At 41.6% G+C, this 144,179-nt stretch overlaps 1 protein-coding gene and 1 pseudogene across 1 annotated transcript; both read left to right on the forward strand.

Moving 5' to 3' along the window:
• The first annotated feature begins 66,635 nt into the window (after window positions 1-66,635).
• On the forward strand, window positions 66,636-76,701 carry LOC150056547 (biogenesis of lysosome-related organelles complex 1 subunit 6 pseudogene; annotated as a pseudogene).
• A 12,268-nt stretch (window positions 76,702-88,969) lies between these two features.
• Tex51 (testis expressed 51) lies at window positions 88,970-91,510 on the forward strand. The gene is made up of 8 exons (XM_090342467.1): window positions 88,970-89,196; window positions 89,284-89,358; window positions 89,566-89,655; window positions 89,849-89,866; window positions 89,961-90,044; window positions 90,634-90,712; window positions 90,799-90,847; window positions 91,238-91,510. The coding sequence occupies exons 1-8, from the start codon at window positions 88,998-89,000 to the stop codon at window positions 91,343-91,345; spliced, it is 702 nt and encodes a 233-aa protein (XP_090198593.1). The 5' UTR covers window positions 88,970-88,997; the 3' UTR covers window positions 91,346-91,510.
• Window positions 91,511-144,179: the final 52,669 nt, after the last annotated feature.

The following is a 144,179-nucleotide window of genomic DNA, read 5'->3' on the forward strand; positions in this document are numbered from 1 at the left end:
AAATTGCCACAAAATTAGTGGCCTAAAAACATACCTTTAAAAAATGTAATTTCATTCAGTCTAGAAGTTTGAGCCCAGGTGCCCAGAGTTCTCTGTTGAAAGGATCTTAGAGTTTGTGATGTCACCTTGGCTGAATTCCTATCAGAATATTGGCCGTTTCTTTTTTCTATTTATTTATTTATTTTATTTTTTGCCAGTCCTGGGCTTGAGCTCAGGTCCTGAGCACTGTCCTTGGATTTTTCTCAAGGCTAGAGCTCTACCACTTGAGCCTCAGCACCACTTCCGGCTTTTTCTATGTGGTACGAAGGAATCAAACCCAGGACTTCGTGCATGCCAGGCAAGCACTCTATCACTAGGCCAAACTCCCAGCCCTTTCCATTTATTTTTATCTACAAATGTTTGTACATGATAGTTAAATATATTGATTTAAGTATCTTTAAGTAGTTTTCCAAAGGAGGTACCATTCAGAAAGTCAGCTTGAGTACAAGTCACCTCTATTGTTGCCATTCCCTTCATCATTCTCCTCCATTCCTCCTAATCTAACCCTTCCCCTCAATTTTCTTCACTTCATAGAATATGCATTGAAGATTGCATCCTCTCCCTCTTCCTCTCTTTACTAGTCTCCCCTCTCTTTTTGACCTGTCCCTCACACATTTCAAGTACCGATGTTCTGATTTCCATTTTGTTGGACTGAGGGTTCATTTGTTTTAGGAATTACACTGTGCGATTTTGCCCCTGCAAATAGTATACATTAGTTAATACGTTTGTGTACATTCGCATACAGTTCCATATGGGTTTATTTGTACATTTATATATTAGTTCTGGCTCCAACACTGAGAGAAAACATGCATCCTTTTTCTCTGACTTACTTCATGTTACATACGTTTTGCCATGTCCATCAATTTCTTTGCAAATTATACAATATCATTCTTCCTCATGGATGTCTAAATTTTCATTGTATGTATATATACTGCATTAACCTGATCCATTTGTCCATTGAGGAGCATCTGGGCGATTCTATCCCTCAGCTATGATGAATAGTGCAGCAATGAACATGGTTGTGTAAGTTTTACTGTATCCTGATTTGTAACCTTCTGAATAAATGCCTAAGAGTTGTATTGCTAAATCCCGGGGTAGGTAGGTTTTTAGGATTCCCCAAAGTGCTTCCAGAGTGATTTAACAAGTTTACATTCCCCAACATCTGTGCCAGCATCTGTTGCTGTTTGTATTCTTGATGACCATTCTAACTGGGGGGAGATGGAATCTCAGTGTTAATTTGATTTGCATTTCCTTTGTGGCCAGAGATGTTGATCATGTTTTGTGTGTTTTTTGTTCATTTTTACTTCTTCTGAGAAGTCTGCATGTTGCTCATTTGCCCATTTATTGATTGGGTTATTGATTTCGAAGGATTTAGTTTCTTGAGTTCTTTTTATTTTCTAGACATTAGGCAATAGCTATCAAAGATCTCCCATTTTGTCAGCTATCTTTTTAGCTTGTTAACCATGTCCTTTGCCATGCAGAAGCTTCTTAATTTGATGCAATTCCATTTGTCAATTCTTTCTTGGATTTGCTGATCTCTTGGAACTTTGCTCAGGAAGTTCTTGCCTGTGCCAAGTTGTAATGTTTCTCCTGCTACTTCCTATTGTATTTTCATCATTTTAGAAAGAAATTAGACAGTAAAAGAACTATTCAAAGAATTATCAAAACAAGCGTGGTTCTTTGAAAAAATTAAGGGGAAAATATATATATACCACAAAACTAAGGAAAGTAAGAGAACAGGTGGGTTGAAGTGGGGTGAGAATGTTGAACCGGGTGAACTGATCAAGATGCATATTCAGGCCCAGGAGTTTGGCCTAGTGTTATAGTGCTCACCTAGCATGCACAAAGACCTAGGTTCAAGTCCTCAGTACTACATACATTGAATAAAGCTGGAAGTGGTGCTGTGGCTCAACTGGTAGAACTCTAGCCTTGAGAAAGTCCAAGGACAGTGCCCAGGCCCTGAGTTCAAGGCCCAGAACTGGCTTTATTAAATGGCATCTTCATAAAACTACTTAAAGAAAATAAAAAATGTAATAAAAATTAACAAAATTGATAGCCCTTAACAAACCTGACCAAAGAAGAGAAATAATCCAAACAAGTAAAATTTAGAATTTTATAAGGGAATACTTTGCAACCCTTTACAGCAATAAACTGGAAAATCTGGCAGAAATAGATGCATTCCCAGATAACATCAATTAAACCAACAGGATATAGACCACCTCACAGATGCATAACTAGTAGCAATACTTTAATGTGGCTATGAGAATGTAAATAGCAAGGCCTTCCTAGACATGGGCAGGCAGAGCCTCGCACCCGCCTAACTCACCTCCATTTCAGTGCTAGGAAAGGCACCATCAGAAAGTCTGCCCTAACTCAAATCTCTCATGCTCCTGCATTCATCCACAGCTAATGATGTCCCCAGAAATCTGGGAGACCTGTGGAACACATACCTTGGGCATGAGTTACCACTTTAGACTACTATATCCACAAATCTGGTGAGAAAAAACACAAAAGTTAAGCAAAGCATCTGACTGAAAGATAGGAAGCAAGAGAAAAGAGAAGTCTGGGGTTCCCCAATAGGATATGTATTAGAACCCGACCCCAATCTAAATCATCTATCTGAAGACCTGATGCTTTTTTTTTCTGGGTCACAGGGCTTGAACTTGACCTGGGGCCTGTCCCTGAGCACTTCAGCTCAAGGCTACCACCCTACCCTTGAGCCAAGCCCCACTTCCCTTTTTTCAAGAGGTTAATTGGAGATAAGGGACTCAGGTCCTTTTGTGCCAGAGCTGGATTTGAACCTTGATTCTCAGATTTTAGCCTCCTGAGTAGCTAGGATTACAGGCGGGAGCCTCCGTGCCCAGTTACCTGACACTCCTTCTGTGCGCCTCCTGCGTCTAAACTGGGGCACTCAGATAAGGACCATGAGCCTACCATGGGAAGCCAGGTAAGCTGGCTGGGAAGCTGGTAAAGGTGGATCCATGTGGAAACTGAGGTCCAGCTCCAGGATCCCAAGAGAAGACAATTCCCCACAGTGCCCTGACCAGCCACAAGCACCTCACTTTTAATCCATGTGAATCATGAAGGACCAGAGCACCTCTAGTCCTGCTGCCACATGCCTTGCTGCCCCTCCCTTCCAGATTGAATTGCCTAAGGATGTGGAAAGCACACACAGGGTTCTCTGGATTTTTCCAGGCAGACAGAATCCCAGGATCATTTGCCACTGAGAACGTGACAAAATCACCCCAAATCTATCTCACAGCTCCAAACACAAATACAGTAAAGAGACCACGAAGAGTTCAACAAAATGATACCCTAGAGCAGGTCCAAGGACATCATCAAAGAAGCCTGACGCCAGAGAGTGGTAAAAGCAAGTCAGTCCAAGCCTCAAAGAATATGGTTGCTGAAGAAACACCCAGAGACATCCATTTCTAGAAAAGTCACTCCACATAATTCAAAATCACTCTTCATTTTCAAAACTATGATTGACTCAAAACCAAGAAATTGGTTACAGTTCGGTGTGGTTCCTCTCTCAGAGGAGAAGTGCTGAGCCATAATAAGAAGATTGAGATGGTCAATTCAACAGCCTGGAGCTCACAGAATCCTGGGCCAAGTGAGTGTGTGATGTGGAGTGGGGCTGAGAGCCAATTACAGTGGATGTAGGAAGCAAGAGGAGGGGCCACAGCTGTGAAATGCAGGAAAGATAAATGCAGAAAAAATAGAATGTGCTTCATGGTAGAGGACTTGACTGGATTTATATGCTGTCACTTAGAGGTGTGCAGATGCAGGATAAGAGATAATCAATAGAATCAAATCTCCAAGGAGTCAGAAAAACTGGCATTGAGGGTAATAACCCCATGAATCCCTCCTGAAGAGGAGGAAAAACAGAAGGAAAGCTAAGGGGAGGTGAGTCTGGAGCAGAAGGCTAGGAAAAGGAGTAAAGGGAGGGGTTAAAGCTAGACACAGCTTGATCCATTCACTTACTATGGGAGTAGAGAATGTGTTAGATGAAATCTTCTAAATGTTCAGCAAGACAGAGCTTGACATGAGAAGAGTACCATAAAGCTGAGGCTGAGGCAGGGGTGGAAGGGACGGCTAGAAAATGTCTTAATGATCACAAGGTAACAGAATGACTCGTGAGCCACATACTTCCTATTTACTCCTTTTCTCCTAGGGAAGAATCTGAGGCTCAAGGGTCTGATGATGACAGAAACTGCTGAGGGCCTGCCAAGCTAGACACAGTTGTTTTCCCACTGCTGAAAGTGACTAGCTGGCTCATGTAATCAAATGTGGCATGAAATAACACAGCGTACGGACCTCCCTCTGCCTGCCTTCTGTTGGGATTGTGTAAGAAAGAGAGGTTGGTTCACAGATGGGGCAGGATGAGATGACACTGACTGCAGTGGGCAGGGAGGGGTGTTTTATCTTCTGCCTCCCATTGGCTACTTAGGGTCAGTGAGCACTACTACATTAGGTGGCATGCAGTGACTTGCTTGTGTACATGGTAAAATTGCTGCAGCAATAATTACCAGGGAGAGCACTGATATTCTATCATTAAATGAACTCAGTCTGGTCTATAAAATAAAACTAGCATGACCAGTCACCCAACTCCTCTCACAAGATCATGATTGACTCGTTTCAGGAATATTTATTCCCTTCAAATCCCAAGCATTGTCCAGACAACAGGGACCATGAATTCCTATACTTAGACCTTCTTTTTCCTTCCTTGAAAAAAAAGTACTTAACAAACTGCAAACAATAAACAGCTTGAATTGCAAATTATAGAGTTGCCTAGTCCAGTGGTATAGGAGGTCGTTATTCACAATATGCCATTTTAAGATAAGCTAATAGAGAAACATAGAAGAGAATCAATTTCTCTTCATCATTAGCATATACAGTATTAAAAAGCTACGCGGTATTCAGTGGATTCTGGACCATAATCATGGAACAGAAGTCTTGTATGTAAATCTTTGGGGGTTTTGTTAATTTATTCTGCCTCCAATGCAATAAGAAATGCCACTTCTATCGCATCCAGGAGAAAGTGTGGCTGTTGCCCAGCTGCAGAACCTAGGGGCCCAAAAACTTATGTGGGAGCCTCACTCCGGGGGTATCTCACCAGTGTCTCACATCCAGAAAGTGATTGCCATCCCAATAAACATTTCTCATTTTTTTTCTAGCTGCCACCTGTCAAAGCACACTGCCCACCTAAACCTTATGTAACTTGTACAGTCATTAATTAATCCCAGAAGACAGCAAAGCTACGTGGCGATGCATTATTTTAAGAAGATGGAAGGGAAGTCGGGCCTCACAAGCTACTGCAGAAGGAGGCAACTCTCCAAAGCCACTGCAGAAAACCAAAATGATCAACGAAATGACTTGCAAAATGCCAACTTGGACCATAATGTTAAGTGCCAGAGAACTGAAGTTCAAGAGTGGGATGTTCTATCATTATGAAATGGTAACTGCTGAACACTAAAGTCAGGGTTGCTTGGTGTGAATGTGTGTGTGTGTGTGTGTGTGTGTGTGTGTGTGTGTGTGTATTGTTTGGTTATTGGGTTTTTTTGTGCCAGGAATGGAGCTTGAACTCAGGGCCTGGGCAATATCCTTTGGCTTTGTGCTCATGGATGGTGTTCTACCACTTGAACCAGAGTTCCACTTTCATCTTTTTGCCAGTTAATCAGAGATAAGAGATTTATGATCTCTCCTGCCCATAGTAGCTTTGAACCTTGATCTTTGGAGCTCAGACTCCTGAGTACCCAGGATTACAAATGCCAGACTACATTTCTGCTTTAATTTGTACCTTTCAGAATTGAGAAGCCTTGTCCAGCTGTACCCAGTCTTCTCAACTCTCTCTACAAAATTTTCTGCCAACAGCAGTAACCATGCATTACTAACATTCTGTTTTGTGAGTTCTTTCCTTTACATAAACCAGGAAGTTGTTGGGTTATCTATTTTTTTAGAACAAACTGGTGCTGGTATCAAATATTTCTCCAACATACAGGGCCAGCATCTGTCCAGATCTGGAATATTTTTCTATGATGCTGGAAACTTAGGGGGAAGGAGTCAATTAAATGAGAAAGAAGAAAGCTAGCCCAAATGATTTTGATATCCCTCTGCCCATTCAGTGTACCTAAAATATGTGCCTGGCATTCAGTGAAAAAGCTATTGATAAAGATATAAATATAAGAAGGAATTGCTTTCTTGCTTATATAGGGCTGAGAAACCATGGATAAATAAAATAAAAGATGAATTTACCCTAAGTTGTGTTTATTAAAATTTAGATCCCTGGAATGGTGCATATTTTTCAAGCTACATGATTACTGCCAACTATAATATCCCTAATGTGCCCCTTCTTCCTATCCAGCTCTTATCCCTGCCCCTCAACTGAGGATATCAGTGCTTTCCAGAGGGTTGTTTACCAGGGGAGACAGGGGTCTCTGGGGGTCTGGAGAAAAGAAAAGCTCACAATGCTTCAATCACCTAGGAAGATCTTAGCATATTTCAGGTCTAACAATCTCTGACTATCTAACTATAAATTAAATGCAGCATGCCCTTTTCATTATAGACTTCCTGAAATATTAAAGAAGCTTAATAATTAAGGTTAGTCTTGAGACAGTTCAAAGGTCTAGCACTAATGATTTTAGCCACTCGACTGCTTCTGAGACTTCCCTATCATGCAAAACTTTCCTACTCCATCCATTCTGTTATCTCCCTTTTTCACAGACTAGGCAAGCTCTGTAAAAAGCAAAACAGAGACATTATTATCTATGGGGTGGTAGGTTAGTATGTGCCTGTTATCTCAGTTACCAGGGAGAGGCAGAGGCAAGCAGGAGAGTCCTGAAGTCAAGCCAGGCCAAAGTTAGTGAGACCCTACCAAAACAAACCAACAGAACAGAACAGACAAACAAGGTGGCTCAATCCTATAATCTTAGCCACATGGGAAGCAGAGATAGTAGGCTGTTTGAAGGCTAGCTTGTGAAAAAAAATCTGAACCAAGGGTTGAATTCAGTGGTGCAAGCCTGACATCCCAGGAGACACAAGGCAGCACAAATAGGAAAATCACAGTCCAGGCCAGCCAGGCATAGAATGAAACCTTAACTCTAAAATAATAGGCACCTAAAACCCATTTTAAATCTAGTGGTAGAGCATCTGCCTAGCAGGTGAGAGGCCCTAGATTAAATCTCAAATAGTGGCAAAATTAATGATAACAATACAGAAAAAAAGTCAATGTGTGGGATTGGGAGTTTGGCCTAGCAGCAGAGTGCTCGCCTAGCATGAACAACTGCCTGGGTTCAATTCCTCAATATCACATACATAGAAACAAGCCAGAAGTGGCACAGTGGCTCAAGTGGTAGAGCTCTAGCCTTGAGAAAGCCCAAGAACAGTGCTCAGGCCCTGAGTTCAAGCCCTAGAACTGACAAAAAAAAGTCAGAGTGTGCCTCTAGTATGAAGCCAGAGGCTCAATCCCTAGAACCAATAACTTGCCCAATGAATGAACAAATGAGTGAATTAATGAATTAATTTAAAAGAAATAAAAGAAAGGTATTATTAGCTACATGACTTCCATATATTTTGGGAAATAATTTCAGGTCACAAAAGTTTTTCTGTCTTCATTTTTCTAAGCTTAGGGAACAATCAATCTAAAGTATTTGGGGTCTTTTGTTTTCAATGGACATTAATAACAATTCCATCCTCATACACCAGAATCTTAGCAACATGGCATTTAAATATTTCACCACCTGGGTTTATACATTTGGTATCTAAGTCCCAGCTTGCATTAAGAATGCTTGATGCATCTTTTCCATAACCCATTTAAAATCTAGGCATTTGTCAACATGTTCAAAGACTGATGCCAGTTCCCCAGGAACTACTGGAATTTGGGTCTGGCCCTAGCTGATCAAAGGTGACCTATAAGCATCATAAAAATGAAAAAGAAAAATGAATCTACACTGGGCTTATCTGTCTGATATTAGGCACTAGAAGAGACAAAAGTCCTATTGGCCAGGATAATATACCAGACTAAAAACTGAGTCCATCTAATGAAATGCTGCTTTCAAAAGTCCACAAGACTAATCTCCATGGTGAAAAATGACTTGAGAAGTGATACATGCAAATGAGACTCCCCATTAGCAGATTCCAGATGGAACCAGTAGAAGTCGGGTTACCTGGTCCTCTAGGAGGGACCACAAGTGACAGGATGATCAAAGGAAAAATATACACTTGCCATGCGTAATAGAACAGGTAGATTTCAAACACATTTGTATTCTTTGTTCAACTTGAATTTTCTTGAAATTCTCTCCTTCTTTCACTTCTTTGACACCCTTTTCAGCCGAGACGTAATCTTCCTTCCACCTCTCCAACCTGTCCTAACTTTTTCCCTAGGAGGCCTCCTTCCATTCACTCCAGGGGCACTGTACCTCTTACCCAACTTCACTATGTCACTCTGGCTTCTCCCCTTTTCAGAGCCCTCTGGCCGTGAAGTGAAAGGTGTCAGTCTCGTACATGTTTCATGCACGTGCTCAGACACACTCACAAAGCCTGAATTTAGCATGCACCCCGGGTAAAGAATCCCCCACTCACGGATTTCTGAGAACTCCCAGCCCCAGTCTCTAACCAGATCCTCCCACCTCATCCAAATCCCAGATCATGGATCATGGGCTACTGGGAAAACAGCCAAGACCTCTGCCCTCTGGTGAAGCCTTGGACCACTCTATGCTGGAAGAAAGTAAACAAACATTTACAAATGATGCGGAAAAAGTAAGTGATTACAGGGGAACGTGGGCAAAAGTGAATATGAACTAGGATCTTCCTCGTGGAAGAACATGCTGAGGTAAATGTCCTCGTGAGACCTGAGAGTTGGATGCTAAGCTGCAAAACACCTAAAGCTTAAAACAACTGCGATCATTTCAATGTGTCCCCAGTGTACCAGTGCTGGGGAGTGGGGCGTTTAGGATGATGTTTGTGCGTGCTCTGCTGCTGTGAGGTGTTTAATGAAGAGACCTGGTCCCTTACTATCCTTCCACTTCGTGCCACATGAGGACGTAGGATCCCTCCCTTTCAGAGGATGTAGCAAGCAGGAGGCCCTAATCAAATGCCAACATTCACCTTAGACTTCCCAACCCCTGGAACTCTGACAGAATATTCTTTCTACACAGCCAGATCAGCAGACACACAGACACACACACACACACACACAGACACACACACACACACATGCGAGCGAGTACACACGCACACACCAAAGAATAGAGCAAGACAGAACCTCAGAAAGAGACAGAAGTCAGCCAGATCCCTGAAACTGTGACAGAAGACAAGGCCTCCCTTCACACTCTGACCTACCCTCAACACAACCAGAGCAATTCTGCCTTTGCATTGTATTTAACAGGGCTCGTTAAAGAGTCGACTCACTGCACAAGATTGTCCATATATGGACAACACTACTCCTTCACTGCTGCCAAGAGGGAAGTCATTCTTTGCCCTGAGAAAATATAGCAGAGGCTGAATTAAACCCAGACTCCAGACTCAGTTCATCTCTCCCTTCCCTTTGTCTTCTTTCCCACAAGGAGCAGAAAGCATGTGGAGTGAGTCTCTGCCACAGTGATCCCCACAGCTGTTTCCTGTGTTTCTATTACCTAATTAGGTTAATATCTCTTACTGGGCTCAGGAATAAAGTAAAGAAAGCCTCTGACAAAGACAAGGCCATTTGAACGAAGTTCCACCAAAAATGAGAAAGTGTTCTATGTGTGGGTCAGGGTCATCAGAAGAGGCATCTCATCCCATCACAGACACCCAGCCGCATGCTCATTTAACCCATACAAGTAGTGACAGCATGCTCCTTCCGGCCTGAAGCACAGAGACATTTACTGCCTGCCTTGACCTCCATTCCTATCCCTTGTAATGCTCCACATCCAGGAAAACAGCTGGAAACAGCTTCACACAGATGTTCCAGCAGGAAGGGTTCCAGATATGGTTTAGGTCCCACCTATGAGAAAACATACCACAGATTTTGGTAGTCCTGAATCCCACAAGAAAGGCAAAGCATGAGGTATCATTGATTGCCTGGGCTTAGAAGCCCCAGCTGCAGTAAATCCTTTGTAATTCCCATCATGGCTCCCAACAGCTTGTACAGCTGTGGCAACAAGGATATGTCCACATCCCTCTGCCACAGCAGCCGTGTCCCCTCTAATTTGGCAGAGTGGTTCTGGGGGCTGGGATTTTTTTCAGGGGAAATAGCTTCAATTGTTCTTCTTCAATCTTTCTAACTAGTCTGTAAACTCCACTTCTCTGTATAAAAAGTGTTTTTGTTTAAACCAGCTAGGTAGACTCTGTGCGACTTAGTCCTGACTGAAGCATATAGCTCTTTAGGTAATCTGAGAGTAAGAAAAAAATACTTCCATCAGTGTTTTAATTTGCTTTTCTCTCCACATGAGTGAAGTCGGAAACCTTTTTTGAAATTTCAGAGCCATTGTTACTTCCTTTTCTGTAAACAATCTGTTCTTTTTAAAGAGATTCCCACACCACTTAATATTCTATGATATTTTCCATTAGCTTTTATGCTTTACTTTTTGTATTAGGTCTATAAAGGAATTGAATTGATCCTTTGCAGAGAACTTCCCAATGGCTTATGATAAGAAACCAATCCTCCCAGATCCATCTACAGTTAACTCCTGTGTGCCTTTCATGAGATGTCATACAGACATGGATATGCCACCAGTCCATTCCCCCTCCATTCCTGGAGTGATTTGCCTGCTTCTGCATCAATATATTATTCTTCCCCTCTTTACTCTTCTTTCCCTATGTAATCTTACTTAGAAATTTTTATTCTTTTCTGTAAATTTAAAAATAACTCTCTTGAAGCCCTCAAAATACCAAGCTAGAATTTGTAATGGAGTCCCATTGAATTAGTAGATTACTGTTAACATCTTCATGAAGTTAACTTACACAGTTGTTTTAAGTTCCTGAGATTTACATTGACTGATATTTGGTGGGACTTCTGTCAATTCCTAAGTACTTAATAATCTTTATAAACATCATTGACAATTCACTTTCTATCATATTTGATATAGACAAATACTATTGATTTCTATAAATTGCCTTTGTGTCTAACAACTCTGCTGACTTTTCTTATTGCATTTAGTTATTTTCTGTTGGTTCTATTCTATGTTTTAAAAAATCATGAACTCCATCTGACCCTTGTAAACTTTGTTCCTTTTCTTGTCAGAGTTTTCAGAACCCTGAAGAAAATATCAAATCTGGCAGTCCTTAAAGAACTACTATAAAAAGTAAAACTATTAAACTAATGGGGAAAAAATCTAAAGAGGAATAAATATAACATTTCCCCTCCACACACATAGTTTTGAAGGCTGAGAAGTCCTTGGTGAAAACACTAGAGAATCACAGCACAGAAAGTCAGCCTCCTGGTCCACAGTTGGCTTCCTGGTTCACTGCAGATTTTGTGGGTTGTGGCTACTGGTCTTTTTATTGCCCCTTTACATGGCCAAGCGAGGAAGAAATCTCTCTTGAGATTTTAATATGGACATAAAGCTCCACTTTCATGACTTTATTTAATTCTGTTTCCCAGGGACCTTCCACCCTAACATCATCACTCACATCTTAGGTCAAGGTCACGTCAAGGTCTCACTACATGGGTTTAGAGGGATGTGAATACTCTATGTGTGTCAGTTCTACCAAGAACCACTCAGTCCTGTGCTCCACTCCCCACTTTCATGGACCCCAATTTCCCACATTATGTGGGAATGTTTTCCCAGAGCAAGGCCCTCAAGCAACTTCCTACACCACTGTGTCCACTTGAGTAGAGAGCCAGAAATGCTCCAAGCTTATGCCCACTTCGGCAGCCCTTTACGAAAGCAATATCCTGGGCAATTGGTAGACATAATTTGCATTCCTATGTAGGAATAATTTGCATTCTCTTGCAGGATCAGTGGGACTTTTCTGCAGGTCACACCCTTACTTGTTGGCCTTGCTTCTGCCTTGCTTCCCTACTTCTGAGAGCAAATCCCTAAAAGTCATTTTCAGTGAATTACTTCAAGGTCTACTTCTAACTTTTAATTTTGACTTTCAGGAAATGAAAAGCTCAACTCTCATATCTGCTATAATTACAGTTATACTTGTAGCCACACATAGCAAAATCCGTATATGCTTCCATGTTTACAACACAATGTTTAAAGATAGTATTCATAGAATCATTACTCTTCATAGTCCCAAAGTAAAAACAACCTACATGTTCATCAAATTATCTCAAAGGGGAAATAAAACAGTAGAACACTACTACACAGCAATAAAAGTAACAAACCACAACTTCATCCAACAGTGTGCTAAATGACAAATCGATGGTTGAGAGGAAGAAGCCAAGAACAAGGGCACATAGCTCCTTTAATTTACATAAAACTCAGTCAGACCAGTCTGTGCATGGCTCCTCTGTTGTCCCAGTACTTCTTGTGGGACTAGATCATTTTGCCTGATGATCTGGTCAGGCAGCATTGACTAATCAACCAAGTATTGACAGTATTGACTAGTAGTGCCAAGAGCTATAGGGAGACATTTAGGATTGTGACTGCTGGTTGCCTGGATGTCTCCAGTCCATAAAAACTAATTGAGCTAGACATTTATGATGGAAATACTTTTTGGTAAGTGCATCATTCATCAGTATACTTTGTTTTGTTTTGTTTTGATTTGATTTTTGCCAGTCCTGGGGCTTGAACTCAGGGCCTAAGAACTGTCCTTGGGCTTTTTTCCTCAAGTCTAGCACTCTGCCACTTGAACCACAGCACCACTTCTGGATTTTTTTTCTATGTATGTGGTACTGAGCAATTGAACCAGGGTCTTGGTGCATGCTAGGCAAGCACTCTACCACTAGGCCAAACTCCCAGCCCCTCATCAGTATATTTTTTGAAGTATAAAATAATGAGGTATTGAAATTCGTCCATTTTTCTGCATGTATGACATAATTTCATTGAGACACTGCCTTAGTGTTGGATTGTTGTAACAAACCTTTCTTGAGTGCAGGAAATGAGTTTAATAAGCAGACTTTCTTGTAATTATTATGTGTAGTCTAAAAGGAGAAATGAACCTATGATTGTCGTGTTCTGCTCCTATATGGTCTCGGAACTGTGGGTAATTTATAAGCTGAGCAACTTAATGCATTTCTGTATTTTCTGTAATAACTAGAATAGGATAAGAAATATCATAACAAACTATCTAGATCTAGAGGTACTCTTGTGTGTGAGACTGAGAGACAGAAACAGACAAGAGAATTACTTTTTCACTTTTTATTTAGTGATTATTCCAATGTTAACAATTTCTGAATTTTCATCTTCCTTAAACTATAGCATTAATTTTCAAAGATGTATCAGTGTCTGTCAGTTTGTTAACATAGTTTCTTCTAGCACTTTTACAGTTTTATTTTTCTTATTTTTGAAACTTTTATTCATCTGAAATTTATTTGGAAAGAAGGTGTGAATGTGGTTCTATAGTTTTCTCCTCCTTGGCCACTTAGTTGTCACCATGTCCCTTAATGAATAATACATCTTCTCTGTAGGGTAGCTGCCTAAAGTCCGAGGCGTAGATATGAATGGCAGTTCCATTGTTCACTGGAAACATCAATGGAGTTAGAGGTACTGAAACAGATAGAAGAGATGAAATCCCCCTTGCCATTTCCTCTACTGAGAAATTAGAACAAAAGAAACAAATATTCAGATAAGCATACCCAGACTGACTCCCAGCCTGCATGCTTCCTGATAACAGAGACCTGTGCAAGAGTCATTCAGAATCAATCACACAGCAGGGGACTCAACAGAAGCTCTCTTGTGGATGTGAAGCTGTTAGAACATCAGATGCACTATCGTTCTATTTTTCCTTTCTATTTTATTCTCCAGTGTCCTGACAAATAAGCAGACAATTTTGTGCAAAACAGAATACACTTGTGACTTCTTTTTTCAGGAGCTTCTTTTTCAGAAAGCTTGGCTCTCTGGTGAGGAAAATCCCCTAGGCTCCAAGTTTAGCAGTGGGAGGGGGGGAATGGCAGAGGAGTTGGTCCTAGCCGGGGCCTTGGTTGTGCCTTCCCCTGCCTTAACCACAGTAAAGCACAAAGTGGAACCTATAGACATAAATCCAAATATGGTCCCACATTGCTTTTAGAATATCCATAGTGCAAAGAGGAGTGAAAGGACAAACTCCTTCCGTCCAGAAGGCATTTAGTTAGGAGACACTCTCCCTCTAGTGCTTGCAGAAGGAAAAGGAACAGAAAATAAACCTTTAATAAAGTAGTAAGTATCCTTCCACTATCTGGATGTGGCCTTTTGGGCTTGGTGTTTACTCTTAGACTAATAACAGGTCAATAAGGGATCCCATGCAAACAAGTAAACTAGAGAGCCAGCTCATTTGCCTACTCTTACTGGGATCAGATCCTTCAGGATGGACTACTTTCCTGAACCAAAGTGATGAACTATAGGCCCACTGCCTTTGTGACCAAATGTTTTTTGAACAATTGTGATGTACATATACATGTACATATGTCACAAAAATTGCATTTAGGTGTGTTAAGTGTAATATTTGCTTCTATGCCAGAAAAGATGCATTTAAACATGTTAAGTGAAATATATACACATATGTGTGCATTTATGTATATATGTATACACACATATTTACAGATGTACACATGTTTGTGTGTACACATGTATAAACATGTGTGTTATTTGCATACATGTATGCGTTTATGTGTATATACATATTTTGGATATATATAAGCAGATATGTGTGTGTGCACATGTGTATATGTGCATGTGTATATATAATATATATATATATATAAAATGTTAAAGCATTATCATCCCCAGACAAAAACTCTATAACCATTAGGCAAATACTCCTTCTTTTCCCTTCCCCTACTTTTCCCTTTTGCAACTTCTGGTCTACTTTCAGTGTAGATGAATTAGCCTACATATATGTGCAAGCATAAAACAGTTATCCCATTGTCTGTATCTTATTTCTCTTGACATGTTTTCAAGATTCCTCTATGTTATAGGATGTATCAGAACCTCATTCCTATCTATGGATGAATAATATTCCATGTATGTAACTCATTTAGTTGACCTCTTCATCTGTTCATGAGTAGTTGCCTTGTTTCTTCTTTTCTGGCTGTTGTGAAGGATACTGCAATTAACATTATTCTGCAAGAATCCGAATCTCTGTTTTCAATTATTTGGGGGAGGTATTTACAAGAAGATTTTGAGTCTTAAGGTAATTTTGTGTTTAGTTTTTTGAGGAATTACCAATCTATTTCCCACAGAAGTTCTACTCTCTTATATTTCCTGCAACAAAGGTCCACATTTCTCCATATATTTATCAGAACTTGTTATTTGCTTAAAAAAATCATAACCATCCTAATAAGTGTGAGGTGTTGGTTTTTTTTTTTTTTTGCCAGTCCTGGGCCTTGAGCTCAGGGCCTCAGCACTGTCCTTGGGCTATCTGAAGGCTAGTGCTCTACCACTTGAACCTCAACACCACTTCCAGCTTTTTTTCTTTATATGTGGTACCAAGGAATTGAACCCGGGTCTTCGTGCAGGCTAGGCAAGCACTCTACCACTAGGCCAAACTCACAGACCTATTAACTCCTTTTTATGTGTATAGTTTCCACCTATTTTTTCTCCATTGTGTAGGTTGTACCTTAGAAATCTGCATTTCTACTAGCTTCCCAGGAATGATCCTACCCTTGGTCCAGAAACCACATTGGGGAATGAGGGGTCTGAATGACAATCAGCACCTGCAAGGCACCCGGCCCCATGAGTATGTTTTAATTGCATTTTTCTGATGATGAGTGATCTTAGGATCCTTGCACGTACATACTGATCATTTGAACATCTTTGAAGAAATGTCAGTCCAAGTTATTTACTCATTTTTCTCTATTAGCTGCAGTGTATACCTTGTTGAGTTGTAGGAGTTCCTTATAACTTTTTCAAAATAAACTCTGACAAAGGATCTCTTCTTTAACCAAAACTTCACTCAGATCCATTTTCTGACTCCCTTAGTTTCCCTCTCTGTCTTTGTGGGATCTGGTGTGTGTGTGTGTGTGTGTGTGTGTGTGTGTGTGTGTGTGTGTATGTGTGTGTGTGTGTTGAAAAGGATTGAAAGCAAAGATACAATACTAGGCAAGTGATCTACCACTGAGTTAAACATCAGCTTTTTAATTTAGTCTTTTATTGACTTAATTGACTTTAGTACTAGTTTATGACTTAGGATCTATATTATAGCAACAACCACCTGGATTCTGTTTTGCTTTCTATTTGCATAAAATATCTTTGAGGGAGGTGATCCAAACATGAGAGTTCTAACATCATCAGTAGATTAGAACATGATAGCCTCATAATTTTATGGCATTATTGGAAATTAGGAGAGAATCTCTCACTGGAAGAAATAGGTTGTGGTTGAATACCCTGAGAGGGATTAGCTTGTCCTTAACCACATGAGGTGAGTGAGAATCTCTGCTCCCTTCCTTCCATATTGTTCTGTCAATCAAATGACCAAGGACTGAAACCTCTGAATGTGTGAACCAAAGAGAATCTTGTCTCCCTCTAAGTTTGTTCTCTTAGGCATTTTGTTACCATGATATAAAGCTTCTTAGGTTGTTATTTCGGCGCTTGGACTATGCCATTCTGCTGAGTTTGGTCCATAGTTTCTTCTAAGAAAATAGATGTCAAGGGCAGTCACTTCTGTCTCACTACTTTCTCTCAGTCTTTGACTTCCACCTGCTTGATTTTAATGTATCTCAGTGTAGATCTTAGAATTTTCCTACTTATAGTATATTGAACTGCTTAGATCTGTAGGTTTACATCCTCCATCAAACATTGGAAGCTTTCAGCAGTAAATATTATTTCTGCTTCTTTCTCTTTGTCCTCTTCTTCTGGAACTCCTGAAATGAATACATTTTTTATGTGATTGTATCTTGTATTCCCCTTAAACTGTATCTCCTGTTCACTCTTTTTGCTCTTCATTTACTCTTTTTCATCAGGCTTAGTAACTTCAGTTATTCTAGCACCATGCGCACTAGTATGTTGTGCCTACTAAAGGCTCATGATGAACACAGTCAGCTTCTTTGTCATTTCAGTTATTTTAGTATTTACCTCCAGAATTTCTCTGTGTGTGTGTGTGTGTGTGTGTGTGTGTGTGTGTGTGTGTGTGTGTGTGTGTGTGTGTGTGCTGGTCCTAGGCCTTGAAATCCATTTTTTGGCACTTCCCTTGATCTTATTTGTCAAGGCCAGCTCTCTTCTACATGAGCCATAGTCCCACTTCCAGATTTTTAGTGGTGAATTGGAGATAAGAGTCTCATGGACTTTTCTGCCCAGGCTGGCTTCCAACTGCAAGAATCAGATCTTAGCCTACTAGGCAGCTAGGATTGTAGGTGTGAACCATAGCCTATGTCTTTTTTAAAATTAGTATATACTGAGTGTACAAAATAATGGGTTTAATTATTATGTTTTCATGAATATATATATAAAAAACATACTTTTAGTCATTTCACTTCATTGTCCTCTCTTCCCTCCTGTTCCTGTAGTTCTTCCTTTCCCTTAATAGTTCCTTTAATAGTTTATAAGCATTTTACTCCTAAATTTTACTCCTGATTCTTTTAATAATTTCCATCTCATTATTGATACTATCACTTTCTCATATATTTCATTTCTTGATGCTTTCCAGTACTTTGTCCATGTATTTCTGTTGTTCTGAGGCTATTTAAGACACTTATCTAAAGACTTTGTATAGTAAGACCAATATCTGTTTTTCATTTTGTGATTCTTCAGTTTGCAATTACTTTATTCCTTTGAATAAGTCATTCGATCCAGTTTCTTTATAAGTCTTGTGATTATTTGTAGAAAATTACTTATTTGAATATTGTATTATGAAATTCCATAAATTAAATTCTTTCCCTTCCATAATTATCTGTTTATTCTGGACTATTGAAGGCTATTGAAATCTTTGTAGTGACTTTTCCAGGAAACTTTTTTTTTTCAATGTAGGGCTTGAACTCAGGGCCTGAGTGCTGACCATGAGCAATTTTGGTCAAAGGTAGTGCTCTACCACTTTAAGTCACACCACCACTTCTGGTTTTCTGGTGGTTAATTGGAAATAAGAGTCGCACAGACTTTTCTGCCTGGGCTCTTTGAACTGCAATACTCAGATCTCAGTCTCCTGAGTAGCTAGAATTATAGACTTGAGCCTCCAAACAACTTTTAAAATCACTGTCCTCATTACAGATAGTTGAAGTGAGCTATTTCTTAATTTGTGATCATCTAGTGTTTTGAAAGATATTTCCCTGAATGCCAAGATCATTTTTTTCTGAAAAGGACAGATATGGATAAATGCTGACCTTACCCAGATCCTTCTATATTTCAGAGTAGTTCTAGCTATGTGAAAGAAAGAATTGCACTGTGGATATTTCCAGGAATATTTTATAATCAAGCTGTCTTCATATACTATATCTGACTCAGAGAGCTAATAAAGGAAATATTGAGTTCTGTTGAATTTGTATTGAGTTGCAATTGACTGGTTGACATGATGTTACATGATTTAATTAAATGTTCACTTAGTTTTCATTTTCAATTTCATTTATGGAGCCAACAATTTTTTTCATGATCCAAATGTTTTCCTAGGCCTTTCAAAGGCCAAGAAAATGGTGGTTGAGAGGAAATTACTAGCTAACAGCTGTGCAAGTGTTTGGGATCAACCTTGTCCAGATGGAAGTTTGAGTCTAGAAGGCTTTAAGAGGGGAAATGCCAAGAACTGACAGAAGACCTAATTGCTGGGCCAGATTGAGAGAGACTTCCAGATTGTTCACAGGTATGGTAAGCATTAGTCACAGACATGCTAAAATCTAATAAATCAAGAGTCAGTGATTCCTTAAAAAAGTTAAATATTGCACACAAAATATTGCGCATAAATATCATAGAAAAGAAGTAGCTTCTACTGTGAACACTTAAATATTCATGGTAATATAGTTATTGAACATTGATTTAACCAAATCTTATGACTTAACATTACTGAGATAGTGGGAGACATAGCTTCTGAACACAAGTGGAACCAGCTACAGTGGGATCCAGAGTTTAAAGTTTGAATATTAAAAGTTCATCTTCCAAGGGAGGAAATAACATATGCCATATAATATTAAACACAGAGAAGCTAGGCTCTGCATATTACTTTTTTTTAATGTGAGGGCTAACATCAGAAACTCAGAAGCTGAGGTTTCCAAGCACAAGCTAACTTCTAATGTGTGAACAAGAGCAAAAGGGAGACATATGTGACCAGGAGTTTGGCCTAGTGGTAGAGTGCTTGCCTAGCATGCACGAAAACCCAGGTTCAATTCCTCAGTACCACTTACACAGAAAAAGCTAGAAGTGTTGCTAAGGCTCAAGTAGCCTTGAGAAAGCCCAAGGACAGTGCTCAGGCCCTGAGTTCAAGCCCCAGGAACAGCAAAAAATAAATAAATATTTGTTTTAAAAAGGGAGGCATGCTGGGCGTGGTCGATTATGCCTGTAATCCTAGTTTCTCAGGAGGCTGAGATCTGAGAATCGTGAATCAAAGCCAACCCAGGCATGAAAATCCATGGGACTCTTATCCCCAATGAAGCCCCAGAAAACCCTCAAGTGGTAGAGCAGTAGCCTTGGGCTGAAGAGCACATGGACAATACCCAGGCCCTGGGGAGCTGAAGAGTTCAAGGACAGTGCCCAGAGTTCAAGCCCTACGACCAACAACAACAACAACAAAAGTAAAAAGAAAAGAAAAACAGAAAATGCTGTAAGAATGTAGAAGAAAGGAAGCCCTTGCACACTGTTGGTGAAAAGGTAAATCAAGATAGCTGTTATGGGAAACAGTGTGGAAATTCCTCAAGAAGTTAAACCCAGAACTTGAAATATGATTCAGCAGCCTCATTACTAGATATAGAGCCAAAAGAGAAGTCAATATGTTGAAGAGATCCTTACACTTCCATGTTTATTGCTTTCACAATAGCCAAAATACAAAATGAACCTAAGTTGAGAATACTAATATCAGCCTCAATTTGACATCCTAATGTCACTTGTGTCCCTAGTCAGTCCAAGTCAAGCTCTTTGACTAGGAAATTCAGGCCAGAAGTCTCAGCATGATTCCTTTTCCCTAACTTTGCTCCTGTGTTTGCACCCACTCCTGCAAACCTGGCTTTATCCAGCTGGTTTAATGAATGAAGTAATTAGAGGACTACACAGTCAGTCAGTCTCGTGTCTCCTTTGCCAATCCCTACATGGATACTCTGGAGACAATTCTAGACACATGATCTTCCATGAACGCAGAGGACCATTGACTTAATACCATGCTGAAAGGTGAATACAAGGAAGAGTGAAAATACTCTCTAGATGGCCCGACCTTGATGCTGTACAAAAACTTGTATTGAACTGATAGCACTCCCAACAGATTAGAAGTCTTGGGATCTAAAAATGCACATGGCAGGCAGACATCAGCAGCCAGTGAGCTCCAGGGCTAAGCCAGCCTAGGTGACCAAAGGATGCCAGACTAGTACTGTCTTATGACAAAGGTACTACTCTCAACACACCCTCAGGCACTATCTGAGCTATAGCAAGCATCAGCTTAGGGGTCTCCTAAGCCACGTGACTCCAATCTCATTCTTTCCATAGGGACATTCCCAGACAAAATCATAATTGCAAGGACTGGAACAAGTACTTTCACTGGAAAATGCTTAGTCCTAGACGTTAGTGTGTGGTTATAAGTAAGCCACTGTGATACGTTGTGACTTCTTTAGCTTTATCTTTGAAGTGGAGACAGCATCCATGGAGGGTGATGACACAGGGAATGTGATGGCCTGACACTGAACAGAAAGCCTCATAAATACTCATGGAATCAATGAATGGGCAAATGAATGAATGAAAGAATGGATGAGCAACTGTGTCCTCAACATAGTCTGGTCTCCCCACCCACTGGGCAGCCTTAGACATTTGGTCCGGGGAGCTCCCAAGACAAGCCATCGCCGATGACAGCCACAGCTCCATGGCCCTGGTGGCTCCCCATGGTCTGGCCTGTCACACTGGATCACTTGGCCAGCCTCAACTGGATTTATATCTCTAGCACCCAAGAGGAGTCTCCCATAGAAGCAGGCTTCAGTAAGCTTTAGCCAGATCCTGCCTAAAATTTATGCTACCAAGCTTCATTAGGGCCGAGTTTACTGGAATCATAACAGGTGAGAGAGAAAAGGAGAGGGTGTCTTGGAAATGGAGTATGAAATAAGGTAAAGAAAAGTTTAATGGGGCTAGGATCAAATCTGCCAAGCACCTTATTAATCGGTATTTTATTCCCTGTCACACTGCTTATTAAATATCTCTCTGCTCTGATACCTCCCCATCCCCACCTGCAGCCCAGCAGCTCCCATCCTGTAGGAGATGAACATGGGTTACAGAGCCCTCTTGCGGAGCCTTTCTATCCACCTGTGCTTCTGATTGACTCAGAAAGTGAGGGCAAACCATTCTCATCATAGGTGACACAGAAGCCCTCTTACCAGTCAGGCAGGACTCTCCTGAGGGGTTCAGAGGGACAACCCAAAAGCCACCCCAAATTGCCAGGTGCTAAATAATTAAAGAGAGGTACCAGGATCATGATGGAGACTGAGAAAGGGGAAGACTTTGCTTTCCTGGAGGAGCAAAGCCTGGCCCACCTTTTCCCACCAGCATGCCAGGACCATTCTAGGGAGCTGGATTAACATCTGACTTTAGCCAAGTGCACTGTTCTGAGAAGTTTACCACAACCATATTCAGCAAATGCCTACTGAAACTCCATGTTCTATATCCTTGTCTCTCAAGTGTTCTGAGTGATCAATGCCAGCCTTCTAACCCCACACCTAATGACAATGACTACTGACAGGAGGGTTCTTCTCTGTGTGAGAGCTGCCAACAGAGCTAATGTCTGTGGCCTGTCATTCTGTCAGTCTCTCAGGGAATGGTCATTTCTGTTGTTATGATTCAACAGAGACTCAAGGATATGAGGTGAGGACACAATAGTACACTGCTCACTCCAGGCTTGGTCTACCGGGACAGCCAGCCAAGTGACAGCTGATCTGTTAGAACTACACAGATATTCAAGAGAGCACTAGACTGAGCTTCCAAAAGAAAAAAAACAAGTGTCATGAGATCAGAAGGGATGTGCCCTGGGGGTGATAAATGAATGATTGGAAAATTCCAAAGCCCCTGGAGTTGATGAGCAACATAGAATTCTGAAGACCACTTTACTCTGGGTTCTCTGGGCTGCACTCAGATATCTGACCCTGCAATGCCCTAAACTTTGTGCATTGCTGTGCCATAAAAGTATAGGTTAGGCCCTACCACAGAGTGGCCATGCTGCAAGGTGTCTTAAATATTCTATGTCCTTTCATGATGACAGTCATATTAGTGAACACATATATTTGATTCCCATGGCACATGTGTTTTAATGTATCTTAACTTATGAAGTAGATTCTGTTATTAATCAGACATAACAAATAAGCATATTGAGTCACAGGTCAATGAACTCACCCAAGTCTCATACAGCCATGAAGTGACAGAGCTTGAATTTGAATCCAGGTAGAAAGGCTCCAGAGTACATTTTCTTATGGACTACATGACCCCAATACTTTCTCTAACAACTGGTTGGGCTTGGACATTGTGCAATCAACTGGGAGCAGAGACTGGGTTCAAGGGGAAGGTTATGGAGATATATAAGAAAAATATCTCTGAGAGTCCTGCAGGCCTGGGAACTCTGACAGGTCCTTCTTTGTTCAAAAAGGACTTTATATGCATTTATCTCATATGGGAACAAGATGGCTATTGCTAGCTAGTATAAGAAACGATAAGAAGCCTGTGTGTTGTGAGCTTCACTAAGGACTTTGCAGGAGAAGCTAACTAAGATGGTAAATGAGCCTGCATGAGTACAAAGCCCTTGCATCTCAACTGCAGACTATGCTGTAGTTCCTGGGATGTTTCCAGAATAACCTCACATTTTATCTCATTTTCCACTTGTCTCTGAGTTGCTTGCTTTCTCCCTGGATAATCAGGCACTAAAACCCAATATCCACAGTCTTGACCTACAATGTTTTTGGGGGGTCAGGGTTATGTATAGAGAGGTTCCAGTTGCATTCATCAGGTAGTGAACATTGTTATCCCTTCCCATGTTTGTCTCTTATTTCCCCCACACACTCCTCTTGCTTTCCCCTTCCCTTCCCTATTTCGAATAAACAAATAAATGTCTATACAACAGACCAAGTTATAACCATGGTAACAACCCAAGAAGAGTAAGCCAAACATTTACATCTCCATGATACAAAAAAGAGAACTGAAGGCTCAAGAACTTATTCAGTCTACCAGCCAACATGATGTGATGACCTACTTGGAACATAACAACAGTAAAATCAAGAATTTATGTATGTTATATGCCAGGCACTGAAGTAAGCCATTAATCCTTAGAGTGGCTGCAAGTTATACACTATTATTACTACTGCCAGTGTAGATAAGGAAGCCAGAGTCATTATTAACAGACTCCTAATCATGCAGAGTGCCTCATGAAGTCCTTTTTCCTACTAAATTCATTCATGGTCCATTTATTCCATATCTCTTTGAAGGTACAAATCTCATCTCTGGGGAGACAGTGGAAAACAAGAAATACATGGTCCTGGCCACAAAGCAACTTGCAGTTCAGGGTGCCATGAAAGCAAGGCTAGCTCCCAAAGCCCTAGTTATCCTGGGATCAGAAGTGGATGAAGCTCTATGCTCCTCATCCTCTGTCTTTTCCAGTTCTCACTCAGATGTGCTGTTAGCTCACCTAACCATGTCCTCACAACATGAAATGTTCTTCTTCTTTTCATTCTTCACAACTAGCCATATATATATATATATATATATATATATATATATACCCAAAGACAAAGAAAAATGTCATACTTTTAATAGAGAAGAAGATGAGGACAAAGAAGGTGCAAAGTAGCTTACTAAATTTCAAGCTGGCATTTAAAACTACTCATGTGGTTCAAATTCATTTACTTCTCTTGAAGTTGGGTGACAAGAACATATATTTCCCTGGAAATGTAGCCCACTAAAGCCACTGTAAATAAGGGTCTGAAAAACTGCACTTTTATTTGCACAATGATTTATGAGATTCCCATTTTCTCTAGCTCACTGAATCCTGGACTCTAGATTGGCTTAGCCATGTTGATGCTCCAGACTTTTGCAACATGATGTGAATGTCAATGTTCCCATCCCTCACTCCAGCACCTACTTCAGCATGATAATAATGGAAGCATTGTTAGATTGCTCCACACACCAAATACCTTACTAGATTCCCATTCAGAGAATGGCACCAGCATCCACTGAGTCCCTGCACAGAAGGCCAAGACTCATCAGAGAACCTGTGTCCCCATGTACCCTGGTCTTCATCCTGGGACTGAAATGGTTGTTTTCCTCAGATACATTCCCTTGTCTCCAGGCCAGCACCAGTTCCTCCAGCAGAGTTCTCACTGATCTCCCACTATCTAGACTGGTCTCCACCAATCATTCCTATTGTATCCACAATAATATTTCATAAAGACAGTTTTATTATAATAATCATGTTCTTCATGCTACCTTGATAGGTTCAAATGCTCCACATTTCCCACTCCCATTTGCTCATGGCCTCCAAGACAAATTGTTTCCTCTGGTTTTTAAACTATACATATACCATTCCCTATTTATAAAACATAATTTTCTCATCTTCTTTGCCTAATAATAATGATTCAAACTTCAAGGCTCAGTGCAGCAATAAATAACCTCTTTCTGGAAGACTTCTAAGATCTCCTATCTAGGATTCATTAGAAACTTCTGGGTTACAACTACATTGCCCATGAAGTCATTATACTTTAGTTGTAGAAATAAATAACTACCTACCATCTAAATTGTAGGTGTACTAGAGAAGGAAATGGTGTGTGTGTGTGTGTGTGTGTGTGTGTGTGTGTGTGTGTGTGTGTATTTGTGTGTATTTAAAGGTTAAAGGCTAACATCATGCTAAATCAGTGTGTGAACTCACTAAATGCTTATTAGATGAATCAGTAGATGGGTAAGTGGACATGCACGAATGTCCAGCCATGCCCACCCTTCTCTCTACAAATCTTCTAGGACTTGTGACATAGAAGCCAACTCTAGGCTACAAAATGCATAGAATTGAGTCCACTATCTTGTGGGATGGTCCTCAATTTTCTTGGCATGGCAGTCCCCATGGTTCTATAACACAGTGATGTGCATTTCAGTCTTACATAAATGTAACCGAAGAACTACACTTTCACATCGTAATTCTAAACATGTAAAGTTTCACAAAGCCAAGTCTTACAAAATAATATTTACCCTCATTACATGCAATGCATCTACTCTTTTCTATTGGATTCTATTTTATTCTAGTCGATTTCATGTGACCTTTCTGTATGCTGGCCACAGCTCACTAAATGGATTTTATTTTTCACTTTATGAGTTACAGCTTGAAAACATTGCTGAAGAGCAGAATCCTAAAGAATTTTTCTTCAAACTCCTAAGCAGGTTACAAGGATCTATCTACACTTTTCAAATAAACTTATAAAATGTATGGGCTTCTGCATAACATCTTAGTAAATTTTTGAGGGGAGTGAATATTAGCTGTAGAATGTTCCACAAATAATCAAATTACTTTTTTTAAACTCTGTCCTTACATGTGAGCTACTTACATTTTACAATATACTTAAACCAGTGATAACAGTTATTAATCACTCACACTATTCCTCCATTAAGGAATTCTTTGTGTGGTTATTTTTGTGTGTCCTAAGACACATGAAAAGCTTTGCTTAGGGCTGGGAGCATGGCCTAGTGATAGAGTGCTTGCCCAGAATGCATGAAGCCCTGGGTTCTTCAGTACACATACACAATAAAAGCCAGAAGTGGTGCTGTGGCACAAGTAGTAGAGCTCTAGCCTTGAGAAAACCCAAGGACAGTGCTTAGGACCTGAGTTCAAGTACCAGGACTGGCAAAAAACAGAAACATAAAACTTTCCTTAGACAAATCATTCCTAATCCTAGATTCTTCTGGAGTACTATCACAGAATCTGAGATTCAAAATCACTGTCACTATATTTGTTCTGGTTAAGGGACAAAACACAATCCAAACTCCCGTTAGTGAGTCAGCACAGGTGCAGTGTACAATCGAAATCATCAACCATTGTGGGAAAAGTCCATCCTAATGAAAACAAAAACTAAGGCAACAGATGCAGATGCTAAGATAAACAAGGTAAGGAACATCACAGACACAGACATTTAAATACCAAATGAAATATTCCTGGGTTGTTTTATTTAAAATTTATGGTCAGGATGATGCACAGAGGGGGCAGTATTCTTAAAGACATGAAGAAACAGATTGAAGTTATGAAACATTTGTATGATGCACCAAAAGTGGTACCTAGGGACAAATTGAAGAATTTCACAAAAAACCTAGAATTTCAGTGAACTACACAATATACAACCAAAGAATAATTAAAAACCAAAACTATTTTAATTATAAACATACAAAAGACTTATCAAGTAAAGAGAAAATGCAAGTTAATAGAAGTAATAGAATTACTTCACATATTTTGATAACCTTTCTCATGTCTTGGTCCCCATTTTCCTACCCCCACCGCCACCCCTCATTTTGTTTTTCTCCCTTCTCTATCTGATTTCAAATAACCAAATAAGCATATATGCAATATATCAGTTAACAAGGTGAAATAATGTAATAACATGAGATAAGCAACGGACAGCAAAAGAGATGAGAGATAACATAGTACATTAAGGATAGCAATCACTCATTGTATGGCTTTTGTTTCTATATTCTGGAGGTCTTTTCATTTAGGATCATATTATATGGCCTTATGTATCTAGGTTTTGTTCTATTGTAAATCTCTGCTAGTAGAGCCCAAGGTTTCTACTGATCATGACAAATGAGGGAAACCATTGAGCCTATTTTCCATTGAGTCTGGCTTACTTCACTTAATATGATTTTTTCTAAGTCTTTCCATTTCCTAACAAATGGGGCGATGTCATTCTTTCTGACACCAGCATAGAATTCCATTGTGTACAAATACCACATCTTGTTGATCCACTCATCAACTGAGGGGCATCTAGGTTGGTTCCATATCTTTGCTATGGTAAATAGTGCTGCAATGAACATTGTTGTGCTAGTGGATTTAGTATGCCCTAGTTTCTGGATGGATGGGTAAATGCCAAGTAGTGGAATTGCTGGGTCATAGGGGAGCTCTATGTTTAGTCTTTTGAGGAACTGCCTTACTGCTTTCCATAGTGGTTGAAGGAGTTTGCACTCCCACCAACAGTGTAGTAGTGATCCCTCCTGGCCACATCCCCTCCAGCATCTGTTGTTATTAGATTTCTTGATCCTGGCCACTCTAACTGGAGTGAGGTGGAATCTTAGAGTTGTTTTGATTTGCATTTCTTTTTTTTAATTTTTTTATTGTAATTAATAAAAGGGTTACATGATATTTGCCAGATAGGTGCATTAATTCACATATATTGATACCCTTTCATATGTCTTGGTCCCCATTACCCTCCCCCCCGTCTTGGTTTTCCCCCCTTCCCCGAATTTCAAATAACCAAATACAAATAAATCCAATATATCAGATAACAAAGTGAGATACTGTAGTAAATTAATTAGGAAGCCTACAGAGTGGGAGAAGATCTTCACCAACCAAACAACTGACAAAGGCCTCATATCTAAAATATATCAACAGCTCAAAAAATTGAATCACTCCAAAACAAATTCCCAAAGTAACAACCATCCCATTAAAAAATGGGCCAAAGACTTAAAGAGTCTTCTCTGAAGAAGAAACAAAAATGGCCTATAGACACATGAAGAAATGCTCAACATCTCTGGTCATAAAAGAAATACAAATCAAAACAACTCTAAGATTCCACTTCACTCCAGTTAGAATGGCCAGGATCAGGAAAACGAATAACAACAGATGCTGGAGGGGATGTGGCCAGGAGGGATCACTACTACACTGTTGGTGGGAGTGCAAACTCCTTCAACCACTATGGAAAGCAATATGGCAGTGCCTCAAAAGGCTAAACATAGAGCTCCCCTATGACCCAGCAATTCCACTACTTGGCATTTACCCAACCATCCAGAAACTAGGGCATACTAAATCCACTAGCACAACAATGTTCATTGCAGCATTATTCACCATAGCAAAGATATAGAACCAACCTAGATGTCCCTCAGTTGATGACTGGATCAACAAGTTGTGGTATTTGTACACAATGGAATTCTATGCTGGTGTCAGAAAAAACGACATCGCCCCATTTGTTAGGAAATGGAAAGACTTAGAGAAAATCATATTAAGTGAAGTAAGCCAGACTCTAAGGAAATTCGGCTCAATGGTTCCCCTCATTCGTCATAATCAGTAGAAACCTTGGGCTCTACTAGCAGAGATCTGCAATAGAGCAAAACCTTGATACATAAGGCCATATAGTATGAAGCTAATGGAAAAGACCTCCAGGATATTGAAACAAAACCCATATAATGAATGATTGCTGTCCTTAATGTACTATGTTATCTCTCATCTCTTTTGCTGTCCCTTGGTTATCTTATATTGTTACAGTATCTCACTTTGTTATCTGATTTGCATTTCTTTTATGACCAGAGATGTTGAGCATTTCTTTATGTGTCTATAGGCCATTTTTATTTTTTCTTCAAGAGAAGACTCTAAGTCTTTGGCCCTTCTTTTAATGGGATGGTTGTTTCTTTGGAGATGAGTTTTGAAGTGATTCAATTTTTTGAGTCGTTGATATATTTTAGATATGAGGTCTTTGTCCATTGTATGGTTGGTGAAGGTCTTCTCCCATTCTGTAGGCTTCCTAATTAATTTACTTGCTATGTCCTTTGCCATACAAAAGCTCTGCAGTTTAATGCAGTCCTACTTATCCAGTCTTTCTCTGATTTGTTGTGATTCTTGGTCCTTATTAAGAAAGTTTCAGGGACCGGGAGTTTGGCCTAGTGGTTAAAGTGCTTGCCTAGCATGCATGAAGACCCGGGTTCGATTCCTCGGTACCACATACATAGAAAAAAGCCGGAAGTGGTGTTGAGGCTCAAGTGGTAGAGCTCTAGCCTTGAGAAAGTCCAAGGACAGTGCTCAGGCCCTGAGCTCAAGCCCAGGACTGGCAAAAAAAAAAAAAGAAAGTTTCAACCTGTGCCAAGGAGGCCTAGTGTATCTCCTATTCCTTCTTGTAAAGTTTTCAGTGTGTCAGCTTTTATCTCCAGGTGTTTGATCCATTTGGAGTTAATTCTAGTGCAGGGTGACAAAGAAGGATCCAACTTTAGTTTTCTGCAGGTGCTTAACCAGTTCTGCCAGCACAACTTGTTGAAGAGGCTGTCTTTCTTCCATTCTATTTATTTGGCTCCCTTGTCAAAGATTAGGTGGCCATAGGTCTGTGGTTTAATATCTGGGTCCTCAGTTCTATTCCATTGGTCTTCAGGCCTGTTCTTGTGCCAGTACCAAGTTGTTTTGGTCACTATAGCTCTGTAATAGACTCTAAAGTTTTTTTATTGAAATTCCTCCTGCGCTGTTATTTCTGCTAAGAATTGTTTTTGCTATATGGAATCTTTTATTATTCCATATGAAATTTTGGATTGCCTCTTCTATTTCTTTAAAAAATGACATTGGGATATTGATAGGTATTGCATTGAGTTTGTAGATAGCCCTTGGCAAGATTGTCATTTTCATGATGTTGATTCTTCCAATCCATGTGCCTGGGAGGTTTTTCCATTTCCTCAATTCTGCTTTAATTTCCTTTTTCAGGGTTTTGAAGTTTTTATCAAAAAGGTCCTTTACATTCTTGGTTAAGGTAATTCCTAGGTACTTTATTTTCTTTGAGGCTATTGCAAAAGGAGTTGCTTTCCTGATTGTTGCCTCGTTCCTCTCACTGTTGGCATAGAGGAAGACAATTCATTTTTGAGGGTTAATTTTATACCCTGCTACCTTTCCAAAGTTTTGAATCAGCTCCAGGAGCTTGGGATTGGAGTCTATAGGATTCTTTAAATACAGAATCATGTCATCTGCAAAGAGGGAAAGTTTTACTTCCTCTTTCCCTATGTGGATCCCCTTTATGCTCGCTTCTTGCCTTATTGCTCTGGCTAGGAATTCTAATACTATGTTAAAGAGGAGTGGAGAGAGTGGGCATCCTTGTCTCCTTCCTGTTTTTAGAGGGAATGACTTTAGCTTTTCGCCATTAAATATAATACTAGCTGTGGGTTTGTGATTCACAGCCTTTATTATTCTGAGGAATGTTCCATGGATTCCTAGTTTCTCCAAAGCTTTTAACATAAAGGGGTGTTTGGTCTTATCAAATGCCTTTTCTGCATGTATTGAGACAATCATGTGATTTTTGTCCTTGCTCCTGTTGATGTGTTGAATTATATTAATTGATTTGTGCATGTTGCTCCAGCTCTACCTTCCTGTGATAAATCCTGTTTGATCAGAGTGTACAATTTTTTGATGAGTTGTTGTAGGCGGTATTTTGTTGAGAAGTTTTGCATCAATATTCATCAAAGAAATGGGTCTATGGTTCTATTTCTTTGATGAATCTCTGTCTGGTTTGGGGATGAGGTTTATACTGGCTTCGTACAATGAGTTTGACAAAGAGCCTTCGTTTTCAATTTCATTGAAGGGCTTGGGGAGTATTGGTGTGAGCTCTGCTTTGAAGGTGTTATAGAATTCAACTGTGAATCCATCTGGCCCTGGGCTTTTCTTAGGTGGAAGATCTCTTATTGCCATTTCTATTTCAGTGCTTGAAATAGGCCTGTTGAGTTGGGTTAGTCCTTCTTGGTTCAGTGTGGGTATGTTAATATTGGCTAGAAATTCATCCATTTCTTCTAGATTCTCAAACTTGTTGGCATAAAGGTTTGAAAAATATTCCCTCATGATACTCTGGGTCTTGGTCATTTCTGTCGTGATATTACCTTTATTATCTGTGATTTTGTTTATTTCGGTATGCTCCCTTCTTTTTTTGGTAAGATTTCCTAAGGGTCTGTCAATTTTGTTAATTTTTTCAAAGAACCAACTCCTTGTTTTGTTGATTCTTTCTTTTTTTGGCAGTTATTTCTTTTTTCATATATTTTTATTGTAATTAATAGAAGGGTTACATTATATTTGCCACATAGAAGGTCCACATTAATTCACATACATTGATACCCTTTCTCATGTCTTGGCCACCATTTCCCTCCCCCCCACCCCACCCCTCATCTTGTTTTCCCCCCTTCCCTATCCAATTTCAAATAACCAAATACAAATATATCCAATATATCAGATAACAAAGTAAGATACTGTAACAATATGAGATACTCAAGGGATAGCAAAAGAGATGAGAGATAACATAGTACATTAAGGACAACAATCATTCATTATATGGCTTATGTTTCTATATCCTAGAGATCCTTTCATTTAGTGTCATACTATATGGCCTTTTGTATCAAGGTTTTGCTCTATTGCAAATCTCTGCTAAGAGAGCCCAAGGTTTCTACTGATTATGACAAATGAGGGAAACCATTGAGCCTAAGTTCCTTTGAGTCTGGCTTACTTCACTTAATATGATTTTTTTCTAGGGGATGGTTGTTTCTTTGGAGATTAGTTTTGGGGTGATTCAATTTTTTGAGCTGTTGCTATATTTTAGACATGAGGCCTTTATCCGTTTTATGGTTGGTGAAGATCTTCTCCCATTCTGTAGGCTTCCTAATTAATTTACTTGCTATGTCCTTTGCCATACAAAAGTTCTGCAGTTTAATGCAGTCCCACTTATCCAGCCTTTCTCTGATTTGTTGTGATTCTTGGTCCTTATTAAGAAAGTTTCAACCTGTGCCAAGGAGGCCTAGTATATCTCCTATTCCTTCTTGTAAAGTTTTCAGTGTGTTGGCTTTTACCTCCAGGTCTTTGATCCATTTGGAGTTAATTCTAGTGCAGGGTGACAAAGAAGGATCCAACTTTAGTTTTCTGCAGGTGCTTAACCAGTTCTGCCAGCACAACTTGTTGAAGAGGCTGTCTTTCTTCCATTCTATTTATTTGGCTCCCTTGTCAAAGATTAGGTGGCCATAGGTCTGTGGTTTAATATCTGGGTCCTCAGTTCTATTCCATTGGTCTTCAGGCCTGTTCTTGTGCCAGTACCAAGTTGTTTTGGTCACTATAGCTCTGTAATAGACTCTAAAGTTTTGTATTGAAATTCCTCCTGCGCTGTTATTTCTGCTAAGAATTGTTTTTGCTATATGGGGTCTTTTATTCTTCCATATGAAATTCTGGATTGCCTCTTCTATTTCTTTAAAGAATGACATTGGGATATTGATGGGTATTACGTTGAATTTGTAGATAGCCCTTGGAAAGATTGTCATTTTGTTGATTCTTTCTAGTTTTATTTGAACCCCAATTCATTTAATTCTGCTTTGATTTTAATAATTTGCTTCCTTCTACTGGGATTGGGGTTAGCTTGTTGCTCTTTTCCCAGGAGGTTCAGGTGACACATTAAATTGTTGGTTTGCATTTTGTCCAATTTGTTATTGTAGGCAGTCAGAGCTATAAATTTTCCTCTGAGTACTGCCTTTGCCGTGTCCCACAGGAGCTGGTATTTTGTGTGCTCCTTTTTGTTGAAGGAAAGAGGAAATGGGAAAGAAGAAGAGAAGAGAAGTAGAGGGGAAGAGGGAGGGGGAGGGGAGGGGAGGAAAAATACACTATTCCTGAATTTTTGCTCTACAGGCTAGCACTCTCCCACATGAGCCACACCTCCACTTCTGGCTTTCTCAGTGGTTAATCAAAGATAAAAGTCTGAAAGACTTTCCTGCCTCAGCTGGCTTCTATGCAGGTTCCTCCAGTCTCAGTCTCCTGAGTAGCTAGGATTTACAGCTATCAGACACCAGCTGATCACTACCACCTGGCTCTTCTTTATGAGCTCCATTTTTGTGGGATTTTATTTTCCCACAAGTTCTACCTCCACACACATATAAATGTGTTCAAATTAAGGCTTCAATATACGAATGGCAGGGATCCAAACAGCCAGTGAGTAGCAGAGACAGACAAAACTAAGGCAGATACAAACAGCTAGAATGCATACGTGTTGCAGTTGGAAATCTATAAGCATGTTTGTATTTTGTACAGCTATCTGGAATTTCTACTATACCTCCTTCATCCCCTGCAATTCTACTCCTTTGGCATTTGCCAAGCATAAATATGTATATAAATACACACACACACACACACACACACACACACACACACACACACACACACACACAACCAAACACCTATGAGCAGTTGTTTAAAGAAGCCTTAATCATCTGTTGAAACACTGAAAATAATCTATACTTCTGCTATCTAGGAAACAGACTGTTCGTTGCAGAAAATACACAGCAGCAAAGATGAGTATCAAAAACATTTTATTAAATGCAAGAAACAAGATGCAAGAGAACTTCCAATTATACAAAGTTTGAAAATGATCAAAATTTATCTACAGTGATGGAAATCAGAAGTGTGGTTGTCTGTGACAGGAAAGGATTGATTGGAAGGGGCAGGAAGAAACTTCCTGGAATGACTAAATGGTTCTTTACCTTGATTGAAGTGTGTGCATTTGTCACAACTCAGCAGGTTATAGAATTATGATCTATGTAGTTCACAGGATATAAATTTCATCTCAATAAAAAAAAAGTGTGATGAGAGCCCATTGTATTTGTGCTGAGCAAGCAGTCCTATTACCTGGTGTGTAATAATCAAGATGAAATAATAAGAGCCTGTCCCAGCCACCCGTCAACAGCTCCCCACCTGAATCACCTGCCCACAGGCCAGGGGTGGTCACCAGCACCACATGCTCTTAGCAAACATGGTTTCTTTCTCACTCTCCCACTTCTAACGACTGAAGGAAAGGATCTCAGAACCAGTCCCTCAGCCTAGCTTTTTGCTGGCTAGTTGGAGATGGAGTTTTAGGAACTTCTATGGCCAAGCTGACTTTAAACTTTGATCTTCCAGGCCTCAATCTTCTGTGCAGCTGAGGTTGCAGGCATGAGCTCACAGCACTCAGCTTCTTCCCAGCTCTTTCATGTGCATGTCTCATCAGGCTCTCCCTCCAGTTGGCTACATTGCTGGTGTGAATGTAAATGAGTATGGCTATTATGGAAAAGGGTATGGAAGGTCCTCGAAAAATTGAAAACAAAACCACAATATAATCCAGCAATTCCACTGCCAGTGGATATACAAAGGAAATGAAACCAGTATGTCCAGGAGACATCTGTACCCCATGTTTATTGCCAACACATGAGATCAACCTAAATGTCCACTAACAGATGAGTGGATAACGGAAATATGGTGTTTATGCACAATGGAATGCTATTTAGTCATAAAAGGACTGAAAACTCTTTACTTGCTACAAAATTGATGAGTTTGGAGGGCAATGTGTTAAGTAAAATGTGCTAAATACAGAAAGACAAATGCATGCATGGAAATAACAATGTTCAACAAGAAATGTTCTCACTATCTTTCCTATATAACGGTAACCCCTCTATATATCACCCTGACAATAAAATTAAATTGAAAAAATAAAAGAACAACAAATACTGCTTGATCTTCTTTGTATGTGGAATCATGAAAAGTTCTTTTGGTTTACACTCAGAGCTGGCCTAAGCTGGTGGTTCTGCTGGCCTTCCACACGTCTTCTAAGAAATTAAGACTTTATTTTAAAATCAGATTATGGGTTTTTTTCTGCTATTGAGATTTTTTTTAGATCCTTATACAAATCTATTGACTCCTTTTTTGTTTGTTTGTTTGCCAGTCCTGGGCTTGAGCTCAGGGCCTGAGCCCTGTCCTTGGACTTTCTCAAGGCTAGAGCTCTACCACTTGAGCCTCAGCACCACTTCCGGGTTTTTCTATGTATGTGGTACCGAGGAATCGAACACGGGTCTTCGTGCATGCTAGGCAAGCACTCTACCACTAGGCTAAACTCCCAGCCCCCTATTAACTCCTTTTTAAGTGTATAGTTTCCAGATAATTTTTTCTCCATTGTGTAGGTTGTACCTTAGAAATCTGCATTTCTACTAGCTTCCCAAGGAATGATGTTACCATTGGTCCAGAAACCACGTTGGGGAATGAGGGGTCTGAATGACAATCAGCATCTGCAAGGCACCTATTGAGCAGAGTGGTGAGAACACCTGATCCTGAAACCCAAGTTCACCATTCCTTCATGGGTGGCAATTTCTTCACTTGTAGGCTGGACTTCTTTAAGGCTTTTCAGTTAAAGTCTTTGAAGGCACAATGGCATCACCCATAGTGAATCCCTCCAATTACTTGTGTCTTTTATGATGGCATCTTCAGGACCGAAGCTGGTGAGGATTCTTGCCTTTCCAGCTAGAAAAATGAAAAGATTGGGGTCCCATTGGGCAAAGTGGGCTTCAAATCCCCAAATTCTTCTGCTTTTGGCACACTCCATTTCACCTACAATTGTAGATAGAATTGCCATCAAGGATCAATGAGCAAGAATGCCCAGAAAGTAGGTGAGTCCTCTCTCCTCAGTTCCTTCTCCCAGCTCTCTGGGTCCTGGAAGTGAGTGCTGCAGGAAATTGATGGATTTTTGAGGGACACTCTGTCATTCGAAGCACAATAATGCCACCAGGTATACAAGAACTGACAGTGACACTAGTTCCCTGCGGTACCATAGAAGATAACTGTCCAGCCACAATGGCTAGGCCCAAAGAGAAGCCCCTCACCCGGTGGGTAAGGAAGACAACTAGGAGCTCCAGGTATTGTTGGGGAAAGGGTATTGTTGGGATGAATTGTCAAGATGAAGTCAGACATGAACAGGCCCCAAACAAAGAGTAGCTATTCATGCAGGGTGCTGGGGAAATGACAAAGGCAAGAATCAATAAGAGGCAGATGGCAGGGTCAGAAGTCTCAAGAAGACCTGAACTCTCTCAGCAGGGAAAGCCTGACATTATTGACAAGGGTGTGACAAATCCTAACTCAGGAAGCAGCACAGGTTGCCCCTGACCTCATCACACATCTCAGCAGGGAACCCATGTCAGTTGTTCCCTGGTTTCCTTCAGTAGGGCAGAGGTAGCAAAGCAGAGCCTTCATCAGTGGGAAACAGATACCAGAGTTGAGGCCAAGCTTGTAGACCCTAAGGTCAGACATAAAACCACCTCACTACCCAAGCACCTGCAAGCTGACTTATTAATGATAGGATGGGGATCATCTCTCAGACACAGTGGGTGAAGATCTGTGAAGCCAGATGATGTGTGAAGATCTCTGCAAGTGAGAACAATGACCCAGTGTGAACAGGCTTCAAGCAAATAAGACTGAGGAGGAACAATGGTGTCTTGGCTGCTTCAGTGTTTTATTCACCTTCTCTTTTACATGTTTGATCACTCTCCGGACTAAGCAAGCTGCAGTGTAATTACAAGGGAGTCCAGCTCACCATCCATGAGGACCAGGAAGCATGCTGACCCACAACAACTTAGAGACCCAAGTGATTCCTGCAAGAAACAGACCCCCAGAACTCACTAGCAACTGAAAAGGACATTGTTTTGATCAAATCTCTTCAGAAATATAGACTTCCGGTGCACTCTTATTTCTTTCTCTTTTTCTCTCTCCTCTCTTCTATCACTCTGCAACTCCCATTCCAAATCTTCTACCCCCTGTCAACCTCCTCTCCCTTCTAGAATTCTGTTTTGGTGTTAAACAGTCATGCCCTTGGCCATGAATCCATAGTTCAACCATCTTATTCTCAAGATTCTGCAATGCAAGAGCCAAAGCATCTGTCTGAGGAAGGGTGAACAGAGGAGGAAGAGCCAGTGGCTGATGGCCAAAGACCAGACTTTAAGTTATCTGTGAAGGATGGAATTGTGGAGAGCCTGGGAAGTTAATCAGCTTTGCCCCGGACAGATAGAGCTCTGGTTATGCAGTTTGACTTCAAGGACTTCCACAGCTGAGACAATGAAGAAACAGGCCTGGAGTGGCCTTGGAAGATAAGAAGGATGGGGAAGCCGAGGGAGAGAAGTTCCAGAAGTGAGCAAAAGGGCTGCAAATGCAACACAAAGCTGTATCCGGGATGAATGGAGCGTGACAGTTCATTTATCCACGCAGTGACAGGCAGCCCCCTGAGAAGGGCTGTGTTTTGCTTAGTGATTTGTGTTGTGCTGAGGCAGCAGAGCTCATGCCTGGCTTCCTGCGCAGCTGCTACTGGGCTGTCCCTGACCATGAGCCACAGGCCTGCCAAGCAGGGCAGGGCCACCTCAGTCACCTCTGGTACAATCCATACAGAACATTGGGCCACCCAAGCCCTGTGCACAGGGCATCTCCTTGGGTAGCAGGGGTGTAGATGCAGCTATGCAGAAAGCCACCTGCTCAGGGTGTGTGGATCCTTAAGACTGAGCCCCTTCCATCCACCTAAAGGCTCAGACAAATTCCTGTCTGCAGGTGAGATGCTGAGGAAAGAGCCATCAGGTCTGCAACTATACCTGGAAGGTTCCATTGCTAGAAACTGAAACCCCAGCTCTCCAGTCCTAAGACAAATGTCCAAGCCCCTATTAGGGGACAAGCTATTTGGCTCCTTTTAACTATATATTGTAGTACATCTCCTAATCACTTTTCCAATTCTTCCTATCCTGTGAGCACAGCTGATCCTGTTTGATGTGAAAGGTCAGGATTATTGTGGTCCTTATCACCACTTCTTGCCAGCAGAGTAGCTGTTAGAAGTATCCAAGTCTCCATTTTAAGAAGATGCATCTATGGGCTTTCTCCCCACAGTCTGCTGTTTCCTGAATCCCACCTACAAGGAAGTTTCTACAGCTCACTATATTGTGACTACCCCTCTCTTCTCACAGCCCCCCCCCAGCACTTTACTCCCTTCCCCTTCCACTTGCCCAACCTCTTCTATATCTGAGCCATACCACACATACTCCAGCAACACTGAAATTAACTCCCACACTCTGCCCATTCCTTCCCTGGGAACCCCAATCCGGAAAGTGTCATGGCCTCCATACTTACATTCCCCCCGCCCCCCCAGCCATGGTCTAAAAGGGCCTTGGTTCAGCTGCATTTCGCAATGTGGTGCTTTGTACATGATCCTAAGACATCAGATGTCCCTGAGTTCTTTGCTTATCCCCTCTGCCTGTATCTGCTTGCAGTCACTCCAGGGAACATAATGGGCTAGGTCCCAGCCCAAGCTTAATGGTGTCTCTGTCAATTCCACCCCCCACCCAGGCCCCCAAGCACCTTGCCTTTTTCACTTCCCTGCAGCCACCAGGGCCCTTCACCTCTTCTCTGCACATTCTAAATGGGACTTGGGCATTTCTGCAACAAATCCACACGTGAACTGCCTCCCACATGCCCAGCCAATTCACTTGCAAGGGAAACTGCACATGGCTCCCCGAGCCATGCCTGGAGAGCTGAGTCCATACACGAAGCATGTCCATACTTGTGATAGTAGCAATGCTTAGCAATTATTCAGCATGGATCTTATAGGACAATAGTGCAGCACACTTCACACATATTTCATTTCCTTCTCACTTGATTCATGAATGTAGAGTTTCATAGCATTTTCCTGTCTTAGTCCATTGTGTGCAGCTGTAACATGACACTGCATCCTGGGGAACTCATCTCCATAGCTCTGGAGGCTAACTTGTCCAAAGTCCCCTAAGGAAGCCAGGCATGATGGCTGTAATCCTAGCTACTCAGGAGGCTGAGATCTGAAGATCAAGATTCAAAGTCAGCCCATGCAATACAAGCTGAGAAACTCTTATCTCCAATTAATCACTAGAAAATGAGAAATTGGCTATGGCTCCAGGGTGGGGTGGTAGTTTGGAGCTGAAGAGCTCAGGAAGAGCACCCAGGCCAGAGCTCAAGCCCCATGACTCCCCCCAAAAAACCCCCTAAGGCTGGGGAGAGGAAGGAAAATGGGAGCAGGAAGGATTGGTACAGTTACAGTGAGATAGGAGAAAAAGATCTGAAGTTCTACAATACTGTAAGGATACTATGGTTCATAATAGTGTGTTGAATATTTCAAAAGAGTGAAAAGAATGGATTTTAATGTTCTTATCATAAAGAAATGATGAATGTGTGGACTCACATGTATGGAAACATTGCACTGTACCTCATAATATGTCAATTATGACAGATCAGCTAAAAATAAAATTAACAAGAAAATAAGCCACAGAAGAATACACTATGTTTCAGCTACAAATTATGGCTAGACTGCCACAATATATCTAACACAAGAGAAATACAACACTGCTTGTGCCCAGTTTCAGGTAAAGAATATGAAGCTATAGCAAGGTGTGATGGTTCACGCCTGTAATCCTAGCTACTCAGGAGGCTAAGATCTGAGGATTGCAGTTCAAAGCCAGCAAGGCACTGAAAAGTCCGTGAGACTCTAATCTCCAATTAACCACTAGAAAATGGGAAGTGGGGCTGTTGCTCAAGCGGTAGAGCTGTAGCCTTGAGCTGAAGAGCTCAGGGACAGCACCGAGGCCCAAAGTTAAATCCCTATGACCCATAAAAAAAAAAAGAATATGAAGCCACCAGGTACCAATATCTCACCCCTGTAATCCTGGCTACTCAGGAGTATGAGATCTGAGCATCTCAGCTTGAAGCTAGCCAGGGCAGAAAAGTCCTTAAGACTCTTATCTCCAACGAATCAGCCAAAAGCCAGAGGTGGAGGTGTGTGACTCAAGTGGTAGAATGCCAGTCTTGAGTAGAAAAGGCTGAGACAACTCAGGCCCTGAGCTCAGGCACCAGTATAGGCCTACGTGCACACACTGACACGTGTATGCATACACACACGTGCACACACTGACACGTGTATGCATATACACACACACAAACACACACACAGAGATGAAACTGAAAACAAGCCTAGAGCTTCAGAAATTGGCTGAGAGGAGCTCCAGGCTAAATTTAGGATTTTGAGATCAGCACAACCATGGCATTTAGAGCCATGGGATTGACACAGCAGGCTTCACTTAAGAGAGGCTCTGATAGAGAAAGGCCAGAGGATGAATCCCAGGATATCTTGATATGCACAGATTGTACCTAAGAGGCATTCATTTTTTTTCACCTTGATATTTTGAAATTGAACACTGAGGCTTAACGTGGGAAGGTAGTTTGCCGACAGTTGCACAGTTGAAAAGAGGCTAGTGATGTGGGTTAATTTTTTTTAAAAAATGCATGGTAACAAAAAGGGAGACAAGGGAGTCAGGAAAGAAAGAACATCAAAAGAATGAAGAAAATAAGGACCCAATTTGGCAACACAACATTACAAGAAATGTAAAGGAGGCCTGGTAATCAGAAATTCATCCACTTTTACCCAAGGGCAAGCTCTGTAACAAAGGAGACAATGGAAGGGAGCCAACAGGGCAGAGATGGGTTGAAGTGCTATTTTTCCTGCAGCATGTCTATGCCACATGCTCTCTTCCTCTGTCATATGTCTCTTCTATTAATTTTTCTATCATTGCTACTTTATGTCCACATCTTACCTGAATTTTCCTCTTGCCAAATACAAAGACCAAGGTTGTTTAGCAGCCCTAAATTTCAGCTAATAAAATTAATTGCATTGGGTGGGAAGTTAGGGATCACGTATTTTCTGACTTGGCTTCATTAAGGGGTCACACATATGAGCAGGCTCCTAATTCTGGGCCCTCCCCCCAGAGTGTAAGGAATTAAACACTGACACACAGATATGGTGCTGAAACTCAATAATGTTAATGATTCCTCACATTAGATGGCGCTCATCTAACTTTAACCAGTGCATCAACTGCCATGGCCCAGGACCTTCACTGTCTTGGGTGTGGTGGCTTCTGCTGTCCCTCAGTCTCATTTTTTCCCTTACTGAGCCACCATATGCCTTCACACAGAGTTGGAAAAAGCTACCGTATTTGAGTTTATTCTACCCACCAGATTGTGTGCAAACATGGTATCTTAATCATTTTTTGCATTCAATACACATGTATCAAAGTAACATGATAGACTAAATCATTCAAATAAACAAAGGCATTCCCTGTACCACATCAACTGAAACAGAGAAGTCTCTGACATAAACAGGAGATGTAAACTTCTCTGAGCCCTGCTTGGCCCAGCCAAAGACGGTTGTGTAAATGAGCCAAAGATGGCTTTTGTGACATGACCCCTAGATTGTTTGCTTTTTTGAAACATGTTGAGATACAGTAGTTCACATCCCTACTGAAACCAAATTCAGTTTTTCCACATCCAATTGAAAATATAGCCAAAATAAGCAGAGAATTAGCCATCGGAAGCCTGCCGCTTCATATACTCTGCAGAAGGCACTCGACATCTACCAGTTACAGGTAAGAGCTGTGGAGACACCAAACAGCTGCCCTTTGAACTCTGATCTGCCTGGCTGCTGAGTAGTATTATCTAAACATAGGAATCCCCTCTCTTATCTCCTCTCTCCCAGTTGTTCCCTTGTCTTACTTTACCAACCTTCTCCCCTGGGTTGTGGGCCCCCCATTGTATAGCGTCTGGTCATTCTCAAGCAGAGAGGTACTGAGGGTGCAAATCCTTCCTTGGCACCCACTTAGCAATTTCTGTGTGATGCTGCCACCTTGTGGTTGGATAATTTTCCTTGGTAAATCCTTAAATCCAATAAACCCCTTGAACCAAGCCTGCCAGGTCCCCACTCTCCATCTCTGCCCAGGGTTGTCAGGAACTCTTTGGTATAAGCCTGTGCAGTGCGAACCATGACATTCAAAAAACAGTACTTTCCAAGAGAGTCTCTTGATGTCCCAGTGGTCCCGGAGATGGCAGTTACTCTACCGATGAGTTCAACAATGCTTTGTCTATCACATGTGCCAGACTCTGATCTAAGTCTTTCTAGAATCTAATTCCTATAGGGAGACCCAAATAAATCCTTTCCATGGTTGGAGCGCCTATCCTAACTGAAGAAATATTCCCAGAGCAGGATGTCTGGATGGAATGTCAGAGACAGGCTTGGGGGTATGGTTCAAGTGGTAAAGCACTTGCTTAGTAAGTGTGAGGTCCTGAGTTCAAAGTCAAGGACTGCCAAAACATAAAAACAAAATATAAACCCACAAGACAGATTCTGAGTGAAAGAAAGTATGTGCCATAAGAGAGGAAAAAGCATTTTGATGTGTCCCTAAGTAGAGAAGCCCCAAGTGGCTTGGAGGGGTGGGAACAGGAGTAGGGATGGTTGAGAGCAGGAACAGTCTTGGGTCAAGGAGACCTAGAGTTGGGATTCCTGAAGGTTTTCTCTGGGGGCAGGCCTGGGCTCAGTCATCCCTTCAGAAGGTTCCCTAGGGCTTCTGTCTGGCATGGGATGCCATGTCCACTGTTTTCCCAGTGACTTACACCTTAAGATAGAAACGAGTCAGATGGCTGCAGTTCCAGGGTGTTCTGCAGTGCCCATCCCAACTCTTGCTTAGTACATGACCAGTTTATGGGTGGCTAAAAATAAATCTGCTTTGAGAACGCTCACTGGTGCTGGGTGATGAAAGGCAGGCCCAAGCAGACGAGCTTGGGGATGCCCCAGGTCCCAGCTGTGCAAGCATGACCCAATTTTAAAAGCAGGTGATTTCTATAAAAGGTGGCTTCCTGGTGTTCAGGGATCAATGTCTGACCTAATTCCTTCCTCAGTTCCTACTACAAGTTGAAGGTGTTTCAGTGGGTGCATTTCTAGCCATCCTTCTATGTTGATATTAACATTCATTGCACATCTATCTCTAGACTGTTTTCCTCACTCCCCTGGGCTTTGAGCCACTCCTCTGCCCCATCTTGGCTGAACAGAGAGCTCGGAAAATGTAAGTTGTCATGAGTCAGTTTTGTGCGCTAGCCTTTCCTAGGCTAATAGCACCCCTTCTGGTGTATAAGAAGATGGCTGGCCAGGTCCTGGTGCCTCACACCTGTAATCCTAGCTTCTCAGGAGGCTAAGATCTGAGGATTACAGTCCAAAGACGCCTGAGGCAGGAAAGTCGATGAGACTCCTATGTCCAATTAACCACCAGAAAACCAGTGCAGTGGCTCAAAGCCGTAAGGCACTAGCCTTGAGCTAAAGAGCTCAGAGACAGCACCCAAGCCCAGAGTTCAAAAACCACAAGACTAAAAAGAAAACATGATTGGAGGGAGGGAAGATGGAAGTCCAGTGGCAGCTTAGTAACATGTGATCAAGTATCTGGAAGGGATCCTGTGCCCAATGCCACTGCCCACAGCTGCACAACAAAATCGACTGGAAATTTTCTGTGAGAATCTGTGAGGGTGGATGATCCAGAAGCTGTGGGGTCCCCCTGAATGAGGCTTCAGCCACTTCTGTGAGAAATTGACAAGTGCCTCAGAGTCTGGCAGCAGAATGTGGACATAGAAACCAGTGCTCACTTCTTGTGATTTCTGCAGAATACTTACCAAAACTTGTAATGATAATGGGACAGAGGGATCAGCAGAGAATGCATGGAGTGCAAAAAACAGTTGGTCTCTGCTCCTTGTGAGACAAAGACAGACACTGACAATCCCCAGGCTTCATCTTAAGGGATTTCAGGGTTAGAGGAAGGGAAAGAGAGAACTGTGGAGAATCCTTAAGTGTTGCCAAACCCAGAGAGGAATTATGATGTAAATCCTGCATGACTCTCTTAAGAGTCTCTGGAGCAGAGAAGTCTAGGGCAGAGCAGACATTGGCCCTGGAAAATCCGACACACCACGTATACCAAGTCCATCACATCAGCAGGGTCCACATGCAGGAGGTGAAATCAGATTAATCCAAGGTCAGCCAGCATCTGCTCCCACCAACAGGGACCCATCTTGCCAGAGCACTCTGGCCATTTCCCTGGATAGGAGATAGGTGTTCAGGGGCTACATATTTCAGCATCTTTTGCAGGTGACACATTAGCCTTTGGTTCTAGAGAGAATCTAGAAACTTCTTTCCAGGAAGGTAAATACAATGTTTCACTCCCAAGCAAAGAGCATGCCTGTGCCCATTATATAAGAGACCCAAGTTCCCTAGGCTTCAGGTTCCTTTTCTACAAGGCAGCCCACAGATGCTTGGGTGTCATGTGATTCTCTTCATATGTTCCTAGGAGAACTAGAACTTAGGGAACTAGATGCAAAAATGCCAATATCCTGGTTACTATCTCATTGTTGAGTAACAAATTATCCTTTCTCTCCAATTCCAAGTTTTCTGTCTTTCACTGGCATGCACCTCAGTGCTCAACATTATCTCCTCCCTAGCCCCGAAGATGAAGAGGGAAAGAGCTATTCCAGAGTCAGCCTCTGCCACCTGTGCCCTGAAGTATGGGAAAGGAAACAGAGGAACAGAAGCTCTTTCCTAAGGCTGCTCTGTGGAGTGGAGACAAGAGAGGCCATTGAAGTCCAATGGACTGTAGTTTTAGATCACCCTCAGCTGATAGTAAATTGCTAGGAGAACCAGAAATCTAAGAGAACCACCTAAAATGTCACGAAGGTCTAGGGATGTGGCTTGTACTGGTTCATGGTTGAAAGTACTTATGCTCTTCAGCTTACATGTCCTAAGCAATCCATTGTGAGAGGGAAGAAAGCATTATAAGTGGAACCCATACTTCGCAGCTCATTATGCTAAACAATGCTGACGCTTCACCCAGGAGATGCACCCTAGCATTCACTTCATTTTGCAAATTTGGAACCAGGACAGATGCATAACTCAATTTAACCAAGGCATCCAACCAAGGAAAGTCAAAGCCAACTTAGGTCTCAGAGGCCTGGGCGCTTACCCACAGCATCTGTTACATGGCTTTTCTAGGATGTGAGGCTTCTTAGTTTCCAAGCCTCTGGAAGCCCTTCGCTCTTGACAAAGTCACTTGTCTTTTACCGCCATGCATCTCAATTCTCAATAGCATCATCTCCTTCCCAGCCCCAAAGATGATGAGGAGAACCACCTCAGAACCAAGCTTTATCTAGCTGTGTTCTGAAGGAGAAGGAAAGCAAAGGTTCCTACTCAGGCCATCAGACCAGTCTGCTCTGGGAGGAGAGTAAAGGAGAGCACCCAGTTTTTCTAAGCATCCCATATATGTCATTACTCAGAAGCTCTGGGTCTCCCTGCAAAGACACTCATCCCTTGCAGTTAAATGAGATACCATGGGCCCATCACACAAGTCACCTGTCCACCCTGTGGTGGGAGCTGGTGTGCACCTACCCCAACTCTCTTACCCCTTGTGTGGTGCTGTGGTTTGGATGAAACATGTCTCCTACCAGCGTGTCCACACTGAAGTAAGGGGTTTCATGGGAGCCAGCTAGGTCATGTGAGTTTCATCGATATGACTGTGTCCATGCTGAGCTCACCATGTCAATCGGCTCTCTCAAGAGTGCTGTGCCTGGTCTCTTCACAGGTGATTTTATACCATAGTTTGATATCAATAAGAGGCTTACCAGGTCACAGACACCATGCTGTATCAATCATCCAGCCATCAAACCTGTGAGCCAAATACATCTCTCTTAACAAAGAGCTCGGCGCCAGGCACTTTGCTACAATATGGAAAGTGGACTGGAACAGATGGGATAGTTCTGAGATGTGTATATTTTGCACACAGATGGTGACTGTCCTGACAGCCAGGGCTTTCAGCTCTCACTTTACACCATGCAATGCAGGATCATTTCCCAGGAAATCTCATCTTTGTCCAAGGTCTGTTTCCAGGAAATGAGAAAAGCAACTGTATCAAGCTTGGCCCAAATAGAAGACTGATGCATGTGCTAAAATGATCTTTCTCAAGGCCTTTATCTCTCTCTCCCACCTGGCCTCTAGGTCCATCTGCCCAGATTTTCCTGCGAACTCTACCTGAGGAGGGGTTCATTCACTGCCCTTTATCAACCTCCTACCTCACAGAAAGCCCTATGTCATTATGAAGAAACAAAGGCACAGAAAGATCAGAACCAGACTTGCATGTAAGTCAGTACTGTTCCCACTGAACCATGATGTGCCCTGCTCTCTGCCACCAAATGGGCAAAAGGATGGTTTGTGAATAGGGCCCAAACATGTTTCTAAGTCCATGGTCAATTTCCTCCCAAACTAGCCCTGGTAATTTCTGAATAACAAGAATCCCCTCCAGCTCTCCCTGCCTTCATCTCCTTCCTAGTCCCAGGATGCAGTGGGAGTCCCCACTCCCACCCCTAGCCACAGCACCCACAGGCTGAGACAGAGCCTGTGCCTCCTGCCCAGTGTCCCTGCATAACTGTGCAGGGCATTTGTGAGCACAAATCAAAACCTGAGAAGAATTTTCCCCCTTCTGATACCTTTAAAAACCTCTTATCTAATTTGTGTTTAAGTTCAAATGTGCAGAACTCAACCCCTTTGTATAAACTCTGAGCTGTTCCTGAATTCGTTCTGCTATCCTCACTGGTATTTGTGCTTCCTGTTCATTGTGCATTCTCCGCACTTTCAACCTCAAAATTAGATAAGCAGGTTTTTAATCCAGATCATCAGAAAGCTGGGCAAAATTCTCCTATGAAGGCCCTTTTGCCCCTTCTGTGCCTCACACAATGCCAATGCCAGCTTATGCATGGGGCACTGCAGGCACCCGTGAGGCTAATCTGCTCTGGTCTACAGCCTGAGGGAGCTGTGGCTTGGGGACACAGCTCCTGCAGTGGAGCCCTACATGTATGTGTGGGATACTTATATGTATATGTATGCATGCATATGGACATATATGTGTAAGTACACACACACACACACAACACACACACACACACACACACACACACACACACATATGTTCCAAACTTACCTGGGGAATATGAGACATTTTCGGCCAAGTACACAGGTATATCAGGCTTAACATGGCCTTGCCAATGTATATGTTTTAACCTCTCTGAACCTCAGGTTTTTTTTTCTTCTGGGCAGGAGAAAACAGAAGTGGAGCAGTGGCATCTCTCTCACTCTCACTCTCTCTCCCTCCCTCCTTCCATCTCTCCCTCCCTCCCCCCCTCTCTCTCTCTCACTTGTTCACTGTATCTTTATTTGCCTCTGTCTCTGTCTCTGTCTCTGTCTCTGTCCCTGTCCCTGTCTCTGTCTCACTCACTCTCTCTTTATGTGTGCATGTGTGCATCCACATATGTCACATATGTAGAGATGGGTAATAACGTAAGAGATGATGTGGCAAAAGCATCACACTAGGATCTGCTACGTAAAGAAAAATTATGTTCAGGGAAATGAAGACACAAGGTCTTTCTCAACTGTAATGTTCTAATTGAAACTTCAACAGAGTCCACTGGTCAATACGGCTCTGCTCCTTCAGGTTTCCAGAGCAGCCTACAAGGCCTGGTGCACATTGGCTGTGGCACTAATGTAGAGTCACTGAACATCACCCCTTCTTGAGTAACAGAACCACTGGGCCTCAGCTGCATAACTTCCCCTTGTACCTGGTCCTGACCATTGGACAGGGATGGTCAATGCAACATATGCAACTTTCAGTTGTCCCTAAAACATAGGAATGATGAAAGTGCAGATGTTTGTGCATGCTTGCATTCTTATAATTTTATTTTTAATTATAAGTTGGCATTGTAATTCTATATATTTATGGGCATGAAGTGCTGTTTGATTTATGAATACAATGTGAATAATTAAAATCAAATTAATTAGCATATCCATCATCTCAAACACATCATTTTTTATGATGAAGGCATTTGAAAGTTGTCATCCAAGCAATCCTGAAAAACGCAGAACATTACTATTTACTTTACTCACCATACTGAGGCAATGAATTAAAAGGGTAAAAAGGCTTCTTCCTCATGTCTAATTGAGGGTTTGACTCTCTAACTGTTAACCCATTGTGGCCTCCAGCTTTAGGAAGCTACCATTCTACTCTCTACTTCTTTAATTTGTTTTAAGATTTAATACATGTGAGAACATGGACGCTTATCTTTTTATGTCATTCACCACAGTGTTCTTCAAGTCCATCGATATTGCAAGTGATCAAGTTTCCTTTTTTTTAGGGCTGAATAGTATTCCATCCTATATGTGACTACATTTTTTTGGTTGCTTGGTTGCCCTTTTGTTTGTCTTTTGAGGCAAAGGTCTCACTATGTAGTCCAGACACGCCTGGACCTCATAATCTTCCTGCTTCTGCTTCCTGAGAACTGGGGTCACAAGCATGTATCTCCATGCACAGCCTCTAATTTTATCAACACCCTGGATGCTTAGCTTGATAACATAAACTATGATACTCTGACTAATATTTCAGTGTACCTGGGAATGGAGGCATTTCTTCAATGCATAGATTTCAAAGCTGTTAGGTAAATACAAAAGTAGATAGAATGGATAGATCAATCTAGAGAGTTTCAGTGAGGAGAGCACAAGATAATATATACAATATAGATAACATTTCCATGTGGCAGAGGAATGCAGAAACATACAAGATTAAACATGGGGAGTTCTTACAAGGAAGCCCACAGCTGAATTTCTCTTGTATGACATTAGTTGAAAAAAATAGAACTGAGGTTTTCTTAATCTCCAATATGAATAATCCATCTAATATCTTAGTGGAGGTGCAGAGTATGTTTGACCATAATACCTTGGTATATTACCCATGTTTGGGGGCAGCTATGTAGTTGTGTTAATAAGAATGTTAAGTGATGGATTGATAAGGCAGATTACAGCTATTAGTAGACAGAGGTGTCAGGGTGATTATAATAGAAAGTCACCGGTGGCAGGTTGTGTTCTCCCCAGAGGTTTCAAAGGATTTCCTGGGACATAAAACGGCCCAGATATATAATTAGTCAGGGTTCTCCAAAGAGGCAAGACCAATAAGATATCTAAATAGATGAAGACAGACAGACAGATGTCAATATGAGGGGATTTATTATGGAAATTTTCTGATGTATTTATGAATAACAAGAAGTGCTATTATATGCTATGTCCTAGCTGGAAAACCATGACAGCGAGTATCATAGCTCAGTCCAATGCCAAAGGCCTGAGGACTTGGGGTTCTGTTGTTCAAGGGAAGGATAAAATGACTAGGAGAGCAAATTCATCCTTACCCTGCTTCTCTCTCTCTCTCTCTCTCTCTCTCTCTCTCTCTCTCTCTCTCTCTCTCTCTTCTCTCTCTCTCTCTCTCTCTCTCTCTGTCTCTGTCTCTGTCTCTCTCTCTCTCTCTCATCTCTCTCTCTCTCTCTCTCTCTCTCTCTCTCCTCATCTCCTCTCCTCCTCTCTCTCTCTCTCTCTCTCTCTCTCTCTCTCTCTGTGCATGGATAAGGAAGAGTGGACATCCTGGGGCTTGAACTCAAGCCCTGAGCACTGTCCCTGAGCATTTTATCTCAATGTTAGCACTATACTTTTGAAGTACAGCTGCAACTTCTGAATTGTTGGTGGTTTATTTCAAGAAGATGTGGTATTTATACACAATGGACTTCTATGCTGCCATCAGAAAGAATGACATTACCCCGTTTGTAAGGAAATGGAAAGACTTGGAAAAAAATTCTATTAACTAAAATAATCCGAAGCCAAAGAAACATAGTTTCATCTCATTTGTAATAACTAGTACACTTCTAGGACTCTCCTAGCAGAGGACTACAACAGGTCAAAAGCTATTTACATATGGCCATATAGGATGAAGCTAAGCAAAGTGAACTACAGGATATGGAGTTTATGGTGGTGATTTTTTTTAGTGTACTATGTGAAGTTATTTCTTTTCTTTTTCTTCTCCTATGGTTTATCTCATGTTGTTACTGTATCTGACTTTTTTTGCTGGTATATGTACATTTATTTGTTTATTTGAAATAGGGAGGGTAAGAGAAACAAGATGATCGGGAGGAGTGGAGGGAAGGAAAGTAGGAGAAAAACATGCAAAGGACTATCAATGTTCAAGAAGGAATGTACCCACTATCTCACAAATGTAGCTGTAAGCCCTCTATACATCCCAATAATAAAATACAATAAAATAAGCCAGGCACAGTGTCTCACGCCTATAATCCTAGCTACTCAGGAGGCTGAGATCTGGGGTCAAGGTTCAAAGCCAGCCCAGGCACAAAAGGACCTGAGACTCTTATCTCCAATTAACCTCTAGAAAATGGGAAGTGGAACATGGCTCAAAGGTAGGGCAGTGTAGCCTTGAGCTGAAGAGCTCAGGGACAGTGCCCAGGCTGAGTTCAAGCCCCATGGACCACAAAAAAAAATAATAATAATATAATTATTATATAATATATAATTATATAATAATAATTATTATTTTAAAAATAGTCTCAAAGACTTTTCTACCTGGGATGGCTTTGAACTATAATCCTCATAACTCAGCTTCCTGAGCAGTAAGGGTTAGAGGCCTGAGCCACTGACACTCAGCTTCCACTGCCCTTTCATTTTTTCTATACTGTGATTCAAATCTAAATTGACTACGTACATTGGGTGAGGAATTATGCTCCTTTCTCAATGCACTGACTCAAATACAAATCTTCCAGAAATGTCCCCACAGACACCCAGAAACAAAGCTTAGCAGCTGTCTGTGTGTCCACTAATGCCATTAGCTGACACCTGAAATATCATGAGCCAGGTAAAAGAAATCTAGCCATTGCCCTGGCAGTGCTGAAAAGGAGACCAGGACCACTTTCTCCAAACTCCCTGTGGAATGACACAGAAAAATGCCTCCAAGGAAAGAGCTTGTCACTCCCATTTGTCTGCCAGCCACAAGAAGCCAGACGAGTATATGCTTTCAATACAAAATTTAAGGGAGAGACAAAAATCTCAGTTGTTGTAATTCTGGTGAATCTCCAATTGGAAAAGGCACAAGAGAATGCCAAGCATAGTAAGAATGATTATCCTTTTCTTTTCTTTTTTTTTTAACATGTTTTCCTGTATATAGACTCAGCAGCACACAGCATAATAGCATAACATTCTACACCAACCCTGCTCAGCACATACAGATTCACGGCCTCTGCACGTGTTCACACCGCACTGCATGCTGCTCACAGTCTCTTTCCACCAGCAATCTGTCCAGCAGTAATACCTATTTATACTCTCATTAAATAAAAGCATCAATCGGCCAAGTATGGCCTCAAGGCTACCTAATGAGGCGCATATATGATTCAAGGATACATGAATATGCTAAAGCAGGTGAGTGAATCAGTCTTCTGGAATACAGACCCAATACCCTCTGAAATGTTCAATGTTGAAGCCTGATCAACTCCATTTACCCTTCAGTTGACAAGATTAATGTTTGAATGCAATACTTTAGCATTTAAATTAATGCAAAGAAAACTATGGTGATTAAAATATCAAAACTCTCAGTAAGATAAGATTCTTACTTATGATTTTTCCTTTTGTCTCAGGTTCCAAATAGATTGACATGGTGCTGGTACTGAAGGGCTTGGAACCAGAGACCAAATAATGGCTCTGGGGTATCATTTGTTCTATACTGAAAGTGGAAACACTAGAAGGAGGGAAGAGAAACATTCTTATAAGATTACTCAGAAGGGAGGCTTTAGAATGATACTAAATATTCACACCCTAGCTTGGACTAACATGAGGGAACCTTCTGTGAGACTCTGAAACGATTTCTCCAAGTGAATGGGTCCATGTAATCTTGGAACCATCTCAGATAGCTAATGTTTTACTGTGACAGTGTTAGAGATGAGGAAAGCAAGGCCCAAGACCACACAAATTGAAAAAGCCAAAGCTAAATCCTAGACCACCAACCCCAGAGGCCTGTTTTCAGCACCCACAGCTCATTGTCCCCTAGAGAAGCTATGGCTTCAGCCTCCATGGGGCTACTCCAGGTTTCAGCTCCCATGCCTAAGTACTGGCTGCCGTAGTCCTTGCATTTACCTCACACACTTAGACTTGTAGAGTGACCTATTTTTACTAGGACAGAGAGCAGCCAGGGAAAAGGATCTGAAAAACAAATAATGTCCCATTTGACCTAGGACACAATGTCAAAACAAAATATGACTAAGTCCAAGTAGTCTCAGGGCACTGAGAAAGAAAATACCTCTCAAGCTTAATGCAGCTTTCCCCTTTGCCTTAGTAGCTCTTGACATACCTCTGGTATGCAATACATTGTCCTAATATTTCAGTGAACTATTGTGGGGCTTCGTGCATACAGCACTTTGGGAAAATCTAGGCTGAATAATCCTTTTATATACAGTTGCACTTTGTATAATGGAATGTTCAATGGCTTCCATGTCATCTACCAAAAATGTCTCCAAACATTGCCAGGTGCAAAACCACCTGCTTGGGAACTACTGTGCTAAAGAGTCAAGGAATAAAAGGAGATTGAATAGCCATTGACTGTCTTAGAGGAGAAGTAGGTCCAGTGTGACACTGAGCAGACCCAAGTGAATGCCAGCTCGCATGGAGAAGGTCCTGAAATATCCCAATTAGGAAGCTGAGATATAGTTGATGAGTGTTTTTCCTCAGCCATCAAAAGGCCTACCAAATAGCAGACCTGCAAGGTGTCACACTTTCAGCAAGAACAAATGACCAATCAGGGATTCAGTCCAGGGCTGCAATCTCTGTCACTGTTCCATGTGGCTGTCTGACCTATGCCCTGGCCAGAAATAATTCACTACTTCTCCTTAAAAGAGCAATTTCCTCTCTGAGTGATGGATGGCCTGTCACTCACCAGCCACAAACCAATCCTATTTCTCACCCTTTGAGCAGCTGTGCCACTGCAGGGTGTTATGGTAAATTAATCAACAATTGAGGAAAAAGTTGTGGAAAGATGCAAGATGAAGAGAACAAGTCTCCGAATTCAAAGAGACAGGGACAATCAAATTATGCTTCTGGCTTCTGCCCTTCATCAGCCACTGCTAGCTGCTGTCCAGTGTTTGTTAAAAAAAAAAAGTCACTCAATCCTCATGAATTTTGGAGTTAGAGTGATAGGGAAATGTCTTTGGTGAGTTCACCTTCTTGTTGGTTCTCTAGCAAAAGAAAACGGAAATGATCAAACCATCAAACAGGACACCAATGAGTTCCAGGCATCCCCTTCAGATTGATAAAATTTAAGATGTCTGACAATACAAACATTAATAAGACTATGGCATGAGTTTTTGTTCACTGATGTGGTGGGGGTTTGGGAAACTAACTAAAGCCCTGTAGCAAATAATTTGTTACCCTCTTGTAACCTGAAGGTGAACCTGCTGTATGATTTAACTATTCCCTACCTAGATATGGAATGAGAGCCAATAGAAGCACATTTATGACACACTGTAAGGTAAACAAAAGGCATTGGCTGCTCAGGGAACAGAAATATGGGACTAAGCTGGGTGCTAATGGCTCACACCGTAACCACAGAGTCTTAGGAGACTGAGACAGAGAAGATTTCAGTACAAGGGGGAACATTTCATAAGATACCTTCTTCACATAGTGGTTCATGCTGCTATCCTAGCAACACTTGAAGCTCTGTGTAGGTGGATAGTGCTAGTCACATATCCAGGCAGGAAATGAACCCCTATAGAAAAAATAACCAGCAGAAAACAGGTCTGAAGGTGTGACTGGGAGGTTTCATTCTTGCCTAGCAAATGAAAGAATCCAAGTTCACATAAACTGCTTACTGCCAAACAACAACAATGAATTATGTGAACAGCCCACATATCTATCAATAAAAGAACAAATATCAGTAGAGATGACTTTAATGAATGCAGTACTAGTAAACAACAGACCATAGGAAATATGTACAGAAACATTTCACTTAAAATAAGACTCAAAACCTGCAAAATAAAACACAGTGTTCATAGACTTATGTGTCATAACCTATGTGCTGACGCTACTAATAAACAGAAAAGAAAAGGATAAGATCCATTTCCAAAGTGGTTTCAAGGAGAAAGAAGTTCAAAGTTGGAAGTTCTGTTTCTGAAGTTGAGTTGTAAATACAGTGGTATTCATCTCATTGTTACTATTTAAACTATTTATGCACATAGTGCAATATATTTGCTCATGAAAAATAGTTTGTAGTTAAAAAATAAGGAATGTTAGTGACATGACAGAATAAATATTTAACCTGGTCAGAGATGGTCAAGATAAGATTAATACCCCCCTCACATACACACTACAAAAAAAAAAGAGCAGAAAGAGAGGCTTCTTATAAAAGCAGGCATATAAGCTGGGTGTATTCATATGTATGTATATAATACTTTTAAATTAACTATAAAAATAAGGGGTGGTAAAGCTCACATTGAACAAGATGTACTATGCTCATAAAATGACAAGTTGAAGAGCTAAATATAATAAAATGCATATATATTAATTTAAAAGCAAGATGAATCTAAAAATATCCTTAAAAGACTATCATAAAGTCAGTATATGGTAAGAATAAAAGGTTAGTACAACATTAAAAACTTAATTGCTACTCATCATATTGCTGTGACAAACTAATCTTACAAAAAGAATGATGTGTTTGGGATCACATTTCTGAGGTTCCAGGCCATTATAGTCACTGGTCTCCATTGTTTCTAGGTCAAACATGATGGTGGAAAACAGACATGCACAAAATACACCCAAATTACATACCCAGTGACCTACTGCCTTCAGCAAGGCCCCACCTCCAAACTATCCATTCAGCCATGAACTTATCAGTAGATTAATCATTGAGGAGGTGACAGCCCCCAGGTTCCAATCTCCTCTCAAGAGCACTACCAGATGAGGACAAAGCCCTCCACACCTGAGACTTTAGGGATATTTTATACCCAAACCATAACATTAATCAGGACAATTCAATACTACATTAAGAGAGTAAAGGAGCATAAAGCAGAGAACACTTAACAAATATTCAAAACTAAAGCTCTCATCAAGTAAAGAACAAAAAGATATTTTCCTCAATGTGAACAAGAGCATCCATTAAAAAAAAAAATACACAGCTAACAGAATCAACTAACTAGGTAGGGAAGCTAGGAAAAGTGAGGGAAAACAATGGAAAGGCTGATGTTGATCAGCATGCATTGTACTTATAAACTGATTGTTGAATTGAAAAAAATGCACACTTAACATCATCTTTAACCATGAATGTTGAACAATTGTCCCCTAAGACTGGGAATCAGACAAAGATACATAGCCACCACTTCCATGCATACAGTGCTACAGTTTGATAGTCCAGTAAAGCAAGAAAAAGAAGAAAGATAGATGTAAGGAATTGGATTCTGTTCACATTGTTGTTGTAGTTATTGGTCTTTTGTAGGTGATCTGATTATAGAAAGATCCAAGGAGATGTATAAACTGCTAGTGAATACAAAAATTTGAAAATAGAAGTTCAATATAATAATCAACCTTATATTAAAAGAAGAACAGAGCAGAATCCAGATGTAGGAAAACCACACAGACCGGGCGCAAAAGCAGCCCTGGCCACCGCCGGGGCCAGGAAGACCAAACTCCAGCAAGGGCAGAATCCAGATGTAAAAATCCCACACAGACTGGATGCTGGCAGCACAGACAGTGGTGAAGAGCAAAGAGGAACGAATGACCCTGCAAACCCCAATGAGTAAATAGTCCAGCAGACTACCCCAAACCCATCGGAAAAGGAGAGCTGGTGGCTAGCTACAGAACTTAACCCAGACCCCTCCCACCCCACCAAAGAAAGACTGGCAAGTGCAGAAGGGGCAAGGAATTCAGAATCCTGTCCCTTTCCCCAATAGCCCCCTCCCCTGGGCCATTGACTGGAGACTGACAGGCCGACAGGTGATAAGATCCAGCACCCCACCAAAGGGTGTGGAGGTATCCTGCTCCCACCTGCCCAACAACTTCCTCTCCCAGGACACTGAAACTAGAGCCTGAGGGGCGCTAATATACTGCCTTCCAGTAGTGTGTGGGGGTGTGCATGAGTCTGCCAGCCAGCATCTGACAGACCCAAACCTAAATGGGACCCCCACCTGCTGGGAACTTTCAGCAAGACAACACCAAGGTGCCCCCAACAGAGTCACAGAAAGACTCACAGACAAAGCTTGAAACACAGCAGGGAACTGAAGGGCAGACCAACAGGGGCCAAGCTTGCCCTATTGAGAGCCAGAAAGGCACACCTCCGCCCTTGAAGCCCACATCCTGGGCTGGGCCCCACCCCTGGATACAGGGTGGAATACAGTCCTGCTGGCTTAGCTGTGAGCTCCCAGAAACTCCCAAACCCCAGACCCTCCACTGGGCCCCACCCTTGGGAACAGAATAGGAAAATTAGCTAACTGAGACCGAAGTGCCCAACTCCATCCTACCGCCCACTGTGGGGTCACCGGTTGGACTGAGAGCTAGCTGTACAGCAGCACACAGCCTCTGGGAATGGGAGGACACACCTGTAAAAGCTGAAACTCTGACCTAGTCAGCGGTGGAACTAATTTTGGCTGAGCACCACACGTATACACAGATTCCCAGAACCACCAGTCCCAAACCAAGTAAAGATCGCCACCTACCAACCACAGGGTAACCTACAACAACAGTCCTCCATGCCTCAAAAAGCACAACGCTGTATTACAACATATATAAATAATCAAAGTCCTACTCAAAGCCCGAAAGGAAACAAGGGCAAGGGGATGAGAGAGATGTCACCATCCCAAGAAATGACACCTGAAGAGACACAAAACATGACTCTATTCAAGGAGATGATTATGGACATGACTAAAGAGGTTAAAGCAGAATTGCAAAAACAATTCCAGGAACATAAGCAGGAAATGGCCAAGGAGCTCCTCGAATTCAAAAGAGAAATGAAAGAAAAGATTAGTACCCTCTCAGCGGGCCTGAACAGCTCAGTGTCCACAATACAAGCAAAAATAGAAGCATTAAGCAACAGATTGACTGAGATGGAAAATAGGACATCAGGAACAGAAGATAAAATGCAAGAACTGGAACAGAGAATCATCAGTCTGGAGAAATCAGTCAGAATTCACCAAAGAGAACTCCAGGAACTGGCAGATGCAGCCAAGAAATCTAATCTTCATACAATAGGGATCAAAGAAGAGATGGAGTTTCAAAATAAAGTAATGCAACCCTTATTCACCAAAATCATAGCAGAGAACTTCCCCAAACCTCAAAAGGGAAAATACTCACATTACTGAAGGCTTCAGAACTCCAAGCAGACAAAACCCTAGACACATCATAGTAAAAGCACTAGAACCAAATACTAAAAAGCTGATCTTAAATGTCGCAAAAACAAAGAAAGAGCTATACTATATTGGGAAAAAATTACAATAATTGCAGACCTCTCCATGCAAACCCTAAATGCAAGTAAAGCTTGGAAAAACATCATTCATGCCCTGAAGACCAACAACTGCCAACCCAGACTGATATATCCAGTGAAACTGGCATTTACTTTTGAGGAAGAAATGACATAAACGACACCGTAGCATAGCTGGGCTTAACAGATATGCACAGAGTCTTCCATCCAATGGCAAAACTTTATACATTTTTCTCAGCAGCACATGGAACATACTCCAAAATAGATTATATAATAGTATATACAGAAAACTTAAGCAGATACAAGAGGATTGATATAATCCCATGCATCCTATCTGATCAGAGTGCAGTCAGACAAGTTCTGAACAACACAGTAAAAGTAAAAAATATTCAATCACTTGGAAGCTGAACAACACACTTCTGAATAACTCCTGGGTTACAGATCAGATCAAAGAACAAATTCAAAACTTTCTTCAATGTAATGAAAATCAAAAAACATTACAAAGGAACTTATGGGACACAGCAAAGGAAGTTCTGAGGGGGAAATTTATCTCACTAGGAGCCCATATTAAAAAGACAGAAGAAGATTATGTAAATAACTTAAAAAAGAAATTGAAGCACCTAGAGGAGCAAGAAAAATTTAATTCTAAACCTGTGGGATTAACCTGCTTGCTATCTGCCCTTAATCACGTACACAAGTGTGTAGTGATTTCAAGCAATCCTGAGCCACAGGGAGCCTGGCCCCACACACCTGGAGCAAGTGGGGCATGTCTCAGGTCACCATTGGCTGACGATGATCCCGATTTGATGACGTGGCTGCGACCACTTGATCTGTATTTAGCGGGCACGTGTGTGGAATAAAGATTAGACCTGCGCCAAGAGACATGGTTTCCAGAGTCTGTATTATTCGGGGGCCCCGTCACCATGTTACCCCCGCCACGTGGGCGTCCGATTGGGACATCAACATAAAACAACTAGAAGGACAGAAATAGCAAAAATAAAATCAGAAATATCAGAGATTGAAATAAAATCCACTATTCACAAAATTAATAAAACAAAAAGTTTGTTCTTTGAAAGAACGGGAACAATCACAACCCATATCCAAAAAATTCAGTTCATTATGAATAAGTACTACCAGGGCCTATATTCAAAGAAACAAAAAAATCTAGTAGAAATGGATGACTTCTTAAATAAATATAGGTTACCCACATTGAACAATGATAAGATAAACAAATTGAACAAACCAATTTCATACAATGAAATTGTGAAAGCAATCGGAGAAATGCCAACCAAAAAGAGCCCAGGTTCAGAGGGTTTCACTGGGGAATTCTACAAGACATTTAAAGAAACTCTTCCAAGAAATAGAAGCAGAAGGAGCAATACCAAACTCATTTTATGAAGCTAATATTACTCTCATTCCCAAACTAGAGAAAGACCCAACAAAAAAGAAAACTATACCCCTATCTCTCTAATGAACACAGATGCAAAACTCCTCAATAAAATACTAGCCCACAGAATCCAGAAACTAATTTAAAAAATTATACACTACAATCAAGTAGGCTTCATCCCACAGATGCAAGGCTGGTTTAACATTCGCAAATCAATCAATGTAAGAAACATATGATAAATTCTCTGGATGCGGAGAAGGCATTTGACAAAATACAATATCTATTCATGTTGAAAGCACTCGAAAAAATAGGAATAAAAGGTACATTCCTTAAAATAATTTAAGCCATATATGAAGATGTTGGGAGCCAGAGTGTGAAGCCAGGCTGTCCCTTGAATTTGCACATCAGAGTAAGATAACCACATTAAGAAGAGAGCTGGTGCCATGCCTAGGAACTTCTGAAGCTACATTGTCTGTATTGTGAACTTTCTGATCTCTTTGATTTATTGCTTTATTGGTTTTTGGCCTTGCCCTGCTTAACTGATCTAAGATTTACCATATGAATGTAACCCCTGGCAGTTCCCTGGTTTCAAGAAAGTATATAAGCCTTGATTTGGAAATAAAGGAGGCTGAAGTCTTAAGCTCACAGCCTTCTTGGGCTGCTGACTTGGGCTGTGGTCCTCCTGAACCCCATCTGTTTGTCTCTCTTTTATTTTTTCCTATTCCCTGCCCCCTGTTTCAGGAATCCAGGTTCGCTGCCAGCTGGCACTGGCATGACAAACTTACAGCCGGTATTATACTAAATGGTGAAAGACTGGCAACATTTACCTTAAAATCAGGAACTAGACAGGGATGTCCACTCTCTCCATTCTCTTCAATATAGTGCTGGAATCCTTAGCCAGAGCAATAAGGCAAGAGAAGAACATAAAAGAGATCCACATATGGAAAGAAGAAATTAAACTATCCCTATTCTCAGATGACATGATCCTCTACCTGAGTGAGCCAATAAGTTTCACTCCCAAACTCCTAGAATTAATAAACCACTTAGCAAAGTGGAAGGATACAAAATTAACCTGCAAAAGGCAGTAGCCTTCTTATACACCAACAATACACAAACAGAAGACCAAATCAAGAAAATGTCGCATTTGCAATAGCCTCCAAAAGAATAAAATGCTTGGGAATTAACTTAACCAAAGATGTAAAGGAATTATTTAATGAAAACTATAAAAGCCTAATGAAAGAAATTAAAGAGGACACCAGGAAATGGAAAGACATCCCATGCTCATGGATACGGAGAACTAATATGATGAAAATGGCCATACTGCCAAAGTTGATATACAAATTCAATGCAATCCCCATCAAAATCCCAAAGACATTCATTACTGAAATAGAAGATACAATCCAAAGGTTCATATGGAACAAGAAATTACCTAGAATAGCCAAAACAGTTCTAGATAAAAAGAGCAATGCAGGTGGTATTACAATATCAGATTTCAAACTCTACTACAGAGGCATAATAACAAAAACAGCATGGTAGACCAGAAGATCAATGGAACAGAATAGAAGATCCAGAAAGAGAACCACATACCTATAGTGAACTTGTATTTGACAAAGGAGCCAAAGATATGCAGTGGAACAAACACAGCCTATTCAATTATTGATGTTGACAAAACTGGGCAGCTACATGCAGAAAACTAAAAATTGACCCTAGCCTTTCACCATGCATAAGCATTAACTCAAAATGGATCAAAAACCTCAATGTCAGACCAGAAACCTTGAAACTGCTACATGATAGAGTTGGAGAGACACTGAAACTCATAGGCACAGGTAAAAGATTCCTGAATAGAATCCCAGAGATTAAAATGGCAGAAAAGCATATGAGAAAAATATTCATCATCCATGGTCATAAAGGAAATGCAAATAAAAACAACCCTAAGATATCACCTTACCCCAACAAGAATGGCCAAGATTTTGAACTCAATGACAGATGCTGGCCCAGTTGTGGAGAAAAAGGAACCCTACTACACTGCTGGTGGGATTGTAAACTAGTTCAGCCACTCTGGAAAGCAGTGTGGAGTTTTCTTAAAGAACTGAAAATTGACCTTCCCTACGATCCCACCATACCACTCCTGGGCATCTATCCTGAACATCATAACCCAGGATATGATAAGGACACCTGCTCAGCTATGTTTATCTCTGCACTATTCACAATAGCCAAGCAATGGAAACAATCCAGATGCCCTACTGCAGATGAACGGATACAGAAAATGTGATATATATATATATATATATACATACATACACATACACACACAATGGAATTCTACATAGCCAACAGACAAGATAAAATAATGGCATTTGCAGGGAAGTGGATGAATCTAGAGAGAATCATGTTGAGTGAGACAATTCAAGACCAAAGGAACAAAAGGCACATCGTATCCTTAATATGTGGCTTTTAGATCCAAACAGTACAAGAGCAAGGACTCAATCTTTGCATACCCAGTGCTATGGACATTGTACTCTGGTACTAAAAATATAAACACAACTACATAGACATAAAAACTTATGACTGTAGACATAATGTTCTATTACATAATGAATATGTATATATGACATACACACCATCAGCCTAATTTTAATTATGTTCTAAAATCTAAGTGCCAGTAGAGATTCCTTTCTTGAATACTTGTTTGTTAAAAACATCATTTGAAATATGTTGTAAAAATCAATGTTAATAAATTCAATTCTTTACTAAAATAAATAAGTAAAGGTAAAAAATTTAAAAAAGATCAAATAGAAAATAAAATTTTAAGGAGTGTATCTAGAAGCACCCCAAAAAGTTGAATAGGTAGAAGTGAGTTTAGCAAATCTGTCCTACACTAAGATTACCTTAATATACAAAGAAAGTAAAGCTTGGCACCAGTGGTACACACCTATAATCATAGCACGATCAGGAGGCAGAAATAAATCTGAGGATCAAAGTTTGAAGTCAGCCCAGGCAGGAAAATCTGTGAGATTCTTATTAATTAACCATCAAAAATCCAGCGGTGAATCTCTGACTCAAATGGAAAGCACTAGCTTTGTGCAAATACGTTCAGGGACAGTGACCAGGACTTGAGTTCAAGCCCAGGACAGGCTTAAAAATAAATGAATAAAGAATTAAATACATGGAAAGACATTCTATGCTCACAGATTGGAAAATGATTATACTGATGCCAGTTCTCACCCAAACTGTTCTGTAGATTCAACAAAATCCCTGTAAAAGGTCAGCAGGAGTTTTTGTAGAAACTGATAAGCTGATTCTAAACATTATGTGGAAATAAATACAGATGACCAATGGTACCCAAGACAGTCTCAAAAGAAAATGTAGTTGGACAATCTATGATACCTGATCCTGAGACAACATCAAGCCTCTATTTGGAAGACTAGTATTAGTCTAAGGATAGAAGAGATCAAAGTAACAAGAAAGAAAGTCCAGAAATAGACTCATACATGTTATTTTTGATACATGTTATTTTTGATACAGATACAAGTGGATCAAGAAAAGAATAATCCTTTAACCATATGGTGTTGAAACTACTGGCTGGTGAATAGAAAAATAAATTATCCCTGGCTTTTACCTCATACCAACCACAAGGTTTATTTCAAGGTGGGCCATATAGCCTAAAAAAGAGAATTTAAAACTTAAACCATTCTAAAAGGGAAAAAAAAAACAGGATATTTTCACAGACTTGAGATTTACTATAAAAGTCACAAAATTTACCATTATGTTTTAAAAGACAGGCTTCATAAAAAGTAAAACTTGTTTTGCATTGGAAAAATTATTTTAGAAATAGAAGAAAAACTACAGATTTGTCTATGATGCAGTAATTGTAGTACACATATCATATGTCTTATATCTAATGTATACAGCTCAGACCTGGAATGCCTCCCACGTGTGGTCTCCAGACTTGTACTCTTGGGAGATGTGAAATTTTTAAGAGCTGGGGTCTGGTTGGGGGTCTTGAGGGCTTGAGGGCTTGTTGTTGAAGTGAATAGTAGGATCCCAGCTCTTTCCTCCTGTTTGTATTTTGGTGGTAAGGTTTTTTTCTCCACTAAATGTGCTTCCTCCCAAAAGGCCTACAAAATATAAGCTACCCTGGGTTATCTCATATTGTTACAGTATTTTACCTTGTTATCGGATAAATTATATGTATGCTTATTTGGTTATTTGAAATAGGATAGGGAAGGAGGGAAAACACCATGAAGAGTGGGGGCAGGGTGAGGGAAATGGGGACCAAGGCATGAGAAAGGGTATCAATGTTTGTGAAGTAAGGCACTTTATATCTGGTGAATATAATGTTGCCTTTCTATTAATTACAATAAAAATATATGAAAAAATGTGAACTACAATATATTTTTATAAGCGGATATTCCCAGGTATGTGTTAGTAGCAGACAGTTAAATGCCAATCTAATCAGCTAAATGAGAAAAGATACAAATAACTAAAAATCACATACAAAGGCAGCAACCTCATCATCTGGGAAATGTCCTGATGCCACTATATATCTACCAAAAGAACTGAAATTTTAAAAACTGCTCATACCAAGTTTAAATAACAAACCATGTGGCCCACTGCACCTAAAATATTTACCATCTGAGCCATTATGCCAAGTCACCTACCAACATGACTGCTAAGCAGAATTAAAAGCTCACTTGAGGACAGTATCTTGAATTTATAGTGAGGAACAACAGGGTAGGTCCCTGTTCTTTATCTGTAATGTGGCAAAAATGATGCTCATAATGAAGTCACGGTTTGTTGATTTAATTAAATGAGAATATCTGTTATAAAAGAAGTATTTACTCAAGATGGAAACTCTTGGTGCCCTGCTTACACTACCTTCTCCCAGTACTACTACCACCAATGAGATAAAGTGTGGAGATCAGAGTGGAGTTCAAAACAAGTGGAGGCCATTTCCCAAACCGTAGCCTTTCTTGTCCTCAACATCTCCTCTATAAGCCTGAGTTTTTCTGAATCCACAATCCCTAAGAACAACTTTCTAAACCCTCTCTGATTAAGTGGTAGCCTTTGTTAAAGTACCAGCCCCAGCTGAAAAATCATCTTGACTAAATGCTCCATACGGGACAGTTTTATGGATGGCTTTGGACTGACACAAATGTCCCCTCTTTCTCATGCAAAGGAAATGCAATACACTGAGATAAAGAATTGGCTCCGTTCCTGTCTTTCCTACAGGAGAAATATCCTTCCATGTTTAGCCCAGCTTTCCATGTTGCCCAGAGTGTAAAAACAAGTGTGTGCTGCTTTCCAGAATCCTAAACCAGTAGTGTATCAGGAACACATGGAAACAAGGTTCCCTCCATCCTGGTAACTTACTTGAGTTTTGTAGAGACCTACTTTTGATGAATCTCAGGCTTCTGCTGTCCCTAACTGCTTCTGTATAACCAGCCTGAACTCAAAACCCAAAGTCACTTCACCTTAATTGGTGGGTACATACATTGATTCTGTCTCGTCAGACTTCTACATGTAGAAGAAATTGTAGGCCAACATGCAGAGCTGTACACCTGAGTCTGCTCGGTGTTCTGGTCCCTGCTGGGAGGCAGAGCTGTGATCTGGCATCTGTAGGTTCCAGAGCTGACAGTTTGGGAGCCAGATCAAGTGTAAGTATGAGAGAGTTCTCTCTATAGACTCCTCACAGGCCCCTACCATTCATACGAATTCTCCCACCAATTCAGCACAGAGAAAAAAAAAAAACAAGAAAGGGTTTGGGAGGAACGTCTGTTTTATTTCCCGTGAATGAGAATTGTCATTGCCTCTTTAAGACATTTTAGAAATTTTAATCCAATGGCAAAAAAATCATTATTTTCTCAAATTTAATTAATTTAGTAAACTCCTCATGGTTCATTGGATTCAATCCTGTATCTGTGATCTTTCTGGGTCCATTACACTCATGGGATTCGACTTCATCTCTTCTAACTCATAAAAATCTAATCAAAATGGAAATAAAATGCAATTTTGAACTTTCTAATGAAAGCGCTTGTCTTGGCTCCCCAGCTCTCTGGAATTAATGGCCCCTCTCCCACACCCTTTCTGTCAAGAATACTTTAGTTCTGTGCCAATAGGAGGGAAAAGATGATGCCAGCGACAGGAACAGTCTCGATAACCCTGGTCATTTCAGTTCCTGCATTCCACAGGAGAGACAGGAAGAGACAGCACTGCCTAACTGCCCTCAAAGCCACTGACAATGCTGGCTGTTTCTTAGGATTGCATATCCCACAGAGTTTTTGTATTTTTTTAATAAAAGAAAGGAAGTACCATTTCAATTAAGGGAAAAAGGAACCAAATTTTCAGTTGGCCAGGTCTGCACCGCATTCATCTCTGCCTGCTCTTTCCACACATACCCTGACCTCCTGGGCTCACCCTACAGAGGCCTTGCATGCTTACCATGGCACTGGAAGGAAAGAGAAATATCATCGTCTCCACGACCAAATTGGGGCTGTGAGAAGGCATTTCACAGTTTGCCTGTGCTCACATAGCTAGCGGAAATTGGAGCAGGATTGGTCAAAACACAACAGGGCCGATTACATAATGCTGACAGCTTGCTCCTGGCCAGCCTGAACTGAACGCTTTCAAAGAGTAAGGTCAGTTATCAGTCTCAGTGAAAGAAGAGAGGAGCTCCACAGAGTAGCTGACCTGACCTGTTCTAAAGAAAGGGCCATTCCCAACCTCAAAGCCCATTTTGCTTCCCTTTCATCAACCTACATCTGACCCCTAACTAAAGTACAAATGGTCCCTCTTCTCTCAGAACATGCATGAAAGACTGGAATTTTTCAAGTTGAACTTTTATTTAATCTGGGTGCCTCTGAGCACATCCAAACTGCTCTAGTTAAGGAAGAGTCTAGGAGCATATTTGATTTTTCCCATTGATGTTTCCCAACCTAATCTCTGGATCTTAGATCCTGCCTTAGCTCCCAGGTATTGAGAGAGCAAAGATGGTTATTCCAATTGGTCCCAGTATCTCTCAGCCTGTGATGATCTATAAGAATATTCACAAGGATTTCAGCTTTCTGCCTCCTAGATCAACTAGGTTAGGCAAGAGGACTTGATCAAAATAGAAGGAAGAAGCATTAAGCAGTATATAAATCATCATAGTTCTATCTGGAACAGTGTGATATTTAATAATAATTGACAACTTCACGGGATTGAGAAAAGCCTAGGGTATCAATAAAGCATACCTCTGAGTTTGTCTATAATAGAGTTTCCAGAAACAATTTTGTCATGAAGTCTCTAATCTAATGAATAGAGTTATCTGTTGATAGATTCATATATGATAGTGTGTTGGGCAGTAGTGAAAGGTAAAAGGTGAAGCCTAGTTAATGGAAGCAAGGCAACTGGATGCTGCCCATTTCCTTCTTGGCTTCCAGGCCACTATGATATGGAATGATCAACAACCACCATGCTCCCCCCTCCATATTTCTGAATACTCCCAAGGACTATGAAACAATGAGCCAAAATAAGTAACTCTTACCTTTAAATGTTCTCAGGTGTTTGATCACAGAAATATGCAAGTAAAATCCATACTGTGGGTGGAGTCATTGCTGTAGTGTCATTCAAGAACTTTTTTGGAAATGATTTCGGGGAAAGAAACTGAGAGAGTTTGGAGAGGTGATCTATAGAAGCCATAGAATATGTAAGCCTAGTTTAGTAGGTGATTCTGGTAAGAGCTCAGAAGACCGGAATGATGATAGGATTTCAGACAGTGAAGGCCAAGCTTATGGGATTTCAGATGGGAAATGGGACACTATCAGGAATTAGATGAGGGGTCAGTCAGTTATGTTTTGGAACAACAATTTGTCTGTATTTTTTCCTTTCTCTGAAACTTTCAATGAGGATGAGGTTAAAGGTGAGGGGCTAATTAACCTGGCAGCAAACCACACTCCCAGCTGCACCATGGTTATTGCTAAGCTGCTTTGAGGCAAATTTACAGTGATAAATAAGAGCCAAATAAGCAGAGCAGAGAGACTTGATAGACATACTGTCTGGTCAGAAAAAGAGTGTACTGAAATATGAGGGCCAGGAGAGTGAAGCTGTTAAAGATAATAGTGTCATTAAAAAGAAACCAAGCACTTCAGAGTGGGACAATAGGAAAGCCTGGGGAACATCTCGAGAGCAGCTCTGAGAAATTGAACAGACCCCACCCATCACAGGATCCAGGGTGTAAAATCATAAGCTTATTTGGGAGACAATCCCATGAGAAGAGAGCATCTCTGGAGCACCCAGATGGAAAAGGCTTATCTACAATGTTAGCCATCCAGGTACTCAGTAGCCTGCAAAGCCTTTGTCCAACGGAGCCTGGTAACTACTAGATCTGGCAGCATCCCTCCATATTATCCTTATGATGCTAGTCTGTGCATGCTCATGGAAGGTAAGAGTTATGGTTCATGGAGGCTTCCACCCGGATCTCACAGGAAAGCCTAGGAGACCAGATAGTAGGAATAGGGGTAGGGTCACTCCAGGCAGCCCCTGAGATGATAATGCATGAAGCTGTTGGGGTGATACCCATGCTACCCTTAAGACCTTCCCCCAGGATGCTGTAGGTTCTAGTAGCATGGAAATTCAGGTGAGGAAAGCAACAATCAGTAAATATACCCAGAACATGTCAGAGGCCGTATAGGTGGTAACTGACAAAGCTATGGGAGTAGGTGTTGCCCAAGCCCATTGGATAGTTCATCACAATACCACATACCCCAGATACTTGACATCAAGCTACAGGGTTGAAAGTTTTCCCTGAAGGGTTTCAAGGTTGCTTTGGTTCCATTCCTCTTGTCTATACTCCATTCCTGCCCACTGGAATTGGAATACTATACTTACTCGGTGCCATTGTACCTTGAAAGTACATACTTGTTGGTCAGTTCATTAGTTATTGGGTGGATTCCGGGGCTTGGACTCAGGACCTGGGTGCTATCCTTGAGCTTTGGGGTTTTTTTTGCTTGAGATTAGCACTCTACTATTTGAGCCACAGCTCCACTTCAAGCATTTTTTTTGGTGGTTAGAGATAAGAGTCTCCCAGATTTTCCTGCCCAGGTTGGCTTCAAACCAGTCCTCAGATCTCATCCTCCTGAAGAGCTATGAGCCACCAGTACCCAGAAGTTTTTCCATTAAATACAGATTCATATTTAAGGATTTTCATAAAATCTCAGAAAAGATTTGTGTCTTGAGTTTTTGAACCATAATCAAACTGTTAAGGCCATAGAGACTCTTAAAGTTGAGCAGAGTGATTTTGCATTAAGTGATGGACTGAAGCTTTTTTTTTCAAGCTTTTTAGAAGCCAGGGCCTGAATATTATGGTTTAAAATGATGTATTTGGATATCATGTTGACAAGGGGTAGATTTACAATGATTAATAATAATTTTAAACCTCATTAGATGAATACATGTCTAGGAAAATAATAAAACACATCTCTGAAGATCCCTGTGATGTTAAAAGAAAAATAGATTCTGAGGGCTCTGACCTAATAAATTAATTACTCCCTTGGTGGATTCATACTATGATAGCCTGGAGATGGCCAAGGCAAGATGGTGACAAGGGCACCTTCTCTTACAATCCAGTGCAGTTTTGCTTTTTTTTCTTTTTTTTATATTTTTTATTATAGTTAATAGAAGGGTTACATTATATTCACCAGATACAAGGTGCATTACTTCACATACATTGACACCCTTTCTCATGTCTTGGTCCCCATTTCCCTTCCTCCACCCCAGCCCCTCATCTTGTTTTCCTCCCTTCCCTATATGACTTCAAATAACCAAATATGCATATATATACAATATATCAGATAATAAGGAGAAATACTGTAACAATATGAGATAACCAAGGGACAGCAAAGGAGATGAGAGATAACATAGTTCATTAAGGACAACAATTACTCATTATGTGGCTTTTGTTTCTATATCCTGGAGGTCCTTTCATTTAGGGTCATTCTATATGGCCTTATGTATCTAGATTTTGTTCTACTGGGCTCTGCTAGGAGAGTCCAAGCTTTCTACTGATTAGGACAAATGAGGGAAACCATTGAGCCTATATTCCTTTGAGTCTGGCTTACTTCACTTAATATGATTTTTTTCTATGTCTTTCCATTTCCTTACAAATGAGGCAATAACATTCTTTCTGACTGCAGCGTAGAATTCCATTGTGTATGAATACCACACCTTGTTGATCCACTCATCAACTGAAGAGCATCTGGGTTGGTTTCACATCTTTGCTATGGTAAATAGTGCTGCAATGAACATAGTTGTGCTAGTGGATTTAGTATGCCCTAGTTTCTGGATGATTGGGTAAATGCCAAGTAGTGGGATTGCTGGGTCATAGGAGAGCTCTATGCTTAGTCTTTTGAGGAACTGCCATACTGCTTTCCATAGTGGTAGAACTAGTTTGCACTCCCACCAGCAGTGTAGTAATGATCCCTCCTGGCCACATCACCTGCAGCATCTGTTGTTATTAGATTTCATGATCCTGGCCATTCTAACTGGAGTGAGGTGGAATCTTAGAGTTGCTTTGATTTGCATTTCTTTTATGACCAGAAATGTTGAGCATTTCTTCATGTGTCTATAGGCCATTTTTGTTTCTTCTTCAGAGAAGATTCTCTTTAAGTCTTTGGCCTATCTTTTAATGGGGTGGTTGTTTTTTTCATATATTTTTATTGCAATTAATAGAAGGATTACATGATATTTGCCAGATAGATGGTGCATTAATTCCCATACATTGATACCCTTTCACATGTCTTGGTCCCCATTTCCCTCCCCCCTACCCCCACCCCTCAGCTTGTTTTCCCCCCTTCCCTATCCAATTTCAAATAACCAAATACAAATATATCTGATATATCAGGTAACAAAGTGAGATACTGTAACAATATGAGATAACCAAGGGACAGCAAAAGAAATGAGAGATACATAATACCTTAAGAACAACAATCATTCATTATATGGCTTATGTTTCTGTATCCTAGAGATCCGTTCATGGTGGTTGTTTCTTTGGAGATTTGTTTTGCAGTGATTCAATTTTTTGAGCTGTTGATATATTTTAGATATGAGGCCTTTGTCTGTTGTATGGTTGATGAAGATCTTCTCCCACTCTGTAGGCTTTCTAGTTAATTTACTAGCTATGTCCTTTGTCATACAAAAGCTCTGCAGTTTAATGCAGTCCCACTTATCCAGCCTTTCTCTGATTTGTTGTGATTCTTGGTCCTTATTAAGAAAGTTTCAACTTGTGCCAAGGAGACCTAGTGTATCTCCTATTCTTTCCTGTAAAGTTTTCAGTGTATTTGCTTTTACCTCGAGGTCTTTGATCCATTTGGAGTTAAACCTGGTGACAAAGAAGGATCCAACTTTAGTTTTCTGCAGGTGCTTAACCAGTTCTGCCAGCACCACTTGTTGAAGAGGCTGTCTTTCTTCCATTCTATTTTTTTTGGCTTCCTTATTAAAGATTAGGTGGCCATAGTTCTGTGGGTTAATATCTGAGTCCTCAGTTCTATTCCATTGGTCTTCAGGCCTGTTTTTGTGCCAGTGCCAATCTGTTTTGGTCACTATAGCTCTGTAATAGAGTCTAAAGTTTGGTATTGAAATTCCTCCTGTACTGTTCTTTCTGCTAAGAATTGTTTTTGCTATACAGTGTCTTTTATTATTCCATATGAAATTTTGGATTGCCTCTTCTATTTCTTTAAAGAATGCCATTGGGATATTGATGGGTATTGCATTGAATTTGTAGATAGCCCTTGGCAAGATTGCCATTTTCACAATGTTAATTCTTCCGATCCTAGAGCATGGGAGGTTTTTCCATTTCCTCAATTCTGCTTTAATTTCCTTTTTCAGGGTTTTAAAGTTTTCATCAAAAAGGTCCTTTACATTCTTAGTTAATTCCTAGGTATTTGATTTTCTTTGAGGCTATTGCAAAAGGAGTTGCTTTCCTGATTTTTGCCTCATTCCTCTCATTGTTAGCATAGAGAAAGGCAGTTAGTTGATTTTTGAGGGTTAATTTTATACCTTGCTGGGAAGTTTTTCTTATTCAGACCTGGAGTTGGAACTCAGGGCCTGGGCACTGACCCTACACTTTTTTTGCTTTAGGCTATTACATTACCATTTGAGCCATTGCTTAGTACAGCCATAGCCATAGTTCCAACTTTTTGGAAGTTAATTGGAGATAAGAGTCTCATATACTTTCCTGCGCAGGCTTGCTTCAAACCATGATACTCAGATTTTAGCCTCTTGAGTAGCTAGGATGACAGGCATGAACCTGACCTATGGAGATGTTTAAAATTTCTGTCTTTAAGCAATAGAGAATGATCTTATGTAGGACAGTTACACCATCTAGCTTGCAGGGAAAGACTTGTGTGAAAGAAGATTTGGCCATTGTCCAGAAAAACGTTTGAGAGAAGATGGATGAGAGATAGTCTAACCAACAGGGGTACAGGAAGTAGAAGAGAAAAGAAGATGTAGCTTACATTTCAAAGTCAAGCTATGGAAGACTTGCTACCTCACTGATGCTTTTTTTCATATATTTTTTATTGTAATTAATAGAAGGGTACATTATATTTGCCAGATAGAAGGTACATTAATTCACGTACATTGATACCCTTTCTCATGTCTTGGTCCCCATTTCCCTCCCCCCCTCTACACATGACCACCCGCCATTGTCAAGATGAATGAGAGGTTATTTGTAAACCTTCCTGTAACTGAAGAATCTGAAACTCCAGTGGCTACAGGTATACTAGTATAGCCTACACAGTCACTGCCCCTCATTGCTGCACACGGGAAGAAAGAGGCTAAGTTCCAATTGCCTGCACATCTTTCAAATATCTAGATCTCAAGTCTCCCATACCCTTACCAGGTCTCATTCAGGTACTACTCACTGACAGATGTGGAAGTTCCACATAGTCTGATTTTTGCATCTGAGTTGGGTACGTTCTATGCTCTGAATGTGATTATTAAAAATCTAGATTTGCAAGCTAGACACTGTTGCATCATGCCTGAAATCCTATCTACTCAGGAGGCTGAGGTCTGAGGACTGCAACAGGAAGCCAGCCCATGAAGGAAAATCTGTGAAACGCTTACCTTCAATTAACCACCAAAAAACTAAGCTATGGTTCAAAATGATAGAGCACTTAGCCTTATACATAAAAGCTCAGGGACAGTGTCCATGCACTGCGTTCAAGCCCCATGACTGACAGAAGGAAAAAGAACTTACATTACTAGGGAAGAGTAAATGAAGAGATGCCACTCACATCTGCTCAGTTTACTATTGAAAGCAGAGAATAATAAGTGTTAGTGAGAATGTGGACAGACTAGAATCCTTATACACCGTTGAATGAAATGTAGAATGATGGAGCCACTTTGGAAAACAGTGCAGGGTGTCCTCACAAATTAGCCAATGATCCAGAAATCCCACTTCTAGTAAATGCTCAAAGAATTGATCACAAAATCTCAAAGGAAAACAACACAGTAGCCCATCAGTAGGTGAACAGATGAATAAAATGTTGTATAGACCTCATTCCACTTTAGGAAGGAAGGAAATTCTGATACATTCTATCACAGGAATGAGCCTTAAGATTACAATGCTGAATTAAATAAGGCAGTCACAAAAGAACAAAGAGTGTAGTGGTTCTGCTAATATGAGGCCTCTAGAGTAGTCTAAGTTTTGGAGACCGAAAACTAAATGATGTTTTGGGGAATGTGGAATTAGAGTTTAAAAAATACCAAGTTTCAATTGGGTAAAATGGAAAGAATTCAGGAGATGGATGATGTTGCTGGAGTTTGAGCTCAAGGCTTCATACTTGCTAGGAATCTACTCTACGACTAAGAGCCACTGTTGCAACGTTTTATGCTGGTCACTTTGAAATAGGGTTTTAGTTTTTGTCTGGGCAAGCCTCAACTGTGATCCTCCTGTTTATATTTCATACCATAGCTGCATATGGTGCTGTCCGCTTATCATTGCTGGGTTTATCTGACAAAGCTATCATAGCTAGCATTATCTATGGAATCTGATAAACTTTCTTCCCTGGACTGGCTGAAACTATGATCCTGCCAGTCTTGGTCTCCTAAGAAGCTAGGGTTACATGTAGAAGCCAATAGCACTTGTTTCAATCATAATATTTTTTATTGTCGAGATAATGTATAGTGGGGTTATAGTTACATTCGCCAGATAATAGGTACATTACTTCTCACACATTGATAACCCTTCTCATGTTTTGTCCCCATTTCCCTCCCCTCATTCCTTCACAATTATCTTGTTTTCTCCCCTTCCCTTTCCTATTTCAGATAAACAAATAAACGTATATACAATATGCCAAGTAACAAAGCCAGATACTATAACAATATGAGATTAACCAAAGGGCAGCAAAGTAGAAGAGAAATAGCATAGTACATTAATATTTTTATAATAAAAATATCTTTAAATCCAGACCTTTCACTTCCAACTGGTGCAATGTTGGGAAGCTAACTTCCTCTGTCTAAGCATTCAGGCCACTCACTCTAGAGTGGAGGTGCATTTCTGTTGGCACTATTAAGATTTCATGATGATGATTCACATAAACTTCCCTACATGTTGCCTAACTCAGTTGAGGCATTTAGGAAGTAGGCACAGTCACCTGTTTCCTGTGCATCGTTGGTGCAGGGTATTTATCAAGGTTACAACTGGAAGGAGGGATCCCAGCCCCATCCTTAAGGGCCTTGCCTAGAATTCTGAATAACTAAGGTATAAGTTCAACACCCAAAAAGCAAGCTGAGAACTGTCTGATTCAGACTCCCAGACAAGATTCTTGAGCTCAAAGGGGAGCATGGCTTGGTAGAAGCAGCCATCCAAACACTGCCAAAGCTTCACATAGTTGATTTTCCAGTCACTTTAAATCCGACCACAGTGTTTTTCCCACTAGACTTTGCTTAGAGTATATCGGGACACCAGCACTCAGCTGCAGTCACCCCCCTTAACCAGATCAGAAGCTGGGAGACTGACACTGTGTACAAACCATGATCCATTAAAATATAATATAGGAAGTTCATCCGCCCTATGGCCACATAGCAACTGGCTGTCGTTGACTCTCATGACTCTGGTTGGCTTCTCTGACCTCAGATAAATTCAGCTTCATGGGCCTGACTGACGCTTGAGGTCAGGGATCTCACATAGTCTTAGAGCCAAGCTTGCTGGCCCTAGGGGAAAGCTGCCTTTTCAGTGTCTCACCTTCAACATGTAGAAATCAGCCTCAGGTAGGTTCCAATGACCATGGCTAAGGGCAACTGGCATGTAATTAGAGATATACTGTCATTGCCTCAAAGAACCCCTTCTGGGTGGGATGGTTGTGACTGACCACTGTGGTCTTGATAGTGTTGTACAGTGAAAAAACTGAGAAGCCACATTTTGAGAGGTCAAATTGGGAGTCTTTATTAGAAGGCCAATGCTCCCAGTAACACTCTTATCACAAAGACCTGCAAGCCCACAGCTACATTAACGAAGCCATGAGAGCAGAAGCAGAAAGAAAGAGCAGAGAAACAATATCAGTAAGCCAGATCAACCCCAATGGAAAGCTGAAGTGATACACCATGGTGACTGGAGAAGAGCCAGGAGACATGAGACAGAAGAGATGACACATCACTTGAGGGATGGCATGATGGCATCTGAGCTGGTGTAGACTTGCATAGGATCAGGTCAGGGAGCAGGGACACAGGGACTATCAGAGTTCACAACCCAAGACTTGCAGGTCCAATAACCTGTTATCCATGTCCTCATCCCTGCCTCTAGGAATTCAGGCCTACCCATCACCTGGGAGTTGGGACTTCTAAGCCTCCACCATGAAGACAAGATGACACCAAATACCTATTATCCACCATGTTAGATCCAGCATCCCTACTTCAGTAGAAAATATCATAGGCCAAGCACATTACAGGGTCATAGGTGGCATCAATCCATTTTTCTCCGATGCTCATGGCATGCCCTTTACAGGTGATAAAGCTGAGACTCAGAAAGGTAGATAAAGATGGTGCCAAGGCCCCAGCAGCAGCTGTGCCATCTACAAACAGTTCCTTCACAATAAGTCATTCGATGTGTCAACTTGGCTAAGGAATGCCCAGATTCTTGGTGGAAGAGTCTAAATGAGAGAGTAAAACAAAACACCCTCTATAATGTGGGTGGTTCTCATCCAGTCACTGAAGGCTAGAACAAAAAGCTGAACCTTCTGTGAAACAGAGAATTCTTCAAGCTAGAATACTGACTGTGTAGATTCTGGAATTGTCATTCTCCAGAATTACTTGACACAATTTGAGGAGAGGGGGGGAGGAGGGAGGGGGGGAGGTGGGAGGGGGGGAGGTGGGAGGGGGGGAGGAGGGGGGGAAGAGGGAGGGAGGGAGAGAGAGAGAGAGAGAGAGAGAGAGAGAGAGAGAGAGAGAGAGAGAGAGAGAGAGAGAGAGAGAGAGAGAGAGAGAGAGAGAGAGAGAGAGAGAGAGAGAGAGAGAGAGAGAGAGAGAGAGAGAGAGAGAGAGAGAGAGTCTGTGTTGTTTCTATTCCTCTGGAGATGGGAAGGGCTGAGAAGATGGTACTGCTGGAAACAGTGCCCAGGCACCACACTTCACTTGAGGACCACTTGGAAAGGAGAGGCAAATGAGCACACCATCCTCCCCACATCACCCTAGGAAACTATGTATCTGAGGACTCCTCACCCCCACAGATAAGCAAGCCCGGCCAAGCAACTGGGCTCAGTGCTGGGAAATCATCAATGCAGTGTTATTATGGAGAGCTCCTAAGTGATTTTTAGTATAATTAAGATGGATGGCTCTAATAAGCCTGCAGGGCCCAATTCCGAGCCACATGAGCAGGCATTTACAGGGAGTTTTTGTGCACTTTGCTTCCATGAGCACCAGAGCCTATCAAAGGAATTCATGGAAGGTGAGTTTTCAAACCAATGGCCCTAGACCAAAGCCAGTGGAGTGCTTAGATCAAAGCCCCAAAGGGACTCTATAGGTCCACCTCTCAGACTCTTAAATGTGGTACTTTAATCACCTCACAGGCAGGACCTGTCACCTGGATTGTCACCCTGTCACCCTGTCAAGATAGGACAGGTTGGAAAAGAAGAAACTGCACTCCTAAGCGGCTCTGGAACCTGTCCCAGTCAAAGGAAGCATCTAAGATCAAGCCCACTTTGTTCGGTGCCCAGGCCTCTTCTCTCCTGTAGCGTAAGCCACCCCATCTGTCATTGGAGGCTGATATGACCTCTGTGCTAAGGATTTGGTCAGCCCTTTTTCACTGCAATTATATTAACTATGCCATCCACCAGCATGAATGCCAAGGTCACTATGTACTAAGCAGTGTTCTTTGCATGAACCATTTTAAATAATTCTCACTTTAACCCTGTCATTATTGCTACAGAGTAAGTAGTAGCTAGGGGCTATGGCTCAGAGTCCCTCAGGCTCTGGATCATTTCTCATAACTGCTGCCCCAAACTGATTTCTAGCTACCAGGAAATTATTTCTTATAAAAATGAACAATTTAAGTGATAAATTATACCGCACCACTTCCAGGTGTGACTGTGGCTTCTCTCTGCATAGTTGCTGGAGGCACCGGATGGCTCACAGGACTGTGCTTTCCCGCTACCCAGCGTGAGGAGACAGGAGTGTCTCTAGGCCCCTAGATGGGGACCAGATAGGGCCAACCAGCAACGCAGAGACTGGCGAGCCGACTCTGGGATTAAGTGATGCTTCTCCAGATGCAGTATTAGTAGAGGACTTGATTGTAGAAGACAAAGCTGTAGAACAGCTGGCAGAAGGATTGCTTTCCCACTACTTGCCAGATCTGCAGAGCTCCAAGCAGGCCCTGCAGGAAGTCACACAAAACCAAGCTGTGTTACTAGATACACTGAAACAAGAGATTTCAAAATTTGAAGAATTAATATCCATGTTGGATATTAATGCTTTGTTCAATGAAGCAAAGCACTACCATACAAAATTGGTGAATATAAGAGAAGAGATGCTGATGCTTCATGAGAAGACATCCAGGTTTAAAAAAAAAAAAAGAGCATTTAAACTGCAGCAGAAGAGAGGGAGCGGCAACCGGAGAAGGAAAAGCAGTTACCGGCCAAGCCAGCTCGAAGGACATGAAAAGTTGTGTCTGTGTGCATTTTCTTTCCTTGTCCCATAGTCTCTGGATTTAAGAGGAAGTATAGAATAAGGTTCAAGAACTTTGCAGTGGGTGTTTTGAAGTCCTTTCTCTGTGCTCCAGGTCTTTTTTTCAGTCATTCAAGAAACCCTTTTTTCCTAAGTAGTAGACACAATATCACCTGTTTCTGATATTTATATGTATTTTTCAACTTTTGATTAATTTAATAATTCATTTTTTTTCATCTTGAAATTATTTATAAAGTAGAAAAATGCTTTGGTTAAGAGTCTAGACTCAGCCAAGTGTTGATGGCTCATACCTGTAATCCTAGCTTCTCAAGAAGCTGAGTTCTAGGGATCCCAGTTCATAGCCAGTCTGAGGAGAAAGAGTCTGTGAGACTCTTAACTCCAGTTAGCTACCAAAAACTTAAAAAAAAAAAAAGACTGAAAGTGGAGCTGTGGCTCAGGTAGTAAGGCACACTCCTTGAGCACAGAAGCTAAGGGATGGCACTTAGGCTCTGAGTTCAGGTCCCAAGACCAGCATACACACAAGAGTCTAGATTTCCAAGTAGCTCAAAATGAGTCTGCGTGGTTTAGCTCATTTGAGTGTAGATTTAAAAGTTTCATTTTATTATATAATATGACTTGATTTTTCTTTAGTGTAACACTTATTTTTATAATTGCCTTTTATTGTCTGGTAAGAAATACCAACTGTGGGGCTGGGAATTTGGCCTAGTGGTTAAAGTGCTTGCCTAGCATGCACAAAGACCCGGGTTCAATTCCTTGGTACCACATATATATAGAAAAAGCCAGAAGTGGTGCTGAGGCTCAAGTGGTAGAGTTCTAGCCTTGAGAAAGTCCAAGGACAGTGCTCAGGCCCTGAGCTCAAGCCCAGGACTGGCAAAAAAAAAAAAAGAAATACCAATTGTTTAATCATGTGCACTGCTAAAAAGAGAGAGAGGATAAGTCTTTTTGAAGAATGTAATGGGAAATAATAACACCTTAGATTTAGGCTGTTGTGGGTGCCAGTTTCTACCCCCCCCACACACACATATTCTCTTGTTTTATGGTGTTGATGCCTATTCAGATTTTGTTTTAATGTAATTTATATCCACTCCTAAAGTTTGGCAGAAATAGCAGAGCCATCACACACTCATCTGCACTTAGTCAAATGTAGTTACGGTCATCACGCACTGAGATACAGTTCCTTTATGTACAACTTTTAAAACTCTGTAAAGTGGAATGGAATATACCAACTCCCTACTTTACAAGTAGCTATAGAATTGGTAAAAAAAAAAATAGTAAATAGTGTCACAAAAGAGGCAGCATGATAGCTTCAGTATTAGTTAGGATTTTCTTCCTGATATTATCGATATGAACTCCGCATACAAGGGAAATTTATGAAGTTATAAATCAAGATTGTATTATTATTATTATATTCTCATATTTTAGCATAGCCAACTGGTGTCTGATGTCTGTTATGTATGGACTGTATAGACTCTGTGAAAGTGTCTAAGTAGAATGTATATCTTGTACAATCCACATCACATGGTAAGCTGGAATCACTACCTTTGACAATCTAGCAGGCCAATGACAAAGCATTAAAGTTGAATGGTAAGAACTGACCTGTTTAAAGGTTTCAATTCATGAGTGAATGATAGACAGCCTTAGAATTCACCTGACTTTGACATTATATTGAAAAAAATATATTGTGTTTGAAAAAGGTAAGTTTTGGCCTCTCTTGCTTGCTAAGTAACTTGCCTAGGGCAAGATTTGGTAGGACTTGCAGGCCAGTGTCTCCTAAATTGTTAACTGTACTTATTTATAATATAATGATACTCTGTATTGTTTTGCTAGAGTAGATTTAGTCCAGTTTCAGTAGTTATTTAAAATGCTGGTTCCTGGATACCACTTCTCAGTTTGTTGAAGCAAATCTATTTTTGTTGTTGCTATTGTCATTGGTGTTGCTCTATTTTATTTTTGTTTTAAAAGGCTCTCTCCAGTGATTCTGATATGTCTTAAACCACAGGTTTCATGGCCATTGTCTGGGCTTCTTCCTACACAAAACTACATGTTAGCTTCAGTTGGAAACTTGAAATGTAGAGATCTTGCTCAAAGTTTTGCTCAAAGTTCTGATGTAAAATCCTTATGTTGTTAGAGTGCTCTCCAGATAATTGTGATAAAGAAACCAGCTGTTTGGAACAGTTTGACAGTATAATAGTTTTAAAATTGTTCAATAGCATTTGGCATTAATCTTAACCTTTAAACTGCTGGTTTCGATATATACTCAGATTTAAGGCAGAACCCTAGATGGCAGGAAATAGATATATAAATCTGGTAAGTTAATTGAACTTCAGTGAGTTGCATTAAATAAATCATGTTTATTTTAATGAATGGTAAGGCATAGGGGCTTCCAGAATTTCATTGCTGAAGTTTTAAAAACTTAAAAATCACAAAACAAATGCGTATTATCCACTATTGTAAGGTTATTCTTAAATCAGAAGTACTCTTATTAAAATCTGAAACTTTAGCCCTGTTATAGTAACCTAGAAAAATATCTTATTAACTAAATATGGAGCTCTTAGTCTTACCGTGTTTTTCACAAGACAGGGAATTGGTACAGAAAAATTTCCCTTGTTTTGAAACTCTGAAATATGTACTAAGCCAAGATAAATGTTACTGTGCAGTGAGCATTGTAGAAATATGCAGACATTGAATCTGATGCAGATTGTGTCCACAGAGAAGATTTTGATGGTTTCAGCTTACAATATACCAGTTACTGAACCTAAACATGTGTCTTGCTTTTGTCTTGTAAAACAATGAATACTCTGTGCATTTAATAAAATGTCTCTTAGTTCTTCAATATCAAGCAACATCCTGAAAAAAATGAACAATCTAAAATCCACCTATCAGATATGTTCCTTCAGGATTGAATATCCCACATTCCCTACCCTGCAGCAACACTCCTTGCTTTAGGGAGCCTTCTATCCCCACCCCCAGAGCCAAGCTGCTGTTTCTCCCAAACCCATGTTCACAGATGGACCGGGCTCCTTGAGCAGACACTGTTCCACAGTAGGACATTCTCCATCCTGACTGCATGGACAGGATGCCCAGCAGAATCTGGGCACTTCTGCCTGGTACCCCACACGACACATATCTCTAGGTCCCTCTTCTCTCCACAATGGATGTATTAGGTAGCTTTGCCTTGAAGTCAGACCTGGCTCTCTGCCTTGCTCATCCTTTTGTGTTCCAAACTGTCTTGAATAAGCCACTCTACTCTCTAAGCCTTGGTTTCCCCACTTTGAAATAAAGATCCACATACCTGGGCCAGCACCTTAGATTAAACGCTGGGAGATGAAGAAACCAGATAGCAAGGAAAGTCCAGCTTCACATGCTCATCCCTTGGGTTTGTTGAGTAGATTGGGCTTCCCTACTGTAGAAGGAGTCTTCAAGCATGGCTGCTCCAGCAGAATGGAGCCAGGAGATCAATCCTAGCCCCCTGCTCCAGGTTCTATTGGCTATTGGAAAGTGACTGGGGTCACGGGCGCCTATAAAACTTCACACTTGTTCCCTCTGAGCCATGATCGGTAGTATCTTCAATCAATGAGTCTCTCCTTGGTTCTGGCCTCAGCCCCTCTGGCTTCCAGAGATCCTCATGTTCCTGGCCAGTGGCCACCTCCTGGGCCTTATGGATCATGGAATCATCTGAAGGGAGTCACTGGGTCTAACACCTCCAAAGCTGTAGTGACCATGCAGAGAGCAAGAAGGACAGATGGCTTTCTCTGGAGATTTCTTGCTGTCTGGCCTTGGCATGTCCCTCTGTGACAGCTCTGCATTCTACACATATAAGCTAAGGCTAGTAATACTCTCCTGTAGAATTCATCATGTGCTGAGCACAGGCCCACACAGACACCCGCCCCTGATGGGGCTACAGCATGGTGCAAGAGGGACAGGACAAGGACAAGGCCATCCACTGTACCCAAGGATTTCAGAATACATTTTGAGCACTATGTAGATCCAAAACCCTTTTAAGACCCCATGGTTAATGCCATCATAAAGATTTAGAAATTGGGAAAATAAAACTTCACCCATAGCAGAAGTGACTTGTATCTTGGATCCATCTTATGTCCTTGGTTCGTGTTTCTCTTTCAGGCTAGGCAAGGAATTCTCCTTGCAAGGTGTCGGACATTGATTCTTCTTTTGGATCCTGAACAGAATCACTCTTCTCAGTCACTTTGTAAGATACCATCTAAGTTGATTTAATGGATGCAGTAGCTAGGGTAGGTGATGGGAAATAGAAAGAACTTAAGAAGGAGGACAAGGAAGTATGGAAAAATCATACATGACTTGAGAGCACCAGGCTTGAATTTAAACTTCCAGGCCAGCTTCATTGAGTCCTGTTTCCAGCCATGTCCAGCTCTAGCACACATCATCCTCTACAACCAGCAGGAAGCTGGCCTGGAACTCTTTGTCTCATATACCCTCTAGGTGTGGTCCTTTCCTGTGGAGAGTGCATCTGTACCCAACAGCAGGTAGGACAGGAGAGAATCCAATAGATCCCACAGATACTTGACCTTGTCTCTTCAACACACAAAACAACCATGATTTCAATTTTTCCCAGGAGATCGTCTCACTCTAAATTCCTCTCAATTCCAGTCAAAATTCTTTTCATGGTCATTAAAATTACATGAGTGGCTTCATGCAATTTTAATGTTCTCGCCCAGCAAATTCTGCAGAAGCAATTCCCCTCAGGCAGCTCCACAGATCATTCTAAGAAGATTCAACAAGGCATTTTAAGACACACGTTTTAAGCAGAAAGAAAATGAAATGAATATTTCATTTATGATAGCTCATCTGGTAATGAATTTTTTTGCAAATTTTTTCATTAAAAAAATCAAACAACTAAATTGAACCCTTTGTAGCGGCATTGACTAGATAGATGACATTCTGCAAGAGTTATTGAATGTTCTTTTAACTGAGGTTCTTTGTAATAGTTGGACAAGATATTCAGGTCAGTGACCTCTAAGATGATTTCATCGTTTTAAACAGGTGCATTAATTTGGTCATGCATTTGGTTAAGTAATATCCTCTTGTCCCTAGAGCTGTATCTGCCACTATCCTAATATCCTCATGGCTCAGCATCTGCCAAGGAAAACATTGTCTTCATGATTTGATAGCTTCCTAGAAGAAGCTCCTAGGAGTTCCCAGAAATGCCATATAAAGCTTGTGTCCAGGTGAAATCATAATAAAAGAATCTAAATGGATAATAGTGATTTTATGCGATATTACATAATTTAAAATACATCTATCATTTGTTTCTATTCCTGAGAGATAACCAAACCCTAAGAATTTTCTGAATGACTAAAGAATCTTTGTTATTTCTGATGGGCCCATGGGCTATGTGACCACTTCTAGTTAATTATTACTGCACAATTTATGGACTGGCCATGTCAGAAAGATTAACCATATGATTTCAAGGCTGTTTTTTTCTTTAGTGATCTCAGCTCAATTTGAGGGGAGGTGAAGATGTCTAAAGGTTGATTGGCCAATGACTCCACACATCATACTAACACAGACAAATCCCAGTGAAAATTGACCATCAGTTTGGCCTAGTGGTAGAGTGATTGCCTAGCATGCAATCGGTACCACATACTTAGAAAAATCCAGAAATGGTGCTGTGGCTCAAGTGGCACAGTGCTAGCCTTGAGGAAAAAGCTCAAGGACAGTGCTCAGGCCCTGAGTTTTTTGTTTTTGTTTTTGTTTTTTGTTGTTGTTGTTGTTGTTTGCCCAGGACTGGCCAAAAAAAATGACCACTGTTGGGGCTTGATCTCCATCTCTGAGGCCTGTTCATCATTCTGGCTCAGTGGCACACCTCTCTTAAGGCATCTCTATGAACCAGATTCAACTGAGTCCCCCCGCAGCGCAGGTCCGGCCGTGCTTTACTGCACTGGTCCTGCCCAGTACCAAAAAGTTTGCCCTGACCCCTAGTGATAGCATGGTGGCCCTCTTCCTATTGACTAGCTGCTCAATTCCCATTCCCTCTTTCCCCAACAGTATATAACTAAGTGCTTGACGCAATCAAAGAGACAGATCTGCCGCACTTTCATGGCTGACATAGCTCCTGGCTCAGTGTTTTTTCTTCCCCGGTAATTGGGGGAGGGCTGGGTCATCGATACTTACCATCTCGCTCGGCTCCAGGGGACTTCAGGCTGGCCCTGGGTGTTCCTCCCCATACCCGTGTTGCTTGAGAGTAGCAACAGACCACCAAAGTTCAAATGAGTTCCCTAGTTGGCATGTGCACCAGAAAGGTGATTCACTTGAGAACAGAGTTTTGAGTTTGGGACCTCTCAGGCATTGTCCAGTAAGATTCTTCATTTGACTGGGCTTAATTTGAATTCTTCATTATGAAATTATAATCCCAACTAGTGATTTCCTGAACTCTGCAAGCTATCTTAACAAGTCATCAACCTGGAAGGTTCAGTGAAAACTTCATATATTTTTAGTGACTTGCGAAAAAGAAGACGTAGTCTGGGAACCTCAAGGCTTATAGGATGACATCTGGAGCAGAGAATGCTTATGGAGAACTTTCACTTGAGCCTGTGAACATTTTACTAACCATATGCTATTAATGAATGAACTGAATTTCAGCTATGCCTCAGGCTAAATTAGTGTCACAGTGAGGGCTACAGGGAACATTGCCCTTAGTAAGCCACATTAGTGAGTGGTGGTTCTAAGGAAGCTGCCAGCATTGTTACAGAATTCTGAAATGGTTTTCAAGGTTCTTGTCTCCTGATATAAAGTATATAAAGTATATATAATCCTCTTTAACTTGGGTATAGAGCAACACTATAAAAATGATAATTTAGCCTGGGATTAGGTTATGTTACAAAAGAAAAGGTGAGGAGATTTTGTAGATAGAACTTAGGTCTTGCTCTCCTTTGAGTTCATCAAAACAGATGATGATCTTAGATGGTCTTGTTTCAGAGGGCTTGAACCTTTCCTGAACAAAAAGATTTTGAACAACGGAAGGGTCTCTGGAGACAACCACAAGCAGAGAACTAAGAAATAGCCATTAGTGGCTAAAAGTAGCCCCAGCCCTAGTCAGTCCTGCATTCACAACTTCTGTAAACAACACCTATGGTTTGGCTAAGTGTCCTCCAAAGACACAAGTTATTAAAGGTGGCCTCTACACACTTGGGGCACAATTGTCAGATGGTGGAGCCCTGCAAAAGTGGAGCTATATGTAAAGTGAGGTCACTGGGAATGTAGCCTGGAAGAAGATTGTGAGTTTCTGATATCTTCTTTCTTTTTGCTTCCTGACCACCAAGAAATGAACAAGTTACTCCATCATGAGTTTCTGAGTTAGTAAGAGGCCTTACCACAGACCCAAAGAAAACTTGATCATGGCTGGAAACCCTGAAGCTGTAAACTATAGCAAATATACCCTAGTGGATAAGGCATTTCCACCTACTTTGCAGCATCTAACTATTGTTTTTAAAGGATCAAGATGATGTGGGATGTAAGATGATAGACAGACAGACAGACAGACAGACAGACAGACAGACAGATGCATACAGACATACATACCTATATACACACATACATATATATATAGGTAGATAAATAATGGAATTTAGAAAAATGAAATTATGTCATTTGAAGGGAAATTGAAGGACCTGAAAAAAAATCATACTGAGTAAAATAAGCCATGCCTAGAAGCACAAAGGGCAGATGTGTGTTTTTCTTGTATGTGCATCTCAGATCCATAGATAACTTCCAGGTCAACATAAACAGGGACATATGTATATATAAATGACCAAGCGGACTAAAGTATAGTATCTGCAGGAGTGCTACTCTATGGGGTGAATCAACAAGACACAGTTGTGCAAAATTAATATTTGGGTGCTGACACATGTTTTAAACAAGAGGGAGTTGGAGGGAGACAATGGATGGAAAAGGGAACTGTGGCTGATATAGCGATAATACTCATTGTACATCTGTGGAAAAGGAAGTGGGGAAACAGATAGGTGAGAAGGGAAGAATGATGGAAGGGGAAGCTCTGGCCCAAAGGCCACATGCACAAAAATTTAACTGCATTGATAATGGCCTAATACACAAAGAGCTCAAGAAAACTAAACTCTCAAACAAACAGAACTAATCACATACATACATACATACATATACACACACATACATACATACATACATACATACATACATACATACATTTAATTGCATTACAAAAAAAAAGAAAAGAAAAAAGAAAACTCCAGGGGACAAGAGTTTGGCCTAGTGGTAGAGTGCTTGCCTAGCATGCACAAAGACCTGGGTTAGATTCCTCAGTACCACATGCCTAAAAAAAAAAATCTGGAAGTGGTGCTGTGGCTCAAGTGGTAGAGATCTAGCCTTGAGAAAGCACATGGACAGGGCTAAGGTCCTGAATTCAAGCCCCAGGACTGACAAAAAAATAGCTCCAATCCCCTGACAGGAATTCAGCCAAGGTGACATCATAAACTCAAACCTGTAAGAGCTTTCAACAGAGAACCCCATCAACTAGGTCCAAACTTCTAAATCACATGAGATTAAATTTTTTAAGGTATTGTTTAAGACCACTAATTTTGTGGCAATTTGTCATGCTGCAGAAGAAAGCTCACAGATTGGGAACTCTGTACTTGGAAGAAAAGCAGGAAGATGTCATGTGCCAGCCATGTCAACATGAGAGGTTACCCTGATGCAAATTCTGATGTGCTTCAGTGGAGGACAGTGTGAGGGACTCTATCAGAACACTGGGGAAAGCGGGCACAGGTGGCTCATGGCTCTAATCCTAGCTACTCAGGAGACTGAGATCTGAAGATCACAGTTCAAAGCCAGCCCAAGAACAAAAGTATGTGAGACTCTTATCTCCAATTAACTACCAAAAAAAACCCAGAAGTGGTGTTGTGGCTCAAGTGGTTGGACACTAGCCTTGAGCTGAAGAGCCCAGAGTTCAAGTTCCATGACCAGCAAGAACAACAACAAAAATAATACTGGGGAGACAAGTAACCAGAGGCTAAGATAAGAAGGACAATGACTTAATGTCTCCCCAAATTTCATAGATTAGGAACCCAATCTCCATATCCATACCTTAACAGTGTGGGGAATCGATGTCCTTGGAAGGTGGCTGGGCCATGCCCTCACAACTAGATTCATGCATTCATAGGGACTGCTTAAGGGAGTGTTGAGGGCATGACTTCATTACAAAGTTGAATTCTGTCTGCTCTGTCTCCCCACATGCTACCATCCACCATGCAGCGAGAAGCCCTTGCCATGCCACACAGATGCCCCAGCCACACTCTGGCTTCTCCATCTCCACAACAGTGAATCAAGTAAACGTGCATTCTTTTTATATGACTCTGTCTTAGGCATTTTGTTATAATAGCAAATGACACACAGAAATGAAAAGAATTCTCAGTCTGAAAAGATATTTGGCCTCTAAAGGGGAAATTTGATCTCCATCTTCAAACCACTGCCCTAAATAGAGGGTACTAGACATGTCAAGATGTGACGTGATCATAAACATAAGGAAGAAGATGCTAACACTCTCTGAAGGTAGAAAGGGCTGTCTTTGTTTTGTGGAACCCGACCAGCACATAACACATAATTGTATAGAATTCCAAACAAAGGAGTAGTCAGGGCAAACAAGCAGTAGAGGTGTTAAAAACAAAAACAAGTTCCACCAGTAATAAGCAAAAGGAGATTTCAGTCTCTTCCAGCCAGCAGCATCTTAATTATATATTTGGATACATTCAAGGGGTTGGTATCACTTTGCCTAATATATGCTAACGGTGCGAAGGTGAATTATGAAGGTATTGGGCCATAGACAAGTAGATATCTGAACTCTGCACTCTTAAAGAAAAAAATATAAATCAATGGGGAGCAACTGCAGCACTACGTATGTTTTAGCTTGAAGTGCAGGGTAGAATTCTATCAAGAACTGTTGCATTGCATAGAAAACACCTGTACCTGTGCAACAATTTCCTTATGAGCTAGTGCCACATGGTTTAAAGACCTACTCTTAAGAGTTCCCTCCCAAGATCCAAATGCAAGTTCTTCTCGCAATGTGAAGAGTGACTATTCCTTCCAGGAAAAATCATAAATATCTAAGAAGGGCTGGAGGGAACTAATCAAGCTTCCCATTGCAGGCCTCTCTACCTAGGAAGAGCCAGTTTTCACTCTGTCATCTAGGGCTTCTCTTGACTGTTCCAGATCTTGACTTCAATCTTGTCATCTTTCTTGCATGATCTACTCACTTGGTTGGAATACATCCTCTGGTAGCTTTCTGAGGCAAGGTAGAAAGGAGTCCATTTTAAAACTAATCAGTTAATCAGTCTTAATCATTAATCAGCCATTAATCAGGGTATAAAAGACTAAGATGGAAATAGGTTTCTTTGAACTGGAAAGCATTCTATTGACCTACTATATTGATCTTAAGAAGACATTATCATCACCAGTCCACTGAACATGATACTTTAGAGTGGTTTTTCTTGTTCTTAGAGAATAGCTTATCTGTAGGGTATTTCAGGTGTCAACTCCAGTATTTGTTCTAAATTGTTTTCTCTTCTATTATTTCTATGGGTTTTCCATTCTCTCCTCCCATATTCAGGATGGATGGAGCAAACTTGGTACCTGATAGGGCATTGTATAAAATACTCTAAGCAATGTGCTTACATGCTGGGTGGCTCTGAGCACCAGGGGCCTTAAGGGAGCTCCTATGTCTCCAGCCTAAATGGCAGGAGATTCATCTCAATCCAGTCAGTCCCAACTGTGTCTAAAGCTAGTGGGAGAGCAAAAGGTCAGCGGTACTCAGGCTTACCCTCCCATCACACAGCCCATCTCACTAATGCAGGCTAAATTTACGAGTGCAACTACTATGTATTCAACAAACCCTTGGGCCTACCCGTCACATCCCTCCCTATAGAACAAAATTCCCCTCTGCATGTACTTTCTACTCAATTTCTGTTATAAGTAACTTCCAATTACTTTCTAGAAATTAGTATTAGGTATTGAGCCACTTATATTCATCCAGGTTTGTTATCTTTCTTTCCTATTCCCCACATCTTTTTGTACTGATGTCCAGGACATTTCTGATGTAATTTTAAATGCACATTGGATTATTTTTAATCCCTAACAACTCTTTCTTATTCTCTGGACTTTACTTTTACTTAGCAGCTTCTGCATATTTGGGGAGAGCAATATTTCATCTATTTATAATCGTTTTCTAAGTTTTCTGCTTCCTGTCATCTTTCTGTACCCTTCATTTTCCTGTAGTTGCTTTTCCTTTGATTGGATTCTTGGTGTTGAATTTGTTTCATATTCACATTGGAAGTATTTTTTTTTTTGCCAGTCCTGGGCTTGAGCTCAGGGCCTGAGCACTGCCCTTGGACTTTCTCAAGGCTAGAGCTCTACCACTTGAGCCTCAGCACCACTTCCGGCTTTTTTCTATGTATGTGGTACCGAGGAATTGAACCGGGTCTTCATGCATGCTAGGCAAGCACTTTAACCACTAGGCCAAACTCCCGGCCCCATCACATTGGAAGTATTTTTAAATGTCTGGTGGTCTTCAGCTATCCCTAACCTAACCTAAGGCATTCAGAAGTTGGCAAAAATCACATGAAGGGGCAAAACTTGCCAGGTAAGGGGTGACAAGAGTCTCGAAGGCCTTTTCTTTTACAGGCTTTTTTATATTGTGCATTGTAGTTTTTCTATCTCCTTGCTTCTGTCTGTATATTCTGTCTAGAGAGGTGATAAGGGAACAGACTAATTCCATGTAGTTTAGCCAGACTCCAGGCAGCTGCTAGTTTATATAAACCATAAAAAATGTATTTTCCATATGCTTCATCCATGGCTAACCAGTCCAATGCAGAACAATGTGAGGAGATTCAGATTCTCTTCATACAGCTAACTCTCCCACTGTGCTGCTCTTTCACTGCCTCCAGAATTCTGGGCCTTTTGAGCTATTATTCCCTACATGATAAAGGCATTCAGATGGTTGAGTGTCCACCACATGGTAGAACAGCCTTCTGCCTATCATCTCTCCTTATCCCCAATGAACCCTGTCTTCAGAATGTCAGTGACTCCATTTTCAGAGAAGTAACCATGTGCTGAGGTCGAGTGTGGGTTCACCAGAGCAGATCAATCCTTGCCTTACCTCATGGAATTTACTTTTATTCTGCCAAGAGAATGTGGTTTCCAGGGGAACTGGGAGCCAGCCTTCCATGTGGAACCTTGGACACAGTAGTGGCACTGATTTGTCACTAGAGATGCTACCATTCCTGCTCATCTATCTTCTGCCAGTCACTGTGGGAAAGAGCTGTCTCCGCTGCTGGCCAGAGCTACCTTCCTTGGTGGATTATGACCTACAGATTCTCTGGGGCAGCCCTGGGCCTCCTGCAGAGCTCTCACAAAGCCTTCACGCCCTCTTCGTGGAGGAAAATCCCATGTTCAAATTCTGGTATCTTGGTGAGCTATAGCCAGGAAGAGCCATGCCTTTGCCTGGCCTGGATCTTACTCCCCTGTGATCTCCCTCTAACAATGATCCATCCTTAGATCGGGACCAACTGGAAGAAGAGACAGCCAGATTCTTCAACCAAATAGACAAAACCATTAGGAAGCTACGGGATGGTGAGGAAGCCAAGTGTCCCATGAGCCCTAGGGCTGGGTGGACACAACCCGGCCCCTCTAAGGAATCCCCAGGGCAGTTGTGAAGGACCAGGAGAACCAAGCAGAGGGCCCTGTACACTCCACAGGGTTTCTGTTTGGAAGCATTGATCTGCAGTCCCACCCTCAAGCAAGTGGGAAACTGAGTATCCTCTCTCTTGCTGTACCCAGATAGAGTGTCACTTCTAGAAGAGATCAATTCAGAAAAGAGTCTCTTTGCTGACAGATTAAATGAGAGATCTGATGAACTGAAGGAGAAGGGTGAGAGATGGGACTGTCCTTGTCTACCCCCAGCCTTTCACCACCACAACCCCTGACCCATAGACCAAACCTAGGCTCTCTCCAGATATCCCTGCCACATCTTCCCCATGTTCTCCCCACACTCCCATCCCCTCCCGGATCTCTCTCTGTCTTCCTAGCACCTCAGTTTCTTCACCATCCATCTTCTTGGCAGCCTGCAATGAGTCTTGTGGTAAGTGTGTCCAAGGACTGGGCTAGGAAAGGAGACACCCCCCCACACACACACATACACTAAAATCTGAAGTCCTGACCCATCCTTCTCATAGATATCCAATCCACAATGGAGGTCACCGAGTGTGCCAACTGCAGGATTTACTACCTGACCTGCAATGATCCTTCCTTCTGCCCAGGTTAGTGACTTTCTACTTTGCATGGTCTTCCCCTTCAGACCCTCACCCCTAGAGCTCATCTTTCCTCTCTAACCCAGGACTTTTCTAACTGTCCTTCCTCTCCCTGGGTAAAGGAAGGCAACATCTCTGGAATTTCTTGATATCTTCATGCCCAGGCTCTGCTACTAGGTCCTCAGAGTCAACGTGTCTGGAACATCCCCCCACCCTGTCTTCACTGTTCTCAACCCTGCTCTGCCTTCAAGGCTTTACTCAGCAAATGTTCTCACTCAAGCTGCCACCTCCTAACCCTCTACTTTATTCCCTCCGCCTTAGCATGAAGAACCTCCATGTAGCTTTACTAAATGACTCTGAAGGGTGGCTGTTCCTTTGTTTTCTTACTAAGCTCAACCCTCCTGCTCAGGCCTCTTTATTTCTTACCTGAGTCATGACCATTCCTTCCTAACCTCCCTGTTCTTCCCTGCTACATCTCATGTTTCTACCAAAATCCTCTTTCTCAAGGAGGAAATCTAACCATGGTTCTCCCAGACTATAGCCTCCAGAGGCTCCTCTGCCTAACCACCCAACCCCTGGCTTCCCTTTTTCTCCCCAGCTATGATGATGCAGAACTACAAATGGACTCTGACCCTCGCAGTCTGCACTGGGTTCATGCTGGCCATAGCTGTAACAGGGTGAGTGGCTTTTCCTCTCCCCAGCAGCCCCAAAGAAACACACATTTCCTTGACTGACCCTAATTCCACTTTTTCTCCTGGCCCAGATGTTTCTTGTTATGGTGCAAGAAGAAGGAAGAGGACCCAGCAAATGAGGTACTAGAACTTTCAGGGGATTCCCAGGGGAGAAAAACTGGGTACTTGAGGATCACAAGGCCTGAAGGTATTTCTCTGTCACTGGAGATAAACACCCAGAGCAGAGTGGAATCTCAGGCCGGAAGTAAGGGGGCCACATATCAGCCCTGTGTGGGGGCAGATATGTGCAGGGTAGGAGCCCAGGGCACAGGAGAGCAAGGTTCCAGGCCCCTGCCCTCAGTCACTGCTGTCCCCTGAAGCCCTGAAGCCCCTTCCCCTTACTACCAGACAGCACGATGGCTGCCTTGCTCTTACTATTGAGTTAATTTTAGTCAGGGGAAATTCCCAGAAAGAGATCAAAGACACCAGAGTTGGGGTGGTAACCCTCTTTGCTTCTTTTTTTCTTCTCAGGAACCAGATGTGATTCCTGAAAATGAAACCAAGAAAGATCAAGATGCAAGCTACTACTCTCTGAAAACCACCTCATCTGTGGACATGGAACCCCTCTTTCCACAATGACTCCACCTTGGAGCTGTGAGCACTCTGAGGTTCTGAGGCCCAGGAAAATACATGTTCAGCCACTCTCTCTCACTCTCCTCCTCCCTCTCTCTTTTTCTCTCTCCAGTTTCCCCACATATTTACCTATGCAAATAGGCACTCCATTAAAATATTGCTTCCTATTAATTTTCCTTTCTGCTTTCTGCCGGGACCAGTGCTGAGACAATGTTATGGTTTGGATATGTAGCATAAGAAATATCCCCCACAGACTTCTGTGTTGAAGGCTTGGTCCCCAGCTGCTGGATCCAATCACGGAGAGTGAATTAATTGTGGTGGCTCTGAATTCATCAATGGATTTATAGAGAAAATACAGCCATCCATGAACTGAAACCTCTAAAACTCTAAGCCAAACTTTTCCCTCCCTTTTATGTCATTTTCTCAAGCATTTGTTACAGCAATATAAAGTTAGCTAAATACAGACAAGATTCCCTGACCTCAACTCTGAATCATTCTATTATCTTTTCTCCATTCTTCACTACTTATCACTTTCCACTCCAGAAATACCTTCTTGTGCCCTGGTCCCCAGAGTAGTAACATCATAGGCTTATGCCAGCCTCACCTAATTCTAGCACCAGAGACAAAGGTGGGGTAAGCTGGGAGCCTCAAAAGGTCCCTGTCTTGGGAGTGCAGCAGAAAAGGCATGAGGCCAGTTGAAGGTCAGGCAAGAACAGACACAACAGATGGATAGAAATTGCCTGCAAGTGGATATTAGAAAATTATATTCCCTGGCCACATTTCATGACTGGAAATTTAGGTCCATACAAGCGTTTTTACCAGATGAGTTATTAAATGCTTTGAGCAGTCCATACAAACAGGTGCCTAACTGATTCAGGTAAAGACAGTGGGGACAGAACCTCAACTACAGCAACTACAACCCCTGCTTTTGTATTTATTTATTTAGCCTGTCCTGGGGCTGGAATTCAGGGCTTGAGCACTATTGCTAAGCCTCTTTGTGCTTAAGGCTAGCACTCTACCTCTTGAGCCACTGTGCCACTTTTGTGTTTTTCTAGGGAGTTAGTTGGAGATAAGAGTCTCACAGACTTTCCTACCAAGGCAGGCTTCAAACTATGATCCTCAGATCTCAGCTTCCTGAGTAGCAAAGATCACAGGCTATAACCCCTGCTTTTGGTTAGGACAGAAATTAGACACAACAAACTCTTCCCTGGGGAAGGGTGCCAGGCCCAACCTATGATTCACAGTCCAATAAGGAATAGAGCTAGGGAAAAATCATTTTTCAAGTCTTTGCTGTTTATTTGGATCATAAATACCTTGATGTTCTTTTTATGTTATTTCCTGGAATCTACCTCATCTTTAATATCATAGCATCCTAAGCTGAGTCCCCTCACCCATTTCCTGCCACTCTGTATTTTCCATCCTGATACCTGAAGGAGCAAGTCACACATGCAGTCCTAACTATTTAACCCAGGCAGAAATCTCTGACCCATGCATGTCAACAAGCTGCAGCAGAGAGGGGAGGTCACACCTCCCTCCAACTTTTGGCTATGTGTTATCCTGGATTACTAAACTCAAATAAGCTTCTTGGTAAACTGCTGCCTGCCTACTGAAGGAATCCACTCCTCCTCCCACCAAGGTCCTCTCCCTACACAGAACTCCCAAAAGGAAGAATGTGGCTTTTATCACACAGAATGACCTTCTATTCTGGGTCAAGAAACCCTCCAGGTTTCCTGTGATGATACCTCATCTCCACTGTGCAGTGTTATAGAACGTAAACAGAATTTCATGGTGCGGAGAGGTAGAATCTTTGGGATAATAGATTAGGTCATCCTAATTGTATGCTGATTGTATTCTGGTGGCTTGCTGTATAAGAAGGAAAGACCAGAATACACACACACACACACACACACACACACACACACACACACACACACATCACAAATGCACTGTCTGTCTCTCACCATGTGCTGCCTTGGGACACTGCTAGTATGAAGGTCATCTCTCATCAGATAGATCCCTGGGCCTTGAACTTCCAGAACTGAGCCAAAATAAATCTCTTTTCCTACACTACTTTTCTGTTATTAACAACAGAAAATAAGTCAGGCACCACCGGGTTATGTTTGCAATCCTATCTACTCAAGAGGCTGAGAGTTGGAGGATCTGCTTACCATGCCAGATAAAAGAATCCATGAGATTCCATCTCCAATTAAACAGCAAGAAGCCAGGCTGAGTGTGGCTCAAGTGGTAGAACACGAGCCATGAGAAAAAAAGAGCTGAGTAAGAGAACAAGGCTGTGAGTTCAAACCCCAGTACTGCCACAAAAAAAGTCTACATGTATTGAACTCTAGAGGCTAAGTAGAGCTGTGACTCAGTGAGGGGACTATCTGATTAGAAATCACTCGGCCTGGCTGGGATGTAGCTCAATGGCAAACTGCTTGTGTAGCAAATCTGGATTACAATCCCAGTTCAAAAACAAAACAAAACAAACAAAAAAGACAAAAGCACTAGGCCCTGAGTTCAAATGCCAGTACCACCAAAAACAAAAGTAATGAGAGAGTTCCGTGATTGCTGAACTTCTACCTTTGCAGGTCCCCATAGTAGCTTCTTAAGCAAGCAAATCAATGCATTATGTACCCAAAAGTCCAGTTCCTACTCATTATGTCACCTCCTAATGACACAGCTACCCATTCTTCATCAAATCTACACACAAAAACTGGGATGTTTTTCTATACCATTGCGTCTTGATTCTAACACTGCACACATAAAACCATGATAAGTGTGTTGTGCTTTTTTCTTGTTAACTTATCCTTTGCTAGGAGGTGTCAGCCATGGTCCTTAAAATGAGTGAGTATGGATACCATGTATTACTTCTCCCATCAAGGTAAGAAAAGGGAGCATGAGAGATCCAGAGGCCAAAATGTGCAGAGCTGTGTGGTCCATGTTGGGAACTTGGGAGTTTGTTTTATTTTTGTTTTGTCAGTTGTGGAACTTGAACTCTGGTCCTGGGTATTATCCCTGAGCTCTTCAGCTCAAGGCTACCACCCTACTCCTTGAGCCACAGCACCACTTCCCCTTTTCTAGTGGTTAATTGGAGATAAGAAATTCAAAGACTTTAGTGGATATGGAAATAGGAAGATGAGCATGCTAGAGCTCTCTAAACCTGAGTGAGCACCTTTATATGAGCTATGTCATGCACTGCACAGTAGATGCTGGGAGACTCCAGCATTGTGAGAGTCACTCCCACCTCTCACCTATCTAGCAAGCAAATGACTCAGGATTCAAGCTGTGAATTGAAAACCCTCTCATACCAGCTTCCTCCTAGCTCAGGTTCTATGCAAAGAATTAGAGATTGGAGCATGCTCATCCAGAAACAACTCCCAAAAGATCCTCTTTTTTCTAGTGGAGGATTGCAGGCATTTGTCTACTTTCCTCCTGAGACTTCATTAAAACGATACTAAACTATTTTTAAAATCATAATCTCAGAAAGATATGAAGAACAGGAAGAAAGACCTCAGCATTTAAACTTTGCTTGGAACACAAATCAGAAGCCAGCGATGAGTTGGACTCCAGTGGCTCATACCTGTAATCCTAGCTACTCAGGAGGCTAGCAAGCCCGAGCAGAAAAACACTGGAGACTCTTACCTCTAATTCTAACAGAGAGCCAGAGCTGAAGAAGTGGCTCGAATGGTAGAGCACCAGTCTTGAACAAAATATCTGAGTAAGAGACCCTGAGTTCAAGCCCTAGTATGGAGACACATGCACACGTATGCATACAAACATACACACACACACACACACACACACACACACACACACACACACACACACACTAGCAATGGAATAAAGAAGACCTATCTTGACTCTGGCATCCTACATGCCATTTTAAAGAAAGAGCCAGCAAGCCCTCCACAGGTAGTGAGAGCAAATGACAAGTGGAAAGAAAATATTGGCTCCCACAGTGGCCTCAGTGTCTGGCTGACAAGAATTCAGCCTAGTGTCATCACCACCATGCATGGATAGCATGAGCAACAGAACTGATGAAATTCTCCTCCTATCCTCACCACTGCTCAATACCCAAGCCACTGGCAGTCTCAGAGCCCTCTGCTCCACAGGAGTGAGGCTGAGACTGTAACACAGGGTGTCCTTGAAAGACAGGGTGCTTGAGACTGTGAATCAGAGCCAATCAAGTGGCTTCTGGCAGCTGTGTAGCTGGGATGATTTATGAAGGCTGGGGGCAGGGGGCGGGAGGGTGTGGGGCTTAAACTCAGAGCCCAGACACTGTCCCTGAGCTTTTTCCTCAAGACTAACTAGCACTCTACCCCTAAAGTCACAGCACCAGTTTTCAGGTGGTTAATCAGCAAGAGTCTCACAGACTTTTCTTTCTGGGCTGGCTTCTAACCAGAATCCTCAGATTTTAGCCTCCTGTTTCCAGAGCTTGCCTGGGATGTCATTTCTATATCTGCATGTCTCACTACATCTGATTAAAAACAAGTCTTAGGTGCCTTCAGCACTCTTGGCACCATGAACATAGTGGTTTGGTGCCAGATGGAGATGACATGTCTCTAGACTGTACTTGGCTCACTCCCTGGACCCACTAGACAGCAGTTACTGCCTGGGATGGCTTCATGCCTTCTGGATCACCTGCACCTGCACAGCTGCTTCCTGGTACTGTCTGTCATATGTTGCCAGTCTCCCCATTTGCTTTGTCTCCTGCCCATACCTGGTGCTTCTGCAACTGCCCTACCAGCACCACACCATAGTGTCACAGGTTTTAGAGTCTGTGAACAAAATGATTGCAGACATCACCTCATTGGATGGCTCTACCAATCCTGAAAATAAGAAGTGACAACCCTCCCCCACAGAGAACTAAAACACTCTTCACTGTGGGCTCTGTCCAGCTTCTTTCTTTCCTTTGGAAAGGTTTTTTGTTTTGTTTGTTCATGATAAGACGTGGAAGCATAAATAGGAGATAGGCATATGAGGGCTGGGTGAGGCTTTGTTATGGAGCTCTGCTCTAGGTGCAAGCATCTTCATGTCTTTCTCCTAGGCTGGACAGAGCCCACAGTGAAGAGTGTGTTTCCAGCCCAGGAAACAAAGTCCATGAGTCTCTAACCAACAAAAAGCAAGAAGTAGAGATGCAGCTCAAGTGTTAGAACATCAGGCTAGCAAAAACCCTAAGAGACACTGCCCAGACTCTAAGTTCAAGCTCCAGTACTAGCATAAAAAGAAGAAAGAAGAAGAAAAGAAAGAAGGAGAAAAAGGAGGAGGAGGAGGAAGAAGAAGAAGAGGAAGAGAAGGAGGAAAAAGAAGAGGAGGAAGAGGAGAAGGGAGGATTGGTGGCTGAATATAGTCATTATACTCAATGTACATATGTGAAAAGGGAGCAGGCAATTTGAGGGGATGGGCAAAGTTAAGATGGGAGAAAAGGAGGGAAGAGGATATTCATCTCAAAAATTGACATATTCAGTTAAAAGCCCTTCATACTACTTCCTAAATAGGAAAATCAATGCAGTTTTAAAATGCTATAATTAATATCAGCATTTATAAAAACTAGGATGCTATAAAAAAGGAAACTTTAGTTATCAAAAAATAACTTAGAACATTAAAAATATGGCAGTGAAAGTAAAAGTTTTGCAAGAAACTACCTTACATATATAACTGTAACCCCTCTGTACATCACCCTGACAATAAAATTAAATTTAATTAATTAATTAAAAAATAAAACCAAGAATATAATGACAAGCATTGTAACCAGGAAAGAAACTAATGACTTCAGGGACATTCAATATGTAAAAAAGAATTGCTGACGGACAAAAGAAAAGGAGAGAATAATTGGGGAGGCTGGGTACAATGCTTCACGCTTATCATCCTATCTGCTTGAGGCAAAGATTAAGAGGATTGCAATTTGAAGCCAACCCAGGCAAAAATATCATGACTTCCTATGCAACCAATAAAAAGCTGGATGCAGCATAAATACGAGTATCATATTCTCCAGTTTGGCCTGGGAATAAATGTGAGACTATTCCAAAAGAAAAAATGCTAGAGGCATGACTCAAAAAATAGAGTACCTGAATGAGGACCTGAGTCCAAACTCATTACTATAATCATAAACATAATGATAATTAATGAAATTAATCATAATACTCAGAAATTTCTACATTAGTAGGGAAATCTACAGGCCCATTCCAAAAAGAAAAAAACCTACTTCACCAAGTCAGGCTACACTGAATTTCAGTTTTTCTTTTTTTTAATTGGTTTTGTTGGTCATGGGGCTTGAACTCAGGACCTGACCTCTTCTGTTCAAGGCTAGTACTCTACTACTTTGAGCTACAGCACCACTTCCAGTTTTCTCATGGTTAATTAGAGATGCAGTCTCATGGACTTTCCTGCCTAAGCTGGCTTTGAAGTGCAATTCTCAGATTTCTGTCTCCTGAATAGTTAGGGTCACAGACGTGAGCCACCAGCCAACCAGCCCATGACAGACCCCCCCCCCAAAAGTGAAAGCAAATAATAAAAAATAAAAATCAGCTCACACAAAGAATCACCAATGAAACACATGGTCCGTTGGGAGTATGCACCCATCTTCAAACCACAACAGATGGTAAAGGGGCAAAAGGGTCAATGTTGAGTTGATTGAGGGCTCTGAGGGTAGGGAAAGCACACATTAATTATCTAACCCCACCCAATAGCATGCCTGACCACCAAGTCTTTTCCAGGCAGGTTGTTCTTGCCAAGTAATAACCACAGCAGAGAAAGACACCCAAGTCTCTGAGCCAAGGCCTGAGCATGTTTTCATTGCTAACACTGAACATATTGGTTTCCAGTAAAGCTAAGTCACCAACCTCACAGTAAACAAGAGCCAATCCTAAGTGTGCACAGGTGTGAGTATATTGTCAACATGTCTGTTCTTCAAGGGCTCAGGAGACAGACCTCTGAGGCCATGTCTGGTCACCAGCCTCCCACTTCATTATGGTTTGCAACATAAGATTGAAGCAGCAAACAGCCCCACAGGAGGCAGTAAGGAGGGTGTTTCTGTCTAGGGTGAAGGACTTCAGAGTTAGCCATGCCCGTGTGAACCCTCCGAGTCCACCAGGTCAGAAAACCAATCAGTAGCCCAGGAGAGCAGTCAGAGTTCATGGGTAGACAAGGGTGGACAGGTTGGAAAAAAGAATGAAGAATTTGTAGATTTCAAGTCAATTACAAAGTCTATTTTTTAAAGACCAGCTTTCATCTGATTAATTACCAAAACAAAAAAGGAAGACAATAACCCACTTAAATTTTGCTTAAAGATGTGATCTAGCATGAAATTGAATGAGGCTATTTTCTGAGGCATATTTAAAGTTCTAATTTTCATTAAAAAGAGATGTGTTGAATTACAGTAAATCAGTGTGCAGCATGGGGAGGGGGCACTGACAAATCAGCTCTCCCTGTGGTCTAGAAAGATTGGCAGATGGTGGTTTTCTGATTCTGTAATGAGCCAGAACTTTACAGTAAACAGTGTGGCCTCTAGTCAGGAAAGCTGATCAAGAGAGACAAATGTTTGTTAGTCCTGTAAGTGAAAAGAACAATATACATTCTATCTTCATTTAAGGAAGATGATCCTGTTCTGATTTTATGTACAACAGAACTCTTTTTTGTTTCTTATTCACTTGAAGCAGCTTGCTAGATCTCCAAGCAGAGCAGAAAAGGCCAGGTGAAAACTCAGAGATAGGTACTCGCTAAGGACTGCTTTGCTCCTGTGATACTCTACTCTGAGTCTTGCCCATGGTTCTGATTGCTTTCTACCATCCCATAAAATAGTCTCTTGCTGGGCACAGTGGCTCATGCCTGTAATCCCAGCTACTCAGGAGGCTGAGATCTGAGGACTGCAGTTCAAAGCCAGCCCCAGCACTACAATCCATGAGATAAGAATATCTCCAATTAACCACCAGAAAACTGGAAGTGGTGCCATGGCTCACAGGGTAGAGCATTAGCTTTGAGCTGAAGAACTCAGGGACAGCGACCTGGCCCAGAGTTCAAGTCCCACAAATGAAAAAAAAAAAAAGAAGGAAAGCAGTCTCTCATTTCTTTCTTTGCCATCCTTGCTCACTTTCAGGAAGGTGCATCAGTCAGCTATTTCTATGTAACAAACACGTTCCACGTTCAAAGCTTTGTCTCTTAACAATTCTGACTGATCAGGCCCATGAGTGATGACTACTTGGGAACGTAGAGCTCACTGGCAGACTGTCTGAGCACAGGACTCACGTGGGTTCCACATCTACCTCTTCCAGGAGGAGAGAGCAGCTGCCAAGTGAAAGATGAAGTGGAATCCAGGTGACAGGAAGCAAACCAGCCCCACAGATGCACCCCAAGCCTTTGTTACTCTTTGCTGTCAGTGAGTTCGACAGTCAACACAAGTAATAAAAAAAAAATCACAGTTATCACAATTCACACAATCAAGGTCGGGCTACATCCTTGGGGCTGGAGCAGGAGAGAAAAGGAGAGTGAAGATTTCCCAAATGACAACCTAAGCTGATCTAATCTGCCCATTCCTCTTTGCACACGTTAAATGTAAGAGAACATTTCCCAAGACACTTATTCACAGCCTCCTTCCCAAGCCCAATGGCTCATGACATCTTGTGTCCATAGGTCTTTTATTTATTCATTTGTTTGTTTGTTTGTTTGTTTATTATGGGTCATGTGCACTGTCCCTGAGCTCTTCAGCTCAAGGCTACCATCCTACCCCTGGGGCCACAGGTTAATTGGAGATAAAAGTCTCACGGTCTCTTATGGTCTGTTATGCTGGGCTGGCTTTGAACCACAATCCTCAGATCTCAGCCTCCTAACTAGCTAGGATTACAGGTAGATCTCCTTTTAACCTAAGGATTTAGAACTCCACTTGGTATAGAGAAATTAGAAATAATCCTGGGAGATTTGCCTAAGATTGTTTTTTTTTTTAAGATAGTCAATAAAATTATTTTTTTCACTGTGAAAAAAGAAATAATCCTGGGAAAACACTGCCTTTGAGTAGACCCTGGGTCTGCCCCGGGATTAGCTTTCTGCCCACCATCCTTGATGGCTGTACTTTAATACCCGATGGGTTGTCCCTTCCCATTATTCTCCGTGGTCTCTTGGGGTAGGACCTTTAGAAAACAACATACATCTAGGTACTGGTGGCTCACACCTGTAATCCTAGCTACTTAGGAGGCTGAGATCTGAGGATCTTGGTTCAAAACCAGGTGGGCACAAAAGTCTGTGAGACTCAATTAACCAATTAACCACCAGAAAACCAGAAGTGGCTCTGTGGGTCAAGGAGTAGAGCACTAGTTTTGAACTGAAGAGCTCAGGGACAGCGCCCAGGCCCAGAGTTCAAGCCCCATGACCGATTAAGAAAGAAAGAAAGAAAGAAAGAAAGAAAGAAAGAAAGAAAGAAAGAAAGAAAGAAAGAAAGAAAGAAAGAGAGAGAGAGAGAGAGAGAGAGAGAGAGAGAGAGAAAGAAAGAAAGAAAGAAAGAAAGAAAGAAAGAAAGAAAGAAAGAAAAAACAGAACACACCCTCTAACCATCCTGAACAGTGTTCACAGCCTCTCCTGCCTGGGAAAAATTGGGAGTTGCGACATCTTCATATCCTGAAGAGTTCTGTTCACTTTTCAGCCAGACTACAAGCACTAATGCCAACACGCAACATAACCTAACCATGAAATGCAGTTTGAGTTTAGGCAAAGTGGCGGTGGGTAATATGGTGTTCTTGGCGCTTGGCTCTGTCTTCTAATGTGTTGGTAAGTTTCTGAGTTAGAGCTATCTAGCTCCAAAGGCCTGGCCATATAGTGGAGGAGCCAGGAGAGTTGTAGACCTTTTCCATTCACGAGAAGGTAGATAGTTCCAGCTACAAATACCCTGAAGCCCGCATCTGCCCTGGATTGGCTGCCCTGGCTTTCCCTACCCAACCTCCCAGCTTTCTTACAGCCTACAAGGCAGCTAAGAGGGGTTCCCTTCACATCCATTACCATGAGCACCCTTCTGACAATTGAAACAGACTTCATTTTCAGCTTTAGCATGTGGAAAAGAAGAAAATCACCAATGTTAAAAATTTCTTCATGAAGCAGAGCTACATTTCACATCTACATCCCCAGCAACAGGACTGATTAATGTTCACATAAATAAATAGCATCCTTCCTGAAAGACCTTTTACTCACTTCAGTGGGCAAGATGGGTCCCCATGAGAGAACCAAGAGAACCATAGCTAAGCCTGAGGCCAAGGCTGCTGAGCAGATTGGATGCTGCTGCCTCTGGGATTCCCTGGAATAGAGACCATGCTGTTCTGGAGGGCCCAACAGGCTCACAGGAGCTGAAAGTCCACCATCATCACTCTGAGATCCCAGTGTAGGTACAACTGGTCTCCGTACCCCTCACCATCACTCTCTACGTCTTGCCCTAAGGAAATACATCTCCTGCCTGAGAGTCTATTGAGGCTGTATAGCAATGGAGTTTTGAAATTTCATGAGGAAGAACCCTATGCCAGTCTTGAACATAGCTGCCAGTGCTGGTGCCTGATAGCATACAAGCAGTGTTGATTATTGCATAGAGGGGAAAGGGTTGGTTCTAGCAGGCTCAGTGTCCCTGAGAACCTCCGAATATATCTGACACTAGAAAGCTGTACCCGGTCCTGGGTTGGGACTGTCTCAACGTATACAGCCAACCTAGCACCCAGGAAATGCATTGTCCTTGTTTGTCCATATCAAGAAGAGGTTCCTTGGGCACAGGATGCTCAAAACTAGATCCTGAAAGGTTCCTGGGAGGAGCCTCAACATTTGTTTACCTCTCAGCCAATGAATTAACTTACAACTTGATCCAAGCCAGGGACAGCGGCTCACACTGTAACCCTCCCTACTCAGGTGTCTAAGTTAGGGAACATTTCAGTGCCAATGCTGAGAGGTTAAAATGGGAACCTTTATTGATAGTCCCATTTGAGAACAATTAGATGTTATATAATAAATCTAAGATGCACGTAGACTAGATCCTTGGTATCCAAGTTAATATGATTCCAGAGACTATTGAAAAAAATGAGTATGCTGAAGAGAGAGAAATAAGACTCCAAAATTACTCATTTCACCTATACCTATACTCTAAAATTAATCAAATTATTTGTGCTGTATATACAGTAAATCTGAGCATCCATAACTTGAAACTGCATAGATAGGCTATTTTATTGATACAAAACGTACTGTTGTACACATTACTAGTGTTCACCAAAACTAGACATCCTTTCTTGCTCTTTATCTTGAATATAGTAGATGTTTCATTCATTTTTCCTGACAAACAACCTAACTCCTTCTAAAGACATGCTACCTTTCAATAAATCTCTAATTTTTTAGTTTATCTCTTCAAGTACACACATCCACTTTCACCTTGATTTTAAGACATTATTTGATTTTGTAGAGACGTGCTATAGTTTCACAAATTTATAGACGGGGAGCTCAGCATATCTCACACAGCTAACACAGGACTAACACAAAACTGACTGCAATATTGAACATACTCACTGAGACATAGCTCAATGCAAGAATTCAAAATTGCTGTTCTTGAAATGTCCTTGAATTTAGAAAATGATACAACACCATTCTAACATTATTGCTATACTATTATAGTCAGGCAGTTGCAGATCTCTAAGAATAGACCAATAGATATTATTTTGGCACAGCTCCAATACCATACTCTACAATAAAACATGATAACATGGATTTGTTAATATTAACCCAAATAGTAGCTGTACATATTGGGGTGGCACCTGTTTTGAATCTTCTATAATGGTCATGGGTTATGCATAGGATGAATTAATAGAGTTGTTAAAAGGACTCTGTTAGATTTGGGGGACTCAAAATCTAGTTCCACCACCTAAAAGCCATATGCCTGGGAATGTGATAGGAGTTATCTGCACTTCAGTTTCCTATTCTGGGAATTGAATGTGCCCATCTCTGCTCTAAAATTATTTAATGGTAAAATGCAGTGATCATCACAGTACCTGACATACAAAAGTTGTTTAGTTTTGTCTGCAGAACTCAAAGTTGGCAGCCAATAGTCTTGTCCTCTTCATATACCTGCAATTGGGAGATATTGGGAGAAAAGCTCATTGTCATGCTTGGTATCCAATATATAGACTAAAAAAGAAAAAAATGGAATCAACGATTGGTCCAGCCACTTATCCATGGAGGCTGCTTGTACCAGTTGCTGACGAGAGTTCATCCAGCCTCTAAATGATACAAGATAGACAAAATCAGACCCCACACTTGGCCTCACAACTGAGTTGCCCCTAAGCCAGGCACCTAGGTCTCTAACCATTATCACTTCTGATTCTAGGATCTTCTTCTACAGATAATACTCTACTAGCCTGGTCTGCACCCCACTCAGGACTTCATGCTCCCAGTATATCCTATATTCTATGCCATTTACCTTTTTCTCTCACCCTCCACCTGCAAACCCGATGCTCAGCCACCCTCAGGGCTATCTCATCTGAGGACTTTCCTTAGGAAATAGCACCTACCTTGTGCTGACTCAGGACCGGATTCCTCACACAACTACCCCAGTCTAGTTCTCGTTCTCTCAACAAACTTGTGAGGTAAATAAAGAAATTACATGGGAAAAAATCTGAGCTCCACATCAACCCCAAATCCAGTTTGCTAAGATGTGCCCAACACATTAATACAAATAAAATGGCACTCCCAGATAGAAAACGCTGAAGTAACTTTCCTGCTCACTAGACAATCGATATAAGTCTTAAAAAATAATTGTTTTGCAGCAGCAGGACCTCTCAGATCCAGCAAAAGCTGCTACACTTCATTAACACTTGGAATTCTTCAAGTCTCTCTGCCAATAATGTCTAGAATTTCCTTGTATCCCCATCCTGGCCAGCATTTGTCTTTATTGTTGGTTTGGTTTGGGTTTGGGTTGCTTGGTGATAACCTTTGTAACTAAGAAAAGTGGTACATATAAAAGTTTTGTTGAAAAAGTATTCTTTAAAAGTCTATAAGGCCTGCTGATGATATACCAATGGTGTTTGTAATGTAATAAAAAAATTTTCTTTTCAGCCAGGCATGGTGGCTCACACCTGTAATCCTAGCTACTCAGGAGGCTGAGATCTGAGGATCGCCATTCAAAGCCAGCCTGGGCACTAAAGAACATGAGATTCTTTTCTCCAACTAACAACTAGAAAATGGGAAGTGGGCCTATGTTTCCAGGGGTAGGGCGGTAGCCTTGAGCTGAAGAGCACAGAGACAGGGCTCAGGCCTGGAGTTCAAGCCCCATGACGCAAAAAAGAAAAAAAAAGAAAATTTTCTTTTCACATTGTTCTGTAGTATTTAAGATATGATTTAAATAGAGAGAAGAAACTCTCTTAAGTCTGTTTTCCAGTCCTGGGGCTTGAAGTCAGGGCCTGAGCACTGTCCTTTGGCTTTCTCAAGGCTAAAGCCCTACCACTTGAACCAAAGCACCTCTTGCAGCTTTTTCTATATATGTGGTACTGAGGAATCAAACCTGGATCTTTGTGCATACTAGGCAAGCACTCTACCACTAGGCCATGTTCCTGGCCCCAATCTTAAGTTTTAATATAGTTGATAGTCATGTCAGCCCTTCTCATGATAAGCCACACAGTAGTCCCTTCGTAACCACAAGTAAGTTGCTCCAAAGTGACTCTGGCATGAGGAAACACCATGACCTCTTAGGATGCACAAACCCATTCAATGTACTGTGGATGCTTGACTCATTTTTTCTCACAGCTTCCACCCAGCTGCCACTAAACATATGCTGCCTTTCAACAAATCTCAAGACTTCACTTTCACCTTTAAAATAAGCACATTCCCTTTTACCTTGCTTTTTCGGTACCATTTGCTGTGGGATAGGATGGAAGATTACCACAAAATGAAAGGCAGGGAAACTCAGCAGCTTCCTCAATGATTTAAATATAACTAACAGGATCCAGTAAGAGCTTCTCTACATCTACTGAGCTACACAATGTGTTTGTGAAATTCTGAGCTCTCTTAGGTACTTCCCAGCCAGCAGCATCCCTATGACTCCCCTCAAAGGAAGGGGATATGGATTGAATTATGTCTCTACCCAAAGTTCACATATGGATCCCCTAACTTCAAGTTGTAGTTATACCTGAGAAAGAGCTCTAAGTAGTAATTAATGTTAAATGAAGTCAGAGTATGGAGTCTTAATCCAATACGATTAGTATCCTTAAAGAAAGAGAAAATGGAGTGGAGGGATTCTTGAATGCACATGCCAAGAGAAGGCCATGGGACACGTGGTTGTCTAAGTTCTTCCACCTATGAATTCCATTGCATCTGATGAAGCTGGCTCATACGCAGCCTCTGTCATGACTTCTACTTCACTGATCAGTTTGTCTGTGTGGATCCTGGTCACCCATGTGGAGACTCAGCCCTCACTAAGGAGCTGGGGAAGCAACAGAGCCACAAGTCACCAAACATCATCCTACTGAGTTAAGCCCAGTGACCTTGATGGACAAAGACCCGGAATCATGTGGAGGAGTCAGGCTGCTGTGGGAAAGGATAATTGAAAACATAAAGCTCAGGAAGCTGCTGCCTCCACATCCCATCTGTCCCGACTGTGGCCCGACATGTGGAAGAGGCCTGTAGCTATCTATGGACAGGCTTATAGGTTTTCTTTATTTTTAGATGATTTCTCACTTGCATTCTCTTGTGGCTAGCCCCGTCATGACAGTGTGAGAGAGCTGTGTGCAAAAAGGGCAGCCATAAAGATCTTTAATTAGTTGTTAACTTCGTTCCAGAAATAAGGTTTCAAGCTACATACACAAGAGGTTTGTTATTCCTCCCATGAAGTTAAGAGGGGAAGAGTTCCTTTTCTTCCAAGTAAGGGTCATGCAGTAGACATGTGGTTAGCTCAGGGAGAGCTGCTGGAAAGACAAAGAAATAAGCCATAAAACACATGATAGAATACTTTCATAGAGTTCCTCTTTGAACACTGAGAATCAACAAGAGACCCAAGCCCTGGGCTTGAGCATTCTGGATAGGCATGTGTTGTGACCCAGCTGCATTATCTGGGGGTTCTTCCCCTTGGGCTTGGGTCTCCTAGTCTCTAACAGAACAGGAAAAAACTTAGATATAAGTTAGATATACGTAAGCTTTTATGAACCCACAAGTGGTAAAAGGATTTACCTAGTCAGGAGACAAGGAAAACCCAAGTTTTGTTAAATCAGTCGAAAAGACCCAACAGGTGGCTAGACAAAGGAGTGCAACAGGGATGTTTGTTGTTGCTGCCCTAGAGAGCCTGGGGACCATTATGGGTTAATGGGAACTGTGTTTTCTCATATAGGAAAAGCTTCAATGCTGTTTTCATAGCTATTTACCAGATGGAAACTTCTCAGGTTTGACTGGATCAAAGACGTGTCAAAGATGTGACACCTGAACCATTTCACTCCCTTGTCTCATCTAGATTCCCCATGTACTTTGGTTATTTCTCTGTCTCCTTAAACAGAGTCCTCTTTGAAGAATACAAAGGCACAACATCTATGTGTCTCTGATCATACAAAATAGCATTTATCAAAATGAACTCCAGGAAATGAAAACAAGAGGTTTGTTTCTTTGTTGATGTTAGCATTTTATTTTCTTTGGGTCTTATTTGTTCATTTATCTGCTTTGGGGAGGATAAGAGGAGGCACAGAAATGGGGGACAAAGGGTAAACAAATGCAGCAGTGGTCTTCACTAGACACTGCATTAAAAAAATGAACTGTACAACTTGTGTGGAGGGATGAAAGGAAAAACTGGGGAGAATGTGAAGGAAGGGCTGACATTGACCAAAAAGAAATGTACTCTTTACTTGACCTATGTAACTGTAACCCATTTGTACATCACCTTTTTAATAAAAATTAAACATTTTTAAAACAACAGGAGCCTCTCTCACATTACCTGAGCTTCATCTATTAATGTTCCTTGCTTTTGTGGGTTTTTTTTTTTTTTTTGCCAGTCCTGGGCTTGGGCTCAGGGCCTGAGCACTGTCCTTGGACTTTTTTGAGGCTAGAGCTCTACCACTTGAGCCTCAGCACCATTTCTGGCCTTTTTTCTATGTATGTGGTACCGAGGAATCGGACCCTGGTCTTTGTGCATGCTAGGCAAGCACTCTACCACTAGGCCAAATTCCCGGTCCCTAATGTTCCTTGTTTTACCTTGTATCTGGCCCATTCTTAAACACAGAGACATAAAAATGAACCAATCACAGATCTTAACCTGCTGGGCCCTCCTCCCAGCCCCACCTCCGGAAGTAAGGTAGACTCCATTGACACCACACTGGGTAGAGCTAGAAAGAGGCAAGTGGAAGGCAGGAGGGGCTGTCAAAGTATTTGGGGCATTAAATCCAAACAGAGAGGAAGGAAGTGCACACAGATGTGGTCCCAGCACTGCATTTGTAAAAAGTGACTAGAAGCCACCCATGTTTGGGTGGGTGAGAGAAAGAAATCAAGCAGAGGGAAATACAAGTAAAGGAATGGAGGGGCTAGAGATGGAGTAGAAAAGCTACCAATCACATGACAGGCTAGTCACTTAGAATTTGTCCCATTAGCAAGAATAGCTTGAGGCAAAGATGTGACACAATCTGATAAGCACATTAGCAAAAAAGACAGTCAGAAGAAAAAGTTCATAATGGCACTATACCCATTACCAAGGAAAAAGTATATGGCAGCAGCAGTATAGGTGGAGGCTGAGATGGTGATGGTTTTAGTTCAGGAAATTGTGGACATTGTAGCTTCAGCAAGGTACCAAGAAAGGTGTTCTGAATATGGCTGAATGTCTTAATTCTAAAACTCAGGAGAAAGACCTCTGGTCTGAATATTACAGAGCTGACTGTCACCAGCGTTAAGTGTGAACACACTGTCTTTCAGCACTGCATGCCAGACAAGCAGCATCACACCTCTGAGTCTTCTCCCCTTGCATGCACCACTCAAAACCCCAGTGGCTCCTATAGACCAAGGGGGAGACTTTCTGTACAATGCAGCAAGAGCTGTGAAGGATAACCATGAAGAACCATCCCTTTTCTGCACTATTTCAAAAGGAGGTACATGCAACTGTGTGCCTTAATGCCAGTGGTCCCTCCCTGACTGGTCTGGGAGAGCTTGGGTCTCCACACCACAGGATGCACAGCAGCCCTCCTAATAGCCCAAGACACAGGGAGTGTTCATTCCTCCCTTTTTTACACAAGATCAATTGTGTCCAGGACTTGTTAGGTTCAAAAGGCACAGAGAATAGACAGGGGTGACTCAACATCAGCACAGTTTATTAGGCAGAAAATCCTGCAGTCTACCAAGGCTAGAGACTCACTCCTGCAGACGAGCTAGCACTTTTAAAGTTGTTTGTAGGAATGCTGGAGTTGTCTAGTGAGGATTGGTACAAAAAGAACTCATGATGGGACATAGTTTACAAAATTGGCTACAGCAGGAACAAAGGAAGAAAGGATGAGGGAGGTATCTTTTTAAGGCACTGATCTGTTAAAGCAATAGTAAGTGCTGATCTGGAGCCAGCCACATGAGTTATGGCTGGTCAAAGAAAGAGGATAAAGTGAGAAGTGATCATAAATCAAGACATTGGTCTGGGGTCTCAAGATAAGGACACCTGGCCCTTCAGACCTAACAAGGCTTATTATGAATGAGCTAGATTTATTTCTCAAATACCCTAATAAATCACACAGGACAAAGGCCACATCATTTGAAATTCTGAAAGTACAAAAGGAAAGATAAGGAGTCTTTCCACCCCATCTTCTGATGACCCAGCTCCCTTACCCAGCTGTACACAGCCTCATGTGTATTTTCTGAGGTGTGCACAATTACTTACACAAATCCTGCACCAGTGACACATGCACCAGGGCTACCTGAACTGCTCTGCACCTTGACTCCTCAATGTGTCATGATATATTCAAGATAGGCACCAAAGTCATTCTCATCAGAGGGCTGTATCACCACCCTGATTTCCATAAGTAGTTCCTTATTGGCACCTTGGTGGCTGGCCTCTGTTTTGCTATTAGTGACAGGGCAGTGACACTGTTCCAATGTCATTTCCCATGTGTGTGCCACATTCTCTCCATCACACCAAGAGGAGGCTGACATGGAACTTTCTCTCAAATGTCACCCAAGAGATAGACCAGTGCGGGGGCATGTCACATCAAGGGTAAAAGGCCTACCTCGTGGCCCGGTGCTCACTTCCTGGTTTTGGAGATCCAACCTGCCTGTCTCCTGGTTGGGAGGTTTGGCTAAGGTTTGTGATGTAAAATGAGGCTACCTTGAACCCATGGATTGGCCCTGCCACCCTCTCTGACCGCACCTACCTCCTCCTGTCCTGCCTAGTTTTATGTTAATAGACAATCCTGCTTCTTACTTTAGCCCCTGGTATCTTCCCATTGAGTCTGCTGTGACATTCCCCTTGGCGCGTCTGTGTCTTCCCTCTGGAGAAGGGAGGGCTGGGTAAAGGCGGCCAGCCGGCCCTAACCTTTCTCGGTCTCCTCTTAGTCGGGGCATGTTCTCTTTGCCCTTCCTGCTGGACAGGAGGCAAAGAGTGCTAAAAACCCCGCCAGACCAGCACTTCTTTCTTCTAAAATGAAAAGAAAGATACAAAAGTGAAGTGCTAGCAGAGAAGGGATGACAAAGGGGCAGAGTTGAGATGGATCACGCTTGGGGTCTGATTTTCCAAAGTTAGCTGTAGTTACATAAAGGGGAAGAGGCGATCCAGCAGTGAATGGATGAATATCACAGCTCCAGTTATCCAGAGCAGATTCTGAACGGAGTCTAAAACATGACATAAGCTGCTTATTGATGAATGGCTCCTTGGAATCCACATCTAGAGAAGACAGAAGCAAACATGGGTGAAGTTTGGTGACCATGCAGGCCAATACTGAGGCACTTGGAACTAAAATGTTCAGTCGGCACGTATGTTCTGGATGGAGCTTAAATAGCTAGGCCTTAATTCTTTCTCTTCATCCAGGTATTGCCAGCAAGAGCCTCCACAGCCAAGGGAAACTGAAAAAAAAAAAAAACCTGCTAAAGCTCCATGTCAACAGCACTCACAACAGCATAGGAAGAAGTCCTTCCTTAAAAGTAGATCAAGGCAGTAACTTTCCATGTCTACCTCAAACAGAAGAGTACCTAGAGAAATAATAGTTCGTAGGAAAGTAGATCAGAAAACACACACACACACACACACACACAAACAAAAAACCAGGATTTGGTCTGCCGAGATTGAGTCAGTGAAACTAGAGTAGGGGCTCTCCTAAAACATAGGGTATGTTGACCACAAAATGGCATTAAAGCAATCCCAACAGTGTCAACAAGTGACCAGGGAGACAACACTAAGCCATGACTTCAGGGCTCTTGACCTGGTGTGTTGTGGACATGTATGTGAATCCTACTCTCCCATTGCATCTGGGAACCAAGGTTATTCCAAATCAGAGTGCTGCTGTCCATGATACTGCAGGCAATACTTACCCAGTCTCTGTACCTCAGCCTTGCAGGAGTCAGTAAGAGAGGGAAAGAAAGTTCTTGAGCGTCCAGGAAAATGTATGTTGACCTAGTATTTAACATCTTGCAGCTTTAGTTTCATTTACTACAAAGTATAAGAAATGGAACTTCCTTACAGGATGTATGAAATACAGTAAATACCTAGATACATTCTGCTGGGAGCCGAGTAACCCATGTCTGATAACTTTTTGCTGAGACAAGACAAGACAAGAGGCAGAGCACAAGACGTGATTACCTTTGGTTACAGATGTGTTGCGGCTTTATCACTCTCTGCTGAGACCTAGAGTGAGGGTATATTAGCTTGAGGGACTTCCTGGGGGGGGTGGGGGTTGGGGGAGAGAAATTCCTGGCTTGACAAACCGGGCTGATACATCTGTTTGTCCTCTGGGGAAGGAGGGCTGGGTACAGGGGGACAGTGAGCCTTCTCCTCGCTTGGCTTGTCCTGGTTGGGGCACGTTTTCCCTATCCCTCCTGCTGATCAAGAGGGACCAGGGAAGAAGGACCCCGACAACATTCTTTTCCCAAATCCTGTGCTACCTACTAGCTCTGTCATTCCAGAGTGACCCCACTACACTCTTATGGGGATTCTGATAACAGAAAACCTAAGAGAGCCATAGAAATGGCTGGAACACTCAACCCATACAGAGAGCTTTTTTTTTTTCCCACTCATTTACAGAAGCCGGTGAGTCTGGGAAATTGACAGAGCTGATGTTCAGGTCTTCAGCAAAACTGATCTCTTCCTGGTGGTTCTCCAAAAGCATCTCCACACACAACATTCGCATGACTTTGGAGCTTCTCATGAATGTTGATTCTGTGCCTTCTTCCTAGGACTTTTTATTCAGAATCTCTGGATCTGGGTTTAACAAGACCTCCAGTTGACTGTATGGGAACTACTATTCTAACCTAAAAATCTTTGAGAACAGGACTATAGCAAAAGGTTTTCCCAGGGACTGATTTGGTCATTTCGACCCTTTTCTACTCTAAACTATGTGACTCTGATTGCCTCTCTAGAGCTACACATCCAACCCTAGTTCACTCACCTGTAGGTGGTCTCTCAAGTCCAGCAATTCAGCTGCTGGTTGTAATTCATAAAGCATACATCTAACCATTCACTCGGTAGCTCAAACATCTTCAAGGGTTCCCACTTCAAGACCCAAGGCTAAGACCCCTAAACTCATGTCCCTTTCTCCTGGGGGGACCACATCGGGCCCCTAAAGAGAAGGATAATGTGCAATTTATATCCAGCATCCTTCACCAAACAGGAGAGACAGCCTGGAGGAACAAAAGTTTTGGAAGAGACAATGTCATCCTTCATAAACCATAGAAGATTTTTTTTAATTCAGCAAGTAGTAATGTTGCTTATTGCTAGGGGATTTATTACCAATTAGAGACCTCAAATAATGATATTAACAAGTATATCAAAGGGAAGTAAACAATTTTTTCTCAGCCTCCCTAATTTCTTAGATAGGACAAAATGTCTATAAGAAAAACATTAATAATTAAAAACAGGTTTCTTAATGTGTGTGGTGCACACTATGCAGGGGAAAAGTCAGTCACTCAAAGCATTGTTGTGGAATGCCTTTCCTTAAATATTTAAACAAAAAATACATTTCATAGAAGTGACAAAACAAAGGAAAACCAGCACCATGCCTCTGAGGCAGGACAAATGTGAAAAGGTAAATCCATGAGAAGAAATCCTGTTTTTCAGATTTCTTGGTACTGGTCATTCTGAATTGACACAAAAATATTACACTTTAGAGGCTGGAAATATTAGAGATAGAGTGTGCTTGCTCAGAAATAGAAGGGAAGGACAAAGAGGAGAGGACTCGTGTTGAGTCAAATTACATAGGGAAAGTCAGGAGGCGGGCCCACAGCAGGTGGGGAAGTGATCTCAGAGCCTGGGGAACCTCTCACTGACCAAGGGAGGCATGACCAGGGTGGTTCAGGAAATGACCCCAGAGCCTGGGATCCTTTGTTGACTCACAGCCAGATGATGAACCAGTAACTGGTTTCAGGCAGTGGAAGAGGAAGTGGGGAGAGGCTATTCTCCCAGGCAGACCTAACAATAATCCTTTATTTTGGAGGAGAAATATGTCCATTTCCTTCAGTGTTGAGGAATCTTCTCTTCTGCCTTTGGACATGTGATAGATGAGATTTAACTGTTGAAGGGTGCTTCTTCTCTACTGAGAGCAGTGCCAGAATTTGACAAGCCCAAATTGGGATCAGAAAAGGTAGAACAGACTGAGCCAATGAAGACTGATATGCAAGCCTGTCAGCTTATCACAGTAATAGCTCATGGAGACAACTCCTGCATACCAGTTACTGTTCTCAGCATCTTCTGTTAACTCCTTTAGCTTTGACTTTGCCTCTTTCTATGAGTTGCTACTAGAATTCCTACTGATACTGAAAGCTCAAACTATGAACTCTATGTCAACTCACAAATAATGAATAGAGTTTTGGCAAAAAGAAGGCAACAGGTTCTTTATTTGTCAGACCCTCCCCACCCAAAAGTAAATAAACAGATACAGTGCCTGTCCTCTTCCCAATAGGTAAATTGAGTTTTAAGGGAAAGCATAGGAGTTTGGAGGGTTCTGACCCACTTATCTCCAGTTTCACTGATACCAGTCTCAGAAGCTGGAACCATACACTCGAAATAAGAGGCAAAGGCATGCTGGCCTACCAGGTAGATGGAATAATACTAAGCTTGAACTCCTTTGTCTGGAGAAATGAGACAGGGAATTGAGTACTGGCTTTGGTTTTTTGGTTTGTTTCCAATGAGCCTGTTATTTCTATGGTGTTTATTCTTGTGTGTATGGATTCTGAAGATATAAGGTGTCTGCTTTGAGTGAAACCTAATGTCCAGCATACAAAAATGGATCAATTATCCCCCTCAGAGTTAGTCTAAATACATGTGACTGACATGATAAAAAGGACAGAGATAATTTTTTAAAATATGCAAGCATGACTCCGAAAAACTCTCCACCTTATTCCCATTCTTGGCCCCATTTTGACAATGGTGGCATGGTCACTGAAAGACTTCCTACAAAGATCATTCACCAACCAACCACTAGCCACATTAAACAACTATTATATTTCGCGTCATAGAAATTGACACTGGAAGCTATTTGGAATCACAGTTATCATTACTATTACCAGAATTCTATGCCAGAAGCCCAGCTGGAGAGGGGGATATTTAAGGGAAGGAGTCCCTTCTGCCAAGTCAGCCACTCGACCCAATATACCAACTAGAGATTCAGTAGTGGTAAAGAGCAAAGTAGATTTAAAATCTAACATGCTCAGGTGTCATCCATGATGATACTGTCTAGGAGTTCATTTCTCTGCCCACTGAAGAATTAAAAGCAGGAAACATATTTAAAGCTGACAACGAAAGTTTATTTGAAAGTAAAAGGAAAGCCATAAAAGAAAGTAGGGAGATTCTACTTGCAAAGGGACACAGAGAAGAGTCACGTGGAGTCCTCTTGGACCTATAGTACCTTATAGTACCTTATAGTACCGGGTTTTTCCATATCGCCTCCCCTGGGCTTCGTACTGATTGCTTGATGGCTTGTGCATGTGCCACTCTGGCCCTTTCCACTGGCAGAACAAACACCCAGAACATTGGGGGAATTCAGGGCATTGTGGGAAGTAGTGTTTATGCATGAGTCTGAGGTACAGTGAATCAAGCAAACACTATGATGGACCAAATATTATCTGCCATGTATTAGATCCACACCTTTTTATCCATACCTACCTACTAGTTCCCCTTTCTTTCACTCAATAGCTTGAGAAACATCATCCATCAGCAGCCATCAATGGTGATAGTGCTCTTTATGCCCTTTCCTCCAAACTTCACATTTTCACAAAAATACATAAATCCAGGTGAAGAAAACAGCTGATTGTATTTTCCTTGTTCTCTCAGGATGAAGTGAAATCCAGGATTTCCAGTTTGCCTCAGTTTGACTTCATATGGCTGTGTTCACCAGGGGATGCTTTATTTACCTGGATGTAGAATTGGATAGGTGTGAATTTCAAAATAACAGCTCTGTAGGACTGACATTATCATTTCACAAAAGCCAGCTAGTGGCTGGTGGGAAGTGTTTTCACACACTGACTAATCTCTTTTCACAGATCTTTGCTCCGGGTTGGATGCTTTTTATCACCTGTAGAAGGAACTGAATAGCTGTGAGTTCCAAAGCCAGGATGCTTCCGTCATGCTTTAGCATTTCAAAGAAAAATCAAAGGAGCCTTTAGGAACTGCTTTTATGTTTCTCAAAGTTATTCTTGACTGTTTTCAGGCTTCTAGGAAGTAATTTTTTATCCAAGCCCAACACACAGCCCCAACTGAGAAAAAGTGAAAAGGCACAGATTCATAGGGAGAAAAGACCTTCAGAAACCAGCATGCCACTGGCCAAAGAGGGTTCTCCTGGCCCTGCTGTATTCCTGATAATGGAGCTCCCTCCTCAGAGGGCAGCTCCCCAGCATTCCACTCCAACCATGAAGCTCTTCCTTGAAAAACTTGAGCTGCTTCCTTGAAAAACTGTTTACCCTGGCTACAAGTTTTCCAATCAGGGAACTGGGTCCGTTGCTATAAAACTATCCATGACTACCTCAGGGCAGGTGTTGCTGATTTCCTTAACTTTCTCATCTCCCTAACCAAGGTCATTATGTTCTGCTTCCATCCCTGACATGCCATGGCTGAGTCCCTCCAGAAATCCTGCGTACATTCTTTTGCTGGATACTCTCACAGTCTGTATTTTTCTAAGCCGTTTCCAGTACAGAGTTAACCTGATCAAAAGTACAGAGCTTTTCTATGTACCACTGTACAAGCCTGTCAGCTTATCGCAGTACCAGCTCATGGAGACAACTCTTGCATGTCAATGACGGTGTTCTCAGCCTCTTCTGTGAACTTGACCTCGCCTCCCCCTATCCACATGCCCCAATCAAGGATATATTTTTTATAACCAATGAGATTATATCCACAGGTCATTATCACCCAGTGGACAATTTACATTACGATTCACTCTCAGTGATGCATGCTCTGTAGGTTAGCACCTATATGATGCTGTGTATGCACCATCACAATGAAAAGGGACTGAGAAAAAAGGACTACTGACATTGATCCACAAATTAACTGGGAGCAGGAAAAGGGCTGGGCATCCCAAACTTCTCCAGTTTGTGTCTTTGGCCTGAGCCATTGTCTCCTGCAGTCATTTAGCAGCCATCTTGGAATCAGAAAAGGCTGGACCACTTACCCAGGTGTAGATGATTCTTGTAGCAGCAGGACCCCCATCTGAACAAACCTGAGATAAGGGACTGCCAGATTCAATGGGGCGGTTCATCTATCAGGGACAGGAAAGATCATTAGGGCAATGAAAGGACTCCTCTAGATAGAGAGGAAAGTACTGGCTGCTCCTTGGAAACACTCCAAACATTCCAGCTCTTTTTGTCCCAGAGTACCAGAGAAAGTGGAACAGACCTGAATGGGATTACAGGCAAATGACAACTGTACTTTAACTGTAAAGGCTAAAAGGGTACAACCAATCAAAATATCATGGGCCTGACCAATAAGCATAGTCACCTTCCAATGGCATAAATATTATAGAAGTTAGTTAAAACTTAAAAAACCCTATAAAACAAAAGCCATATAATGAGTGATTGTTGTCCTTAATGTACTATGTTATCTCTCATCTCTTTTGTCATCCCTTGGTTATCTCATATTGTTATAATATTTCACCTTGTTATCTGACATATTTTATATGTGCTTAATTGGTTATTTGAAATTGGATAGGGAAGGGGGGAAAACAAGATGAGCAGGAGGAGGGAGGGAGGGAAATGGGGACCATAACATGAGAAAGAGTATCAATGTTTGTGAAGTTATGCACCTTCTATCTGGTGAATATAATATAACCCTTCTATTAATCACAATAAAAAAGGCAAAAAAAAGAAATGTGGATTTATTTGTCCACAAATATTTATAGCAGTATTTTTCCTAAGAGCTCTAAATTGGGAATAATCAAAATGTTCATCATTTTGTTAACAGATTAGCAAACTATGAAGTTCATCAAAAGAGACATACTGATATATGCAGGCATTATTCCAGATTCACAGAATGACATACTGGAAAGTTTCATTTATTTGATGTCTAGAAAAGGCCAATCTGTATAGTAAGGAGGCAGACCAGTGGTTATCTAAGGTTGGAGTTAGAGTAGGGTTAGCTGCACTGGAAACTTTCTGGAAGAAATGTGCTCAAACTGGAGTTGGTATGGTTGTGCAATACTGGAGAACATATGTTACATCTCAATAAATCAATAAATCTTGCTGGAAGAAAAAAAAACCCTATAGACCTACCATCAAGTGACAATCCTGTCTCTTAGGGCCTGTCTGTAATCAGACCATTCCCCCCTCCCTCTCCCTCTCCCTCTCTCTCTCTCTCTCTCTCTCTCTCTCTCTCTCTCTCTCTCTCTCTCTCTCTCTCTCTCTCTCTCTCTCTCTCTCTCTCTCTCCTATTCTTTTGCTCTCTTTTTCTCCCTCCCTTTTGACCTCTATTTCCCCTTTCTCTTGATCAGCTTTCAGCTTTTTTACTCTCAGCTAGTGCTCTACCTTGTGCACTGTGTGCTGCCACTTCCAGCTTTTGGCTGGTTACATGGAGATAAACAATCTTGTAAATGTGTCTGTAGGCTTTGACCCTCAACCCTCAGATCTCAATCCTCTGGAATAGCTAGGATTATGAGCATGAGATACCAGATCCTGGCTTTTGGTTTGTTTTCTTTTTGATTAAATAAACTCCACACTTTCATGCCTACCCTCCAGTACCTGGGGATTTGTCCATAGATTTCTCAAGACAAGGAGCTAGCGAAATAAGGCTACGAGGTAAAACCCACCGCAGCCAGCTGTATTGTGATAATACAAGTGGGCAGGTGCTGCTATCACTTGTCAAATAACCTCTAGGACTCTAAGGACCAAGCCAGCTATGTAACAAGCATGGCATACACAGCATGTGATGAATGTCTTTCTCTGTCCTATACCAGGTCTTCTTATTCGGTGCAAATGAGTAAGTGACTGAGACTCCACTTGTGGAACTTCTGAAGTTTGAGTCTGAAGTCTAAGAGCTCAGTTTTTCACATTGTACAGAGGGGTTTCACTGTATTTAAAATCCTCCCAAAGGAAGGAGCTTCCTTCCACTTGTGTAGGGTCCTGCTGAGCAAGACAATAAAACTGGCAGGTCAGCAGAAGGGAAGAACATATACTAGGTCAGCAGGAAAAAAAGCATACACACACTTACTCTAAAATGTTTCTGTGATATGGAACCTTCCTATGAAAATAAAGACCAGAGAAATAATAAGTTGTGTGGGGGGTGTGTGTGGGGGGGTGCACATGTGAGCCTGTGCATTCATGCCGATCTTAGGTCTTGAACTCAGGGTCTGGACTTTTTTTTTCCCAGAGGGCAAGCACTCTACCACTTGAGCCACAGCTCCACTTGCAATTTTTCCTTGGTTAATTAAGGATATGAGACTCATGAATTTCCTTTCCAGGATGACTTTGAACAGTGGATAGGATTATAGGCATGAATCATGTGTGCCTGACTTGTGTGTGCTTTTACGCTAAGTGTACTGAAATCAGAGAGTTGTAGGAAACTCTAACTGGGCAAAGGAGGTGTTGGCTAATAGTGACAAACTGAAGGAAACTTCATATTGTTGTCTGAGGTGGTGCATAACATTCCTCCTCAAGGTATGGAGCAGGCCACCTCCTAAATGAGGGTCTTCAAGGGAGGAGAGAGAGAAAGAAATGCCATATTGGGGTGTATTGTATTCTAAGCCCCAAGCCTCCTCTGGCACCCTCCTCATAGATTTTTGCACAGCATGGTTCCTCACAGTGGGAGGTATGCTTATGTAACAGCTGCTTGAAAGCTGCTTTTGCTGAAAAGCACTGACTCCTTCCTCCAGCCCATGAATTAAGTAAAAGCAAGGAGAGAAGCTTGATATCTCTGCCTCCATTTTGTATGTCTTTGCTCTAAGTCATTCTCTCTGCAGTCACTTTGCGATGAACTTGCAATCTGGCAAAGACATGACTTGTACTTATCAATCCTTCTGACAAGAGACCTAACCTGAATTACCCTGAGGAAAAACAGAGCATCCTTACAACAGACCATCATCAGGTAACATGACCACTGATGATAACGAGAACATTTTTTTCTGGAACCCCTTGAGGGACAGCCATCTGACCCTGGTTAGGTAGTTAGAAATGGGAAAGGGAAGCAGAGGAAAAGGCCAACATGGCAAGGAACAAAGCAATCGCACAAATCACCTTTCTTATTCTCACTGAGCCCTGAGCAGTGGGTTTTAAAGCCAGTATGTGTTGAGATATTCCTAAACTCTTTGCCAAATGCAAAGGTGAAGGCCAGCACTCCCACCCAAGCAGCTCATGTTCCTAGGTTCAAGAGAATCGAATTCATAAAGAAACTTCCTTGTTTGGTGATCCAATCACAAAGCATTTTAGAAAAGGCCATGCTGAAGGCCAGGTCCTCTACTTCTGCATTCATGTTCTCTGGAGGCAATCAGATTAAGAATGTTCAGCATCTGTTTCCCTAGAGGAGGAGAATCCAATGAGAAAGACCTTAGCAGCCCATGACCACCACTTTATGAATCAGACTAAGATACATTCCCCCAAGAGAGAGGAAGCTAGGAGCCAAATAACTGAAAGGAATGAATGGGAAAGCTACTGATTGTTTTTCCTGAGAATGGAAAGATCCCCTCCCCATTCTCAGTGTTTGCTAACTTTCCTTTCCTTTCTCCATTCACTTTAAACACTTTCCTGCCTTTTTGTTCTTTAATTGGCAGTGAAAACAAACCTTCCCCTAGATACTATCACAAGAATTGAAATAATGATCAATCAGGCCATATTCTGACCAAGACTGTGTAATCATTACTCACACTTTTCAGCCTCTGTCTCCAGTCTCTTTAAAGCTAATGCACATGTTGTGCCCTGAAGATTGTTGAAGATGGACTAAAATGCTATTATGTCATAAATCTGTCTCTGCCCTTCACTGTGTTGGTATATGGCAAGTCAGGGCAGTAACTAGACCTGCTATGTGAAAATCAGGGACTTTGAACTGAAATTTGAAACTTTAACAGGGCATCAATTCCACCTTGTACAAGGCTGATGCCAAACTTCTTATTTCTAGAGTCTAAGTGGCAAGTATTTCATGCGAGACTATTGAAATTTACTGTGCCTGTTTGAGTTCTCTCCAAATCACTCCAAATCTTAATCCTGCTACCCATCACATTCAGTTCTCAACCCAAGTTCTGGTCTTTGCAGCTTTAGGTCAATGTGTAGGGAGATGAAAGCAGTTTCACAGATACTGGCCACAGAACCATGTCTTGGAATGTTTCTTCTTACTGTCCCAGGGATCTCTTGATGAAAAAATAAAAGACATAACTTTACTGTTCATTCAGAAATTTCCTAATAGATGCATCCATTCCTCAAAATAACAAGTGACATTTTATATGCCAAGATTCTCAACCCCTTTGCCCTAAAACTCCCACCTTACAGTACTTAGTAGTTCTAAATTGGAAGGTGTCATCTTTATCCAAATTATGCTATACCCCTGGCTAAGATATGCATTGCAGGGGACACTGGCTCACCCCTATTATCCTAGCTACAAGGGAAAATGAGATCTAGAGATAGTTCTTCCAGAAAGAAATATCTGGGCAGAAAGGTCTGTAAGACTCCAAGCTGAACACTGGTGGCTCACACCTGTAATCTTAGCAATTTAGGAGTCTGAAATTGGAGGATTGTAGTTCAAAGTCAGCTGGGCAAGAAAAGTCCATGAGACTCTTATCTCCAATTAACGACCAAAAAGCTGCCAGTGGAGCTGTGGCTCAATTGCTAGGACACCAACCTTGAGCAAAAAAGCTGAGGACAGCACTCAGGATTTTAAAAAAGACTTTAAAAATGTCTTTCCATAAGACGTTAAGAACTAAGTAGTATTTTTCTTCGCTGCACGAAACAATAAACTCATTTTCCTCCTATACAAATCATTTTGATGACAACTGAAAGTTTTTCTTACCAGTGGAATATGAAAAATGTCTCTCTCATGGGTCCATTAGGAGGACTGACTAAATTTTTTTTGCCAGTCCTGAGGTTTGAACTCAGGACACAGTCTGTGGGGTTTCCTCAAGGCTAGCACTCTACCACGTGAGCCACAGAACCCACTTCTGGCTTCTTCTGTGTCTGGGGCACCAAGGAATTAAACCCGGGTCTTCGTGCATGCTAGGCAAGCACTCTACCACTAGGCCAACCTCCTGGCTCTTGACTGAATGTGTTTAAATGGGGATATTAGTTATTGAACTCAGGGCCTTGAACTTATTCAGTTGCTTGCTTGGCTGGTGCTCTTCACTTGAACCACATCTCCAGCTCTATTGTTTGGCTGATTATTTTGGAGATGGTGTCTCACAGACTTTCCTGCCTGCGTTAGCTTTGAACTCTGGTCTTCTTAGTAGCCAGGATTACAGGTATTCGTCACCATGCTTGGCTTCAGTTTTGTTGTTGTTGCTGTTGTGTTATTGTTATTTCTTATACTAGTCCTGGAGCTTGAACTCAGGGCCTCGATGCTATCTCTGAGCTTTATTTGCTCAAGGCTAGGCCTCTACTACTCATCCACTTGCAGCGCTTTTGGTAGTTAGGTGGAGATAAGAGTCTCAAGGGCTTTCTTGCCCAGGTTAATTTCTAACCGCAATCCTCAGAGCTCAGCCCTGAGTAACTAAAATTGCAGGCAGGAGCCACCAGCACCCAGAAATATTTCTGTAAAGGATATTCAGTTCTCATTTTGTACTTCAGTTTCAAAAACCATGATACCTATCATACAGTGCATGCCTATATAAATTCATTGGTAGATACAATTAGTGACAAGCAAGACACCAAGACTTTCCCTTCCCAGAGCATCAGATCTGAGAAGCAAAAGGAGAAAGTTTAAAGATAGACCGGAGGTGGGGGAAGGAAGGGAAGAAGAAAAGGAAGGAGGAAGAGAGAGAGAGAGAAAAGGAGACTAGAGCTGGCATACCTCTTACCAATGTGTCAATCAACACATAAATGCATCAACACCCCCAAAAGTGCAGACAACTGAGGACAAGCTGTCCTCTGAAATTCCTTTTCTATTCTCATGGAAACTAAAACACAGCCAGAAAGCAACCAGAACTGTGCAACCTGACTACCATGCATCGAGGGGCCTATCTCTGATCCCATCAATGAGCAGCTGTAGGAGACAGCTGAGGTGAGCCACTCCAGGTGCTCTTTCTTTGCTCATGCTTTCCCCTTCAGCCACATATGTACATTAGTATGATGGAACCCTCCCACTCTAACCCAGGCCAGCAACCTCTGCCCTCAGAATTATATACTCTTCATTGTGAGGATACACATGGCACCCCATTCCACTGCCCCACTGGAGCTTCCAGCCTGAGAGCTCCTCTGCTCTTTGGGCCTGGTGATTTCCCAGGTATGCCTTGTGCCCAGACGCTCCAGTATCCCACAGTCCTGCGTGTCAGGATCTCTCGGACCTCCCTGCCTGTAGGTCCACACAAAACATCTGCGTTACCATTTCCTCCAGTGTGCATCCCCAACCCCTCCCAACCCAGGAATCACTCAGTACCAACAAGGGCACAAAAGCTGGAAATGCTGGGTTCTCCTCTGCCTCAACCCCTGTCTTTCCAGCCTGTACAGACAAGATGGTTCGTGCACACATTCTCTAGAACCTGGGTTCTGGCCATGGCTCAGCTACTTCCTGAAGTTGTGGCCACAGGCAAATGGTTCGACTTCGCCCCCCCTCAGTTTCCATACTTGCCAAATATGATTAATGATGTATCTATAACAAACTTACGGCCAACATTGTACTGACTGGGGAGAAACTGAAAGCATTTCTTTGGAAATCAGACAATGCTAGAATTCTTAGCCAGAACAATAAAGAGAATGAAAGAAAATGAACAGAAATAGGTAAGAAAGAAGTGACATTACACCCCTTTGTAGATGATATGATCTTAAGCTTCAAAGACACTAGACTCCACCAAAAAAAATCTCTTAAACCTAGTGGACACTTGCAACAAAGTAGTAAGGTACAAAATTAACATAAAAATAGTTTTTCTACAAACAAGTAACAGACTACGAAGAAATCAAGAAAAGGATATCATTTATGATAGCCTCAAAAAATAATAAAATACCTAGAAATAAACAAGGAAGTGAAATACTAGTGCAATGAAAACTATAAAGCACTGAGCATGAGTGACTCACACTTAGGAAACCCAGCTTCTGAGGGGGATGAGATCTAAGGAGCATGATTCAAAGCCAGCCCAGACAGAGTTGGCTTCTCTCCAATTAAGCACCACCAAAACCAGAAATGGAGTTGTTGCTCAAGGGGTAGAGCAGTGACTGGCCTAGAGAAAAACAACAACAACAACATCAGGGACAGTGAGTTCAAACCCCAGAACCAAAACAAACAAACAAAAAAATGAAGCAGACACCAGAAGAAGGAAATATCTCTCATGTTCATAGATCATCAGAATTAAAATTGTGAAAATGCCCACACATCAAAGCAATCTACAGATTCAGTGCAATCTCCAACAAAAATTCCCATGTCCTTTTTCACAGAAATAGAAGAGGCAACCCAAAAATATATATGAAGGTATGAAAGAACACAAATAGGCAAAGCAAACAGGCAGAGCATAAAGAACAATGTTGATGGTATCACAATACATTCCTTCAAATTATAATACAAAGTGATCATAACAAAAACATTGGACTAACTCAGAAACCAACATTCAGACCAACAGAACCAAATTGAAGTCCCAGAAAGAAACCCACACAGCAATAGACATATCATTTTTTACAAAGGTGCCAAAAAATAGACATGAAGTATGTCCCACAAAGTTTCACATGCTGAAAGCTTAGACCTAAGTGCAACAATTTTAAGATTGTGGAGCCTGGAGAAATGAGGCTCCTGCAAGGTCAACAGGCTGTTAGGCTCCTCAGCCTTTCACAAAGGGACTACTGTAGCTCACACAGGGATATGTTTCTTCTTGCAACAGCAGGTGCCTATAACAGATCGAGCCTTCCTCTCCTAGGTTGTGGGTGATCTATTCCCATGTTCTGTTCCATGTGCTACACACCACACATGTATACCCACTATGCAGCCTGTGGTAGCGTGTCATCAGACACCAGCACCATGCCCTTGGGACTTACCAGAGCTCTGAAGCAACTGCACCTGTTTTTTTGTTGTTTTTTGTTTGTTTGCTTGTTTGCCAGCCCTGGTCGTGAGCTCAGGGTCTGAGCACTGTCCTTGGACTTTCTCAAGGCTAGAGCACTACCACTTGAGCCTCAGCACCACTTCTGGCTTTTTTTCTATGAATGTGGTGCTGAGCAATCGAAACCTGGACTTCATGCATGCTAGGCAAGCACTCTACCACTAGGCCAAACTCCCGGCCCCTGCACCTCTTTCTTTCAGTGCTCTTCAGATGAAGAATTTCAATAGGGTAACCACAAAGTAAGTTTTGAGTTGATAGAGAATCCACACCAAATTTCCTACAAACTGGTAAAGGACATGCTAGTGGGTGCATATCAAGTGGAATTTGCTCAAGGTCATTGTCCTCAAAGGCACACAACAGTAGTTTCCTATCTGATAGCACTATGCTAAAGGATAATCAACAGTAGTAGTGAAAGATCCAAATTTTAGGTGTTCAAATCCATCAACTGAACAAATTCCTACACTCCCGTGTGTATCAATTGAACACAAATGGTTTCCTGTGCTTTTTCTCCTGCTCCATTTCTCATGCGATTCTGTTGTGATTATTGTCACCATAGGTACATTTTGCTGTTTTCTAGTTTCAGTTGAATCATACAATATGTCATCTTCAGTGTTCAGAATTCATCCTGTGTTGCATGTATCAATAGCTTTTTATTTCATCAGTGAGTAGTGTTCCATTGTATCAATGTACCATTATATGTACCGCTAGTTGGTAAAATGGAGGTTATTTCTAGCTTGAGGCTACTATGAAAAATTTGAGTCTGGTTCAAACCAGAAGAGAGAGAAATACATGAGACAATTATCTCCAATTGACTTTAGTGAAAGTATGTCTCAAGTGGCAGAGCATGAGGCACTAAGTGTAAACCTCAGTTCTGGCTTACACACACACACATGGTTGAATCATTTTTTCAAAGTCATCGTATCATTTACCTCACCAATGATGTGTAGGATTTTCAGCTGCAACACAATTTTAATTTTAGAAAAGTGGATGTGGGGGGTTTTAATTGCAGGATTGTTTTTGTTAGTGCTTTATTTATTGTTTTCGTCTACATTCCCCACGGCTCATGAGAATGAGCTCACTTTGTATATTTGCTAGCTATTCTAATTTCATCTCCACATAAGTCCCTGGTGAACACTTCTCATTGTATAAATTCAGTTATGTTGGTTTTGTCTTCTTGATATATAGGATTTAATTATGTATTATTATATGTTCCTTCTAAATGTAATGGACTTATGACATTCTCTCTGTGTCTACAGATGACTTTTCCTATCCTTCATGGTGTCTTTTGGTGGCCAAACATTATTAATTTTTATGAAATTCAGTTTGCCCATTTTTCTATTTTGGTTAGTGCCCTTGCATTCTGATTCAGAAATGTTTCATTTCTCCAAGCCATGAATATATCCTTGTATATTTGGTTCTACAAGCTTTATAGTTTCAACTGTTACATTTAGGTTTTGATTCATTTCAAATTAATTTTCTCAGAGCTTGAGAAAGAAGTCAAGGCTCATTTTGCTTTTTTACATAGATATTACATTGCATGTTCCATCCTCCATAGAGTTGCTTTGGTGAGTTGAAAATCAGGCTGCATGGTAGCATGAGTCTGTTTCTCTATTCATTAATATTGGGCTTTGATCTTGGCACCTCCCTGATAATTTCTATAGATTTGAAATCTACAGATCAGATAGGTGTAAATATTCTAAGTTGATCTTCTATTGGCCAATTTGATTTGCTAATATTTCCCTAAGATTGCTGTACTTTAGCTCTTCATCTGTAATTTTCTCCCTTTTTCTTACTTATTTCTCTTTTTACTGTTTTTATAATAACCTTTGTAGATTTTGATATCAGGCTTGCTTATGTCAGTTCTATAAAAGGAATGGAAAAATATTCCCTTCTTATCTTATGGGGCAAAAGTTGCAAACATTTTTTCCCTAAAGTATTAGGATGAATTCACCAATGAGACCTCACCCTCTAAAAAGCAGGAACAGTTTCCATTGTTACTCAATTTCTCTGGCATTACTCAAGTTGCTATTTCTTCATGTGTTGATTTTTTTAATTGTATTTTAAAACAAATTTGCCATTTCCTTTAAACTGTCAAATTATTAGCATTTTATATTCCTCCAACCCTATCAAAACTCAGTGGCATCCTTCTTTTTATTTCTGACACAAGGAATTCATTTTCTGTCTTTCTCTCTTCCTGACTCTCTGTCTCTGTCTCTGTTGCTCTCTTGTCTCTTCCTCCCTCTCTTCCCCCATTATGAGAAATGGACAGCGTTAAGGTTCACCTGATTCCCTTGCTCCCAGAAAACAGGGGCCATAAAGAAATGTCCTTGTCATCTATCCTGAGCATCATAAACCAAGATATGATAAAGACACCTGCACATCCATGTTCATTGCTGCACTATTCACAAAAGCCAAGATACGGAAACACCTCAGATGCCCCACAATAGATGAGTGGATCCAAAAAAATGTGATGCCTATATACAATGGAATTTTACATAGCTATTAGACAAAATAAAATAATGTCATTTGGAGGGAAATGGGTGGATTTAGTACAAACCATGATAAATTAGGTATGTCAAGATCAGCAAGACAAATGGCACATGGCCTCCCTGATAGCCAGAAGTTAGATCTAAAATAAAATGGGCCATGGCAAAACACACAACATTTTAGAAACTCACATAGAGTGAAACCAAAAGAGGATAGTCTTCAGAGAAAAATCACAAAGGTGTAATACCCAAGCACATCTTCATAAGTATATAAAATAAAACACATACTGAAATGAATGGGAGAAATATGGAAGCAAAGGGATTTTTCTGATGACTGTATTCTTTACCTTATAGATGAATTCACTTGTACATCTGTGGGAAGATGGGGAGAGGGCACAGAATGTGAGGAAAAGGGTGAAACTGCAGCAGTGATGACATTGATAAAAGTGAACTATGCAGGGGCTGGGAGTTTGGCCTAGTGGTTAAAGTGCTTGCCTAGCATGCATGAAGACCCGGGTTCGATTCCTCGGTACCACATACATAGAAAAAAGCCGGAAGTGGTGCTGAGGCTCAAGTGGTAGAGCTCTAGCCTTGATAAAGTCCAAGGACAGTGCTCAAGCCCTGAGCCCAAGCCCAGGACTGGTAAAAAAAAAAAAAAAGTGAACTATGCAACTCAGAGGTGGAGATGGGAGGGAGGGAATGAGAGAGAGTGAGGGAACAGATGACACTGTGCAAAAGGAAATGTACTTATTACCGGACATATGTAAAGGTAACCCAACTGTATATCACCTCTAAAGCAACAATAAGATAAAGGTAAATTTTTTAAGACATAAGAAAAAAAGAAATGGCTTTGTATGTTTTGCTCTGGAACACGGTCCCTGAAAACAGTCTGTTCTTAGATAAAACTTCTTGGCCTTGGCTTTCTGGTTCTTTGACTCATAAATAAATTATTTCCTCTATGGATTCATCTAATCAAAATGTTTTCTAACCAAACTTTATTTAACTAGGCCCAGATTTTTAACCCATGCTCACTTTTAGCCAGCATGCAACCCTTCTTTAAGAGCCTTCCCCAGAATAATCTGACTTCAAGGTGAACCACTCGATTTGTTGTCTGATTTCACCCCACCCTTCATTTCTCACAGTGCGTCTTTCTAGCTTTCCTCCCTCTTTCCTATGGAAGAAAAGTGCTTTTCCTTTAATGTTTTCAGTTTTGCATGTCTCATAGCAGACATCTCTCCCCTAGCACATTAACCTTTAGGAGACATGCTTCACACTATTTTGAAGCCCTAATGGTAAAGAGGGGACGAGGGGGTATTGTTTCACACCTGGAAAATGAGTGGGGATTGTATGAGCCCACACATCTCTCATATCATTGGGCCTCATTTTAGCCACATAAATATTGTGTTTGTTTGTCTGGCAGCACAGGGATTTGAATTTGGAATCGTATGCTTTCTGAATGAGGTGTTCTACTACTGGTGCCATGCCCTCAACCCTTTTTGCTTTAGTTATTTTTTTTAGATAGGTTTTTAGACTTTTTGTCCAGAATCAAACTCAGGCCAAGCTCTTCCATAGCTGGGATAACAAGCATACAACACTACAACTGGCTTGTTTTGCTACAAGTTCTCCCTAGATATTTTCTGTGGTTTTTGGCCTTAAGTTGGAAGGTGAGATAAATAGGCCTGATTTTTACTATACAACTTGTCTCCATCAGGAGTCTCTACCTTCATCCATGTCTCAGTTGCTTCTAGATGCTATGATAATAGAAGTCTATATCCTAATGCTGGGGTAGGCAGATCACTCATGTCCAGGGCAGCCAGGGCAGTGAGTGGAGCATTCTTTCCATGGTGATAAATGCTATTTGCAAAGCCCTACCCTTAACTATCAAATGAAGGCCAATATAATGAGATAGTGTTGAGAACAGTCCTTAGTATCATTTCCAGAGCCAAGCTAAGCACCAGTAGCTCATGCCTATAATCCCAGCTCCTTAGGAGGCTGAGATTTGAAGAGCAAGGTTCAAAGCCAACTGGAGAAGGAGAGTCTACAAGACTCTTATCTCCAATTAACTAGACAAAAGCCAGCGTATAGCTATGGCTCAAACTGTAGAGTACTAGCCTTAGTAAAGATTTTTTTTTAAAGCAAACAACTAGGGATAGCACCCAGATCCTGAGCTCAAGCCCTAGGCATAGCACCAAATGTTAAATAAAGAAATCATCCTGGGCCAAACAAACTGATACCACATTCCCAAACCAGAATGTTATCCAGCCAAGCAGAGTTGTCACAAAGTACACATGCCCAGGAGCAAGGATGATGACTCAACAATGACCTTTTGGTCCTATGATGTCCAGGACCTGATTTGAGACTATCCCATCTCTGTGAGTGCATGCACCCTGTCACCTGAGAACACCCCATCAAATCTGGGCCTATGCAACCACTTATCTGTTAGAGAGACTCCACCTGTTAATCAGACTACCTCTCAGAGTTTCAGCCAGGCAAAAGACCACCCTCCTCCACCCAATGACTCCCTTGTCTCTCTTGAGACATAAAGGCTCAAGAGAGTGGCACCCCACTGGTGGAGAACAGAATTTATTGTGCTTTCAATAAACTTTTTCTAAGAAATCATTTTTATTATCCTCTGCATCTTGCATGAATTCTTTTTTTTTTCCAGTCCGGGGGCTTGAACTCAGGGCCTGAGTATTGTCCTTGGGTTTTCCTCAACACTAGCACTCTGTCACTTGAGCCACAGCACCCACTTCGAGCTTTGTCTGTATATGTGATACCAAAGAATGGAACTCGGGTCTTTGTGCATGCTAGGCAAGCACTCTACCACCTGGCCAAACTCTTAGCCATGAATTCTTGCCTCACTAAATACACGAACAGGTAGATGGCTGTGTAGGCCTTCCGATGAGAATGCTGTAACAGAATTGGCACAGTCTGGATAATTTATAAAGAAATAAAATTCATTTCTCACAGTTCTGAAGGCCAGGAGCTAAGACCAAGGTGTCTACATCTGAGAAGGTGTCACATGGTAAAAGAGCTCCAGACAGAAAGGGGTCAGAACTCATCCTTTCCCAGGATGGCCCTCCCATGGAGTGTAGCAGCCCACTCCCTCAATAACAGCCCTGGTCCATTCATCAGTGAAGCCCTAAGATAAAAAATACCTTCTAAAATGCTCGCCCATTCATACTGTTGCAATGACAACTGACTTTCAGCATGAGTTTTAGAGAAGACATTGAAACCATAGAAGCTGAACATATTGCAATGACAGAAATTCACTTTTCAGAGTGCTGAGGATTGAGAAGTCCAAGATCAACCGATACATTGGCAGATTTGGTGTCTAACAAAGTCCAGTGCCTCATAGATGGTGTTGTGTTAGTGTCCTCACGTGGCTGAAGAGAAGGAAGAGCTGGGAAGCTGCATACCTTCACAGAGGCATTGATTCTACTCACAACAGTACAATAGTATTGTTCTGCTGTCTAATCACTGACCAAGGGTATTGCCTCTTTTTTATTTTATTGTATTTTATTGTAAAGAGGACGTACAGAGGGGTTACAGTGACATAAGTAAGGTGATGAGTAGATTTCTTTTCAAGAAGCAACACCTTCTCCCTTGTTTCCTCCTGCTTTCCCTCCCCTAACTTCCCTCCCCCCCCCACAAGTTGTAAAGTTCATTCCACCACAGTGTCTTCTGCGTATTGCTGTTGGATTGGTTCACCTTTTGTCCCATCATTTCTGTGATGTCCCTTCCTTTCCCCAAATCACATAAAATTCTATACAAGACAAAGAGTACCGAAATCAGAAACAGTAACCACAGGGAATAAGCCAGAAGACGAAAAAAAAAAAACTAAAGATAAAAGAAATAACTGAGCCAACATGGGTAGCTCATACCTGTAAGCCTAGCTACTCAGGAGGCTAAGATCTGAGGATCACAGTTCAAAGCCAGCCCAAGCACTAAAGTCTGTGAGACTCTTATCTCCAATTAATCACCAGAAAACCAGAAATGGAGCTGTGGCTCAAAGTGGCAGAGTGCTAGCCTTGAGCTGAAGAGCTTAAGAATAACATCCAGGCCCAGAGTTCAAGCCCCATGACACCCCCACCCAACACACACAAACACAAGGAAAAAAGAAAGGACTGCAAACAAGGCACTAAAAAAAATAAAAGAAAGAAAGAAACAACAATAAAACATACCTCTAGTTTTCATATTATGAAGTTCATTTTGATTCATTTTATATGGTCATATGCATAGTTATTATGCTATTGTGATCCTCTATGAGGACTATCCTAAGCATACACTAATAATTACAAATGAGGGAAACCATGAAGCCTGTGTTTCTTTGGGTCTGGCTTACACTTAATATGATTTTTTTCCAAGTCCTTCCATTTCTTTACAAATGGGGTGATGTCATTCTTTCTGATGGAAGCATAGAATTCCATTGTGAAGATATACCACATTTTCTTGGTCCATTCGTCCACTGAGGGGTATCTGGGGGCCTTACCTCTTTATACTGTGACTTGTGGGTTTATTTCTTATGTCTGAATTTTGGAGGGGCACGTGCATTCAGACCATTGCAAATAGCAACCATGAAACTACAGGCAAGTATAAAATCTAAAACTCTTCATGGTTAATACTTATTTTTCAGTTGCGGGTTGAAATGTTCTGTGTATGCTGATTGGAGTACTCATCTGCCAACAAGACCATTCTGAGCTTGTATGCACTCACTGCTTTCTGTCTGTACGTTACAAAAGAAAGGTGTCCGTAGAGTCCTAGGTTTTTATGTCTATGTAGTTGCGTTTATATTTCCAATACCATGTCCACAGCATTGGGTATACAAATATTGAGTCCTAGATTCCCTTCTTGAACACTCATTTGTTAAACATGTCATTTGAAATATGATGTAAAAATCAATGTTAATAAATTCTTTAATTAAAAAAAGGTGTCCGAAACTCCCAGATTGAGTCCTCAGCTTCCATCATCTTTTAGATGTGCAATTTTGGCTTTATAGATTTTGAAGCTACAGTACTGGATCTGTTTATTTAGGATTATTTGTGGTCTTGAATAACTCATCGTTTTGTCATTTAAAATACTCTTCCTGCTAGGCACCAGTGGCTCACATCTATAATCCTAGTTATTTAGAGCCTGACATCTAAGGATTTAGGCTTGAAGCCAGAGAGACAAGAAAGTCTCATCCTCAGTGAACTACCAAAATAGCTACAAGTAGAATTGTGGCTCAAATAGTACAGCATTAGCCTTGAGCAAAAGAAGCTCAGGGAAAGGGCACTGACTTCAAGTCCTGGCACTGGCACAAAAAAATAAAAATAAAATATTCTTCCTTACTTTGATGATGTTTTCTTGTCATTAATTAGCCTTTATGAAATAATATAGCCATACTAGCATTCTTATGCTTGTTTACATGCCATGAATGTTCCATCCTTTTACTTTGAGCAGTTCTTTTGTTATTGGTACATGTTATAAATAATAAGCAATCAATTATACATTGATGGCTTTAAAATGTGTCCTTAGATAGGAAATGGGACCTTCTGAAACTCATAAGCCTTTTCATCAAGTTTTAATTTTTGATTACTTATAAATTAATTTTATGGAATGATGGTATTTATGACATTTTCATAAATGTCCATCAAATAGCCATAAGCCCTCCTTCGCCCTCCTTCCACACAGACATTTTTTTTTAATTTGGAAAAGAAACTTTGAGTTAACTGTGAACTGTGGAAAATCATCCATGGTTTAGAAGTAAATATCCAATCAGGTCCTCTTCAAACTAGACATTAGGGAAATGCAAACAAAGCCACAACAACATACTATTTCACATCCACTTAGGATGGCTACTATCAGAAAATAAAACAAGACAGAAACCAGCAAGCTTTCTCAAGGATGTGAAAAAATACAAATCCTTCTATGTGTTGCTGGTGGGAATACAGAGTGGTGCAGATGCTGTGGAATCCAGTTTGCCTATTTGTCAAGAAGGTAAACTAAATTACCTATGATCAGAAATCCCATGTCTAGCTCCAGGACCTCACATTCAGATGGCTGAATGCCACTCGTCATAACAGGATTATTCACAGCAGCTGGAAGGTACAAACAACCCCATGTCCATCAATGGATGAATAAATGAACAAAATGTAGTGTGTTGAATAAAATCTGTTCATCCTCAATGAGGAACGACATCTGACATGTGTTTGGACTTTGAAAACATGAAATAAGAATAGTGTATGGTTTTATTTACATGAAGCATATAGAATAGACAAGTTCACAGACAGAAAGTGTAACAGAGGCTATTGAAGGACTAGAAGAGGAAGGGTTGGGAGTTGGAATCTAATGGAAACAAGCTTCTGTTGGAGATGATGAAAAGCTGTGATTTCACAACTTAGTTAACTCACCTAATGTCACTACATTGTACCCTTGGGAAGCATATTAAAGCTGTGTTGTGTGTGTTTTGTCATTTAAAAATTCTACACCTTTTTAAGGTGGTCTAAAGACTTAACAAGAGACTTTTCTGACAAGAAATAAGTATGGCCTATAGACACATGAAGAAATGCTCAACAACTCTGGCCATAAAAGAAACGTAAATCAAAACAACTTTGAGATTCACTCAGTTGATGAATGGATCCACAAGATGTGGTATTGGTACACAATGGAATTCTATGCTGTTGTCAGAAAAAACAACATCACCCCATTTGTTAGGAAATGGAAAGACTTAGAAAAAATCATATTAAGCGAAGTAAGCCAGACTCAAAGGAACTTAGGCTCAATGGTTTCCCTCATTCATCATAACCAGTAGAAACCTTGGGCTCTAATAGCAAAGATTTGCAATAGAGCAAAAACTTGATACATAAGGCCATATAGTATGAAGCTAATTGAATGGACCTCTAGGATATTGAAACAAAAGCCATATAATGAATGATTGCTGTCCTTAAGGTGCTATGTTATCTCTCATCTCTTTTGCTGTTCCTTTGTTATCTCATATTGTCACAGTATCTCACTTTGTTATCTGATATATTGGATACATTTGTATTTGGTTACTTGAAATTGGACAGGGAAGGGGGGTAAACCAAGAGAGGGGGTGGGGGGGAGGGTAATGGGGACCAAGACATGTGGAAGGGTATCAATGTATGTGAATTAATGCACCTTCTATCTGGCAAATATCATGTAACCCTTTTATTAAATACAATAAAAAATATTTTAAAAAATAATGGCATTCGCAGGGAAGTGGATGAATCTAGAGTGAATCATATTGAGTGAGACAAGTCAAGACCTAAGGATCAAAAGGCACATGGTATCCTTAATATGTGGCTATTAAATCCAAAGAGTACAAAAGCAAGGACTCAATAACTGCATACCCAAAGCTGTGGTCATGGTAATGGAAATCTAAACATAACTATATAGACATAAAAACCTATGACTCTATAGACATAATGTTTTATTTCATAAATTAATATGTTTCTATGACATAGAAACCCTTAGCCTAATTGTGATTAAGTTCTAAATACTAAGTCCTAGTGATTGTAAATAGAGATTCCCTCCTTGAACACTTGTATGTTAAACTTGTTCTCCTTTAACATTTATGTCTATTATTATTATTATTACCATTATTATTGTACTACAGTATGAACTCGGGGCATCATGCCTACTCAGCTTGCTTGCATAGTTGATGATCTTGCCAGTCCTGGGGCTTGAGCTCAGGGCCTGGGCACTCTCCTTGGGCTTTGTCAAGGCTAAAGCTCTACCACTTGAGCCACAGCACAACTTCTGGCTTTTTCTTTGTATGTGGTGCCAAGGAATCGAACCCAAGGCTTAGTGAATGCTAGGCAAGCACTCTACCAGACCATGCTCCTGGTCCCATCTAGCCTGGCTTTTTAATAGTTATTTTGAAAGTAGAGTCTCATAGAGTCTTCTGTCTAGGTAGGTCCAGAGGGTCTCAGCTTCTTGCTTAGCTAGAATTACAGATGGCACTGGCAGTTGGCTATTTTTACTTTCTTGATGAATCTCTGTATTTCTCTGTGTTTGCAATAGTTTGCATTCCCACTAACAGTGTGCGTGGGATCTAATCTCTACTTCTGAGACTCCAGTTGTTCATACAGAAGAATGCTTGACATCAGCTGATAAATTTTAGACATTGTTTGTGGTTGACTGTTCCATTTTGTCTTTAACTTTCCTTTCTATTGACCTGAATTCACAGTCACTGATCCTTTTTCCAATTGTGTCCAAACTAGTTTTGTTTTTGTTGTTGTGATTGTTGTGGTGGTGGTGATGGTGGTGGTGGCTTTATGACAGTATTAGGTCTTGAACTCCAGGTCTAGGCACTGACCCAGAGATATTTTTTCCCTCAAAGCTAGCGCTTTACCACTTTTGGGTTTTTTGCTGGTTAATTTGGAGATAAGAGTCCCACAGACTTTCCTGCTTGGGCTGGATTCAAACCATGATCTTCAGCAACCAGCTCTCAGCCTCCTGAGTAGCTAGATTACAGGTATGAGCAACTAGCACCTGGCTGTGACATCTAGTTTTAAAGTAACAAAAGAATTCTTAATTTCAAGAAGATAGTTTTTAGATTTAAATTTCTACTTCTAATTTTTTCAAATTTCTATTTCTTTGATTAAAAAAAAAATTTCATATAGCCGGGCCCGATGGCTCACGCCTGTAATCCTAGCTACTCAGAGGCTGAAATCTGAGGATCAAGGTTTAAAGCCAGCCCGGGCACAAAAGGACCTGAGACTCTTATCTCTAACCTCCAGAAAATGGGAAGTGGCCCTCATTTTTAATAATTAGTACACATCTAGGACTCTCCTAGCATAAGATTACAATAGCTCAAAACCTAGAGTCATATGGTCAGATAGGATGAGACTAATGAAAGGAACTCTTGGATATGGAAACAAGAGCTTTATCTTGTGTGAGTGTTGTTCTTAATGTGTTATGCTATTTCTCTTCTCTTTTTTGCCCTTTGTTAATCTCATATTGTTACTGTATCTGACTTTGTGACCTGGTATAATATATATATATGTTTATTTGTTTATTTGGAATCAGAAAGGGAAGGGGGGAAAACAAGATAACTGGGAGGGGGTGAGGGTAGGGAAATGGGGACAAAGTGTGAGGCGTAATGCACCTACTAACTGAGCAATGAAACTGTAATCCTTCTATACAATACCCCAACAATAAAAAGTAAAATTAAAAAAGAAAATAATTGTAGGAAAATATGAATAAAATAAAACATGCTGTAAATAAAAAAGAAAACAGAAAGTGGAGTTGTGGCTCAAGGGTAGAGTGGCAGCCTTGAGCTGAAGAGCTCAGGGACAGTGCCCAGGCCGAGTTCAAGCCCCATGACCCACAAAAAAAAAAAAAAACTAATCAATTTTTCACCTTTTTAATAGTTTTTGTAAATGCCCATAAAATTATTTCTCCTGATCTACACTTGGATAATCTTTAAAGTCTATTTTTGTTCATCTCATTTTCATTATTTTGGGCTTCATTTTCCTGCTGCTTCCCAAATTTTGTTTGCTTCTAGCACTGGGCTTGAACTCAGAGCCTTGAAGTCTATAGATAGACCACACCTCAGGCCACAAATCTGGTTGTTTTTGTTGCATAATGGACATTGTCAGTGTTACTTCAGATTCTAAGTTTTGTAATTGGCTTCTAAATAGTGTTTTGTTTTGTTAGGCACTTAGATTACTAGCAAACAAAAAGTCTGTTTTAGAGTTATTTTTAAATTCTAGAAATTTTCCTTTGTGTATATAATCTTCCTGCCTTATACCCGTGGAGTTTACGATAAATGTCCAGTGTGTTTCAAAAGATTTCTCTGCCTGGGTCAGAGCTGCAATGTCTTCATAGCTCTTTGCCACTTCAGAAAACAGTACTTAATTCTCTAATTGCATGTTCCAGTTCCTGTTGCTGTGTAACAAATTGCTCCCCAAATTTATCAACATAAACCCACTGTATTCCTCTCTCAGATTCCCAGTAGGAAAGTTACATAGAGCAAACCACGTTGGCTTGTATCTGTACAGCTTCTGCTGGGATGAGTCACACACTGAGTCCCACTGACCCTGTGAGCACTGATCTGCAGCTGGTGCCAATGACTTGAAGTCCAGGACTGCTGACCACAGTACCAACCTGTAGCCTCTCCATGGCTTCCCTCTCTCAAAGTTATTACAGACTTGGAGTAGCCAGGATGCATGGCATGCATAGCTACTCAAGACTACTAACACAAGAGGTATGCCAAGTTGGCAACGTTTGTTACCCAGCTTCATACAGCACACAGGCTCGCTTTTTGCTGCCTCATTGGTTGAAGCTGTCACAGCACAGCCTCAGGGAAGAGAAAGAGACTTTTTCTCTTGCCAGGAGCGTGCCAAAGTCACATTTTAGAAAAGCATGTGGAATAACAGATATTGTTTGACCATCATTATAAAATACAGTCTGCCACAGTCCTGTACCAGCTGGCCTGGGCTTCTCCATGGCATTCACTAAATCTTCAAGATTCCTGGGGAATCGCTGGGACTTCATCTCTGAAGGGCCACCCTCCCTGCATCCAGCCTGTCAACCTCCAGCCACCCAGCAAACCTGCTCCCACCTCTGTGTCCTCTGCTCAGGTGGACTGCTGCTTCATGTGAGTTCTGTTTTCCTGAGCTAGCCCTTGAAAATTGCCCTCGGGAAGAATGCTCAGCTCTCCCAGATTCCAGGTCTAATGCAGTCCTTTGGTTTTTCCCCCTGCAAACAGTCCCAACAGTCACTTCAAATATTTGTTCCATTTCATAACTTCTCAATGTAAGTGGTGTGGTGGGTAGAACATAAAGGGAACCCCAGTTATCTCAGCTTCTTAATGGGCATACCCTTCTGTTGTTCTCCTTTGAGAGAGAGAATCCTCTGACTCTTTCTAGCCATACAGGATAAGCCAAGGCAGCGGGATTTACATGACTGTGTTTCCTGGTTACTACATGTGATTATTTATGTAGAAATACTAGAATGTTTTTTCTTTTATTTGCTGACTTTGAAGAAGCTAACTGCTCTCTTATACACTGTGGACAGGGAGGATATTCTGTAGCAGCAAAGTAGGCATCATTTCTGGCCAATGTCCAGTGAAAGATTATTATCTCTGATCTCACCCCTTGCAAGATAAACAGAGGGGTCCCATCTTACAGTTGCCTGAAATCCAGACCCAAAGAAACTAGGAGAAAATAAACACATGATGTTTCAAACTACAGAATGTGGGGTTGTGTTGCTGTACAGCCAACTATGATCAAGAAGGATTTGAAAGCAATATTAGTTAGAGTCACAAACCTTCCTATGTAAACCATAGAGAAAGCAAACTCCTAATATAGGGCCTAGCAAAGCAGGCAATGAGACATGGAACACATCCTTAGTTCTGTCAGTTAGCAAAGACCTCCAGCCTCAATGCATCTTCTTCTAGTCCAGTCTTCATTCATCCATTCTTGGAGCTTTATTACTTGAATTGAACATTCATGCATTGTGCAAAGTTATGCTGAATCTCCCAATTGATTGTTCATGTGCTTGACACGGAAGCACCAAATATGCATGACATGCTGTCACTTTCGTCAAGAAAGGCCTCCTGCCCTTCATTTTGTCCTATTCAATATTCATAATAATCCTATAAAGTTGGTATAATCACCAAGACATATGGATGATGGGATTCAAATGTGAACCCAGGGTTTTCAAAGGAGGGCCTGAGAGCACAGAGAAGTATATTTCTTCCTTTTTGTTATCTCATATCTTAGACATTATGATTTTAGGTCTCTGATTCTGCTGTGACAATATCCTGCCAGGTTGCCACAGGCAATAGTCACGAACACAGGTCAATTACCCATGCGGGAAAATTTCAGCATAATAACATTACACTAGATTCTATTACAGTAGAAGTCTATCCTACTATGCCTACACTATGCATGCCCCCCAAATAATAAAGGTACCCTACTTTGACATCATGGAAGAAAGTCTTTTTGTTCAACTTCTGTCTTGATCTGAATCCAAATCCCTCACACTGGAAATTCTATTCTACCGTTTGTCAGCTCCTTCCACCCAAAGAACAGTCAGATGTCATTCTCTGAGCTGTCAGAGTCACAGCATCACCCAGAGCTCTTCAAGTGCATATGACCAGAGACTGGGACTGTCAGAGCCTTCGTGCCATGTAGGTAGGCTGGGAGTCTTAGGCTTTGCCTAAGTCTCTGTCTCTGGAGCAATTCGCCAGGCCTTGGGCCCATGCTGCCTGGACTCATATCTGCTATAGACCAGGCCCACTAACTCCTGCTATGAAGAATTTTCTGTTCTTCTTTAGGGTTTCCAATGAGACTTTAGCTGTGCACCCTATCTTCAGAAACAAGACCCAACATAGAAGAGAAATGCAATTATTGAAAGCAAAAATGATGGACAAATTGATGGAGAGATCTAGGATAGATGGATGAATGGATAGATAAGTGGATGATGGAAAATAGGTGAATAGACAGTAAATGAATGACTGAATATATGACCAATGGCTATGTGGATGGGTGAGTGGATGAACAGTCATAGAAGAATGGACAGAAGGATAAACTATGGATTGTTTTGTGTCTCCAGGTTACTGGGTTTGCTCCTTAGTCTGAGAAGTTCCTCTCATTTGTTCCTCATGACCAATCCCTACCTTCTGAATTCTAGCATAAAATCACTTTTTCTCCATTGCTTGGTTAGCACCTCAGAGGTGATCTCTCTTCTGATTCCCCACAGCCACTTCCTCTTGGCTCCCTTCCTTCCCAAAGCTTCCCAGACATCTAGCTTCTGAGCACCCCTGTTCCCTGCCAGAAATTGATCTGAAGGGCCTTTGGATTCCAGAATCCCCTCTGTACCTCTGCAGTGAAGATTCCTGAGCATACCTTCCCTTCCCAGAAAGCACAGTGCCCAGGATAGAAACACAAGCTTTGCCAAGACAAGAGTGTGTGGTTTCAGAAGTCAACCCCCCACTCCCAGCTTCTAGCTGTGAGTCCTGAAGTCTCTACAAGGACATCCAATTCCTCCTCTATAATTTGACCCATTCCACAAGGTCCCCCAGGGGATTAGTAGAAGGAATAAGTAGAATTTACGACCTGCTATATTGTTATCTTTCCATTAATACCTGTTTCCTTCCCTGGGGGAAAAAAAATCCCTTCCTTGTCAACTGAACCCACTGCATAAGAACCTGACTCCTTTGCCCCACCATCAGCCTGTTCTCTGCTCCTGAGATTGCTGTGCGAGGTTTGATGGTCTGTTTAAGTCTTGTGACACAAGAGGGTGGCATTTCTTGTAATAGAGCCCATAGCTCTATTTGAAGAGTGGAAACTGAGACCCAGAAACATCAACACCACTAGAGTAGATCTGAGATAGCCATGAGTTCTTCATGTCTCCCAAGCAAGGTGGCTATCCTGGAGTCTTGGCTCACCCCTGGGATACCACAGAAGCCTGGCTCAAGTTGGAATGCCTGTCTGGGGTCTCACCCCATCCTGGAACACTTACTGGTGAGAGCACAGCCACAGCTACAGTTAGCTCCTGTCAGCAGCTGGCACCCATCACCAGGTTTGTAGTCTGCCCTTGTGGACTTCCTGACAGCTTGGGTCTCAGACAGCAACCTAGCCAGCACCATGTGGCTCAGAAGAACTCACAGAAATGAGAGGGATAATAAAGACGTTGTTTTAAGTCATCATTTAGTTTAGAGATGGTTTGCTACATCGCACATCACTTCGCAGAACAAGTGCATTGGCATGGAGCCCATGCAGTTCACGTCTGGACCTGGGATCCAGGGTGAATGATTAGGTTTTGTAGAGCCCCCAAGCCATTCTCCTTGCCACAGGCCTGAAGCAACTCTCCAGCCATGACACCCCCAGAGCCAAATATGAGGCTCTGTCTCCCCCTAGTGGTCTGAGTAAGCACTGCCTAGGGCTCTGGGCCAGGCAGGCCTGCCTCCCTCCCTCCCTACTTGTGGACAGAAGCCCACCCTGTAGCTCTCAACTGCCAGGCAGGTTCAGCTGTGAGGCCCAGAGCTCTGGCTGCACCAGTTCTGGCTGCCAGGCCAAGGAGAACAGCCAGCCCTGGTGGCATCTGGGCCTGACAAGGGGATTTGGGAGACCAGCAGAGGCCCTTCCCTCACTAATCAGAGGCGTCTAGAGAGGCAATGGGCACTGCCAGCTAAAAGCCTGCCTTGATGAAGCCTAGCAGGGGAAGTGGTCAACAGAAACCGGACCTTTCCTCATCACCATGAGGCCTCACGGGCCGGGATCGGATGGAGACACTGAGTCCGCCAGCCCCTCAGTGACCATCACCCAATGCAAAGCTGCATGGGTTCTATAGCACAGAACTGACCATTTTTAACTATGTGAGGTGCAGGTCAGCAGTACTCAGTATACACGCAGCACCACCATCCAGCTCCAAAACCTTTTCATCTTCCAGGCTCAGGCACTCTATCCACAAAAAATAAAAAATAAAACAGCTCCTCTTTCTTCCCCCCATTTTCCAGCACCCGGAAACTTCCTATTCTACTTCCTGTCTCTAGAGTTGTGACTACTTTAGGGACATCACATAAATAAGAATCCTACAGCACCAGTCCTGTGTGACCAACTCATTTTACTTAGCACCATGTCCTAGGAACTGCCAGTGTGGCACAGGTGTCAGCGTTTCCTTCCGGTTTAAAGACAAATATTATTCCATCATCCAGAAGGGCTACAGTTGGTTCATCCACGCATCTACTCACAGACTCATATGTTGACATATGGCTACTGTGAATAGTGTTGCTAGGCACATGGATATATAATGTCTGTTTTTTAAATATATATATATATATATATATTCCTGGTACTGAGACTTAGGGCCTCATTCTGTCCCATGGCGTTGTCTCAGTGCTAGTTTTCTACCACTTGAGCCACAGCACCACTTCCCAGCTTCTTTTCTATGTATGTGGTACTGAGGAATCAAACCCAGGTCTTCATGCAAGCTAGGCCAGACTTAAATACATGTATTGACAATGCTAAAGGGAAAAAACAGTAATGTAGACAACCTCAATCACAAAGATTTGACTTACATTGTTTCCATTTAACAGACCCAAAATCAGGACTTCTGCATCCAGCTTCTTGCTGGCTAATTGAAGATTAATTATCTATCTCATGGACTCCTTCTGCTCCAGCTGATGTTGAAAGATCTCAGCCTCCTGTGTAACTAGGCTTGCAAGCCCGCAGCACCAGCACAAAACTTAGGTTTCACTTCTTTCTGGACATTTCGTAACGTACTTTTTCCCTTTTGCTGACTAGAACATTACACTATGTAAACCTGCCTCTTCAGCTCCACAGTCTGGACAAAGGGCTGACAAGAGATGAGGCTGTCCTCACACCCCAAACATCCACTCTTCCCCACAAGTCCTGGATGACCCCACTCAGAACAAGATTCACTCTTCCCTGTTCCAGACACTTCACATTCACTAAGAAACTGAGGCACAGGGAAGGAATGTAGCTTGCTGTTGAGACCAGCTAGTGAGTAGCAGCGTCTGGGGAATTCTATGTCCTCACAACAGTTCCACACCAAACTCAAGGAGCCCATCCTCGGTGACACCTTCTTGCCTTCCAATCCTGATTATATGCTGAAGAATACTACCCATTTCAGCTATATGCCAGCCTTAGCCAGCCCGGTTATACCAAGTCCACAGCCCTCCCTAATACCAGCTCCTAGTAGAAGGGCATATAATGTCTCTGGGGGTGGCTTCCAGGTGACTGCATGGAGAAAGGGGGAAAGAGGCCTCTGACCAGCATTGCTTACTCTCACCTCTGCAGGAGATTGGTTTCTCAGCGAGTCAGCCTTGCCAAGAGACAGAGCCCTCACACAAGCTTCTGGACTCTGAGCCACATGGAAACTAGGTCTGAGGGTTCACAGCCTGCCATGGCCTGCCTTTGGGGCTGTAGGAAAGAGGAGTTGTCTCTGTTTTCCAGAGCAGCTGTTTGCAGAAAGGATCCAGCTGACGCAGGCGCTTTGTCCCATGGCTCATCTCTCTGGGTTCAGTAGAGCCCACGAGAGGCAGTGAGTAAGGGTAGATAAAGTACACAGCACAGGCTCGGCACTCAGCCCACTTTGAACCTCCACTGGAGGAGAAGCGTTCACCAAGCTATAGATGGTCCTCACACTAATAGTGGATGCCACCATCAGGTTACCCACAAGGCTCTGCATGCACTAGCCTGGGTCCCCTGCACAAGAAGCCATTTATTGTACCAGTGTTGGGAAGCATGGGGCCAATTGAGAGAGGGAATGTCTACACAATCCCAAGAAAGTGAGCATGTGTATTCTTAGTAGATTCAAGAAAGCCACAGAACAGCAGAACCACGGGACCACAAACGCTGAGACCATCTAACCACAGAGCAGCCACTGCATGATTTCTGCAGAGAGTCATCCCTTCAGCCCAAATGAAATGCAACATCAGAGTGATGCCCAGGGCACAGTCTATGGCTTTCTTTCATCATGAACAACCAAGGTGACCTCTGATGCACTTAGAGACCTTAATATAAGATACATAGCTATCCAGAAATAGAAAAAAAATGGAAAATGCATCCTGCCCATTTTACAAGACCAACATAAATTACCAGTATTTAATTCTAATCCCTGATAAGGGAAAATTAGCAAACAAAGAAAGCTACTAGCATTCCTAGAGAAGTTTACTCATAAACAGAACATCAAATTCCCTTACATGGTGATATAAAGAAGGAGTAACACAGAATGCAAGGCTAGTTTAATATTCATCAATATCATGTATCACACCAACAAAATAAAAAGGGAAAATATCCCTAAAAGATGTGAATTTTAAGATCAATTCATAATTAAACTCTTAACAGAATTAGAATGAAAGGGGCTTTTCTAAAGCCAACAGAATCCAAGTAGCGCCATGCTTAATGGTGGCAAAATGAACATATTCATCTCAAGAATCAGGAAAAGCAACCACTTTCACTCCTTCTATTCCACATTGTACAGATGCCCTACTCAGTCAAGGAGGAAGAAATAGGAGGTAGAAATAACATATTTTATTTCTGTTTGTTTTGTTTTGTTTTGTTATTGCCAGTCCTGGGGCTTGAACTCGGGGCCTGAGCTCTGTCCTTGGACTTTCTCAAGGCTAGAAATCTACCACTTGAGCCATAGTACCACTTCCCGGCTTTTTTTTTCTATGTATGTGGTACTGAGGAAACAAACCCAGGTCTTCATGCAAGCTAGGCAAGCACTCTGCCACTAGGCCAGACTTAAATACACGTATTGACAATGGTAAACGGGAAAAAACAGTAATGTAGACAATCTCAATTACAAAGATTTGACTTATATTGTTTCCATTTAACAGACCCAAAATCAGAACTATCTAGATCATCTTTGAATCCAAGACCAAAAATCCTTCCAAATATCAGAACCATGTGTCTGTGAATCTCTTCATGGAATCATAAAGTCCTGAGCATATTTCTACTCCATTATGGAGACCCATGGCCCTAGAAGACTGACCTGTTGCCATGCTCTCCACCTGATATGGGACAGGAGTATCATAACCATCAGTAGGGGTCCAGGAATTTGGCCTAGTGGTAG

The sequence above is a fragment of the Megascapheus bottae genome, chromosome 12 (assembly GCF_031878675.1).
Source record: "Megascapheus bottae isolate mThoBot1 chromosome 12, mThoBot2.hap1, whole genome shotgun sequence".
In the NCBI taxonomy this organism is placed as follows: domain Eukaryota; kingdom Metazoa; phylum Chordata; class Mammalia; order Rodentia; family Geomyidae; genus Megascapheus; species Megascapheus bottae.

Bases quoted from the DNA above. Each gene is read 5' to 3' on its own strand.
- Tex51 (XM_090342467.1), top strand. From the start codon at position 88,998: ATGCTACCATTCCTGCTCATCTATCTTCTGCCAGTCACTGTGGGAAAG. The intron at 89,197-89,283 runs GTGAGCTATAGC...ATCCATCCTTAG, and splicing joins GTTCAAATTCTGGTATCTTG to ATCGGGACCAACTGGAAGAA. The intron at 90,848-91,237 runs GTACTAGAACTT...TTTTCTTCTCAG, and splicing joins AAGAGGACCCAGCAAATGAG to GAACCAGATGTGATTCCTGA.